The sequence below is a fragment of the Salvia miltiorrhiza genome, chromosome 4, assembly GCF_028751815.1.
Source record: "Salvia miltiorrhiza cultivar Shanhuang (shh) chromosome 4, IMPLAD_Smil_shh, whole genome shotgun sequence".
NCBI lineage: Eukaryota > Viridiplantae > Streptophyta > Magnoliopsida > Lamiales > Lamiaceae > Salvia > Salvia miltiorrhiza.
In genome coordinates this window covers 26,493,012-26,614,726 of record NC_080390.1, presented here as the reverse complement: position 1 = coordinate 26,614,726, position 121,715 = coordinate 26,493,012, and the positions used below count along the sequence as shown (strand labels likewise).

The 121,715-nt window shown below is 38.4% G+C and overlaps 2 protein-coding genes, 2 long non-coding RNA genes and 1 other non-coding gene across 7 annotated transcripts; 2 read left to right on the top strand and 3 right to left on the bottom strand.

Annotated features, from left to right (window-relative positions):
- Positions 1–26,983: 26,983 nt before the first annotated feature.
- LOC131020027 (uncharacterized) lies at positions 26,984–29,140 on the bottom strand. Its single transcript, XR_009100589.1, has 4 exons — positions 28,683–29,140; positions 28,133–28,521; positions 27,336–27,395; positions 26,984–27,248 (listed from the first exon to the last, which is right to left on the bottom strand). It is a non-coding gene; the product is annotated as an uncharacterized LOC131020027 (long non-coding RNA).
- A 5,797-nt stretch (positions 29,141–34,937) lies between these two features.
- LOC131020024 (pentatricopeptide repeat-containing protein At3g56030, mitochondrial) lies at positions 34,938–35,975 on the bottom strand. Its single transcript, XM_057948653.1, has one exon. The coding sequence runs from the start codon at positions 35,922–35,924 to the stop codon at positions 34,983–34,985; it is 942 nt and encodes a 313-aa protein (XP_057804636.1). The 5' UTR covers positions 35,925–35,975; the 3' UTR covers positions 34,938–34,982.
- Positions 35,976–62,124: 26,149 nt separating this feature from the next.
- LOC131020026 (uncharacterized) lies at positions 62,125–63,819 on the bottom strand. 3 transcript variants are annotated; one of them, XR_009100588.1, is made up of 3 exons: positions 63,678–63,819; positions 63,377–63,579; positions 62,125–62,426 (listed from the first exon to the last, which is right to left on the bottom strand). It is a non-coding gene; the product is annotated as an uncharacterized LOC131020026 (long non-coding RNA). The 3 variants fall into 3 exon arrangements; XR_009100586.1 differs by lacking the exon at positions 63,377–63,579 and having other exon boundaries at positions 63,678–63,818; XR_009100587.1 differs by lacking the exons at positions 63,377–63,579; positions 63,678–63,819 and adding an exon at positions 62,513–62,666.
- A 5,994-nt stretch (positions 63,820–69,813) lies between these two features.
- LOC131020023 (probable LRR receptor-like serine/threonine-protein kinase At1g56140) lies at positions 69,814–93,870 on the top strand. The gene is made up of 23 exons (XM_057948652.1): positions 69,814–70,068; positions 84,394–84,577; positions 85,004–85,075; positions 85,628–85,699; positions 85,811–85,882; positions 85,987–86,058; positions 86,694–86,765; positions 86,856–86,927; positions 87,046–87,117; positions 87,208–87,282; positions 87,358–87,429; positions 87,521–87,592; positions 87,673–87,738; positions 87,867–87,932; positions 88,029–88,079; positions 88,160–88,224; positions 88,560–88,933; positions 89,204–89,402; positions 89,493–89,645; positions 90,034–90,152; positions 90,724–91,166; positions 92,124–92,274; positions 93,301–93,870. The coding sequence occupies exons 1-23, from the start codon at positions 69,936–69,938 to the stop codon at positions 93,694–93,696; spliced, it is 3,123 nt and encodes a 1,040-aa protein (XP_057804635.1). The 5' UTR covers positions 69,814–69,935; the 3' UTR covers positions 93,697–93,870.
- Positions 93,871–107,564: 13,694 nt separating this feature from the next.
- LOC131024049 (small nucleolar RNA R71) lies at positions 107,565–107,671 on the top strand. The gene has a single exon (XR_009101644.1). It is a non-coding gene; the product is annotated as a small nucleolar RNA R71 (small nucleolar RNA).
- Positions 107,672–121,715: the final 14,044 nt, after the last annotated feature.

Here is a 121,715-nt window from a genome sequence, read left to right as displayed (position 1 = left end):
ACAACTGCCTTTTCTTCTTTATCCTCGGGATCCTGCAATTTTGAGAGACTTTGAGGCTGTGCACGTCGGTCCGATTCTTCAAGTAGTCTCTCAAGCTCATCCACTATACGTCTATGCTCTGTCTCATCGGGATTGGCAATTTTTTTCTCATTCTTGCAATGGGAGATCTCCAGCTTGATTTCCTTGGCATCCACCTTTTTGCTTGGCTGCACAGCACATTGCTCTTCAAGCACCTCCCTCTTCATCAGCCTACGGGGGAATGGAGCCTTTGGGATGTATTCCCTAAGTGGAACAGGAGCTTTGTATGGTTCCTCAATCAGAGATTCATGCTCCTTGCTCATCCTCCTATCCTTTGGAGACAGAATACCATCGAAAATAGCATTGCATTGGCCCTTAGGATTGACAGTAGTGTTGCTTGGGAATTGGCCCGGCTTGTGCTGCGCCGCCGCTTGGTTGGCAATCTGACCAACTTGATTCTCTAACATCTGTACCTGCTTAGATAATGCTGAGAAATTATTCTCCATGTTAGAGATTTTATTTCCAACATTCACCTCCATCCCAGTCATCTTCATGAGCATCTGCTTCATCATGTCCTCCATCGAATCCTTCTTTGGCTCATTGATGACTCCCCCACTAGAAACAGAAAATCCTGGTGGAGGTTGCACAGCATTGTTTGGGTTTCCATAGGAAAGATTTGGGTGCGGACGTGCTCCTGGCTGAAACTGCTGTTGACCCTGCTGATATGGCTGACCTCTGTTATACATCCCTGGCTGTCCTTGCTGAAAATTCCCATAATTTCTGTCATTGATATAATTGACGTTTCCCAAGCCTGATGGGTCTATCACAGCTTGCTCATGACGTCCAGCATTCAATTCACTAATTTTTGCAGTCAGCTCTGCCAGTTGTGTAGCCATCGCTGCCTGTTGAGTCACCATTGCTGCCATAGGGTCAGAACTAGACGCAGCTGCAACCTTCTTCAGTTGTATACGTTCAGATGGCCATTGGTAGCTCGTCGAGGCCATACTATCAATAATGTTCCACGCTTCAGAACTGCTTTTCTGAAGTAGAGATCCACCTGCAGCTGTATCCATGTGCATCCGTGTACGCTCCCCGCAGGCATTGTAGAACATTATCACTAGTGTGCCTTCATCAAATCCATGACCTGGGCACTTTCTGAGCTTCTCCTGATATCGCTCCCACGTCTCCGCTAGCTTCTCTCCCTCGTACTGTTGAAACTGCACGATGTCCATCTTCAATTTCAATGTAAGGCCAGGCGGATGAAATTTTCGTAGGAACGCATGAGCTAAGTCCTCCCACACAACATTATTTCCCAGCTGCAGCGTATGATACCACGACTTCGCCTTATCCCGCAGTGAAAAGGGAAAAAGACGAACACGGATAATGTCATCAAGGACACCATTCATCTTCACCGTGCTACACAGCTCCAGGAAATGCGCCAGGTGCGCATTAGGGTCTTCGGTCGCCTGTCCACCATATTGGCTCTGTTGAACCATCGTGATCAGACCCGTTTTCAGCTCAAAGTTGGTAGCGTTCACACGTGGGGGCTCCTGGTATACATACTGTGGTATGAACGCTTCATTGATGGCTGGTTGTTTCGGAGCCTCTCTCGTCTCCTGTGCGTCAAGCAGCTTCTTCAACTGCTCTTGCAGAGCTCGAATTTGGATTTGCTCTGGAGTAGCCATCGTATTATCCTCAACTTGATCGTTTTGCTTCTTTAGATTGCGCAAGGTCTTGTTGATTTCAGGGTCTAACTCAAAGAGAGGAGACTCGTGAGATCGTGTGTTCATATGCAACCTACAGAAACACAACTTATAAAAACCAGAAAATAAAAATAAAAACAAATAAAACTTGCAGTACTATTAAGTCCTATTGGAAATATTAAAGTAAAATCTAAACAATCCCCGGCAACGGCGCCAAAAAGTTGATCACTAATTTTATTAGCAACAAAAATACCGCAACTAACACGGTGTAATTGTAGTATAAACAGCAATCGGATATCGTATCCACAGGGATTGTAAAACGAAAATACTCTATCTATTTCCTACACAAACTCTCACAGTATGCAAGTGAAACGATTATGAAGGTGAATATTGAACTAAGATTAACTAAATAAAACTAAAGAGCATGTAAACTATGACAAATAACTCAAATATAAGAAAAGCTCTGACCCTAGGGATGTATTTTCACCAATCAACTACATGCATTCAACCTATTGATTCAATTACCAATTTTAATCCAACCCTGATGAAAGATCACTATGTTATTCACAAGCGTCTCTAACGACCACCTATGAACGTAGATTAATATATCCCTTTTCGCATTCAAGACTCCAAGGAATAAATTAACTCCCAATAGCACATAAAGAATAGCTTCCTATAGCTTCACCTGTCGCATTCAAGACTCAAGGCTAACACTATATCATGCATTCCTGAATCGGCTGAACAATTATCGCATTCAAGACTCAAACTGAACAGCTAAACATGTAAATCATTGATCAGATAATTCACAAGAGATTAAGCACCAGGAATCATGAATCATAAGTTGGAGGGCAAATTGATATCAATAAATCAAAAACACATAATCAATCAGCTATATACAAACCCTAGGTTCAGATTAAAAGACTAGCCAGACATCACAAAATTAAACATGAACATAATTAAATAGAAAGCAATTATAAAAACTAAATTGTATAAAACCGAATTAAAACGAGAGTAGCGGCTTGAATCTTCAATCTTGATCCAAGCCTTGAAAACTGGAAAGCTAAAAAGTTCTAAAGCTATAAAACTGAGAAAATAAAGTTGGGAACTGAAAAACTAAAGCTGGGAACCCCTAGATAGGTCAAAAGAGGACCTATTTATAGTCTTAGGGTGAAAACCAAAGTTCAAAACCGAAAACACCTCGAAAAACGTAAAAAACGCGGAGGAAACGAAACACGCGCCCCGTTCGGCGACCCGTTCGGCGATCGCCGTCTGGGTCGCCGAAAATCAGCCTTTTTACTCTAAGATTCGGCGATCGCCGAATTTTCCACCGGAGGCTAAAATTGAAACAGGGAATTCGGCGACCTGGCCGGCGGTCGCCGTTTGGGTCGCCGTTTTTCTTCTTTAAAATGCCAATTTTCGGCGGTCGCCGTTTAGGTCGCCGAAGTTTGACTGCTGCGCGCGATGTTTTTGTTTCGGCCATAACTTTCTCGTCCGAACTCCGATTTATGATCCGTTTGCGCTCACGAACTCGTATCGAGACGATCTACAACTTCTATTTCAGAATATTGTTTCAAATTCGAACTCAATAAATCTGCAAATTCCTTCAAAGTTCGAGTAAGAATCATGTTTCACAAGATAAAACAAATTAAGCACAAAACAATCATCCAACACTCAATTTCCTATAAAATTAACATTAAATGAATATTAAAAACCATGGAAATATGAGTGTTATCAACTAGTGAGAGTGCGGGACCTAGCAAAGCCACTTAACTACAATTTTCAATCCCTTCAAACAGGGAGTAGAAAATGAATTTGGAGTTAAAATCAGGAGAGTGCAACCCCTTCTCTTGAATATTACATGCTAAATAAAGAATATACACCATATTTCTTCATATACTAAATAGTAGGGTGAGTTATACATCGTCAATCAGTCATTATACATCGAAATACTAGTTCTAAGATCGTCAATCAGTCATTATACATGGAAAATTCAAGTATCAATAAGATAAAAACTCATTCTTGACATCATCAAAACGCATGTAGCATAATGATGCCAGCAACTTCATTCAAACTGCCAAATTCTGTTTCAAGTTACAAGAATTGACCTACCCCTACAAGGAATAGAAACAGCATATACAATCTTCAAGACTATAAGACCATAAGGTCCATAACTAAACTAGAAGGATAGACTACAAACTACAAAGACATAGCAAGTTAGCAACTCATCAAGATCATACATTATCTCTAAAAGAACTACTAATACTTACATCACGGTAAACCTTAACCTGAGTGTCCAGCTTCATTCTCTAGTTTTGGAGGTCCTAATTTTTGCAAGAAAAAGAAATAAGTTAAGAAATTACTGAACCCAAAATCAAGAAACAGAACACAACTCGATCACATGTTAATACAAATACCATATCAAACAATTCGTATTAATTCAGTGAACCAGTCCCAAGTACTTCATTTACTCAAAGTAGGCTTGTTAATTTCTTCACTATGATCCCCAAAACTAAACGAATAATTAAATTAAACTTGAAAGCTAAAAAATGCATCAACGAGCAAAAAATGGCGTGTATAAAAGCTTAGCTCTCGGTAGAAAAGCTCCGGAAACTCCTGTCGGATAGTCTAAATCGTGTAACCCATATTCACATAATAATCCTGCTTCACAGAAATTAAAGAGAGTATCGGCGGTGACGCTTAGCCGCCGTCTGACTCGGGATCGAGGAAGTCCAGGCACGGCGGCGAGGAGCTGCTATTGATGCCGGAGGTCGGAGAGGGTGGAGTCTAGATCTGGGGCCCTAGGGTTTCAGACAGAGGAATTAGGGATCTAGGGTTTGGAGGAGAGAGTAGCGCCGCCGCTTGAGATACAGGCGGTGGTGGCGGCTGGAACCTTTTCAAATTGAGGCGGTGGTTAGGTGAGATTTTGAGGGAGAGTGGCGGCGGCTTCTCACTGCAGTTCGCCGGAGATTGAGAAGTCGGGCGGTGGTGTGAGTTTGTGAATGCCCGAATTGAGTCAAAAGAAAGAGAGATAAGGCGGACGAGGCCGGCTCTCCTCGCCGGAACTTCGGCGGCGGCGGCGGCGGAGCCCTAGCTGGTCCGCTCAGCTTGAAAGAGAAGGGTTTGAGAGAATTACCTTTGTGTAAATTTTTAGGAGTGCTCGATTGGGAGAGATTTGAGAGAAACATGAGTTTCAAATGATAAAATATAATATAAGTTTTAAAAAAATTTAAAAAAGAATTAAAAAAAAAATTAAAAAAAATTATACATAACAGTTTTCAAAGTGCTGATACATAACGGTTTTATAAACCGTTGTAAAATATGCTCATAGATAACGGTCGGCTTAACGGTTTTCTAGTACCGTTATGTATGAAACTAATAGATAACGCATAAACATAACGGATTAACTTAAACCGTTATCTATTTCCATGGACAACAGTACATAGATAACGGTTTTTTGTCAAAACCGTTATCTTTTCAAAAAAAGCGCTCATACATAACGGTTTTTGAAAAAAACCGTTATGTATGAAGTGTTATGTATGTGCATTTTTGTAGTAGTGTCAATCTGCATAATGGGCTGAAAAACAAATACAATTGGGCCGAGAATTAACAATCCAAAAAGCCCAAAAGTATTTTGTCCAAAAAATTATATAGTTTGGACCCAAACACCACCCAAAGCACCAATTGCCAAGATCCAAGTCCTTGGCCGCGGCCCGTACCTGCCTGATCGATCGTCGGCGACAGCGCGCGCGTGTGTGTGCGCGAGGCCAAGGCCTTCATCCAAGCCCACTAGCAAGCCCACAAGTTATTAGCTCCATGAGCTTTGCTATTCTTATACAAAAGTATTATTTCTTTATTTTCCAATGTGGGACAATAACACTTCACAAGTGTTATTTCCCTTCTCAACATCCAAACTTTGATATACAATATCTCACTCACCGGAAATCGGTTTTGATACTTCAAGTATACCACGTTCATCTACTCGAGACGTAGATTAACATCCAATAATTATTTCAATTAAATAATAAATATTTAATTAAATAATTAATTCCAGAAATGGTCTAAAAACCATATTTCCAACAATCCCCCACATGAGTGAGAAAGCCGTATGCAGATGTATGCAGACACTTAGCTCAGTCATCTTAAGAAACAACATTGCTTTTGGAAAGGTAGCTTGTGGCTTTGAACCTACCATACTCAATCTTATCGAGTATACCGGCGGCCTAGTGGATATGGTTCCTTGAACTAGTCCTCCTCGGTGTATACTAAGTCAACAATATTGACACAATATTGCTTCAATCCTTATTCGTTCTTACGTTTGTGTCCATTACAGGCCTTGGAACACCCCTTTGGATTCATAAGTGTTTCAAGCGAAGCGGCCACACTTCACACTTATATAGGTAACTCTTAACTCAAACATCCTGCTATACTTGTCCTCATTGAGGAGTTCTAAAGTTATGAAAAGTCAAAGACTTAACCTCACCACATGCAGGTTTTTGAACACTCACTGTTCTACAAGGAATAGGTAACTCGAGTGTTCAACACACAGATTCTCATAGCTTAGTTGTCCCATTGAACCAAGTTCTTGGGATCCTCCAGTCATCATGGTTGGGTATCCACTATGATTATCTTTAAGATGTGGATTTCAAACCTATTCCCCCTAACAGTCTATACATTTGATCTCGATGGATACTTTTAGTCAACAGATCGGCTATATTATCAATTGATCTTATATAATCAATTGTGATAACACCACTCGTGATCAAATGTCTCACGGTATTATGGCGTCGACGAATATGTCTCGACTTACCGTTATACAAATTATTTTGTGCTCGTCCGATAGCAGCTTGACTATCACAGTGAATTATTACGGACGACACAGGTTTCGACCAACATGGAAGATCCTCGAGGAAATTTCTAAGCCACTCGGCTTCTTCACCAGCTTTATCCAAAGCTATGAATTCGGATTCCATGGTCGATCTAGCAATACAAGTTTGCTTCTTGGATTTCCAAGACACAGCACCATCCCCCACAGTGAATACATACCCGCTCGTTGAGAACGAGTCTTTGGCATCAGATATCAATTCGCATCACAGTACCCTTCAAGTACAGGGGGCTCCCTAGTATAATGAATTACATAGTTCTGAGTATATTTCAAATATCTCAAGACTCTTTCAAGAGCTTTCCAATGTTCATTACTAGGATTGGCTGTAAAGCTGCTTAACTTGTTGACCGATCATGCTATATCGGGACGAGTGCAATTTGTTAGATACATCAAGCTCCCAATAATCTTAGCATATTCTATCGCATCAACAGGTTCTCCCTTATGTACATTCAAATGTACACTAGGTTCCCATGGAGTCTTAGCTATTGGCTTGTCAAAATCATTGAACTTCTTTAACACTTTCTCAACATAGTGAGATTGTGTTATGGCAATACCATCAGGCTTTCTCAGAATTTTAATTCCAAGAATTACATCAGCTAAACCCATATCTTTCATGCTAAAGTTTTTACTTAGCATATTTTTCGTTTCTTGAATCACTCGGGAATTACTCCCCATGATGAGCATGTCATCTACATAAAGACAAACAATAACATAGCCGTTATTGGAATTCTTAATGTAGACGCACTTGTCACACTCATTGATTTTAAATCCATTTGACAACATTACACCGTCAAATTTCAAATGCCATTGAAGTGGTGCTTGCTTCAATCCATATAAAGACCGTTGGAGTTTGCATACTTTGTGCTCTTGCCCAGGTACTACAAACCCTTCAGGTTGCTTCATATATATTTCATCTTCCAACTCGCCGTATAAGAATGCAGTTTTCACATCCATTTAGTGAATCTCGAGATTGTGCAAAGCAGCAATAGCGAGAAGCATCCTAATAGATGTCAACCTAGTCACAGGCGAATATGTATCAAAGAAATCATACCCTTCTTTCTGCCTGAAACCTTGAACGACAAGTCGGGCTTTGTACTTATCTATAGTACCATCAGATTTGTACTTCTTCTTTAGGATCCATTTGCATCCTAAGGCTTTGCACCCAGGTGGTAGATCCACTAACACCCAAGTATGATTTTGCATAATGGAATCAATTTCAATATCTATGGCTTCTTTCCATAGAGCTGCATCAGAGCCAGATAAAGCTTCTTTGATCGTCACCGGTTCGCCGTCTAACATTAAGACAACATAATCCGGTCCATAGACCTTAGCTTTTCTAACTCGTTCCCCACGTCTTGGTTCTACATCTACAGGTTTAGACCTTGGTCTTTTCCTACTAGGTGGTACAGGATTAGAACTTGTGGCATCATCTACTTGTGTAGAACTACTAGCTACATCTAGAGGTTTAGAACTCGTAGCTTCACTCTCAACTCCATTGTTTGAGTTAGACACACCCTTATCCTTATTGGGATAGATATTTTCAAAGAATATAACATTCCTTGATTCTATCGTTGTCCCAACATGTATATCGGGTATCTCCGATTTGTGCACTATGAAACGATAGGCACTGCTATTAAGCGCATAACCAATGAAGATACAATCTACCTTTTTAGGTCCAATTGCAACTTGTTTTGGTAAAGACACTTCAACCTTAGCTAAACACCCCCACACTTTGAGGTATTTATACGAAGGTTTCCTTCTTTTCCATAGCTCATAGGGAGTTACATCTTTCCCTTTGAGTGGAATCTTGTTTAAGATATAGTTAGCAGTTAAGACAGCTTCCCCCCACATGTTCTGGGGTAGTCCTGAACTAATCAACAAGGCATTCATCATCTCCTTAAGAGTTCGATTCTTGCGTTCAGCAACGCCGTTAGATTGTGGTGAATAAGGAGCCGCCGTTTGATGAATTATACCACTTTCGTTGCATAATTCAGCAAACGGAGCTACATACTCTCCACCTCTATCACTTCGAACCATCTTAATTTGACATCCAAGTTGATTCTCGGCTTCATTTTTGAAGTTTTTAGAAGCTTCAATAGCCTCATCTTTACTTTTCAATAAGTAAAGGTAACAATATCTTGTGCAATCGTCTATAAAAGTGATAAAGTACTTCTTACCACCTCTAGTTTGCACAAACTTTAAATCACAAACATCGGTGTGAATTAGTTCTAATGGTTTAGTGCTCATTTCAACCGATTTAAATGGTAACTTAGCCATTTTGGCTTCAACACAAACTTCACATTTCTCTTGTGAGTTAAATTCATCAACTTTTAGTAAATTCATTCTTACTAATCTTTTTATAGCATTTAGATTAACATGTCCAAGTCTACAATGCCATAAATCGGAACACTCAATCAAGTAAGCAGAAGAAGTAGATGTTTTCGCTGCGTATGATATCATTCTGACTTAACTATCCTCTGATGGTAAGGACGAGTGATATCATCTCTATCTTTGCAAACACGACTGAAGCCCTTACTTGGATCAGTTAAGTTCCAGCAACTTAACTGATAACTCTTTACTGAAGAGCTTTCAGTATCAGTCGTCAACCCTGTTGGTCAACTAATTTCGGTAAAACAAGTGTCTTGTTTGCATGCAAAGTTTCGTTGTAATCTCTGACTGAGATCCCTCTGATTGAGGTTGGTAGATTGCAAAAATAGCCTATAGGTGTATTCCCCCCCATACACCTATTCGAGACTCCCCGGACCCAACAATTGGTATCAGAGCAGGTTGTTCGCAAGAACTATCTGTTTCTGACTAGGTTCTACTTGAACTAGATTCTTTGTCTTAAAGGTCTCGAAAAAGTTCTACTCTTTCTTTTTGTGCTTGCTATTTGCTCTATCTGCTGTTATCTGTTCTCTCTTTTTTGATGGAGACTAACCATAGCAGATTATCTTCTCTACCTATATTTAGTATTGAAAAATACGACATATGGAAGTTTCGGCTTGAAAGCTTCCTCACCGCCCAACATTGCAGAATGTGGGAAGTCATCACCAGCGGTCCGATCATCATCACCGAAACTGTAAAAAGGGTTCCTAATGACCTCCATCAGGAACCTTACGATGAGGACCAGCCCAAGTCAAAGGCAGATTTCACCACAGAAGAAAGGAAGCAAGATGAGTTAGACAACCTCGCCAAAAGCATCATCTCCGGCACCGTTCCCGACAAGCATGTCATGAAGATCATCAAGTGCGGAACAGCAAAGGAGATGTGGGACATTCTGGAAAGAATGTGCGTAGGTTCTGAGGAAATCAAGGAGAATAAGCTATCCATAGCTTGCCAGAAGTTCGACTCCTTCCTCATGCTCAAGAATGAATCTGTCGAGGAAATGGAACAAAGATTCAATCTTATATTGAATGAAGTTCAATCCATTTCCAAAGACAAATACACTCAACGAGAAATCAACCTGAAGATTCTTCGAGCACTGCCACGTGGAGAATGGCAGATCTACTCAGTCGCTCATCAACATAAGCCAGGATTCAGTCAGCTCCCGACAAACAAGCTTTTCTCCGATCTCATGGCAAATGAGTTAGACCTTATGAGAAATCTTGGTAACAAGAAGGCTGGAGGATCAGACGAAGATGGTCCATCAACCTCAAGAGGAGTTGCACTGAAGGCCTCAACCAGAGAAGGCAAGAAGCAGATCAAGGAGCCAACGGAACTCAACCCAGAGGACTTCTTCAGTCAATATGCCTTGTTGACTGACAGATTCAACAAAATGGAGTCCAAGTTCCGGAAGTACAGAAGGCTCCACAAGCAGCACTACAAGGGAAAAGAAAGAGAAGGGGACTCCAGACATTCCACAGATCAAAGCGGAGAAAGGAAGTCAGCCGCTTACGACATCAAAGAAATGGAATGCTTTGGATGTAGAAAGAAAGGGCACTTTCGACATGAATGCCCTGACCTGACTCCAGCTAAGCGCAGGGAACTGAAAGCGAAGAAAGATCGCAGATCTTCGAAGAAGAAAGCGATGGTTGCTGACGATGCTTACTCTTCCATAGACACATCAGAATCATCCGACTTCGACAGTTCCAGCTCAGATGATGAGAGCCGAGCCCTGATGGCCAACGAATCAGAAAGTGTGGCTGACAACAGCTACGACAATGGAATGAATGGCCCAGAGGTAAAATCTCTCTCAAAAACTCCTTATACTGATAACTTCCTGATGCTTTCAGGAGACTACTCAGAATCTGGAGATAGCTCATCCGTTGAAACTGACGAGTTTGATCAGCTCCTGACTGATCACTGTCAGCTGAGGAAAATGTTCGAAGATCTCCTCAAGCATAATCAGAAAATGGACAAGGAGATCAATGATGAACGAGCTAAGAATCAGACAATCATCTACTTTCCGGATGAAACTTATCTTGATCAGCTAATCATGGAGAACAACCGACTGGAGGAAAAGCTCAGAATCTCCAATTCAGAATGTGAAAGAGCATCTCATGAAATCAAGAGGCTCAATCACAAACTGGAAGAAACAGTCAAAAGCTGCATGATGCAGTCTCCCATGATGAGCAACTTTCCATCGAAAGGACTGGTCAACAGCATCGGAGGAAAGGTTGCAGCTGTCAAAGGAAAGGATATCATGATCATCTCTAAGGACGATCATTCTGAAATCACAACCTCAGAAGAATCAAGAGATCATGATATGGATGAAGTTCGCAAGCGCAGACTGATGGCCAAATCAAATGTTCCACCTCCACGAAGCTACAGACGAGCTAAGGAGGCCCCCAACCAGATCATTCTATTGAAAAGGCTGGAAAGCAGATTTCAGTCAAAGATCCGGGAAGGAACATCAGGAGTCAAGAAGAATCTTCCTCATCAACCCAGGGGGAAGAAAGGCCACATCAGTCAGAAACTGACATCCTCAGTTCAGTTTCAGAAAGAACAACATCCATGGAGACCAAGCAATGCTGAGTCCAGAAGAGCCAAGAGCCGTCCACGACAACAAGCTGCTGGACATCAGCCAAGTCTCCAAAAGTCTGCAAAGACTCGAGTATCTCAGGGAAGATACTTCGCCGAGCAAAGAAGACCTCAACCACTCATCAGATATAACTGCTACAAGAGTGAGGCCTTCAAAAGGATCTCTCAACAGAAGAATGCTCATGTGCCACCTGAAGCGCCAACGACATCGATCAGACATCCAACAAAGCGCAAGAGATCAGCCAAACCAATTCTGAAGCAGATTTGGGTTCCAAAGGGAACTCGAGCTAACATCGAAGGACCCAAAGCTTGATTGGGTACCTGAAGCTACTCTTCCTTGCAGGTCAATGTCAGGAAACATAAAAGGAAGGAAGAGGCCAAAGCTTCAATCAGAACGTGGTATCTGGACAGTGGCTGTTCGAAGCACATGACGGGCTACAAAGAATATCTATCTCAGTATGTTGAGAAAGCTGGATCCAAAGTTGCATTCGGAGACAACTCAATCGGAGAAACAAAAGGCTACGGTGTGCTCAACATGGGTAACGCCAGTATCAGTAATGTTTGCTTTGTTTCTGGTCTTAAACATAATCTGTTGTCTGTGAGTCAATTTTGTGACAGTGGTTTCACAGTGAAGATCAAGAAGGATGAATTCACTGTTAGAAACAATCAGAAGAAGGTGGTTCTGAAAGGATTCAGACAAGGGAGTCTCTACGTCGTTTCTTGGGAAGACAGCCCACCAGAAACGTGCCTCATCAGCAAGAGCAGCTCGGAGCTCAATTGGCTGTGGCACAAGAGACTCAACCATCTTAACTTCAAGACGATCAACAAACTTGCTAAGCATCAACTGGTAGAAGGTCTTCCTTTTATTGTGTTCCAAAAGAAGCAAGAATGTGAAGCATGCCTCAGAGGAAAGCATACGCGGACGTCATTCAAGTCGAAGTCAGGACACTCCTCTGGAAGGATTCTGCATCTACTTCACATGGATCTGTTTGGCCCGATCACTCCAAGAAGCTACAACGGTAGAAAGTATACCTTAGTAGTCGTTGATGATTATTCACGATATACTTGGGTTATCTTTCTCTTCAAGAAGAAAGAGACACTGGAGGAACTGCCAAAGATGCTGAGAAGACTAAGCGTTGAAAAGGAAGTCAACATCATCAGCATCAGATCAGATCGTGGGACTGAGTTCCTCAATACTGTCATTCGTAAGTATTGTGATGAACAAGGAATCAGTCATCAAACTTCTGCAGCAAGAACTCCACAGCAGAACGAAGTTGCAGAAAGAAGAAACCGGTCTCTAAAGGAAGCAGCAAGGACGATGCTAGCCGAGTCAAAACTCCCCTTGAAGTTTTGGGCCGAAGCAGTCAACAACGCATGCTACACGCAGAATCGCTCCATCCTCACTCAGAGACATGGAAGAACTCCATACGAGTTATGGAAGAACAGAAATCCATCGATTGCCTACTTTCATGCTTTCGGTTCTAAGTGTTTCATACACAACAATGATAAGAAGAGGTTGAACACTTTCGATAGCCAGGCTGATCCAGGAGTCTTCCTTGGATACTCTGGAACAGAACGTTCAAGCAAAGCCTATCGAGTGTTCAATACTCAAACTCTTTGTGTAGAAGAAACACCTCATGTGATCTTCGATGAGTCTACAGATGGTTTCAGGGAACTAGATGCTGAAAAGGATGTTCAGATCGCTGAAGGTTCCAAAGCTGAAATCCACAACATCGAGCCCTCTACTGTCTTGGTGTGGGGACCTGGCAAAGATGAAGATGCTGAGATGCTTCAGTATCAGAAGATCAACCAAAGGTCTGAAGTTCAGATTGGAGCCAATGCAGACGGCATCGGTCAAGGGGGAACTCCAGTTCTAGAAGTTCGAGTTGAACGCGCAGAAGCCGCCCCAGATCAACTCTCCCCTGCTCCAGAAGGTGCTCAACGCCCCAGAGCCATTCTGACCGAAGAAGCCCCACCTTCCCCTGAAGAGATCAAGAAGTATCGACGATGGTTTGAACTCCACTCAAAGCAGAACATCATTGGAGAAACCATCAGATGGCGTCAAGACTCGGAGATCAATGTGCAACCTCGTCTTCGACATCAACCAGAACTGCATCAACGAAGATAAGAATTTCAGCTGTTTCTTATCAACAACAGAGCCCAAGGATATTGAAGAAGCTCTGAAGTCTACTGAGTGGGTCATCGCAATGCTAGAAGAACTCAATGAATTCAACCAGAATTCAATTTGGGAGCTTGTAGATCGACCAGATGATGCAAAGGTGATTGGCTTGAAATGGATTTTCAAGAACAAGGAAGACGAAGAAGGAAACGTTGTGAGAAACAAAGCAAGGCTTGTGGCTAAAGGATACAGTCAAGAAGAAGGAATCGACTACGACGAGACGTTTGCCCCAGTTGCCAGATTGGAAGCAGTCAGACTCTTCTTAGCCTTCGCAGCCCACAAAGGTTTCAAGGTACACCAAATGGATGTCAAGTGTGCATTTCTCAATGGAGTGCTCACAGATGAGGTCTATGTGGAACAACCTCCAGGATTTGAGGTTGCTGGACCAGAAAAGGTGTACAAGCTGAAGAAAGCGCTCTATGGGTTGAAGCAAGCACCAAGAGCGTGGTATGATACTCTCTCGGAGTATCTAGTGGAACAAGGCTTCAAAAAGGGATCTGTGGACAGAACTTTGTTCACTCTCAAAGAGGGAGAAGATCTCTTGCTTGTTCAAATTTATGTCGATGACATAATCTTCGGATCCAAATCCGAACGCATGTGCAAGAAGTTTGCTGACATCATGACCAACAAGTTTCAAATGTCCATGATGGGAGAAATGAATTTCTTTCTCGGATTGCAAGTCAAGCAGACCAACGAAGGAATACTGATCAGCCAGTCCAAGTATGCCAAGGAGCTAATAGCTAAGTTCGGTATTCAGCACATGAAGTCAGTCAAGATCCCAATGAATACAAATTGGAAAGTTGATCCAGATTCAGCAGGAAGCTCTGTCCCTTCGAAGAAGTACAGAGAAATCATTGGATCTTTGCTGTATTTGACTGCGAGCAGACCAGATATCGCATTTGCAGTCGGGGTTTGTGCAAGATATCAATCAGATCCTAAGGAAGCTCATTTGGATGCAGCTAAGCGGATTCTGAGATATCTCAAGGGCACACCCAATTTAGGATTGTGGTATCCAGCAGACGACGACATCAAGCTCACCGGATATTCAGATTCAGACTTCGGTGGATGCAAGCTTGATCGCAAATCAACCTCCGGAACGTGTCAATTCCTAGGCAACAAGCTCATCTCTTGGTTTTCAAAGAAGCAGACTTCAGTCGCCACCTCTACAACTGAAGCTGAATATGTTGCTGCCGGAAGTTGCTGTTCACAAATCCTGTGGTTAGTCCATCAACTAAAGGACTATGGGATCGACGAAAAGGAAGTTCCTATCTATTGCGACAGCTCCAGTGCTATTGCAATCTCCCAGAATCCAGTTCATCACACCAGAGTCAAGTATATTGAGATTGGACATCACTTCATTCATGATCATGTCGAAAAGAAAAATGTCTCTGTGGAATGGATTCCCACTGCTATTCAGAGAGCGGACCTGCTGACCAAGGCTCTTCCAGAAGAGAGGTTCAATGATCTTTGTGCAAAGATCGGTCATCAACCCTGAAGAGTGATGCTGTGTTTGAAGATTTTCTCAAACAATCATGCTGACTGGTGGTCAACCAACTGCTGCTTCTACGATCGCCGACGTGGAAAGCAATGAAGTCCTAGTGCCCATCTGAAGAAGAAGTTATCCTGATGAATCAACCAGGATCATGTGGTATCAACTGACTACGATGTTCAGTTGATCAGTAAGTATTTTAAATGCTTACTTTTTCAAAATCAGTTATTTCAGTTTAGAGCTTTAAGTTTTTAGTTCAAAACCTTTTCTCTAACTGATCAGTTTCTTACAAAAACTTTAACTGATTATTGGAATTGTTGGATAATGGAATATCCGAAAAGGACAAGATTTTTATAAAGTGAAAATCTGTTTTGATTGAACTTGTCCTGATCTTATTGCCAAAAATCCTTCCAACCTTTTTGCCTCTGCAATAAAATTTCTTGAAATGCTCATTTGACATGACATAATGTAATGATGCCTTTCAAAGTCCCTCACAGTGACGGCGGACGCGAAATTTCTCTTCAATTGCATTTTAGGCACAGTTTTCGAAAAACCTTTCATCTTCTACATGGTTCACATCTTGTCTATTTATACCATGCTGTCTTCACGATTTTTCTGCATCAACTAACAACTCTCCACAGCCTTCACTGTGAGAAAAAGTTTCAATTGTTTCCAAAGTTGCAGAGAAAAATTGTTCCGACAAAAGGAGAAATCTATGACTTCAAAGTCATGGAGTGGAAGAATGACGTTCATAGTCTTGGTCTTCACCAGACCCTTCCACTGGATCTCAACGTCTCTCCGGCGTCAAAGTTTGCTCTACCCTCACTTGTATCCAGCGAAGCGAGCGTCTTCTATCCTCATGCCCGGTGTATCGGTTTGAAGTATCTGTCTGAAATAGGACAGACTTCATCATCTTCGTCAAAAGGCCTCTCGTTTTTTGTGGAGAACCGATGCAGAGCAACAACAATGAGCTGGAACTCATTGTCAACCGGCGCTATGTCAACAGGGAGACCCTCACAATCTCCTCTGAACTGACAACCCCTCACCTCTCAAACCCTCTGCTTCTCTTCTTTTCTTCCTCGTCATTTCTTTCTTCTTCTTAACCTCCTTCTAAGCCTTCGCTTTCTGCATCCCCAATAACCCCAATATCTTCCTCCTGCGAACTTTCCTTCGCAGGATATGTGCTTCCTTCTTATGTTCGTCCTTCTTTTTGATGTTGCCAAAAAGGGGGAAAGAAGAACAATCTAATGGACTTAAGTCGGATAAGCAACATGATCATTGGACTCTATTTCATCCGATGATCATGAGGAAGATACGCCAAGAGGAAGAGACCTCAATTCAGCGGAACACAAGTGAGAGTGGCACAAGCTTAGGAACATGAAGACACGAAGACAGAAGATGAAGATCAAGAAGTTCAAGGCGCAGCCAAGCAGACTGCTGGAGTCCATGGTTTATCCATGATGTTTTTGTTTTTCTTTTTACTCCAATGTAAGTCTTGCTCTGTACCTCGACTGATGGCTTATCAGTCTTTTTAATGAAATGAACTTCTTATTGATCTCAACCTGAAGACAATGACTCTTTGTCCAGGCTCTGATTATGGTTTTTCTGTCTTCTTTTAGTTCTGTTTTAGAACTGTTTTCGTTCTTGCTCTAAGTACAAGTTGTTTAGGTTCTATTGTTAAGGGGGAACTGTTTTCACCCCTTGTTTAGAACTTGTACTGTGAGTTCAGTCTTTTTGTTGTCTAGAACTGCTGTGTGGTTTTGGCATCATCAAAAAGAGGGAAATTGTTGGGAACCTTGTGGAATATCCTAACCCTTGTTTTGATGATACCAAAATTCATAGGACTTATTTGTAATAGACTAGAATCGTTTTGAACTCAAGTGTTAGAGTTCGTTTCTAGTTTAGTTGCGGTGTCGAAGACTCAAGAACGAAGACTGAAGACTGAAGACTGGAGTTACCAACTGAAGTATCAATTGATGAATCAGTTGAAGACTGATTATTTAATGCGCGCCATGGACTGATACTAAAGTCAAGTATCAGTGGAACATTCCTCCTAGGACTGATCTTCCAACGTTCAGAGGAAGCCACGTACGCTCAAGTACAGCCGCATTAAATGCAGAGATATCTCAATATCTTATCTCTGCAGAGGCCATTCCTATCTGGTGGTTACTTTTCAGAGATGTCACATCTCCTGTCCATCAAAGAGAGTCGTTTCCACACAGACAAGGAACCTCGAAGATTGAAGCCTCAACCCAAATTCGAATTGCTCTCCAACGGAAGAAATCTTGAGGACGATTTACGCCAACGGATCTATTCAAGAGTTCTCCTACAAATAGCGCTCGAGGATCACTTCAATCTTCACCGATTCAACGATATAAGCTGAAGCTCTGCCGAAATAGCTACTCAGCCTAAAGCTTAAACCGCCCAAAGCTTGAATCGAAGAAGAGAATTCCAAAGCCAAAATCAGTCACTGCTGATTACATACATTCTCTTAGACCCTAGGCATATATCTGTGTACCCAGAAGCCAAAGGTCAAACTTGCTTCAAAGAACTTGTTCTTTGTAAGTATAGTTGGCACTCGTTTAAACCTCTCCCCCATAAGAGTGTTTGAGTGACTCGGAGTTCAGGAAGGTACTCTGAACTCTGAAAGGGAAGTCTGAGCACGAGGTGTGCTTAGCAGGGAAATCCTACGCGAGTTGTGTAGGTGCTGAAATCCTACGCGAGGTGTGTAGGTGGTGAAATCCTACGCGAGGTGTGTAGGTGCTGAAGAGAGTTTATCTTCAGTTTACGGTTTGCAGTGCACCAGGGAAGCACTTGCGGAGTGGATTGTTGGTCTGATCAACCAGCCGTGGATGTAGGAAAGGGTTTTTCCGAACCACGTAAAAGTCTCTGTGTTATTTACAGCTTTCAGTTTTACATTCATATCTGTGCTATTTCAATTGATAAAACTGAACACTGACTAACATCAAAGAGAATCCTTAATCCAACTATCTGCTCCACCGAGGCTATTCGAAACTAAGTTTATATTTCCGCTGCGTATGATATCATTCTGACTTAACTATTCTCTGATAGTAAGGACGAGTGATATCATCTCTATCTTTGCAAACACGACTGAAGCCCTTACTTGGATCAGTTAAGTTCCAGCAACTTAACTGATAACTCTTTACTGAAGAGCTTTCAGTATCAGTCGTCAACCCTGTTGGTCAACTAATTTCGGTAAAACAGGTGTCTTGTTTGCATGCAAAGTTTCGTTGTAATCTCTGACTGAGATCCCTCTGATTGAGGTTGGTAGATTGCAAAAATAGCCTATAGGTGTATTCCCCCCCATACACCTATTCGAGACCCCCCGGACCCAACAGATGCAAATGTGGACGGTAGCGCCGGTATCCACGAACCAAGCATTTGGGCTATCAACATGATTCACCTCGGAAATCATCGTCGCAAGGTCATCTTGGTCCCAATCGTCGAAGTCCTTCTCGACATTGTTGACGTTGTTCTTCGTCTTCTTCCGCTTGGGCTTACGGCAATCCTTAACCATGTGACCATGTTTGTCACAATTGTAATATACACCATCAAACTTTGATGGTTGGCCTCCACCTTGCTTTCATTTGCCCTTGTTGTTGGGGTTTGGGCGACCGCGCTTGTTGGAAGAACCGCCTTTCTCGGTGAGATTGGCCTTTGCATCCATCGGCGCTTTGCCCTTTTGATCACGACTCCTCACGTGATCCTCCATTTGAAGCTTTGACACCAAGTTTGCCACGGACATCTCCGAGCGCTCATGCTTCAAAAGGTTTTGAAAGCTCCTCCAACTAGGAAGCAACTTCTCGATGATGATCGCTACAAGTAGCGCATCCGCCAAGGGCATTCCTTCGGCTTGAACTTCGTGTGAAAGAGTTTGGAACTCTTCCACTTGGTCCATCACGGAGCGGGAGTCGACCATCTTGTAGTCCAACCACTTGGCGACAACATATAGTATTCGTCTTGTCCACTTGATATTTGAGATCAAGTGCCTCCCACACCTCTTTCGCGGTCTTATGGACCTTGAAGATGTTGTAGACCCGCTCGTCCAAGGACATGAGAACGGTGTTGCGGCACAAGTAGTCGCCTTGGCACCAATTCGCATACCCGGCACGAACCTCGAAGCTCATCTCCTTTTCACTCGGGGTTGGAAGCGCATCCTCCGTCAAGAAACCGACAAACCCCACGGTTGTGAGGTAGAACAACATTTTTTCTTGCCAATACTTGAAGTTCTTGCCCGAGAAAATGGAGGGTTTCTCGGCAAGACCCAACGTCCTCAACGTTTGCAACGGGGCCATGGTGGAAGTGGAACCACCCGTTGAGCCAAAGGATGAGCCGAAGAAGGTGGACGAGGTAGAGCCGATAGTAGCGGAGGCGGTGGAGCCAATGGTGGCGGAGGAGGTTGAGCCAATGGTGGCAGAGGCGGTGGAGCCGTTGGTGGCGGTGCCGGCAGCAGGGATGGTGGACGCCATTTCTCCAAGCAAAGGATTAAAGTTTCGAAAGTTTTAAGTCAAATTAAGGTGAAACTCGAGCGTGCGGCAGCAGCGCGATAATCTTCTTGTGATTGTTACAATGGGTACACGATCGAGAGAACTTTTACAACTCAAACTAGAACAATCGAAGCTAGGAAACTGGACTAAGAAAATAAACAAATTAGAAGTAACAAGGAAACTTAGAACGAAAATACAACGAAATAAAACAAACGTGAGAATGGCGTCGAGTCGAGATGAATCTCTTCCCGCAAGAAGATTATCGCCCCGGTAGTGCTCACGGTGTTGGCGAATCTTCCTCAAAGGTAAAACGACGACGTCTCGTTGGATGTAGCACCACAATCCGGCGAGCTCCGGCGAACGTAATGGGATCGAGAACTGAGCAATATGCAGTGAGAGTAAGTGAGCGATATGCAGATTTTCATGTGTACCATGCTTATGCACTAAGCCCTCTATTTATAAGCCATTCACCATGAGGGGAATTCAATCTGCATAATGGGAAATTAATCCACCATGTAACTGTCTGGATGTTACAACAATTTGAATTCAGAAGTTATAGAATTCATTCTGCATCAATTCCAGAATTCAAAAGGATGAGCAGTTTCGAAAACTGCTGCAGCTCTTCAAAAGTTTGGGCGGGCTGAACGGATGGGCTTCTGTTGGGCTGAAAAACAAATACAATTGGGCCGAGAATTAACAATCCAAAAAGCCCAAAAGTATTTTGTCCAAAAAATTATATAGTTTGGACCCAAACACCACCCAAAGCACCAATTTCCAAGATCCAAGTCCTTGGCCGCGGCCCGTACCCGTACCCGTACCCGCCCGTCCGGCGGCGTCGTCGTCCGTCCGATCGATCGTCAGCGGCGGCGCGCGTGTGTGTGTGTGCGCGAGGCCAAGGCCTTCATCCAAGCCCACTAGCAAGCCCACAAGTTATTAGCTCCATGAGCATTGCTATTCTTATACAAAAGTATTCTTCCCTTGTTTTCCAATGTGGGACAATAACACTTCACAAGTGTTATTTCCCTTCTCAACATCCAAACTTTGATATACAATATCTCACTCACCGGAAATCGGTTTTGAGACTTCAAGTATACCACGTTCATCTACTCGAGACGTAGATTAACATCCAATAATTATTTCAATTAAATAATAAATATTTAATTAAATAATTAATTCCAGAAATGGTCTAAAAACCATATTTCCAACATTATAATGTGCAAAGTTGTGTCTTTTATGTGAAAAGTGCAGGCTGAGAGAATTGTGAAAAGATTGATATTATAAATTCTAATTGTATTCACCATGAGTGTTAGGGGTGGTAAAATGGGTTCGGTTAATAGGTTATAATCGTATTTGAATCGAATTTTTGGTTAATCGGTTATCGAATTCTCTAGAATTCGGTTAATCGGTTTAACCGGTAATCAGTCGGTTAAAGTCGTTATTTAAAACAAAAATAAAAATTGAAACAAAGTAATCGAAAATAATTTTCTGTTATATAAACATAAATGATGAGTTGATGGAGTTGATGTGACTTTATCCTTTAAGGGCACAGGTTCGAACCCCTTGAATTGCAATGGAAGTGCATTTTTTTAAAATTAAACAAATCGGTTATTTGCGGTTAACCGATTATAGAATCGGTTAACTGATTCAGTTAATCAACCGAACCTCTAATCGATTTGGTTAGCGGTTAGTGAAATCGTCCTTATTCGGTTCCAGTTAACCGAAAAATCGATTCGGTTATCAGTCCTAATGAGTGTAAGTGTAGTGCAATGACATTTTCAACCATTTTTATAAAGATCAAACTTACATCTTAATCCTATTAGCAAACACAAAAACTTGGGTACACTCAGTCTCATGGGTGAGACAGGTGTGACCCGCGCCCCCTCCCCACGTTAACCCTAACTTCAGCCACTATTTTTCCTCGCCTTTATTCTCCATCTCTCTATGTCTTTCCCTCTTTTAAAGGACAGTCGCCAGACAATAATCGCCGCTTTGTCGTCGCCCCTTCTCCAAGTCCAAACGACGATTCATCCTATCCTCTGACTTGCAACACCAAAATCCCCAATTCCAAGAAAGCAATTCCTAAATCCCTTGGTCCTCTTTCGCCTCCTCCAACCACCGTCGTCGACAAACATCACCACCTCAACTCTCCTCACTAAATCGCTCCCTTTCTCTCTTCATTGAATCGCTCTCCCCTCCCCCTCTGAATTCCGACCGCCGTCGCTGCGAATGACCACAACTACCATCTCCAATTCTTTCTTTTTATATCACGGCCAACACTTGAGCAAAAACTGCAGACACCGCTGCCCCCTTCCTCCTCCCTCACAATCGAACAGAAGAAGTCCCAAGGACCGTTGTCATCGTTGTTTCTCCATCTCTTGGCCACAATTGCAGTCGTTATCATCTCTGTCTCAGCTTAGCCACCGCCCTACCCTATCGCCTTCTTTCTCGATCAACAAGCAGACGACGCCAATAGGCTGACATCATCGTCTTCCTGTGACCTATAGCCTGCGCCCAGCTCCACCCGACCCGTCTCTTAGGTGAGACCAAGTGCACCCAAGACCAACTCATGAGCAAATTCCTTTTCCGGGCCAAACTTAAATAGACATCTAATCTTATACTTATCATCTTTGATTCTTTTCAACAAATATCCATATCATATCCCAAATCTAGCATCCATCATAATTTGCGAATCTTTTTACATAGCCAACACAAAATTTAACAAAACCATCATCCTTATCTCAAAAATCTTTTTACATAGCCAACACAAAATTTAACAAAACCATCATCCTTATCTCAAAAGATAAAATAAAACCACCATCCAAATGTTTCGTGAATCCTCGTAACAAACATAAGACAAGAAGTGAGTCAGAGTCTCGTACTTTTCCAATAGCAGTTTTCTGTTTCCATACATTCGTATACGATCGATTTACAGTGTTAAATGCCAAAAAGATATTATTGAGGCTGCGTTTACTTTGATAGATAAATTTATTCATGGAAAATAATGGATAATAAAAATTTATGTCCTTTAAATGTCTCCTTTTTTTTACTTTGATGAATAAATTTATCCATGAAAAATGATGGATAACAAAAATTTATGCCTTTAAATATCTTTATTCATGTGAAAATAAGGAAGGAAAAATGGTAAACTTTTTTTTTTTGTAAAGTGCGAGAAAAGAAAATAGACATCAAAGGCATAAATTTTTGTTATTTATCATTTTCTATTGATAAATTTATCCATCAAAGTAAACGCAGCACGAAAGAAAAAAAAAATAACACAAAAATCAAAGGACATCTGTAGTGGGCAAAATTCGTCAACTTGGCTCAAGCCCAATCAACATTCCAAGCTGGACTAATTAGACAAACAAACCGGTCAGTCTAACCCGATAAACCTTGAACCAACTTGGAGCGATGACTAGGCTGACCCAATTACTTGTTCGTCCAGCCCGATAAGTCAAATTATACTTATTGCAAGATCAACTTGAGCCGACCCAGGCTGACTATCTCACTTCATATCCAACTCATCCAAACGGTCTGGCCGAATAATTCGCACCCAGCCTGGCCCATCACGCTTGTCCACCAAGCTAGCTCACCAACCTGGCACGACCCTAAAGGCCCAGTCAGTCACACAGGTTGGCCCATCTAGCCCGGAAAGCTATAGACCGACTGGAGTCCACAACTAAGCTGGATATATCGCATATGGCCCAATGGTTATTGTCAACCTAGAAGGACAAAGTACAAGGCCCAGCCGTCAAACCCTAAAACACGTCTCCCACCAAGCTGACGCGGTCAGACGGGTAAATCTTTGTGATCCCGTCCAAATCGCAACAACCTGGGAGATAAGGGCCTTGACGAGGCCAGACTGTAGAAACCCTAGCGGCTGGATGTCCACTATATAAACAGCCCGACTAGGTCATCAAAGGGGACACGAAAAAATCTTACTTGCTATCGACTCCTTGAATTCTCTCTACTCCGCCGCCTAGCCAACTTGGCCTATCTCCGCCTCCCATATTCCATTATCACAACACACTGTCGCCGTTTCCACCCTCCGACGCCGCTTACTGCCTGGAATAATCGCACATTCCAGCCTTCCTTTCTCTCTTATTTCAATTTGCTTATCATTCTATTTTGCTATTCCGTTACTAACTTGAGCGTCGGAGGCCCTACGGTCGACACCCTTGTGTTGACAGGTTGCTAATGCCCGATCTATCCGAACGTGCAGACGTCAACTTCAATTGTAGATTTTAGCCTCTACAATTTGGCGCCCACCGTGGGGCCCTAGCAATCAAGCGAATCAACGCACTTTTCTTAGATCTCTACACGAGCATCAATCATGTCTGATGGTTGTGACGAATCTGAAACTCCTGATGCACCCCACGTGGCTACTCAGGCTGACCTAGCCGCCCGGATCACCACCAAGACAGAACTACATCACTCTTGATCCTGTCAAAGGGTAGGCAACTCTACGGAGCATGGCTCTACGGAGCACAATCTGGCCCAAGAACTACATTTGGTTTTATCCTCGCCGGATGTAGGTAGGAAACTGTCTGGAGTGCAGCCACCAACTTCAAATCGACGTGTCTCAGCCTGTCCTGCGACGTTAGCACCTTGCGAGATACAAGTCACCAATGATGACTCCTCTACACGGACAAGATCAACTTGTATCATTAAGGAAAGAAACATCATCACAACATGAAATTCAAGACCATTGGTCTCTAGTCATCCAGTTGAACGAACCACCCAGCTTGGACCAATCAACGAGATAGTAAAAAAGTTTGTAAATATTTATCTTTTTTAAAGCTAGAATTAGCCACTTGTTCAAATGTCCACATGGTACTAGCCACAGTTGGTCGAAGTCAGTACGATCCAAATACAATGAATTCCAACTTGCTTCAATTGGAAATACTTGACTTGGACAATTTAGAGCCAACAACTCTACGATTCCATATTTTGCTTCAAAAATAATCCCAAGCCGGCATGTTGCATGAAAGCATTAAATCAACTAACACGCCAAGATGGGACACAATTTGCCCAAGTCAAAATCACAAGTTGGCCAACGTCAGCCGATTCCAACTTGTATAACCAAAAGAAAATCAAAGTCCAGCTTGGCCTTACTCAAAAAACAATAAACTCTCCAACATTCGGTCCAACTTGTATAACCAAAAGAAAATCAAAGTCCAACTTGGCCTTACTCAAAAAACAATAAACTCTCCAACATCCGGTCCAACTTGTATAACCAAAAGAAAATCAAAGTCCAGCTTGGCCTTGCTCAAAAAATAATAAACTCTCCATCATTCGGTCCAGGCTGGTACAACAAAATGAAGATGAGAAGGACAAGCTGCATCTATTCATCTCTTCGACATATTGGTGTTCTTTCGAATATACATCTATTCATCTCTTCGACATATTGGTGTTCTTTCGAATATACAAGCTACATTGTGTCAATCCATATGATATTGAATCCATGATTTCAATAAGGCTCATATATGCCCTAAACGGATTTATACGCAGAATAAATACAAGTATACATATCAAAATCACATACAAGGCGACACATATGAATCCAGCCTGGTTCTGTCTAGATGCAATAAAATTGTCCAACATTAATTTCAGGCTGGAAAATTCGAAATGAAAATAAAATGACAAGCTGTGTCTATGCATCTCTTTAACATATCGTTGTTCTTTCGATGTACAAGTTGCAATATGTTGCACCAATCCATACGTTATCGAAACCATGATAACCAAGGTATTCACTTCATCAAACGAGATACTCAAACATGTGCACATATATGCTCCAAACAAATTCACATGCCAAATGGTGATACAATGATATCAGCAAACCACATTGAATTATAGAATAAGGCAAACCTCACAGATATCTAGCAATTTTGACTTTTCAAAAGTTCACAAATGAAACGTCCTAATAAGACAAATAGCTCAAACCGACCCAATGGTTTAAAGTCCAAGTTGGAGATGAAACACACACATGGCGATACAGGAGGTCGGCTAAATAGTCAAGTCTCAAGCAGTGCAATGCAAGCAAAATAAACAAAGTCTCTTTTTCGCTTAAGATTCACTCCCCCGGCTCAGGATGGTCATCTCCGGTGTTCAACCCGGCAAAGTCGTTAGCAAGCTGTATCTCCTGCTCCTTGCCCGCTTTCCACTTATTAAATTCATCTAAGTATTGCCGGACATCCCAAGTCTTGGGGGGTTGATTCTCGAGATACGCCAAGGCCATCACTCCCCAAACTCGGACCTTCGTCTCATAGCTTGCATAAAGGATTTGTTGCTCCAAAGCAACAACCATAGCTTCGAAATCCTTGCAGTCCGCTGCAGCTCGCTCCAACCGACGAGCATTTTTCAACTTGGCAGACTCCAATTTCTTGACAATCTTATTGGCCTCATCATGCACCTTCTTGACGACTGCCATTTTGTCTATACAACTTGCTCGTTCTGCCCTCTACTCACTAAGCTCCACCACCATCGCACATAACAGTGCTAGAATTATAAACGAGATAAGGAGTTGATACTTAAACACACGTTGGAGGAAGATGACAACATTATAGCATAAAGCAATTATCAAATGCTCCAGAAATTCGGCCAATTTCACGACATTTAATTCTACAAAGAGAAGTCAAGCTCTAGATTTTATCACCGCTAAAAGCTTTGAAATCCAACGTGAATATACATCAATATTTATTGAAGTGGTTTTGTGGCTACAAGTGAAGTGTCGAAAGCTGAATCATGAAATCTATTATCAAATCGATGGTCTCAAAATACGAGATGGAGAGTCATATCCCACCATTTAATTTTCATCAAACTTAATCATATTGAGCATGCATACATGCACAATGTTCAAAAGACTATTTGAACTGTATGATTATTTCAAGTGAGCAACAACAAGCTAAATGACAATAATTTGGCCCCATAACCATTTGAAGAAAAAGTTAGAAAAACTTGATTCCGATGTCCTTTCGAGTGTGTGGAATAATATATACACGAAAAATACCAAATCATGGCATACTAATTTCACAGGGGCACTATTGATACATTCAATACAAGAATATCAAGTGTTTAACAAGGCTACGGATCACAGATCAAACTTCAATTTATATCACAATATGAAACACAAAAAGAAAGCAACAAGATGCATTTTCAGACAGCTGCAGTAATCCGGAAACGCTAGCAAGCGATGCATCAATTCTCGAAATTCTAAACCAACGAGTCTACGAGACACAAATAGAAGTTTTGATAAATATTCAGCCATAAGTTCTTCTGGACTTTTACACGAAGAATAGATACAAGGATCTAAGACATATTTTGACTAATCCTTTGGCAACTCCACAAAATCAGACACTGAATCGACGAACAATGACGAGATACAATCGACAAATACAACGCAGCAGATGAAGTGAAGCCGCTAAACCTTTTTTATCTTGTTACTTCTCTGCTCTCTCTCTCCCAAGCTAGTCGTTGCTACAGAGCCCAAAACCTCCAAAAGATAAAAAGGAAATCTATAAGTAATAAATAAATGACAATTGTGAGCTATTCCTTATCACACAAAAGAGAAGTTACTAACCTCTACAGAGATTTCTCTCCTGCTTCCTCCCTACTGCAAAACTCACTCACTCCTTCACAGCTTAAGGAAACAAAAAACGACAATGATGAGGAATGGAAAGCAAAATATAGGGTGCCACTAATTTGTCTCAACTCCAGAGAAGTATATCACAGTAAATTCACTCAACTACCAACAGTCTAAAAAGGAGAAGATTTGAAAAAATCGCCTATTACTCAAACTTTCTCCAACATTGTCTAAAACTAGGCTATGATCACTCCATTTTATTTCTTCACATAAAAAATTGTACTTCGATGGTGTTTGGCTGAGCTTATAAGCTTCTCAAAACAGCTTATAAGCTGTTTAAGAGCTTATAAGCTCCTTCAAAGTGTTTGGCAAAATAAGCTCCTCAACAGCTTATAAGCTCCAAAAATAAGCTCCAAGAGCTTATAAGCTCCCCAAAAAATAAGTTCCTCTACCCCAACTTATTTTTTTATAATCTTATATGCAACAATCTTTTTACAAATATTTTTCAACTATAATTTATTATTTCCATCATATATCATTTAAGTTCATTTTTCTTTGATTTTCTCTCTCTAAAAAAATATTTTCTCTCTCTAGCAAAAAAATTCTTTCTCTAGCTTATAAGCTCAATTATCCAAACACTTTGACAACTTATAAGCTCTTAAAAATTACATCTTATAAGCTCTTGAAACATCTTATAAGCTCTTTAAAATAAGCTTAGCCAAACACCCTCTTCATCTCAAACAAAAGAGGAAAGACAGCTGTAACTCAAGGCAAAATCAAATACAAGTACTCACCTCCCACAGTCCCGAATAAATTACGTCGACATCGGCAGCACCTTAGGAGATGCGGCAGTGTCGCTGGGCTGGAATGGATTCACTCGAACAAAAATAAGAATTTTCATATAGCCAAATCAATTCAATCCAGCGGTAAAACCCAATCAGTTCCCAACGTCGACATGGGCTCAATACAAGCAAACCGTCAAGAATTCAACGAACCCACCTAATTGAACCCCTGCTGCTGCATTCGAAGTCTCCGGCGGAGAGCTGCTGGACTTAACTCCCCCAGCTCGTCTCCTTCGCTGCACAAATCAGCAGCGGTCGTCGGCGACGCCCGGTTGCCGCCGCCCACCTCGCCTCTCTGGCCGCTCAACTCCCTATCCCTCTCAGATACCTCTCTTAACTCCCTATCAAACAAGCAAACACAGATAATACAAATCACAAATTCAAATTGATGATACGACGCAGATACAGGCTGTAAATATAGATTCACAAAAGCAAAAAGAACTCCTCAGTCAAATCTATAATCGCATTGAAAGATATAATAATCAGACTTCAACTAAAGCACCTGATTTCAGCTGTAAATCCTACTTGAAAAGTTTGAAATAGTCACATTCGAGCCAGAATTCAAGACGGATTGTAACTTGAAATTGTTGTTGAGTGCGAGGTCAGCCTAAAACTGCGGGTGGCCACCGCCAAGGTCCACCCTTGGCCAGGAGAGAAGAACCGCCGCCGCCTCCCCCTGTCCTCCGGCGAGAGCAGTGAGCCGCCGCCGTCCCAAGGCTCCTCTCATTCTCTCCGTCTCGATCAAGCAGTGAGCCGCCTTCAAGCTCGCCGCCCCCGTTCTTCTCTTCTCTACCTGCAAACTCGAGCCACATCGAGTTCTGATAATACGCAAAGAAAAAGAGGGAGCCATCCCCTCCAGTTTCAACCACCGGCGAAATCGCCGCTCGGCCTCACCCCTCTCTCTCGACTCCCACTCCATCTCAGTTACCACCGCCGTCAATCGAGCGGCAGCGCCAACTCCAAACCTCAGATCCCCAACTTTGAAACAACCAACAAACTTCTTCTCCTTCGATTATCTGATGAAAGACGCCGCCTCCGACCACCAGTCGCCCAATAGCCCTCAGGCTGCCTAAAAAACCCTAGGCGCACCTAACGCCGCCAAACTTCTTTCCTGCTGGCCAAAACCCGAACCGCGCCGTCCGACGGTGAGAACGGCGGGGACGGCCGTTGACTGCTCGACGAGAAAGATGAAGCGAGAGAGAGAGAGAGTGAATAAGATGGGAAAGATAAATGAGAATTTTTTATCTTTTGTTTGGTGTGGGCCAGGCTGGAGTTTAGTCATTTGAAAAGGAGAGGCAACATACTACAGACAGGTTGGAGCAATAAATTTATTTTCGACATACAAATCGGGCTGGAGAGATTATTTCCCCCCCCCCCCTCCTTTTCATTTTGGACCAGGCTGCAAAGTGAAACAACTAATTTAAAATTAATTAGTCAACTTATCGGTGGGATTCAGTATATTGCACACAGGCTGGAGGAATTAATACGAAAATCAAGCGAGATTGAAATAATCCACAATTTCGATAAACGGGTCAGGCTGGAATAGTTAGCAAATTTGCCTCTTACAAGTTTTAACTCTCAGAAATTGAACCAGACTGAAATACTCCACTATTCCGATAGATGAGCCAGGCTGGATGGATACCTATGTTTTTTCAAAATCAGGCTGGATACACTATAATACTCATTCTGTTTCCCTTCTTCAATTGTCAAACCAGATTGGAGATTAGGCAAGATTGAAAAGATTTACATCAATCGTACAAAATAATCCAACATCCAGAAAATTCGAATCAGGCTAGGATAAATAGAAGATTTGTCCCAAGCTGGAAATGAGTTAATTTGAAAAATCAATTCTACTACTGGGTTCAACGTGTTACATACAGGTTGGAACAATTAGTTACTCAATCTTCGACAATGAGCCAAGTTGGAGTAAATGGAAATTTTGCGTATCCTACAATTCCAAGCTGTGTTATATTTCCGACAATAAGCCAGGTTGGAGTAATAAGGAATTTTGCCTATTCCAAAATCCCAAGCTGGGAAACATTTACCTATTTCAAATTTTTGAGCTCCAACTGCTTCAATATATATATATAAATATAAAAGTGAGAAATATTTTTCCAAACCGAAAGAGGCGACACAATTCGACTTGATGAACCGATTGACGTATGCCCAAATTGCAAGTATATTAATTTCACGTCGCACTAAAGAGAATTGGCGTCCAACTTGCAAGTTAATCATGCAATCCGTTGCAGCTTGGCATTACAGGGTAATTCGATATCCCCAAAAGTTCGCCTATACGGGATAATCGGAATCAACTAACTCTTCAATTAGAAAATTATAATTGCAAGTTAATCAGAGTCGTCGCCGCCATTTACTGAACGACAGCGACACCCCAGATCTGCTCAGGGAACGCAACCTTCAGATCTCCAGATTTCCTCCTCTTCAAAATCGACCACATGCAACCGTCTTCTTTGATCGACGGAGGGAGTAAGAAGGGAGGAGAGGGATATCTCCCATCTCTTTTCATTTCGAACCGAATGAGAGAGAAAGGGATTTACTTGGCTTTGTGAAGTCAAATTAAAGAAAACTTATTAAAGAAAACTTATACACTAGCCGGAACAATTCCACTTCAATATGCCAGGCTGGACTTCGCAAATACATCAGGCTGGGCTTCACGAATATACCAGTTTGAAAGACAAAATGAATAATTCCACTTTAACATACCAGGCTGGACTTGTTTTCAAAATATATAAATTTATATCGGGCTGAACTTACACTACATCAGTTTGGGCTTCACAAATATACCCAGCTTGGAAGACAAGAAAAATTATATACCATGCTCGAAGAGTTTTTTGTTTTGACAAATAAGCCAGGCTGAAATAATTAGAAAAATTCGCTACTTCAAATTTTCAAATTGAAAAATATCTGCCTATTTCTACTTGCTTATTTCAAATTTTCAAGCTGCAAATTTCGATAGAACAAGAAGAAAAGAAATCTCAAGCTGGTAAAATACTCCAGCCTGGCAAAAATTTCAACCTAGCAAAAGTTTTGCCACAAAACGCTAAAATCCATGATTGCAAACGGAATCAACCCGACTCACTTAACTATAGGCTGATATTTAATTCTTGGCTCACACATCTACAAGTCGATATTCAATCATTGGCTCAGACATTTACAGGCTGGTATCGGCCCATGTTATCTATTTCTACAACAATTTTCAGGCTGGCAGGCCGAGTTATATACATACGTATATTTAAAAAAAAAGGAAGGAACTCAACTTGTGAATTTCACGTCTCTACAAGTTATATTCTTTTTTCAGATAAACCTCAAGCAGGTAAAGCACTACAAGCTGGCAAAAGCACTCTAAGCTCCACAGGCTGTATTCTTTATTCAAATAATCCTTAAGCTGGTTAAGCACTCCAAATTAATAGAGTATCAAATCTCATGTTGGCAAATCGATCCAACATGGCTCACTTATTTACAGGCTATCAATCAATTTCAAATTGGTCCACACCATTTACCTTCACGGCTGGTATCGGCCCACGTTAGTATTCCTCCGATTCGAGGCAAATATCACAATTCGTTTCAGCTTGGCAATTTGAATAGCTAGTCAATGTCAACTTGAATCATTGTCTTTTTACAAACCGATTGACTCTACCAACTGAGATAGTTCGATATTCCCACCTATACAGAAAAACTATAATCAATTAACTCTCCAATTAGAAAATTCTAATTGTAGAGTGGGGGGCTAACTGTAGTGGGCAAAATTCGTCAACTTGGCTCAAGCCCAATCAACATTCCAAGCTGGACTAATTAGACAACAAACCGGTCAGTCTAACCCGATAAACCTCGAACCAACTTGGAGCGATGACTAGGCTGACCCAATTACTTGTTCGTCCAGCCCGATAAGTCAAATTATACTTATTGCAAGATCAACCTGAGCCGACCCAGGCTGATTATCTCACTTCATATCCAACTCATCCAAACGTCTGGCCGAATAATTCGCACCCAGCCTGGCCCATCACGCTTGTCCACCAAGCTAGCTCACCAACCTGGCACGACCCTAAAGGCCCAGTCAGTCACACAGGTTGGCCCATCTAGCCCGAAAAGCTATAGACCGACTGGAGTCCACAACCAAGCTGGATATATCGCATACGGCCCAATGGTTATTGTCAACCTAGAAGGACAAAGTACAAGGCCCAGCCGTCAAACCCTAAAATACGTCTCCCACCAAGCTGACGCGGTCAGACGGGTAAATCTTTGTGATCCCGTCCAAATCGCAACAACCTGGGAGATAAGGGCCTTGACGAGGCCAGACTGTAGAAACCCTAGCGGCTAGATGTCCACTATATAAACAGCCCGACTAGGTCATCAAAGGGGACACAAAAAAATCTTACTTGCTATCGACTCCTTGAATTCTCTCTACTCCGCCGCCTAGCCAACTTGGCCTATCTCCGCCTCCCATATTCCATTATCACAACACAATGTCGCCGTTTCTACCCTCCGACGCCGCTTACAGCCTGGAATAATCGCACATTCCAGCCTGCCTTTATCTCTTATTTCAATTTGCTTATCATTCTATTTTGCTATTTCGTTACTAACTTGAGCGTCGGAGGCCCTACGGTCGACACCCCCACCCGGTGCTCAACCTAGGGCTCTTACGTGTTCTTGTGTTGACAGGTTGCTAGTGCCCGATCTATCCGGACGTGCAGACGTCAACTTCAATTGTAGATTTTAGCCTCTACAACATCTAAAAAGCATCTCCACCGCATCACTCTTGGAAATTCCCAAGCTCATGAAATAAGTATGCGTTCTCTTTGGTTGTAAATTTATCATGAAAAAATGAGAGATAACAAAAATTTCACTTTTTGAATCCTTCATTTCTTTTCCCTCATTTCCTATTTTGTGAAAATGAGGAATGGGTTAAGTAGGAAATGAGGAAAAAGAAATGAAGAATTTAAAGAGTGAATTTTTATTTATCCCTCATTTTTCCATGATAAATTTATAATCAAAGAGAACGTACCATAAGTGTATTATCTTTAGAAACTGGTTTTCATTAAAAACCCCCTCCTCCTCCATTTATCCTCACATTTCTTCTCCAATTTTCTTCTCCTCCATTTCTCTTATAATTTTCTTCCTTCATGGATCTACACAACCCTTTCTATGATCCTAATTGGTGCCCCGATCTCTCCGCCGATTATCACCTCGATATGGGGAAAATCAACTTGGAGGAGACCCCAGCCGAGGAGGAACCAGTCAGTCCAGAGCAAAGTGCCTCCAAACCAAAGAAGGGCGGCCGGAGGAAGGAAATGGCCAACAAAATCAAGCACGACAAGGAAGTAAGGATCCGTCATACTTACCTTCCCGAGCATACGGATCTCATCGTCTAAGTTTGGGCGGAGGAGACGAACGACGCCATCCGTGGGACGGATCAGAAGGGGGAGGCGTATTGGGGACGGATCCGCGCACGTGTCAACCCCATCATCGGCATCGACCTTAAGATCCGGCAACTTCAAGGCCACTGGATTCGAGTGAGCGCGGATGTGCGTCTCTGGAAAACTATTTGGGTGGACACGCGCAACAATTGGTCTTCCGGTCATTCTGACGATATGCTCCGTGACAAGGCCCAAATCCTCTTCAAGGCTCGAAGCCCACGAAAGGTTGCATTCAATTTTTGGAACGCGTGGAAAGTTCTCCGGAACAATCCCAAGTTCAAGTCGATGTACCTCGCCGGAGACGTGCATGCCTCCAAGAGGACAAAGACTACGGAAAAGGGCGGCTTTACCACCTCGGCGTCGGGCAAGGAGATCTCTTCTTCTCGGCCCATTGGCAACAAGGCGGCGAAGGCGGCGGCAAAGGGGAAAGGGAAGGCGTCAGCGTCGCAGTGCAGATGAGCTCGGAGCCTCCACCCGAAATAGTGGAGAGATTGGACAGGTCCGACCAACAGATGAGGACCCTGAACGATATCAAGGAGAGGGAGCTCGATATGCAGCTCCTGAACGCGGATACGACGCACAAAGGGCATTGCACGCGTCCATGGTCGCCGACGTGTTCAGGCGTCGTGGTCTAGACTAGGATTTTAATTATGTAATTTTAATGATGGTTTTTTTATGATGTTTTAGGTGTTTTTAATTTTTATATAATTTTTGATGATGTTTTAGGTGTTTTTAAATGTTATCTAATTTTTAATAATGTTTTAGTTTAATGACGTATTTAACTATTAAAAAAATATGTTATTTAAATTTGAGCAATTAAATTTAAATGAAAAACATAAAATCAAAACTAATGTTATCAAGTAGGCTATCAAGTAACTCCAATGCAGCACTACTTACTCAATGTAGTCACTCACTATCAAATAGGCTATCAAGTAAGCCCATTGGGATGCTCTTAATTGTTTTGATCATGCCATGTTTAAAGAGGAATAGGATCAATCATTTTTATTTCATCATTTCTTATGTATCTTTGCCACTTCGGGATTATAAATTGAAAACATAACCCCTCACTAAGAGCATCCGCAATGGGGTTCCTTGATAGCCTACTTGATAGTGGTTGTGATATTGAGTAGGTAGTGCTGCATTGGGGTTCCTTGATAGCCTACTTGATTTTTTTAGTTTTTAAAGATGAGAGAGGATTTTTAAAGAGGAGAAGAGAATTAAAAAAAAAAATTATCGAGCATACTCGATAACTCGAGTAGCACTCGAGTAGCACTCACTTGCAACGCCTACTCGAGTGGCTTCGAGGATGTCCGTTGCCAATGCTCTAATACTCCATTAATTAACTAGAGAAAAAATGCAGTCATTAGCCCTTAATCCTCTTCTACAGATTGCAATGTTTGATCCATCTCCTCCGCCAACGATTTCGCCTCACCTATTCTTTTCTTATACTTCAACCGCCGCACCAGATATCCATAAATCTCCGCGTCCAATTTCTCATTTTTTCCGGCGAAAATCCTCACGAACTCCGCCGCCTGCTCGTAATACCCGCGCCGCACCATTTCCCCTATGATGTGAGTATACGTCGAGAACAGCGCCGCCACTCCGCTCTCCACTGCCCTCCGCACCACCGCCAGAGCCACCTCCACCCTCCCCGCCCTGCACGCGCCTAGCACCAGCGCGTCGTACGTCATTGCCTCCACCTTCACCCCCTCCGCCTCCATTCTGTCCACCGTGTCGGCCGCGGACGCCACGTCGCCGACGAAGCAGTACCCCATCAGGATGTAGTTGAACGACGCCGCGCTCGGCCGCACGCCGCACTCGCGCATCGCGTCCATCGCGCGCCACGCGGCGGCCATCTCCTTCCTCCTCGCGAGCGCGTTGACGATCGGGTCGAACGTCGCCGCCGTGACGCCGTAGCTCCGCCGCGCCATCGTCTCCGCAACGCGCAGCGCGTCGGCGGCGCGGTGCAGACGCGCGAGCTGCGCGACCAGCGCGTCGTGCGCGTGCTTCCTTGCGAACCAGTCGTCCACGGCGCCGAGGCTCCGGAGGAGCTCGTCGAGCGCTGCGGTGCTGGTCGCGATGAATTTGAACGTGTTGCTGGTGTTGAGGCAGCCGACCGTCAGGCGACGCGAGAGGAGGTCGCTCACGGCGGCGAAGTCTCCCCGGCGGCCGGCGGCGTTGATTAGGTCGTCGTATTTGGCCGACGAGGGAGCTGAATCTGCGGTTTGGGTTCTTAAGTGACGGGCGGTAGCATCGTTGATCGGTGTTGCTACAGTTTTAGAAGGTTTATTAAGCCTGCGAAGAAGAATCATTTGAATTAGGGTTTTACTTTTGAAAGAGGGAATTTTCAGTCGGCATTTCACTATTTTGGAGGTTTACATTACGGGTGATTATATTCATAACCCCCAATTTTCTCTTTGTAGCCTTTTATTTAAAAGATAATAAAAGAATAAATGTAAATTTATTGTTCTACCTCTGTAGCCCTAAATTAAATTGCTTTATATGTAGCCCCAAAAACACACGCATAACCTCCACGCATAACCTCCTTAATTAAATTTGAAGATTAAAATACCATACATTCGTTGCTTCACTATTGCAGGGAGACTTTGGATCTAGCGAAAGAACTTTCATGGTGTGAGGAAAAGATAGTTTTATTTGCTAGAGGATTGATCCACAATTTGGAGAAGCAAGATAATATTGTTTTGCATCAAAATAAAATCCTCATAGTCACACCCCACCAAATCCTTCGTTGCCGCTCGCTTCCCTCTCAAGACTACTCGACATTGAATATATTTGCCTCATCGTGGACATGAAGAGAATCAACGCTAAATCGATGCAAAATATTAGGCGAAATGGCCCTAGGTGCTCAAGCTGTCAAAGTTGATGTCGAATTTAAATTATTTGAGCCGAAGAATAAACCATATGATTTGTTAGTTGTGTTTCTGAAGGACAAAAGCGTGGAGGTTGTGCTTCTGGGGAGGGTGTTGTATAAGAAGGTGAAAGGTGAAGAAGATTTCACTGGCAGTGATCGGAATGAAGAGTGCATCCACAACATTTGGTGTTTCTTCAAGAATTTCGATTTATTTGATGATTATTATAACTTTAGAACTAAGTTTGGAGACTCTGATATATGTATGGTGTTTTGAGTGTTAAAGAAGTAAAACTTAAAGACAACAATTATCTTCGTATAAATGTATAAAGAAATAGGTTATGGTGAAAACTATCTAGCTACATGATCTTTCTAAATACAAATTTACAGAAGTTAAGGAATTAATTCATAACTATAAGGCTCTAGGCTCCCTACGAATCAATGGAGGCTATGGAATTTAATTTAGAGCTATAGGGGTGAAATTGACATTTATGTATATTTTATTATTATTTATTTAATGAGAGGCTATGAAGAGAAAAATGGGGGCTGTGAATAGAACTACCCTTACATTACATGCTGATCTAATGCATTGGGCTGGAAAATTTTGTTGGATCAAGAAATTTTTGTAGTATAATCATGTCAATATGGGCTTAGCCCAATTACTTTATTAAAAGTTGATCGAATGAAACCAAATGGGATCATCCGTCACTCTTTTAATTTTTTTTTAATTTTAATTTAAAGTTAATTTCATGAAAATAAACCAACTTAGACCAAAATTTAATTTTGACGCCAACTTTGAAAAGTTCAATTATATACACCTATTTTATTAATTGTGTTAGAGTCATTTTAACTCTAATAATATTTATTCGTAAGTTGAATAAATTCCTTGTTTTATCTTCTTTATTAAATATTTTTAAGAGAATTAATATCTATATGTATATACATTTGAATATCATAAAGTATGGAGGAAAATAAATTAAATTCACCTACACTGGGTTGAGATACTTTTGGATGTCTCAAAGAGAAGAAATGAGAACGATTAAAAGTTTGAAGACTTGGTCTTCCTCAAAGTAGGGATGTCGGTTAAATTTCTTAACCAACACACAAGCTTTGCCTCGAAGAAACTCCCACATACCACGTCCATATCCCACAAAATCAGTCATGATATTCTTGCCCACCAAACATATATTTTATCTATAAATAGGGGCTGAGCATTTTGCAATAGTTACCAATTCATTCACAAAGACATACAAGTGCAGGTGGTCGAGGTTATTATTCCAACATCTTATCGAACATCTAGTGCAAAACACACTTTGAGCGGGAGATTCATGTCCCTAACATTCCTTGAGTGGGAGACTCGTTTGCTAGGGCTAGTTGGTATGTTTGATTGTTTGATTCATAGAATAGCTTCATTAAATTGATAGGATTAGAAGAGATTTCTTTTCTTATCAATTCAAGAGATTCTTCTGAGTGGTTTTACGTATTTTTATTGTAAAGAGGATTTTTATATGTTCACACTGCAATTAATTAACTTGCAGTATAAAATCATTCAATTGTTCGTACTTTATTTTATGTTACTTTTCAGTTTTTCATACGGTAATGTTGGATTGATTATTCCATCCTTTTATCCAACATTTCTGTGTTTGCAACAACAACAAAACAAATTATTTTATCTTTTAAATGATTATCTTTATTTTCACTTAAAAAGAATATATATTTCTATCTCTTTTTTTTTTTTACAAATATACCTTTACAAATTACTTTATCTCTCTTATTGTATTATAAACTATTCGCTTATTAATATATGTGTCCAAACTTTGTGACATGTTCAATTGAGACGCGTGTAATATAAAATAGTAAAATTAATTAAAGAGACACGATGAGACACAATAAATTGTAGGACAGAAAATTTACATTCAAAATAAAACCTTTGTTAGTGTAGAAAAAAGAGAGTCTTTTTTTAATTAAAAATTTAAAAATAATGAAAGATTCAGATTCACACTCTACTATCCTAGTCTCTTATCTTTATTGAGCTACGGTGCTGAGAGAGAGAAAATTAAGTTTTTATTGATATGGATTTTTTTCATAGGATAAATCTTTACGGATCAAATTGATCCGGATCAGTAGGGGTATAAAAGTCATAATTTTTTTACTGAAAATGTGTTTTACTTTAAATGCCCCTTATTAAAAGTTTAATATTTTAAGATACTAAATTTAATATATTATGAATATAAATTGAATGTCATTTCATTTTTCTAGGTCATAAATTACATTCATGAACATAAAATTAAATGTTTAATCTCCTTAAGTCTATGCACTTAAATGAATTAATTGAACATATATAGGATACATAATTCGGTGCTATGTAAAAATTGAACATTTCATTTTTTTTTAAAAAAAAATTAAATATTTCATTTCATTGAAGCCATACATAATTCGTAGCATTTTCGAATTAAGAAAATAATTAGTTTGGTAAGTATAAATAATTTGGTACTCCCTCCGTCCACCAATTCAAGGCCTACTTGCCTTTTTGGGACGTCCACAAAAACAAGGCCTTCCTATTTTTGGTAAGTTTTTATTCATTATTTAATCAAAAAAATCAAAGATTCTTTACAAAAAAGTGGGACCCTTTCTCCACTCAACTAATAAAAATAAACTTTTTCTTAAAAAGTGGGACCCTTTCTCCACTCAACTAATAAAAATACACTTTTTCTTAAAACCCGTATTTTTTCCCCCTAGGCCTTTAATTGGTGGACGGAGTGAGTATTTAATATCTTTTTATGTTTTGTCTGACATTTTTGTTTTTTGTAACATTTTTTTATTTAAACACCCCCAACCACTATGAAACCACTATTTTTTATTAAATAGAGGTTTTTTATAAAAGAAAAAGTAAAAAGAATCCCTTGAGAGCACAAAACGCAGACTAAGGGCACGAAACTCGAAAAGAGATCGTTAAACAAAGAAACCTGAAGACACTAGCAATCCCATAAATCAGGATAGTCGTCCATCTCATCTGACCAACGTCTATGAACTATATTATTCATTGCATTCATGCTATCACTATTGCTATAATCAACCACAAAGTTCCTCGGATTGTAGCCCATTTCCCCCGCATTCCTGAGGCGACCTTTTATGCTACCTTCCGGAACTGCTTGCATCGGCTCACTTCCCATGCCCTTTCCCGTGCCCTTTGGGCGGCCACGTCCCCGCTTGGTCGTCTTGTCCGAGAGTAATTGCATCCCCTGACTAACCTGCTCCTCTAACCGACTAATGCGACTAGTAATATTGTCCGGGCGAATAGCGGACAAATCCTTGTTACCTTCATGCGAAACTCCCCCGCTTTTGTCCAAAGTTGGGTCACGTTCGAGAGCAACAGCTGTGTCGTCAATAATCGCTGTGTTGAAACCCGTGCCATCCGGAGCCTCCATCTCCAAAGTTTCCTCCACATCTGTGTCCTCCTCGTTAATGACCAAGTCACTATCTTTAATCACATCTTTATCCCCCTGAATCGGAACCAATATTTTGTCCAACAAATCCGGCTCAGATAAATGAACCCCGAAAGACGGTCCAGAAGTAGGATCCACGCCCGTATCCAAACAAGTCTCCGCATTATTCTCCAAGTCCAGAGCCTGAAATGCATTACGCGTCTCGACAGCCTCTTTCTGAAGAACCGGAACAACAATCTGTTTTTTTACCGCCTGTTCGGCGACCTTTGACCAAGCCGCAGCAGGTTTATCATGAGTCTTCCCAAAAGTAGAATCTTTCTCTGCCGATTCCGTCGGAGCATCCTGCTGCTGCTTCTTCAAAGGGGCAGCCTCCTGCTGCCCAAACTCTGGTTGCACCGGCTTCCAAGTTAGTTGTTGTTGGACATTTATATTTGTATCCTGTTCATGCGAGGTAATCGCTGCCTGCCAATGCGGCCCGTTGTGAACTTGCGTAAGCTTAGCCTTGTCATTCACAGTGTCATTCTGCTCACCCATCCCCCCAAACTTCGACTTGCGGCATCTATCGGGGGAGTGTCCCATAATCTTGCAACGACCACAATAAAGAGGGAGATTTTCGAAAACAAACTCAATATGAAAAGAAAAATCCTCCATATCAATAAGAAGAGTATTAGGAAGAGGGTGAGACATATCTATTTCAACAAGAATACGGGCGAAATGTCCAAAATCTCTACCTGCCGAAGCTCCATCGATCTTTAGAGGATGGCCCAAGTAACGACCAATTCCAGAGATAATTTGTGGATTCCAATACTCGATAGGAAGATAATGAATTCGCACCCAAACATTCGCCAAGGGAGAGTTTTCTTTGAATGGATCAAAGTTGCGAGTCCACTCTCGGAGTCGAAGAAGACCCTTTGACAGCTCCCAGATCACCTTTGCCTTTGCCGTAGCTTTATCAGTCGTTGTAGTAAAACGGAGCGTGTAAAATCCCTTTCCCAGCGGAATCAGTTGCCAGTCAGAATTTATACCCCAAATCTGTTGAAGCTCCGACTTCAACTCCATAGTTGAACGTGGCTTATCGCCTTTCCCCAACAGAAGTCGTCCTGTTAGTGCATGCTCAAAAGCTTGGACCTCCTTTAAATATAAAGCCTTACGAATTTCGAGAGAGAATTGATCTCCTTCCTTCGTTGGACGCAAATCATGAAAAACATGAGCAGCTAAATCTTGCCGTTTAACAGGTCGCTTAACGGTAGCACTAGCATAAGAAATCCTAGCGTTATCGGCCACGCTAGGATTTACCGAATTCCTATCAACTGTCGTGCAATCGGCACCACAAGGATTTGTGGCCGATGTCTTCCCAGCGGCATCCTGGGCCTCAGTAGTTTTCACCTCGCTGTTACCAACCGTGGCAGATATAGACGGAGCGGAAGAAGATCGAGGTTGAAGGTGTTCAAAATTCGCAGAAACAGAGGGGAGATTTAGGAATCCCTTATCTTGAGTTCCGGCCGACGAGGTGGCCCGAGCAGCTGAATGAGTCATCGAGTTAAAGGTTGAGGGAGGAGTTCTTGAAGGTCCCTTATCATGAGCTCCGGCCGGCGAGGTAGTCATTGGACTGCCGGAGCAGCAGCACGAGGTTCCAGTCCGGTGGCGGCTAGGGAGGTCCGAGACTGGAGGTGGACGGCCGGACCGGTGGGAGCGGCTCAATCACAGCTGGGGGAGGACTCCGATCTGGGCGCAATGCGCGGATCGAGGTCGGCGCGGCTTAGAGGAAGCCGCCGTCGTCAACTGTTCAGAAACAGATCTGAGCCGCCGCCCAGAGCCGAGGTCGCCGGTAACCTCCAGCAGCCCGCCGCGGCCTCTGTTGGATCCTCGTTGCTGTTCCAGAGATGTCGAGCCGCTGCCTAGAGCTTATGTACCGGAGGAGAAGAGTCCGCGCCGCACCGGAAAGGAGGAGGCCGTCCTCGTGACTCTGGCAGACACGCCGGAGAAGACGTCGCCGACGCCGAAAGGATGACCAAAATCTCCAATTCGGCGGCTCTGTTCTCAAACGCGTTCAAGAGAGAGAGAATTTTCAACGCATGCGTTCGAAAAGCATGCGTTCTAAAGGAATCTTGCCGGAATCAAAAGCATGCGTTCGAAAAGCATCATGTGCCGCTGCCTAACTATCATCTATCAACAAAGTAAAACTACTATAAAACCACTATAAAACGTATTTCAATTTTTTAAAATATTTATATTTTATTATATTGATATCGGATAATATTTCTAAAAGAAAATTCTTTACATAAATCATTAATGAGTTATGTATTTATCAAGTATTGTGTACTTTACAACATCATCTTGATTTTATTATTTTCATGAGATCGTAATTATTCGAAACACAACCAACATATAAAAAGTCAAAAAATATAATATAATTTAGGATTGTATATATGTATATGTATATCACATACTTAATAGAATTTGAATATTTTCTACAAGTAATTATTTTTAATATGACAAAAAAATAGTGTGAGATTGAGCCTATTGTAATCTCCAATAAAATCATGAATAATTACGAAGAATTTGAGTTTACTAATTTTAATTATAGTTGTTAAGTGTCAATTAGGTGAATTCGTTGTGTAAATGTATGAATTGCGAAAAATAATTTTTTTGCTACCTATAACATTCGAACTCAGGATCATGAATCCATCCAATAAGGTGATGAATGACCCGTAGATCTTGATAATCTAACGGGAGAAAATAGTTTCTATTTTATATTCTAAAAGTTGTTTTTATTTTAGTCCACCCATATATATATATATATATATATATATATATATATATATATATATTCTTGTAAAGAAATCATAAATATATCTATATATATATATAAAAGCTCAACCACTTACATAAATAGTAAGTAATGTTTTCCCGCCAAAATCACCTTATTATTATTTTTTTTTTATTCTTATTTTCGCCTACTTAAGATTATATGAATAATATTTTGTTATAATTTTTCATATTGCCTAAATTAAATTATTAGTTAATTTTTTATCTTTTAAATATTTTATATTTGTTAGTCTTACGGATAAATGTAAATAAACTGTTCAACCAAAGTTTATAATATTATGAAAATTTATATTGGTAATATATATGATTAAAATAGACTTTAGGATATTTATTCATTTATTTTTTCTTGAATATTTAATCAAAATATGTAAAATATTTGAAATTTAAGATTAATCAACTATTATGACTGTGTATCAAATAAAATCTGAACAAATTAATTATAACATAATCATAGCACTATAACTTATTGCATTAGTGGTTTTTAACCTCTCAAATATTTTATAGGTAGTAGTTATATTACATATATAATTTTTTTTTAATGAAATAATAAGAATAAAGATATAAAACATATTGAAGAAGAAGAAGTAGGAAGGTTTATTTATATTGGAGATAAGAGTACATATTTATACATAAGAGAACTATCACAACTAGGAACACTAAACCAATGTGGGATACTTATTACTATTCATAACACTCCCCCTCAAGCTGGAGCATATATGTTAATCATATCCAGCTTGATACACAACTCAGAGAAACGCTTGCCTCCCAACGGTTTAGTGAAGATATCAGCAATTTGATCTGACGAAGAAGTGAACGGAGTAGAAATAGTTTGGTTCAATACACACTCACGAATGAAATGGCAGTCAACCTCAATATGTTTAGTCCGTTCATGAAAAACTGGATTGTTAGCAATGTATATAGCTGCTTGGTTATCACAGTGCATGGGTAACGGTTCATTGAAAGTGAATCCTAATTCCCCAAGCAGATTCTTCACACCAATCATCTCAGTTGCAGTATGAGCCATAGCTCTATACTCAGCTCCGGCTGAAGATCTAGCAACTGTTTGTTGTTTCTTGCTCCTCCAAGTTATCAAATTTCCACCCAAGTAAGTACAGTTTGCAGATGTCGATTTCCGATCAATTTTAGAGCCAGCATAATCAGCATCAGAGTACCCTTCAATTTTTAGATGACCATTTTTTTTTAAAAACAATCATTTTCCCGGAGATTTCTTGATATATCGAAGAATTCGAATAGCAGCTTCCCAATGAACTTGTTTAGGCTTATCCAAGAAACGACTAACCAAACCAACCGCAAAAGAAATATCAGGCCGTGTCACTATCAAGTAGATAAGTTTCCCAACAAGACGTCTGTACTTAGCTTTGTCCTCCAAGAAATCTTCACTCTCATCCCAGACATTCGGGTCAATATCCATAGGAGTATCAACCGGCTTCGTTCCCAACAACCCGGTTTCTTTAAGTAAATCAGTAGCATACTTCTGCTGAGACAGAGAAATTCCATACTTGCTGTGAGCAATTTCAATTCCCAAGAAGTACTTGGGACGTCCCAAATCCTTAATAACGAATTGTTCTTGCAAGTATGTCTTTGTATCAGCAATTCCTTGTACATCACTCCCAGATATAAGGATGTCATCGACATAGACAACGAGAATGACAATTCCAGAGGCTTGATGGCGCACAAAAACAGAGTGGTCAGACTTGCATTGCTTAAACCCAATTTTGCTGAGAACACTACTAAACTTGTCAAACCATGCCTTCGGACTTTGCTTAAGACCATAAATAGCCTTCTTAAGACAACACACCTTAGTAGAATCCTCCCCCTGAGCAACATACCCGGGAGGTTGCTCCATATAAACAGTTGGAGATATATCGCCATAGAGAAAAGCATTCTTCACATCAAGCTGATACATAGGCCAAGAAAGATTAACAGCCAAGGAGAACAAGATGCGAATGGAGTTCAAACGAGCGGTGGGAGAGAATGTCTCAAAGTAATCCACACCATAAGTCTGTGTAAAACCTTTTGCTACAAGGCGGGCTTTGTACCGATCAATGGTACCATCAGCAAGAAACTTGATAGTGAACACCGAACGACAAGAAACAATAACAGCAGAAACAGGAGCAGTTGCTAGAACCCAAGTGCCACGAGATAAAATGGCACACATCTCCTCATCCATAGCAGCCTTCCAATGTGGATGTTTGAGTGCCTCAAGGTAAGAAGTTGGAATAACTGTAGAGAAAAGGGAAAGAGCAAAAGACCGAAAAGAAAGACTCAAACAGGCAAAAGAGACATAGTTAGACATTGGATGGCGAGTGGTACAAGTACGTTTACCTTTGCGTATAGCGATAGGTAAGTCATCTGTGTTGGCAGGTTGGTCATCCTCAGAATCTGCAGAAGAAGATAACTCGGGTGGAGAACATGAGGCCGGTTCAGCAACAGTCTCTGGAACTGGTGCGGGACGAGGACGACGGGTATACACTTGTAAGGGTTGAGTAGGAGGAGAAACTATCGCCGGTATAGGCAAAGGAGCAGAGTGTAACTTATTTGGAGAAGTAGTGCTAGTATGAGGAAAAAATGGAAGAGATTCAAAGAAGGTGACATCGGCACAGACATAGTGACGTTTGGTAAGAGGGTCAAGACATCTATACCCTTTCTGTGTTCTAGAATACCCGAGAAAAACACACTTAATAGAACGAGGAGATAACTTATCTAACCCAGGACTTAGATCATGAACAAAACAAACACACCCAAAAATGCGAGGAGGGACAGGGTAAAGAGGTTTGTCAGGATGAAGATACGAAAAATGAATATCTCCATGAAGCACACTAGAAGGCATTCTATTAATGAGAAAACATGCCGTAAGAACAGCATCACCCCATAACCACTTAGGAACCCGCATATGAGACATAAGAGTACGAGCAACATCCAAAATATGACGGTGTTTTCATTCTGCAACTCCATTTTGTTGGGAAGTATGTGAGCAGGAAGTTTGATGAATTATGCCACGAGAATCACAAAAAGATGAAATAGATTTTTGAGTGAATTCAAGAGCATTATCAGTGCGAAGAATACGCAAATCGACAGAATATTGAGTTTTTATTTCATGATAAAAAGAGTTTAGTATAGCAGGGACTCCAGTTCTCTATTTGAGCAAATACACCCATGTCATACGCGAATAATCATCAACCAAGACCATAAAATATCTGAAACCCCCTCTAGACTCAACTCGTCTCTGACCCCAAACATCACAATGAACAAGCTCAAAAGCAAAAGAACTACGTTTATCAATTCTAGAAGGAAAAGATGTGCGATGGTGCTTGCCCAACTCACAAGACTCACATTGAAATTCAACAGACGAAGTAGGAATTAAACTGCGAAGACTAGACGGCGACGGATGACCAAGGCGACAATGCCACTGATATGGAGTCACGGTGGCAGAGAGAGCACGCGAAGGTGCAGGAATACCAGAATCCTAGTAGTAAACCCCGTCACGCTCATGTCCTCCACCAATCGTCCTCTTCGTCTGCAGGTCCTGAAAGGTAACAAAGGTAGGAAAAAAAGTGACAGAGCAATTGTGAGTTTTGGTAAGTTGACTAACCGATAATAAGCTAATGGGAAATTTAGAAGCAAACATGACATTGTCAAGAGTTAATTGAGGAGTAGGACGGACAACACCACTCCCCGTCACCGAAGAATAGGTGCCATCAGCGACACGGACAGAAGGTAAGGATGAAGGAGTAAAAGATGTCAAAAGAGATTTAGTACCAGTAATATGGACATAGGCACCAGAATCTACCAACCAAGACTTACCATGAGACACTGCAAACGCACCTGCAGAAGCAACTATAGGAGAGGCTGCACTAGTAGATGGAGCAGTACCAGATGATAAATTGATGGATTGGATCAGTTTGTCGTATTGAGCCCATGAGAGCGAGACCGTATCATCACTGGAGGAAGACTGAGGATCAGGAACAACTGTATGAGCCCGACCTGGTTTGCCAAAGGTTTTCCAACAATTTTCAGAAGTGTGGTTGGTTCGGTGGCAATACTCACAATAACGATCCGAACCGCGACCTCGGCCACGACCTCGTTCACCACTACGGCCACGACCACGACCACCGTAAGAACTTTGACCGTGAGCATAATTTTGATTCTGAAAAGCCTGGCTGGAGGGCGAAAAAGAGGCACTAACATGAGAATTCTGACCGCGAGCAGCCATGGCAGAAGAATTAGGTGAAGTAGCATCATCGGTACGACCAGTGGAAACCCGCAACACACGAGATAAGGCATTGGATAATGATGGAACATTATCACTTGATAACAGGCTGTCACGAACTGGTCGGAGATCAGCATCCAAACCTGATAAGAATTTGGCAACCATGAACTCTTCCCACTGTGTGGCCCGCTGAGTGACAGAACAGGATAGTGGATGATAAACAAGAATTTCATCAGCAAGTCCCTTGAGTGTAGAGAAATAGTCATTAACTGATTGGCCAGACTGAGTATGAGAGAAAAGTTTCTCATATAACTCGAAGACACGAGATACGTTCTTGTCATTGGAATACATCTGCCGCAATGTATCCCACATGTCCTTAGCAGTTTCTAAGAACATGATATTCTTACTAACAGAGTCTCCAAGACTATTCAAAAGCCAAGTCATGACAGCACAATCGTCGGCACTCCAGGCATCATATTTGAGATCCGTAGAAGCAACTGGATCACTTAGAACATGTGTTTTCTTTTTCTGAGAGCCTAAGAACAATAGAAAGGCACGAGACCAGAGAAGATAATTGGAACCATTCAATTTTATGGTGGTTCCTAGGGCAGCAGATTTTGAATCAGACATGATGTAAAATGATTAGAAAACTCAAACCCTATATAGAGAATAGACAGCAGCGGTGGCTGAGAACAAAAGCTAGAGAGGGAGGTTGTGCGACGGGGAGACCCGAGCAGCAATAGTAGTGCCAGCCGGAGAGATGAAGGAAAACAAAGAAAAAAATTTCTGATGTGGAAGATCAGACAATGCTGCAACCACAGAGCATACTTATTGGAATAGTACAAGAGAGAAAGAAAAGAGAAAAAAAAAACTATTCATAAATACGTACAGTACTATTCATAAATACAGACTGTATTTCCTATTCATGTGAATAGTACAGTAGAAAAAATTATCAGGTATCTAACATTCTCTGATACCATGTAGAGAATAAAGATATAAAACATATTGAAGAAGAAGAAGTATGAAGGTGTATTTATATTGGAGATAAGAGTACATATTTATACATAAGAGAACTATCACAACTAGGAACACTAAACCAATGTGGGATACTTATTACTATTCATAACATATATATATATATATATATATATATATATATATATATATATATATATATAAGCTCAACCACTTACATAAATAGTAAGTTATGTTTTCCCGCCAAAATCACCTTATTATTATTATTTTTTTATATTCTTATTTTCGCCTACTTAAGATTATATGAATAATATTTTGTTATAATTTTTCATATTGCCTAAATTAAATTATTAGTTAATTTTTTATCTTTTAAATATTTTATATTTGTTAGTCTTACGGATAAATGTAAATAAACTGTTCAACCAAAGTTTATAATATTATGAAAATTTATATTGGTAATATATATGATTAAAATAGACTTTAGGATATTTATTCATTTATTTTTTCTTGAATACTTAATCAAAATATGTAAAATATTTGAAATTTAAGATTAATCAACTATTATGACTGTGTATCAATTAAAATGTGAACAAATTAATTATAACATAATCATAGCACTATAACTTATTGCATTAGTGATTTTTAATCTCTCAAATATTTTATAGGTAGTAGTTATATTACATATATAATTTTTTTTGAATGAAATAATAACATATTTTTGTATTAAATGATCACACATGTTCAATAAATGTAAATAAAATATTTAGTAAATATAGGTATTAGAGATTTAACAAATTGTGGTGATAATGATGGTTATGCATCTATCGATCTCCTTTAGTGTACATTGGCATTGCTTAAATCATCTCAAGTTTCAATAATAGACATCATTTCAAACATTTACTCGTCCTATTCTTACAACATCTGCGATCATTTTTATTTTGAAAGAACGAGCCATGATTGTTCCTACCCGTTTCTTGTATAACATAAAATTTTTAACATCCATATAATGTTAATAAATAATTTAAATATTAAAAATACTTTAAAATAATATTTATTATTAAAAGAATATTGTCTCTCGTGCATCGCACGGGAGCAGAACTAGTATGATAATAAAATGCAATTCAATTGATAAAATGGTTCCTATCTTACTTCAATTGATGACCGAGTAATATGTTCTTGTGTTGTGAAATCCAAAAACTCGTTTATATATTCAAGAACGGTCTGTGCTACTACAAAATTTTTGACACTTGATTAGATTTTTAAAAACTCTAAAAAATTAGAAATTAATTATTTTTAAATAAAGTATATTATATTTTCGACAAACATTAATAAAAAAATATACTCCCTCCGTCCACAATTTAAAGCCCTACTTCCCCTTAAATTTTTGTCAACAATTTAAAGCCCTATTCTGCTTTTTGTACCTTTTTACCCTCCCTCTTTATTTAAAATTACTACCATTTGCCACTAATGGACCCACCTTACAACACCTTTATTATTTTTATATTCTATATTTATTACACTTTATCACTAGTGGACCCACCACACAACACCTTTAACACTTTAGTCAACTACTTTATCACTTTAGTCAACTACCCTTTAATTTCATCCACATCACCATTTTCAGCTTTCTTAATCTTCGTGCCCACATCAAAGTGGGGCTTTAAATTGTGGACGGAGGGAGTATAAAACTAAGACAATCACTATATATATTTGTTCTTTAAAAATAATGAAACGCAGTTCAATTGATAAGACGCTTCTCATCCAATCTTAAGTTAGTTGATCGACTCATGTGTGCATGTGTTTTTGAAAATTTAAAAAGTATATATGCAAGGACGATATAAGTATATATATATATATATATAGGAGAGGGCTACGGTAAAAACACTTATTAAAATATAAATATAAACGTTTTTTAATGTACGAATTTTATCCAACAGGGTTACGAATTCATCAAACATAGTTACGAATTGTGAAAAATAATTTTTTGCTAGCTTTGGGGTTCGAACCCCCCAGGACCACGAATTCATCCAACAAGGTTACAAATCAACCGTAGAACTTGTTGATCTAAGGGCTGCAAATTGTTTATATTTTATATTTTAAGAAGTGTTTTTATTTTAGTCCTCCCCTATATATATATATATATATATATATATATATATATATATATATATATATATATATATATATCACATACTAAATTAAATTTAAATATTTACTACAAGTAAAACTTTTTTAATATGACCAAAAATTTGTGCAATTTATAAATTTGTCTACTTCTTTGTAAATGAAAATTTTACAAGAGTTAAGAAAGGAGCTTGTGTTTTTGTTTGAAGGCTTTAGTCGTTTCGGGCCCTTGTTATATTTTGACATTTTATTTGTAGTTTAAAATTTTTTAATGCATTAAGAAATCCAAAAAAAAGTATCAAAATTATACAATACATTTTTAAATTAGAGTGGATTTTGAAAATAGCCACTTTGAAATAGTAAACTTAAAAATTGTCCACTAAGATAAAAACATAAAAAAATGGCCAATGTTACCAAAATACCCTTCCACATTAAAAATTAAAAAATGTCCACTTTACATCACCCCTTTAAAAAATCCCGCAATTCACAATCAGTGTGAATTCACAACCAAAATTTTTTGGTTGTGAATTCGACAGGTTGTGAATTCTCAATTCATAACCTGTCGAATTCACAACCATAATTTTTTGTTTGTGAATTCACAACTAGTCGAATTCACAGCCAAAATTTAATTCACAACCAGTCGAATTCACAACCAAAATTTAATTCACAACTAGAATTTTTTGGTTGTGAATTCACAACCAAACGAATTCACAACCAAAATTTAATTCACAACCAGATTTATGTTGGTTGAGAATTCACAATCAGTCGAATTCACAACCTGAATTTAATTCACAACTAGAATTTATTTTGGTTGTGAATTCAAGTAGTTGTGAATTTGAGTTTTTAAAGTTTGAATTCACAATTAAAACTGTAATTTATTTTGATTGTGAATTTATAGATTTGGTTGTAAATTTAAGAATATTAAGTTGTGAATTCATCGAGCTAGTTGTGAATTCAAGAACATTAAGTTGTGAATTCTTAAATTTAGTTGTGAATTCATAAATGTATTCTTAAATCTAGTTGTGAATTCATAAATGTGCTCGTGAATTCAAGAACATTAAATTGTGAATTCATAAATTTGGTTGTGAATTTAAGAACATTAAAAAAATTGTTGTACAACACCAAAATACAACAACTCAATCTACCATCAAAATACATCAATTCCTCTAAATCAACAATCAAAATACAACAAAATACAATAAATTTCTACTTCAGCAGCAGCAAACAACATATATATACTTGTCACTCACTTAATTATTTTGAAAAAAAGTTATACAAAGAGCACTATAATTCCTTATGAATAAGGCATACACAATTTATATTCCTGCAAAAACTTGGAAAAATCCCCACACAAAATGTGTGTTAATTCGAATTGCAACAAAACAAACAACATAATTATAGCTTGAAAACCTAAACCAAAATGTCGAAAACCAATGCCAAGCAACTCGGAAAATCAAAATCTTGTTGTATAATTACTCAACCAAAAATTAATTAATAGAAGAGAGAGATCACCTCTCTCTCTCTCTCTCTCTCTCTCTCTGTTTCTCTCTCTAGGACTAGTCTTCCGCCTTGGCCTCAGACTCCGGCTCATCCGGATCCGCCTTGGCCTCCCCATCCTCTTCACCCGCCGCCTCCCCTTTCTCGGCGGCGGCGGCGGCGACAGCAGTGGCGGCGGCAGCGACGTTGGCGTCGTTCTCGACGGTGCTTTTCCTCGCAGCCTCGATAACATGCTGGTAGTTGCCTTTCTCCATGAAAAGCTGCTGGAAGTGGTGCTTGCAGTAGAGGATCCCGTCGAGAGCAGCGTAGGAAGAGTGCGTCAGCGCGCAGCCGCCATGGGCGCATTCGAAATCCTCCACCGCCTCCAGAGATCCTCTGCCGCTGTGCGTCGCGGTGGTGGTGGTTCGCGGCGGAGGCGGAGGCGGTGGCCGGCGACTGTGGAGCGGTGGCGAGGACGAGAGAGAGAGGGAGAGCGGAGAGGGAGAGAAGAGAGATAGAAGAGAGAGAAAATGAGTGTACAATAGAGAGAGAAGAGAGAGGGTGAGAAAAGTGGCCATTTTTTTAAATTTTAATGTAAGGGGTAATTTTGTACTTTTACACAAAAACTGGCCAAATTTTAATGTTTTTATTTCATAGGCCAAATTTTAATTTTACTATATGAAAGTGGCCATATTTATATATTACCTCTTTAAATTATGTTGGCGATCACTGAAAGTAAGTCGTTATTCATACTCCCTCCGTCCCATTAAAGTTGGCAACATTTCCTTTTTGGGCGTTCCACTAAAGTTGGCCACTTTCTAAAAAAGGAAATAATTTAACTTAATTAGATCATTAATTAAGTTACTAATTAAACCCTCAATTATGTTTAAAATAAACATACACACACAAACACACACTTAGAGAGCAGTCGCCTCTCTCTTCTTCTTCTCCGGCGGGATGCCACCCCCATCGCCGCCGCCGCCTCTTGCCTCTCCGGCCGCCGCCGCCTTTCTCCCTCTCTCCCTCTAGGGCTCGCCTGCGCCGCCTCTAGAGCTCGCTCTCCCTCATCTCTCCCTCTATTCTCTTTCGATTTGGGCGAGGTCGCCTGCGCCGATTTGGGCGAGAGGTCGTCGCCTGCGCCGCCTCTCGCCTCTCTCCCTCTCTCCCTCTAGGGCTCGCCTGCGCCGCCGCCTCTCGCCTCTCCGGCCGCCGCCGCCTTTCGTCCTCTCTCTCTCCCTCTATTCGCCTTCACAGTGTTTGGGGGCAAGATTTGTTTTTGATTTCTGATTTTGAGTGGATTTTGAAGGGATTGGCGGCGGTGGTGGTTGTTGGCGACGGTGGTGGTGGTTGTTGGCAGATTTGAGTGGATTTTGAGGGACAGAGGGGGTGGCTGATGAGGGAGACGAGGGTGGCGGCGACTTCGCCGGAGGAGGGGTGGCTCATGCCGGCGACTTCGCCGGAGGTGGGTGGCAGTGGATGAAGAAGAAAGGGAAAGGAGGAAGAAATTATTTTAATTAATTCAATAATTTTGATGGGCCCCATTCAATTAAAACATAACACTCCATTTCTTAATCTCCGTGCCGAAACAAATGTTGCCATGTTTATTGGGACGGAGGGAGTATATATTAGTGGCGAAATTATATATACTTTAATTGTAGCAATTGGACAAGCGGTTCGTTATTCATATATAATTAGTTTGGTAAGTTATTTGAATAAAGCATTGAATATCATATTTGAATAAATTATTTTGTTTCCTTTAAAATTCGGTGAATAAAATAATGTACACCAACAAGAAATGTGATGATTCATTTCCTCTAAATTTTGATGTACAAGAAAATACAACATTTTTTTGCTCTAAATTAAAGTAAATAAAAGGTGTGTTTACAAAAAGAAAAGCATATTAACGAAAATAAAAGTAAAGAAACACTTCTGGAAAATAAAAGTAAAGAAAAGCATGTTAACAAAAAAAAAACGTCAACATTCATGCATGATCCAGTAATTAAATAGATTCATGTTTGTTTACAAAATATATTATAAATTAGTCAAACTTCTCATTGAAAATACAAAAGTATTTATTGAAAATAATGTTTCCAGTAATATATATACATATTTAATTAATATATTAAAATTATAAGATGAAAAATACATAAAGGATAAATATGTCTTTTTATGTTGAACATTAATTAATTTTTGGATTTGATTCGGATCAAATTGATCCAAATAGCAAGGTCCTTTTTCATAAACTGTTTTTATTATTTGGCAGTTGGGTTTTACATTATTATAAACCTCAATCAACTTAGATTCAATAATTTCATTAGTAAATGCGCAACTTGTGTATTTGTGACCATCACAAACAACGGCCAACAACCCTCGAATTTATGGTGTCTATAACATTAATATACCACAGCCCCACCAAGTTGGGAATTTCAGTTTTTTCAACGACCAATTTTCTATTTTTAACGACTGAATTTTCGGTCGTTAAAAAGAGAAAAAAAAATATTTATTCTTTATTTTTTTAATAACGATCAAATTTTTTATTATTAACGATCGAATTTTCGGTTGTTAAAAATATGGGTTCCGGTAGTATCCAAGCTTATAATAGATCCGTAGATCCAAATCTAGACCACACATTTATGACATGTGGCATATCAAGATGGTGACACGTGGCAAGAAGCTTCCAAGCATTTCAAGGCAAAATTTGGAGAGGGGTAAAATTGGAATGTAATTTTCGAATTTAATAATAAAAAAAATTAGATTTTCTCAAAATGGAGTATATTTTAGATGCATAAATTTTAATACGAAAATGCATGAAGGTTCATATGAAAAATGCATAAAGTTTCATATAAAAATGCATAAGATTTCACCCCACCCCACCCCACCCCCTCACACCCCTGAACCCCACCCCTGCCCCACCCCCCACCCCCACCCACCCCCCATCCTCCCCCCCCCCCCAATTTTTTTTTTCCAAAAACTGATTTTCTAATTGCTGACCCACCCCCACCCCCCTCCCCCCCAATTTTTTTTTTTCAAAAATTGATTTCGACCACCGACCCACCCCCACCCCCCCCCCCCCCACAAAAAATTTAATTTTCAATTTTTTTTAATTTTTGGGGATGCATAATTTCATACACTGATATGCATATATTATTACATGAAAATGCATAAAACATTAACTACAAATAATTATTTTTGCAAATACACCCTAAAATAAATACCAAACACTAAAACCTATATACACTAATAAACTACACACTAAAACCTAAAAACTAAACTCTAAATACTGAAACACTAAACTCTAAACATCATTAAACCCTAAACACTAAAACCAAAACCCTAAAATAAATACTAAACACTAAAACCTATATACACTAAAACACTACACACTAAAACCTAAAAACTAAACCCTAAACACTAAAATCTAAACATCATTAAACCCTAAATACTAAAACTCAAACCCTAAAATAAATACTAAACACTAAAACCTATACACTAATACTAAACCCTAAAAACTAAACCCTATACACTAAACCCTAAAAACTAAACCCTAAACACTAAACCCTAAACACTAAAACACTAAACCCTAAACCCTAAACCCTAAACCCAAAACACTAAATCCTAAACACTAAAAATCTAAACACTCCTAAACACTAAACCCTATATCCTAAACCCTAAAAACTAAACCCTAAACACTAAAACACTACACACTAAACCCTAAAAACTAAACCCTAAACACTAAATCCTAAACACTAAAAACCTAAACACTAAACCCTAACCCTATACCCTAAAATAAAATATTATAAAATATGTGTATATAAAAAAGAAAAATGCATAATCAAGAACAATAAAATGCATATATTATTACATGAAAATGCATAAAACATTAACTACAAATAAATTTTTGAAAAAAAAAATTGGGGAAGGGGCGTGGGTGGGGGTGGGTGGGTGGGGGTGGGTCAGCAATCAGAAAATCAATTTTTGAAAAAAAAAATTGGAGGGGGGTGGGTGGGGGTGGGGGTGGGTCAGCAATCAGAAAATTAGTTTTTGAAAAAAAAAAATTTTTGGAGTGTGGGGGGTGGGGATTGGTGGGGTGGGGGTGGGGTGGCGAAACTACCAGATTTATTAAAATGAAATGCATTTTTTGTATAATTTAATGCATTTTTATGTGAAAACTTTATGCATTTTTGTTTGATTTTATATGCATGAGAAACATGCCTATTTTTTGGGGGTGGTAATGGGGAGGGTTGGGGGGGTGGTATGGGGTGGGGTGGTGAAAATACCAAAACTGAAAAAATTAAATGCATTTTCTATTCAAAGTTATGCATTTCATGTGAAAACTTTATGCATCTTTGTGTGAAACTATATGCATCTAAAATATATCTATTTTGAGAAAATCTAAAAAAAAAATATATTTTTTAATTATTAAATCCATAAATTACATTCCAATTTTACCCCTCCAGATTTTGCCTTGGAATGCTTGGAAGTTCCTTGCCACGTGTCACCATCTTGATGAGCCACATGTCATAAATGTGTGGTCAAGATTTGGACCTACGGATCTATTATAAGCATTGGATACTACATTATCTCATTCCTATATATATATATATATATATATATATATATATATATATATATATATATATATATAATCTTTGTATTCCACAAGTATTTTAGTGTATTTCTAATGTATTTTGACCTTAATTGCATACTATTTGACAAACTATTCGCTTATTAATATCTGTGTCCAAACTTTGTGACATGTTCAATTGAGACGCGTGTAATATAAAATAGTAAAATTAATTAAAGAGACACGATGAGACACAATAAATTGTAGGACAGAAAATTTACATTCAAAATAAAACCTTTGTTAGTGTAGAAAAAAGAGAGTCTTTTTTTTAATTAAAAATTTAAAAATAATGAAAGATTCAGATTCACACTCTACTATCCTAGTCTCTTATCTTTATTGAGCTACGGTGCTGAGAGAGAGAAAATTAAGTTTTTATTGATATGGATTTTTTTCATAAACTGTTTTTATTATTTGGCAGTTGGGTTTTACATTATTATAAACCTCAACCAACTTGGATTCAATAATTTCATTAGTAAATGCGCAACTTGTGTATTTGTGACCATCACAAACAACGGCCAACAACCCTCGAATTTATGGTGTCTATAACATTAATATACCACAGCCCCACCAAGTTGGGAATTTCAGTTATCAAAAAGCCCAACATTTGTGTGCAGGGACCGAGCTAGAAAATGCCAATGGGCCTCTTCCAATTTACATAAGGTCATAGTCAAATAAATTTGTTAATCAATATTATTATTTTTTTTAAATACAATCATGATAGTTATAAATACATAAAATATTTTTATATACTAGTACGTCGCTCGTGCAATGCACGGCAAGCATTGATATTAAACGTTATATTTAAATAAATAAATATAAATATTAAATAGAATTAAAATATAAGTAAATGCAAAATATGTTTTAAAAATAAAATATAATAATCTAAATTAATTACTCAATAAAACCTGAATTTGAAAACATAAAATTTTCCCCAAAGTAATATTGGTAAATCTTGTACAGCACTGTCGGCACTCATGGAAACCTAACATGGTTCAAATTATTAAGGCAAAAGACCCCACGTTTTCCAAGGACAAATTCATAGTAACAAAGCAAAGACATAGTAACAAAATGAAGCCCATGATTCGACAAAGCGTAGAACAATCAACATACAAGGAAAAGTGTGACAAAAGTCATTGGCACTAACAAAGATAAAACCATTCATTCTATCAAAGGAAATGAAAACCAAAGACAAAACAAAATAAAAAATAAGTCCAAGTTTAACAAAACAAAGCAGTTTTCAGAATTCAAGGAGCCATATCAAAAGCGGTCTCCGTCGCTTGGAGAGCCACACCGATTCGGTCGTTAAAACCAAAAAATCAGTCGTTAATATTACTAACAATATTAACGACCGATTTAACGATCATTTTTTTCGGTCGTTCCGAGTCTTAACGACCATTTTTTCGGTCATTAAATTTAACGACCGAATATTCGGTCATTAAAAAGAGAAAAAAAAATCTATTTGTTTTTATTATTTTTTTTAATAACGATCAAATTTTTTATTATTAACGACCGAATTTTCAGTCGTTAAAAATAAATAAAAATATATACAATTTTTTCGAATATATATATATATATATATATATATATATTTAATCTCTGTATTCCACAAGTATTTTAGTGTATTTCTAATGTATTTTTGACCTTAATTGCATACCATTTGACAAACTTCCCAGTGGGTTACCCATCTTAGTTGTGCTCTAAATCAAGCACGCTTAACCTTGAAGTTTCTTTCGAGTGGTCACCAGTACAAAACACTCGTATTATTGATATATATAGTACATTCAATATACAATATCATTAAGCATTCATAACCTTATAATATGTCGAGATGATATCTAAGACTTGTAGTGCCGGCGAAACAATGACGGTAAATATACGATCGAATTTAAAATAATAAAAAATTAATATTTTCGTAATTAAAAAAAGAAAATATAAGTATGAAAAATAACAATCAAATATACAATAAAATCAATATTAAATCAATTAATCAATATTAATAAAATTAATATTTGAAAAATAATAAAATTATTAATATTTTGAAAATAATGAATCTAATAATTTATTATAATAAATCTAATAAATTTAATAATTTATTATGAAAATTAATTAAATCAAATAATCAATATTAATAAAATTAATATTTGAAAAATAATTTTATTATTTTAAAATACTATAATTATTAATATAATGAATCTAATAATTTCGTAAATCTAATAAATCTAATAATTTATTATAATAAATCCACTCCCTCCGTCCCATGAAGAATGACACAGTTTCCTTTTTGCTTTGTCCTAGGGCTGGGAATCGGGTCGGGTTCGGGTACCCTACCCGAAAAAATCGGGTACCCGAACCCGAAAATCCCCTAAACCCTATACCCGACCCCTACCCCGAAAACGAAATCGGGTACCCTAATACCCGATAGTTCTTACAGCAGCAGGGCAGACGAAATTCGGGTACCCCAAAAATTCAGTCGAAATTCAGGTACCCCAAAGCAGCAGCAAGGCAACAAATTAATGAGACAAATTAATTCAGTCGAAATTCGGGTACCCCAAAAATTCATACAAATCAATTCCAATTCAATGATACAATGGAAATCTCAGATTTCAAATCTGTATTTAAAAAAAAAAAAAAAAAGAAGAAGAAGAAGAAGAAGAAGAGGTCGCGGCTGGGGGGGGGGGGGCTGGGAGCGAGCTCCTCACTGGCGATTGACGGGCAGCGAGGGGCGCCGCTGGGTCGCCGCTCACCTGTCGTCGGAGCGACTGGGCGAGGGTCGCGGTGGGACTGGGAGCGAGCTTCCCACTGGCGACGACCGAGGAGAACGGCGGGCGGGCGAGGGGCGCCGCTGGGTCGCCGGAGACGGGAACGATTTCTGCCTTTCTGGAATGGGGGGCGGCCGGGCGGGAGGCTGGGTTTGGGATTGGGATTTGGGAATTGATTGAAAATGGGAACAGAGCAATTCGGGAGGCTGGGCCTGGGCGTGTTGAAAATGGGATTTGGGAATTGAAAATAGTTTAAAATATATTTAATAAACAATTCGGGTATTTCGGGTATACCCGATACCCGATCGGGTATACCCGATACCCGATTTTTTCATACCCTAAATACCCGATCCCGATTTTTTCGGGTATCGGGTACCCTATACCCGATTTTTTCGGGTCGGGTATCGGGTACCCGATTACCCGATCCCGAAATTCCCACCCCTACTTTGTCCCATGAAGCATGACACGTTTTTAAAAATGGCAAAAAATTAATATCTGAAAAAATAATTTTACTATATTAAAATAATAAAATTATTAATATTTTGAAAATAATTGAGTAAATCTAATAAGTCTAAGAATTTATTATAATAAATCTAGTAATTTATTATTATTTGAAAATAATATCATATTTTTATTAATAATCAATATTATCTCATTTTTTAGAATAATATTATAAAAATAACAATCATTTTTAAAATATTCTCTATATTTTAAAAATAAGAATTAAATAGAAAATTAATTAAAAATAATTAAATATTTATATATATATATAATCAAAAAATAAAAATAAATAAATATAAAAATAAAAATAAAAACGAAATTTAAAAATTTGAAAAATGGAAAAAACTATATTGATGGCCGATTATTCGGTCGTTAATAAATAAAATAAATAAAAAATTAAAACAAATAAAAATTAAAGAAAAAGTAACAAAAAATTTTAAAATAATTTTAACGACCGAAAAATTCGATCTTTAGAAAAATTATTTTTTATTAAAAAAATATTAACGACCGAATAATTCGGTCGTTAAAATATTAAAAAAATAATTAGCGATCGAATTTTCGGTCGTTAAAAAAAACGGTCGTAAATCAGTCGTTAAGGCCGCAAAATTAACGACCGAATTTTTCGATCGTTAAATTCGATCGTTAAACGCGTGTTTTCTTGTAGTGAATAGGGACGACAGAGGGAGCTGCAAGTAAGAGAAAAGTAAAAAACAAACAAAGTACGTACATACTTTAGCCAAAGAATAAGATTGAAAACTTACTGGCTGTGTATGCAGCGATGACCTCATTGAGCGAGGGAAAGCCTTCACCGCTGCAGGGCTGGGCTCGCTGGCCAGAGTAGCATCCAGCTCATCGAGGAAAGGGGTGCGGAACACGGGCTTCTTCGTCAAATGCTCGGAGTCCTCTCCTTCGACCAAACCCCGTAAGGTCTTATCGAGAACAGGGATCACCCACTCATCAGAATCTTCCGGAATGGTCATGTCAATGCCAGCCGCGTGGCAGAGCCCCTCGAAGTCCAAGGTATCAATTAGCTCAAAGTTTGGCTTTTTGCTCTGAAGTGGCCTCCACCTGGTCCAAGGCCTTCCGACTTGATTCCTCGACCAAGAAACAAATCCCCTCATCAAAGTCTGAAGGGAACTGAGGGGAACGTTTATACGCTGCCAAGGCACTGTGGACCAGGGTGTCTAGGAATAGTTGACACTGGGGAGACTTGAATAACTCCATGCGCTGATCCTTGCACCCTGTAGCGTAGGCCCGCTTCTTTTCGAGCTCCGCCGTTTTCTCCAACTGGGCAGCCTGCGCCCGCAGCTGCTCCATATACTCTTCCCTTAGATGAGTAAACCAGGCATGCGCTCAGATCAGAGTTCGTGGCTACCCGAGTCTCGAGCTCCATGTGCAACTCGGCCAGCCTGTCCTTCACCTTGACCAGTTCTTGGTCGCGCAGGGCTAAAGTCACCTCAGAAGCAGTCAAGACTTCCTTCAGTTTGCGCCTCTCATAGGCACACTCAATTAGCTCCCGGGGCTGATCATTTTCTTCAAAAGGGGAAAATTTCCCAAAGTTACAGTCAACCCCACATCATAGCAGACCTAATTCAAGCAAAAACCAAAGAATGAAATAAGCTACATATTCCCGAAGTTGGGCGATGCCACTGCAATGCATGACATCATTGGCAGACTTCAAAATCGAGCTGTCCACTCAGTTAGCTCGGTCCAGCAAGCGACGTAATGGACTGCTTCCATCGGCCCTGCCTGGGCCTGTATCCCCTTCCTGCGAGCCCTGCCCTGCATCCTCAGTGGCAGTCTGGCTCCTTGTAGTATAGCGTCGCGACCTCTTCAACGGCTGCTTCGACGAACTAAAAGGCCCAACAGGGGCTTTCCCATTGGCATTGAAGGGACGACCTCCACCACATCGTCAGATCCCTCCATCTCATCTTGAAGGTCCCAAAAAACATTGCCCCTATTCCGAGCAAGGGAAGTAAATAGATGCCCCTGCGGCACACTCCCAAGGGTCGTAGTGGTCCCAACAGCCCTGTCTGACATTGAAGTGGACATGGGAGCAAAGGTAACGGGGGTCGCACTGATTGGATCCCCTGCAGAGGAGTGAGTCGTAGAAGGCATAGACTCCGCCGCACCAGAGTCGCTGGCGGTCCTCGCTACTCCCCTAGGAGAATTCGCAGCAGTCAACGCCCTCAATTTGACTTTCCACTACTACAAAAATGCTGATAGAAACCGGTTAAAAACCGGTTTCTATGTACTAAAATGACCGGTTTCGTAGGCACCGGTGTTATAAGTGTCTTAAAAAAGGCGCTAATAGAAACCGGTTATTAACCGATTTCGTAAGTACTTATGACACCGGTTTAAAACCGGTTTCTATTAGCGTGACTTTTTAGCGGTGTCTTTTGCGGTAATAGACACCACTATAAGTGGGCGCTGATAGAAACCGGTTATAAACCGGTTTCGTAGATAGATTAGAAACCGGTTTATAACCGGTTTCTATTAGCACAACAATTAATGGTGTCTGTTATATAAAAGAAACCGCAAAGAAGTCACTTATAGAAACCGGTTTATAACCGGTTTCGTAGCTAAATTAAAGGGAAAAAAAATTAATTTTTAAATACATTTTGTAGGCCCTATAAAAACAATTTTTTAAATAAAATTATATATAAGTAATAACAACAAATATCAAATTACACAATCAATTAGCACCAATGTACGTTACAATCATCTCCAATGTCTCGCACCAAGTTTCAACTATCAATATAACAAAAGGAAGTCTAATATCAAGTTTCTAGGAAGACAAAATCTAATATCAGCTCTCAAAATCAAATGTTCTTGAAGCCTCAATTTTTCAATAACTAAATATGGTCTTCTTTCCTCTTTGCATCCAAGTTAGCTTTGATCATATTACCTGCAAAACACAATCAGCCCACTCCCTCCGCACTTCATCAATCTCCACACTAGAATAACTTTTGCTATTGAACTGTAAAGTAATAGATATGCCTCATAAGTCATAAGAATATGGCAAACCATCAAATATGTTCAACAAGATATAATTATAATAATTACCAATAATTGCAGCGAGTTAATCCTCTCAAAATTAGCAGACTCAATAATATCTTTCATATATCTCATGACATAAAAACCACACTGAGAGTTGTCAGGTTGTTTAGGAACCTACATTCAAATTAAATTGTTAATAAAAAGTTTATTCCTTATCATTTATTTTATAATAATAATAATAATACTAAAACTAGCTAATTGAACAAATGAATGCCATTGTACTTTTTGGAAGTAAAATGCCATTGATGGAAGTAATATCTTGGACACGTGAGTTGATTTATGCAAATAAACATATGTGGAAAATAAAGCATTCAAGTAATTGATCAGAGAGAATTAAATGCAAAGAAACTCATTCAAGTCGAGAATATTTAACAAGAATACAAGTTTGAATGATAATTTTCAAGCTCAAGAACCACTGTATCATTTCTTATCCACATTTGTGATGGGAGGGGCCAAGCTTTTTGATAGCATTAGCCCCACACACACAACACGCAATACATAATATACACACACGAATTATTGAAATACTTTATGGAAATGTAGCTGGTTTAGCTCTCTTGATTAGAGTTGGCAAATAAGAATAGCTTTCAACTTTTCAACTAGGACAATTAAATACAAAGTTGATGCTATAAGTATTAGTAATACTTGTTATGTTCATATTCACGCAGTCAACAGTCAAGTAAAGCTAGAGTTTTCTCTTTAGGGTCTGCTATGTCACTTTCCTGGAATTAAATTCAAGAACAGCAAAGCAACCGAGAATGTGTGTGTGTGCAGCATAATTATACTCTGATGAAACAAGATTGTAGTGCAGCATAAAACTAATTTTCTGTTTGTAATTAATAAAGAAATCAAGCTAAACATAAAACTAACCTCAAGGAGCAGCGGCTAAGTCGAGAACAGACCGGAAGAGCAGTGCACGTGCTGCCCTCCGATTGAAGCAGCTAATTCTGCTCCTGCCTCGTCTGGTGTACAGCAAGGTAAATCAGAGCAGCGTGGCAGCGACCGGAGAAAGCTTGACAGCAGCGTCGTTTCTGGAGTACAGCAGCAGCTCAAAGCAGCAGCAAAGTATGGCGCTAAGGGGATCAGAAAAACACTCAGAGTAGCGTCGTTTTCCGTTGCTTTACAAACAAATAATTATACTCGGATGAAACAAGCTACACATAAAACTAACCTCAAGGAGCAGCGGCTAAGTCGAGAACAGACCGGAAGAGCAATGCACGTGCTGCCGTACAGCAAGGTAAACCAGAGCAGCGTGGCGGCGACCGGAGAAAACTTGACAGCAGCGTCGTTTCTGGAGTACAGCAGCAGCTCAAAGCAGCGGTGAAGTATGGCGCTAAGGGGATCAGAAAAACACTCAGAGTAGCGTCGTTTTTCGTTGCTTGCTGACCGGCGGAGATTGTGGCGGCGGCGGCGGCGAGGAAACCTACGATTTTATGATTGGAGAGAGGCGACAGAGGACGTGGTTCGTGGTTGCGTTGACTGTTGATACGACGGCGGCGGCGCAAGGAACGAGTGGCGTTGGTCGGGGTGAGTCGGCGCCGGAGAGATCGTAGGCGGCAGATTTGGGAAGAAGAAGATAGGTGGCAGATTTGGGAAGAAGGTGGGCGCGCGCACATTTGGGGTTAATTAGGGCTAATGTGTTTGAACGATCAAACTGATTTCTTTTCTTTTCATTTTTTCCTTTTTTTTTAATTATGAATAAGCCTTTAAAACCGGTTTAAAAACGGTTTAATATGTTTAATTAAAACCGGTGTCATAATGTAACTACGACACCGCAATAAAGAAATCGGTAATAAAAAACCGGTTTCTATTAGCGCACTTTTTTTAAATAGAAACCGGTTGTACCTACGAAACCGGTTTTTCAAGCTACGAAACCGGTTTTAAGCAAAAACCGGTTTCTTTTTAGTGGTTTCTATTTGAATTTTTGTTGTAGTGTTCTTTTGCTAATTCATATCTGGACACAACAAAAACATCACAAATCATGTAAATTAAGACCTAACAAAGCAGTGCAGGGCAAAATACAGGGAACAATGCAAAGAAACAGGCACAAAACATTGCAACACAATAATTACCAATGCAATGAGGGGGAAAATAATCAAACAACCCTGAAGCTGCTAGGGCAAAGTTATCACGAGTGATTTGTTTAAGTTCAAAGGGCCCTTCGGCTTCAAGTTCTTGGAGTTGGTGAAAGAGTCTCCTTACCCAAGTGGGAGGCACGATGTTAGGGACCGTATGACTCTCCTTTTTCTTTTTCCATCGGGTTCATCGGATATCAAAGTTCCAACTCCAGTCCCTGGAAGTTACTTCAACATTAGGATTTAAAATCCTGGTCATAGGTATTAAAGCAATCCAAAAAGCAGATACCGTATTTACACAAAGAGGAGAAATAGTAAAAGATGCCCGATTTCTTCAACAGTTGGGTTTCATAGAATACGCGAGTCGTGTTCTCCACCCTGTAGAAGTTCAAAACGATATGGAAAGCCAGAGTGTCGTGAATGGCAGAGGGGAAAAGTTGAAAAAAATGGGATATTAGAATAATTGCACACATCGATTAAAAATTGAGGCGGCGACAGATGTAACCCACATTTGATTTGGGATTTCCAGCAGGGGATAAACAATGGAGGGAGGTCGTCATCATCAGGCTTCTCGAAGCCCAAGACTAGGTATGAAGAGTAAAATCGAAAGAAGGAAGACGAATGATTTCAACAAAGCCTGGAAGCTAGTTTTCATGAACAATAGACGAGGGTAGACTAATGCAATCCATCCTAATATCAGGGATTCGCAGAGGCATAATTAAAGAGGTCGAAGGAGAAGAAAGTACCTGAAAACTAGGGTTCGTAGTGGAAGGATTGGTTCAAACGGTAGCGAAGGAAATGAAACAGGCAAAGAGTCGAGGGAGATGAAGACGCGATGGAAAAATGAAAAGTAAAAAGTGAAAATTCGAATCGGAGGTAAAAGCATTTTTTAGGAAAATCACGGCAAAACGAACGGACGAGAACACAACAGCGACGACTAAGACAATACGCAAGTACGGAATCAAGTGTGTGAGAAGGCAAACAGTTCCTACGCGCGGAGACGTGGCGGGACACGTGGCACGATCGTAGACGTAGTTTGAATTCACCGAGAAGACTGCCAGGGAGCCCTGCGCTGCAAACTTAAAAGAGAGAAATCAGCGACATCGCTTGGAAATCAACCCTGCATCCGATTGAGACATCTCGCTTTCTGAAAGAGCATTTTCCAGAAGTTACAAAATACAAAGAACAGGTCCAATAGCACTGCTATGACGATTTCAACCCTGCCACTTGAACTCTTTAGTCCAGCCAAAACACTCAACTTGTCGTATTTTGACTAGACTATGGGGGAAGCCAATGAGGATAAACATATGCGTTCCAGAAATATCGGAGGAAAATAACGAAAAAAGAGAGAGATTCCCGACGAACAGCGCTGTCTTCAACAGAACAAGCCTAATCTCATGGAAACGACCTTATCCCAAAAGAGTCCAACGCCCTTAGTCAACCAAGTCCGAAGTCAAGATCACAACGAAGATACGAGATAAGCAGAAAGAGTTATAATTCGATTATAAGTCAAATAAGAGTCATTTTCTTACTAAAATTCCTACATATTTGCCTATAAATACGTGTAAAATCCTAATGTAAAATCATCGACTATCATTATTTACCTACTTTCAAAGCCTTATGCTAAAATCAATACAAAGTTCAACGTTTCGACGCCTTTCTCGTGTTCTTGTTATTTTCTGTTACAAGATGATATTTTTGGGCACAATATTTAAGATACAAATATAAATAAAAAGTCTTATTCAAGTTATATTTTTAATATATATAAATAATTATTCATCTTTCAAGTCATATTAAAATTAATACAAAAAATTATTATATAAACTATTACTCCCTCCGTCCGCCAAAAGTATTCCACAATTACTATATTTGCCGTCCGCAAAAAATATTCCACTTTCCTTTTTAAGCCATGGTCTCACCATTCACCTTTATATTTTATCCTTACAAACACTCTTTATTTACAAAAAACCCACCCCAAATTCAATCTCAACCACACATCTCATAAAGTGGTGGGACCATTTCTCCACTACATCAACATCATCGCACATTTTATTAAACTCCGTGCCCGGCCAAAGTGGAATACTTTTGGCGGACGGAGGGAGTATAATTTAAAAAACATGTAAAACACAAAATAGATATTTACTTAGTTTTTTATTTAAAACACAAATAAATAGAAAAATAAATAAAATTAATATAGTTGAAAAAAAAAGTACACATGTCACTAAGGAGCAAAAAAAACTAAAGAGATGAGATAGGAAAGAGAAAAAAAGCTTTAATACTTTAAATTACCATAATTTATTCACTCTAAATTTATTTTTTAGGATTTTTAAAATTGAAGAGTTCATAAATGAGTCAATAAAATTTCTTTCTCCTTGAATGCACTAAAAACTACAATAATTAAAAATATATGCAAATAAAAATAATAAAAATTGATTCCGAAAATAAAATAGGGATAATTGCATGTAAATCCATACATGTTTCAGTATTTGGTATTTGCACTAATTCTGAAAAAGTGACTTCTAAATCCATAACCTTGTTTTTTGTCTGATTTTAGTCATGCGACTATTTTTTTCTTACACTGACGCCGAAAATGACAAGATGGCAGCCGAAATTGACACGGTGGCACATTTATGACATGTGAAAAAATAAATAAAAAAAGACAAAAAGTGAAACCCCCCATTTTACCCATCATCTTTCCCACCCCCAAACCCTACACTGCCACCGTCGGCGTCGGTGCCTGCATCCTCCTCCTCTTCATCATCTCCCATCTCCTAGTGCCGGTGTCGTGCCCTAGATACCCAATTCACCACCTACCCTAAGCCCTTCGCACTCGACACAAACATCACAGGCAACGACGGCACCATTGCCTTCCTCTACCGCCAGAGCATCCACCGCAAGGAGAAACCACGTCACCCCCTCACCCTCTCTCTCGCCCCATGTCACCTCTGAAATTAGGAGGAGCCACGGCCGTTAGGATAAGCCACGGCCACCGCCTCTGAAATTCCCGGACCAGCAATAGCAAATAGTCGCCGCCGCCTCTCCCTCGACTTCTCAGTCAGACGGTGGCAGCGAGGCTATGCCGACCGCCTATGTTCCCTTACTTCATCTCTCAATTTCCCCTCAGAAATCCCAGATCCCCAAATCTAGACACCAAGGTTCCCGTCAACTCTCTCCCCTCTGAACTCCGGACGAGCAACAGAAAATAGCCACCGGCGGTGGTGGCGACAGGGGGCGGGGGAGGGGGGAGGGCGGCGGCGGGTGGGGGGAGGGGAAATTAGAGTTTGGGGTGGGGGGAAAGGCAAGGATGATGGAGGGTTTTTTTTTGTCTTTTTTTAAAAAAAATCACATGTCATAAATGTGCCACCGTGTCAATTCCGACTGTTATTGTGTCAATTCCGACTGCCACTTTGGCAGTTCCGGCGTCGAAGTAAGAAAAAATCGATCACCAGACTAAAATCAGATATACAAAAGGTTATGGATTTAGAAGCCACTTTTTCAGAATTGGTGCAAAAATCAAATACTTTAATACGTTATGGATTTACAGGCAATTAGACCAATAAAATAAAATAAAATAAGTACAAAAAACTTAAAGAAAATATTATATGTTCAACATTAAGAAAAAACTTATTTGTTCTAAATTTAGTTTGATTATTTTTACCCCAAATTAAAGATTTTGTCATAACTCACGATTTTTAAGAATCAAGTGGTAAAATAACATTATTTGGGGATATGATATTTTCATATGAAAGATAATTATATTGCACATATTTTTTTATTCATGAAAAATATTCAATATACATCTTAAATTAATGATTATAACAAAAACTTTAATTTAATAGTATAACTTTTTTTAAAATAAATTTGAAACAAATAATGTGTATTTAAAGTTACAAAAATATTTTTCTCTTTCCTCTTTCATCTATCATATTTTCTCAACTTAATTTTTGTCATATATTTTCTCTCTTCTCTATTCTCTCTTTACATTCTAAAAGATTTTCCTTATTTTGCCATCAATTTGATAGGAAAGAGGTTTTTGAGCAATTGAGTAACATCCTGGTTTGTCACTGAATGACAAATTCTACGTTAGTGAGAGCTGGCAGATAAGGTTGAATGTCTTGAGATTTTCATGGAAGAGGCTAGACCACAGTATGTGATGAATTTCTCTAATCTAAGAACAAATAGACTGTAGGATCTTGTTTCATTACTTAGGCAATTGCTATTCATTTTGTTGTTGTGCCGATTTTTTTGTACTACATATTTGATGTCGTGGCTTGTTTTTGAAAATATGAATATTGGCAAATGATATATATTTTCTGCATCAAATTTTGTATCCCATTGCGTGGCTATACCTGCTGATGTATTATGGTGTTTGTTTGAGATTTATTCGAATTCGTGTTTATTAGTTTTTCAAAATTAGCCAAATCTTGTTGTTGCACTCTGAAAAATTTGACTTTTAATACTAGTGAAGTCATATCTTGTTTCGTTAGTTGTATGATTATTTCATTACTACTATTTTTTCTTTGTTCATAATTACAGTATCCTCATGTTGGTTTACTGATGATATTCCATGAGTTATGGTTTGTAAAATGCTGGGGGCCAAAGCTAATGCAACGTGTATCAGCCGTAATTAATTAAATTCTTGCAAATAACTTTAAGTCGGTGAATATCCACCCTCAAATAAAAAAAAAATATTATGCATTCAGTGAATTTCATATAATCCTAGCTATTGCATCAAAAGAGGAAGAACGCCACCCCGCATCCTTGGGAAACCATTTTCTAAAGTTTTCCAATATCATATATAATCCTTATACTCATTATTGAGAAGCTATTACATGGGATATCACGTTTGGCTATGTCAAGTATGGTAGAATACATGAGGACATATCTAGATTGCCAAACAGTTGGATAACCCATGATGCCTAATTGCCTATTAATTCAATTTGGTCCACCCAAATGTTACATAATCTACTTGTCATAATTTACCCCACTGCTCCCCTCCCCAATTCCCCCCAAGTCAAAAAAGAAAAAATATTAACAATAATATTAATTGGTGTTTTGTGATATGTACACTAGATCAAGAAAGTGATGATTAAAATACATGTTTTTGTGGGTTTGCACAAGTTGGTCAACTTGATTGTATAGTCAATTTTTGTAATGGAATGTGGGCTGCGTCTCTGTCAGCCACCATCTATGTTGAAGAAAAGTCGAAAAATGCGTTTTCACATACATCTCATGATTACACGTACAATATTTAAAATACTGCCATCTAATCTTCCCACACACAAACACGCATCCCCTTCTTCTCAAAGAGTTAGTCCTTGCCTCTTCGAATATTTGAAACACTCATTTCTCATATGGCGGCGGCGGCACCACCACCTATCCGGTGGCGGCTGGCGGTTTTCTTGGTTGTGTTCGCCTCTACCCACGTGGTGCAAAATGGGCAAGCTCAAACTACAACCGGAAACGCCACCACTGATCCATCTGAAGGTGGCCTCCTCTCTCTCTCTCTCTCTCTCTCATATATGAATTTTTTTTTTTAAATGGTGCACCTTTGCTCCCTTTTTCCTTTTTTGCCGAAGAATTAAGTTGGTGTAAATCGGTTTTGAGCGAAACAAATGATAAAAAAAGAGGATAAATAAAGATGGGGTTAGTCTCCTGTACAACCAACCTCAGACCGGGTCGAGGCGCGGGTAGGGTGGGTTTGGACGCGGATCGGGCGGGTCAGGGTGTGGGATAAGCGGGTCTGGGGTGACAGTTGAATATATAAAAATTGTTTTCCTAGTCAAACGTATGATGGATGATGTGTTGTAGTGGTTGGGGCAAGCTTATTCATTCCAAACAACTAGAGCTCGATTCCTCTTTTATAGCGTTTTTTTTTTCTTCTTTTTTATGCCGTTTATTGTGTTGCATTTTTTTTTGGCATTTATGTTTTTTTCGTTTTTTTTTCTTCTTTTTTATGGCGTTTATTGTGTTGCATTTTTTTTTTGGCATTTATGTTTTTTTCTTTTTTTTTATGTATTTACCTTTTTATTGTGTTTTTTCTTCTTCTTTTTTTTCTCCAGCGTTTTTTTGTTTTTTTATTTTATTTTTCTTTTTTCTCCCTTTTTTTCTTTTTTTTTCTACATTTATTTATTTGTGATAATATTTTGTACCATTACATATTTAAATATCAATGGTTACTTTTTTTTATTTGCAATTAAAGATACAAGTTTCCGTGAGTAAAAATGACAATTGTCGTGAAAAAAATACTAATTTTTGAAATATTACATTTATTCATATGAATTATTACTTTTTATTAAGACAATAATTACTTTTTTTCTATGTTTACTATTTATTTCTGCTTTTTTTATAAAAAAAATTACCTTTATTTATATCAGTGGTTATTTTTTTACGACTATAATTACTTGATCAAATAATTGAAATTACAAGTTCTCGTGAGTAAAAATAACAATTTCCGCGAAAGAAAGTAATAATTTTGAAATATTACATTTATTCATATGAATCATTACTTTTTATTAAGACAATAGTTACTTTTAATAAGTATAAAATATACTTTTGTTAGCACAAATGTATACTTATGTTAATATAAGTATTTGACTTCATTCACTATAAAATTATATTCTCTAAACCATAAACCCTGAAAACTAAACTCTCAACCCTGAACACTAAAGTATGAACCCTAATAGGATTATTTACTTTTAATAAGCATAAGATATACATTTGTTCGCACAAATGTATACTTATGTTAATATAAGTATTTAACTTTATTCAATATAAAGTATTAGTATATTTTATAAACCCTAAACCTTGAAAACTAAACCCTAAACCCTGAACACTAAACCCTAAATCTTGAACACTAAATTATGAACCCTGATAGGAATATTTACTTTTAATGAACATAAGATATACATTTTTTCATATTAATGATTACTTTTTTTATAATAATAATTACTTTAGCAAAGCCTTTTTTTTTCTTCTATTTTTCTTTTCGGCGTTTTTTTTTTAAATTTTTTTTCTTTTTTCCATTATTTCAACTTTTTTTAAAACATTATCTTTATTCTTATCAATGAATATTTTTTATACGATAATAATTGCTTGACAAAATAACTAAAAGTACAAGTTTTCGTGAATAAAAATAACAATTATCGCAAAAAAAGTAATGATTTAAAATATTACTACATTTCTTCATATCAACAGTTACTTTTTATTAAGAAAATAATTACTTTTTTCTATTTTTTCCATTTATTTTTGCTTTTTTTAATATTACCTTTATATATTCATATCAAGGGTTATTTTTTCTTACAACTATAATTACTTGACCAAATAGTTAAATTACAAGTTTATGTGAGTAAAAATAACAGTTTTTGTGAAAAAAGTAATAATTTGAAATATTATATTTCTTCATTTGAATAATTAATTTTTATTAAGACAATAGTTACATTTGATAGCAAAAATTGTTCGGACAAGTGTTCGATATGAAGTATTATATTTTTTAAACCCTAAAAATACTAAATCTTGAACACTAAATTCTAAATCCTAATAGAAATATTTACTTTTAACAAGTATAAAATATACATTTGTTAGGACACATATATACTTAAGTTAATATAAGTATTTACCTTCATTCAATATAAAGTATTACTACATTTTCTAAATTCTAAACCTTGAAAACTAAACCCTAAACCATGAACACTAAATCATGAATCATAATAGGAATATTTACTTTTTATTAGCATAAGGTATACATTTGTTCGCACAAATGCATACTTATGTTAATATAAGTATTTAACTTCTAAATCCTGAACATAAAAGTAAAAGGTCTTATGAATACAAATAAACATCATTGTGAAGAAATGTAATGTTTCAAAAACATTACATTTCTTCATAATAATAATTATTTTTCTTTATACCAATCAATATTTTTTCTTACTATAATAATTAATTAGCCAAATAATTAAAAATACAAGTTCTAATAAATAAAAGTTACAATTATTATAAACAAATGTAATAATTTTGAAATATATTTTTTCACGATAATTATTATTTTTACTCACAAGAACTTATACTTTTAGTTATTTGCAGAAGTAATTATTATCATTCGAAAAAGTAATTATTGATATGAAGAAATGTAATATTTTTAATGCATTATATTTTTTCACGAAAATATATAAAAAATGCAAAAGAAAAATAATAAATGAAAAAATAAACAAAAAATAAAGAAAATTTTGAAAAGAAACAAAAATCAAAATGTATAGAAAAATGCAAAAGGAAAACAGTAAAAAAAAAATGCAAAACAAATGCTAAAAAGAAAAGGAAGAAAATACAAACAGGAAACAATAAAAAAACGTAAAAACAACAAAATTAAAAAAAAGGAAACATAACCGCAAAAAGAAATAAAATAAAAAAAAATAAAGAAAACAGGAGAGAGAACAAAAAAAAAACGTAACCAAATAAAATGAAAAAGGAAATAAAAACGCATGTATGTAAAGGGTTTCGAACCCCTTATCACGTGGAAATTGGAATAATAAAACGTGCTGAGCTGTAGCCATTGCACCACGCCTTCCTTTTGTATTATTTTTTAAAACAATTTATATATTGCATTAATTCAGATAGGGTCAAAGCGGGTCAAACCCGGTCTGATGGTCAGACTGGTCTGATGGGAGTATTTGCGTTTGTCCATTTGAAGACATCCAAACAATGAAAATTTTTATGCATTAACATAAAGGTCTAAAGTTGGGATTTGATAGTGGGTAGCTGATGCTAGTGCTTGGGATTGCTTGAGGTTGGAAGAATAATTACATCTCGTTTAATTGGGAATCAAGGCGAAATCTCTCGGTTTTGAAGTAAGATTTTCTATTAGGACTTTTTAGTACTTAATTAGCGTTAGATTGAATCTTCAACTGGATTTTAATCATCAATGTAACTTAATAGCGAATACACTATACATCATAATACACCCAAAAATGTGCCTCATGAATGAATTGCGTGTCTATATTAGTGAATTAGAATGATAGGTTTCCATGTACTTGTGTTAATACTATTTTCCAACTTTTTACTCCCTGCTTCGTCCATGATAATTGCCATATTTTTGCCTTTTTCATTTCTCACAATAAGTGTGATTTTTTTTTTTTATGACATATAGCCTTATATTTTATTCATATGGTATTTACAAAAAATTGTTTCACAAACCAATTAATATGTTAGTGATTTTCTTTATACACATTTTATAATATTTTCTTACCACTTGTATCCTCCAATTCACATCACATGTATCCTGGATGAAGTGAGTATACATTTTCATTTGTTCCTGACATAGTTCTAATTAATTCTTTGTTTAGCGTAGTACTATATAATTGAGACATTTTTAGCTGGAGCCTCAGTAGTTTCACATGGTCTCTAATTCGAAAAAAGAACCTAAAACCACACAACCCCTTTGTTTTTATGGAACGCATCTCGAGAGCACGCTCCACAATATTATCCAAATTACTCCATCTGTCCCATGAAGCATGACACACTTCTTTTCGGCACGAAAATTAAGAAATTGATATTTTGTGTGTTAAGTGTGGTAGGTGAAAAAGTGAAAATGTGAATAAAGAGTAAATTTTTTGTCATTTTTAGAAACGTTTCATGCTTCGTGGGACAGACCAAAAAAGAAACCGTGTCATGCTTCGTGTGACGGAGGGAGGGAGGACTAAAATGTAGTAATTCTTAAAAAAAAAAAATTGAAGTTTAGTAATTGAAAAAAGGGAAATTATATGGAGCTATTATGGCTGCCATAATACCCTTAACATTATCTGGAAAATATTTGTGACTAAAATGTCCCAAAACTATTTTTGGATATGTTTTCTTAATTATCAATTATTCTTCATTCTATAATTAGATTTAAATATCTAACCAATTATATAATCTTCTTTTAAGCATGTTGATCTTAAAATTCTTCATTACAATTTACAACATTAATTCATGATGGCGGTTTACTTTTAATTTTTTTTTTCTCTATCATTCTTTATCTTAAATATATTTTTTCTTATTTTCGCAACATTGTATTTTGAGAAAAACTATATATAATATACATCTTAAATGACACATGATAATACATTTAATTTAAAATATAACATATATATAAATATAATTTAAAATGAATAAGTTAGTTTCATTTAATGTTTTTAACATAGTAAAAAAAACTTTTGTTTTTTTGGTTGATTTTTGTCATTTACTTGACACCACAAATCATGGCCTTTTCAACTTTTCTATCTCTCCTTTTTATTTTTTTTTCTTTCCCATATTGAATTATTTCTTAGTTTTGATTTATGAACTGTGCAATACATCTATATACTTATTTTTTACTTTCAAAAATGTTTTAATTTTAATTTTATAATTTTAGTATTAAATTATCCAAATAATTCTATAAATTTATTTCTTTATTATTATTCTTGAAGAAAATGAAATAAAAATAAATAAATTTTGATGATATATACGGAGTATCATATAAGTATAAATATGTTACAGAATATAAAAATAATATTGAAATGAAATTAATGAAATATAGATGATGCTCATGATCATGACATAAAGTAAGTTAATTTTTTAATTATTTTTTATTGATCTTCCAAAAAATTGCTTTTATGTTGATCCATATTTCTCTACATATTTCTTTGAATTGAAACTGACATATGGAGTAGAAATTATAGTTAATTACAATTGCAGTTTAGGCGAGAAAATAGTTTTGCTATGATTAAATATTTTACATAAATAAGATCAAATTAAAAACTTTAGTTAGATACTTCCATGTTCGTAGATAGCTTGATATATTGGAATTGAATGGTTGAAATTTACTTTGAATCGATATAGGAATATTTAATAAAATAATGTGATTTTAAATTTTAAAAAAAACTTATATTTATTACATTCATAAGATATAAGAAAAGAGAAAAACAAAATAATATATTCGAATGATATTTAATAAAATAAATTGAATATACAAAAAAATTAAAAAAATAGCACTTCTAAAAGGAATTGATCTAAAACCTATCAAATACAGTATTAGTTTAACTCGTTGTCATCTTACCTCCTCGTTACATGCAATCCTAAATAGAAAAAACAAAGCAATTTACATGTCAATTTATATATACTCCTCTATTACACTCTTATAATGCTCTAATCTTTTCTCGAGTAAAATTACATCTTCTTAACACTCTCATTACATATTTTTCGAGTACCTCGTATTTAATTATGGCAAATTAACTAGCCTATTTTCAACCTTTTTTTAAAGATTGATAGCCTATTTCCATCCTTATGTAGGTTCTACTTCTACCACTAAAAACTTATTTAAAGTTTCATTAAATTTGAAATATCTTCTTTTATATAATTTATATAATTGAATATTTTGAGTGAGCTTTAATAAAATGAAATGCAAGCCAAAATGAGTATTTATATTATTTTCTAGAACTTAATATTTATCAACCATATAAAAATTTGAGTAAATATGTTAAGTTGAAACGAATGGCATTATATAGTCCTTGTCTTATATATATATATATATATATATATATGATTACACTCATTATTAATGTGAACATACATATAGGATAGCGGGAAAATTTATATTACAATTAAGAATTTTGTACTTAAATACAAATAAAAGTTTAATTTAATTTGTTTCATATCAACTCGACTCGATCCTCTAACTTTAGGTACCGATTTACTTCGTACCTACAAACAATATGAAGAGTCTTTATATTTATAGAATAACGCATTTTAAAGATATAATGTAAGATATTTAATTCAAATATATTTAGTTAATTTTTTTTTATCAATGATAAGTTTTGCTTAAGTTGAACCACGCAGATTTCACATTAAATAATTAATTAATGAGCTAAAATTGTGATATTTGAAGAAATAATTAAAATAATTCGGCAATAAAATTGACATTGTTGGCTAACCAAAGTCAAGCTTTCAAGTTAAAACCTAAATATATGAACTTTAAAATCGTGGCTTCATTTTATTAAAAAAAAAATAAAAAATCGTGGCTTAATTTATATATATATATATATGTATATTAGGTAATTATTAATTAGTCAAACCTAATATAATTAGCTTAACATATATAAGGAAATAATCATTAGTTATTAATGATAGAGAACATATATATAGGGGTAATATTGTAAGATGATAAATCCATAATTAAAAATCATTAAATATATAATTATAATAAATACAAATTTACTATTCTAACCTGTTATGGCAGCCATAATTATGGCCACTAGTGTACCACCCACGCTATGCGCGGTGATTGTGATTTTATATTTGCGTAAATTGTGCACATTACTTTATAATTATTACTTCTCTCGTTCCAATTCGATATATCACATTTTTTTTATTTGGATGTTTCCAATTCAATATATCACTTCCTAAAATGAAAAATCAATACGTAACAAATACTCTCATTTAACTCATTATTTACATCAAGAGTCATTGTGACCCGCAAATAATTATCTATCTTTTAACTTAAAAAATAATATCTTCATTATCTCTTCGTACCCAAACCTCGTGTCCTATTGAATTGGGACATAGTGAATAATATAAACTAATAAAATTAAAATTTACCAAATTTAACATTTGCATAGTGATCAATGTAATTCATACAAAAATAACTTGTGACTATACATAGATATAAGATCATTTATCTAGGGAGTTGCTATAACTACACAAATAAAATTCATCGTATGAAATAAGTTGTCTATGAATTCGTTACGTAACATTACAAATTTGCTATGCAAAACTGATAAATTGAAAAAAAATAAAATAATAAATAACACCTAGAGATTCAAACTTTAAACAAAGAATTCATTCAGCAAAGCTATTATTTCACCAAAGATCTTCATGATTTTAACAGATCAAAATATTTACTATTAAGCATATTGGTCTCTGATATCGATATTTCAAAACATGCTTTTGAAATATTAATTAATAGACACATAAAGATATTCGAACTTAATTTAATACCTATCAAAGATAATTGTATGGATACAAAAAAATTAAGAAAAAAAATACATGCATTAATAAAAAAAAATTCATATTTAGAAAGCTACATAATTTAAAAAAAAATTCAAACATGTACGATTTTCTTTCTCTAATCATGTTTTATTACATTAAAATTGGATTCTTTAATATTGACTTTAATTTTAATTCATTTTATGAAGAAATAAATATTAAAAATTAAATAAAAATAAGAAATAATAATACCTTATAACATATTTTTAGATTTTTTTTTATGTAAATAATTGTTTTAATATTTATTGATTCAAACAAATAATTAATTAATTAATTATACAAAAAACAATCCATGTATTATTGTCTTTAAAATAGTCAACTTTATAATTTTCTTCTTGACATAAATGAACTAATATATAATACTATCTTCTTATAATAGTGACAATATATTCTACTAACAAATTTTTAGTGTAAACTAAATAGAACTACATACTATAAAAATTGAAATGTCATAAGTAAGAAAACAACGAAGAAAAAAAGAAAAAAATATTAGAAAAATATTTAAGCATGTCAATTGTCTCAAATTCGAGAAAATTAATTAAAAAATTAAAAAATTAATTAATATATACAAATTTTAAATGGTCATAGCTTGCTCGTTAAATTGATTTGTACTTTTCATGTATCAAATTAAAGGTTATTCTTTACAAAAAAAAAAAAAAAAACATACAGAATATTTTACTATATTGTGCCAATTGTTCTTGGCCATTTAATGTTTTACATAATTACATAATTACATAATATTCTATTAATAAGTTTTTAATATATACATATAATAAAAATATACTATGATTTAAAAAATTTAGATATTACTGAGAAGAAAGAAAAATAAATATGTTTGGAACCCAATTATTCTCGACCATTTGTAAATGTACTATATGGCTTAAACAAATAATTTGTTGCGGTTTTTAAGGATGGCCGGTTTTTGTTTTTAAAATTTTTCACCTCAATTCCAATTATATCCTTCTAATTGAATTTATTTACATTTACTTTGCTCTTTATATATATAAAGATTTAGCATTACCCTTGAAAAAAATACTAGTTTTAGGACCAAACCAAAAATAATACATTAAAAATGGCAGGACTAATTAAACCAAAATTAATTGCAATATTGACTTTGCTAGATTTCCGTGCTACATAAATTAATTAACTGTGAATAGGGGAATCTACCCACTTTTATAACATGTCTTACAAAACTACCCACCCAAACCCAAAGTCAAAAAGTCAAAGCCTGACATGCTTGATTTTTTGTAATGCGTCCAACTCACGTCACTTTCACAACTACCCACTCTAAATCTGAGGACACGTTAAAATAATAGCAATTGTTGGATAAAAAATTTATAAAATCATATATTATGAATCAAGAAAACATAATAGAGCTTAAAAATTCACTATTATGTATATTATGCAACAAAAAAATATTATGAAACAAATGGCGTAATTAGCCGCCACAAATTCATAGCAGTGAACAGTAGCCGCGCATATTTGGTACCGGCGGCTACTGTTCACGGCTATGAATTTGTGGCGGCTAATTACGCCATTTGCAACAAAAAAATATTATGAAACAAATGGAGTAATTAGCCGCCACAAATTCATAGCCGTGAACAGTAGCCGTATTTGGTACCGGCGGCTACTGTTCACGGCTATGAATTTGTGGCGGCTAATTACGCCATTTGTTTCATAATATTTTTTTGTTGCAAATGGCGTAATTAGCCGCCACAAATTCATAGCCGTGAACAGTAGCCGCCGGTACCAAATATGCGCGGCTACTGTTCACGGCTAATTACGCCATTTGTTTCATAATATTTTTTTGTTGCATAATATACATAATAGTGAATTTTTAAGCTCTATTATGTTTTCTTGATTCATAATATATGATTTTATAAATTTTTTATCCAACAATTGCTATTATTTTAACGTGTCCTCAGATTTAGAGTCATATTTAACTAAATCCATTGTGAAAGTGACGTGAGTTGGACGTATTACAAAAAACCAAGCATGTCAGGCTTTGACTTTTTGGCTTTGGGTTTGAGTGGGTAGTTTTGTAAGACATGTTATAAAAGTGGGTACTTTAAATTTCGTCCCATTAATTAAACCCATAAATATTTACCAAAAATCATCTTAAAATAGATGTTGAAACTTGAAACTAGTCAATTCAATCCAGAATGGTATTTGATTTTGTGGTAGTTGTCAACTTGTGTCATTTTCTTCGTGGACGAAAAATTGCAACTTTTCTCCTTCAATGATGATCTCAGATCTTTTTGACTGAAAATGGCCTCCGCCGCCGTACCTTTTTGAATGGAGAGTAGATCTGGGCGGAAGGGCGTTTCAGCCAGAAACTATACCGCTGCTCGCCTTCGCCGCCGTGCCCTTCGCGGTGCGCCCGAGCAGTCCGATTCCCATTAACCGCCGACCGGTCCTTCCCCACCGCCACCCGGTGTTCGCCCCCTCCGCCTCCGACGTCTCCCAAACGAGTTACACGACTCTATGTACTAGCAGACGCTCACACCTTCGAATCCCTCCCACCGCGCTGCTGCTCGCCGGCGTCGCGAGCCTGCCGCCCGTCGCCGCCCGCGAACCAGCTGCCGCCAGTCTTGCTGCCCTGGTCCGGTCGACACCATCCAGACGCGCCGCCGCAGGAACACAGCAACAGGTTTGACGGAGCAGCAGCTGCCGCAACGGCCGCCGCCCGGAGCAGCATCGGCATCTGGTCGTCGCTCGTCGCCTGCGCCTGTCTCCGAGTCTGAGCTTCGACGGCGATGGTCTAGCAATCCCGGAGTCCGCCACCTACTATGAGCCCTCCGGTCAGGTCCCATGGCGCTTCGCCGGACCGGTCAGGTCTCAACCTCCCACTTATCTCCAACAACTTCGGCTGTGATTCAGGAAACCGGCATCCCTTCCGCGACATAGAACCTTCAACTCACGAACAACGCTTCCTTGCTAATGACGCCAGGTCCTCTCCGGGGGTCACGTCGGGTGTCGCCGCCGGCGGAGTCACAAACGTGTCGGCTGATTCCTTGCCTCCGCTTACTGTTGGGGGAAAGGATCTGATCTCTGCCCACGAACAGAGTATTCTAGCCACTGTCGAAGCCAGATCCTCTACGGGGGTGCAACCGACGACACTAGACACTCATTTCTCTCCTGGAAATAACGCTTCTCATGCTGCTGCGACAAAGACTTGCTGTCCTGGTGGCTCCGACGCGAAGGGGGATTTTCTCCCGGATAATCAACGTGGTTCTTACGCGGGTGCGGTTGCTCCCCGCCTTTTGCGACGCCCAGATGTCTTTGCTCATAAGTTCACGGCGCTTCAGGCACAAGAATCAGGTCATGGCTTTACTCTTTCTTTGCCTTCTGAATTTTGCAAGAAACGGTTTGAGGAATTTCGATACGCAATTATTGGAAAACTGTTATTGGAAAAAGGTGATACGCCTCGTCCTACCGCTGAACTTAAGCAGGAACTACAATCGATATGGAAGATTTCCTCGGAGTGGAAGTTGATCCCAATGTGTAAGGGCTTTTATATCTTGAAGTTTGATACAATGGAGGATAAGAACATTGTTAAGGATCGAAAGCTCTGGAAGTTGTCGAAGGGATCCCTTCGTATGAGGGAGTGGGTGAAAGGGTTTAATCCCTATAAGGAAGTTTCTTCGTTGAGCCAAGTTTGGGTTAGAATATATAATCTTCCTGTGGAATTCTGGCATCCTGAAGTTATCACAGCTATTGGCAACGTCGTTGGCACTTCTATTAAAATTGATGGGGCGTCTGCCTATGCCGATGTTGGGCATTATGTTCGGCTGCTTGTCGAAGTTGATTTATCTCTTCCGCTGCAAGAGTCGATGCAAGTTCAAGGAGATGTTATGGCTTATCAAGTAGAATTCTATTATGAGAAATTACCTCTTTACTGTACACATTGCAGGATCACTGGCCATTGTGTTGATAAATGCAATAAGAAACAACCTCGAGTGGAGATCACGGATCAAGTTAAGGTGAATTCGGAAAAGGAAAAGGTGATAACTAAGGGAGATAACCAAACTGATCCAGGGAGTGGCAATAAATCGGCAGAGGTTCTCAAAAGACCGGTGCTGGAGGGTCCTCAATGGCAGGTGGTTCCGGCTTCGGGACATTCTCAGCAGGAGAAGCAGCAACTTTCCCTGCGAACTCAGGATAAAAATCGGTTTGCGCTACTCTCAGAGGAGGCGGCAGATGGCTCACAATCTCAGCAAGAGACCGAGCAGCAGCAGGCTGCTCCTTTTACGGAGCAACAGCAGTTCACGCCGAGGGGACCGGTGTTGGTTGTGGGTTCTCCGGTTTTGAGGGCAACTTCTCCTTCTAAAGCCAATTGTTTTAACGTTCTTGCTATTGAGGATTCAAGTCATGGGATCGATGCGGCTACGATGAATGCCCCAGATTTTTTGGGCATCTCTAACCATGCTTCCCAAGTGGTACTCGAGAAACCGTCTGGGGCAGGGTCTCCCACACATGTTGTGCCTAATCCTAGTAGTGGCATACCCACAGCCGCTATTACGACTTCAGCATCTCAGGATGAGCCTTGCATCGTTCGCACCCCTGAGTCTGGTGCTTCAATCGTCCCTCTGCATGATGACTCGACTCATGCAACTGTGCCTCTTGATCAGGTTCGCCAAGCTCCTACGGCCAAGCGAGGCCGAGGGCGTCCTAAGGGCGCTACCAAGCAAGTCGGGAAAGGGGGGATTTCTGATACCTCTATAAAGCAAAGGTTACGACATCCTGCTTCTATCTCCACTCCCGGGGATGCAGCTGGTCTTGCGATGACGGCGGTCTCTTCTCAACGTTGGGGGGACATCATGGATTCTGATATTCAAACGGTCTATCCTCAACGTTGGGGGGACATCATGGATTCTGATATTCAAACGGTCTATCCTCAACGTTGGGGGGACATCATGGATTCTTATATTCATACGGAGGATGATGCTCTTGAATTTTGATTGTCATGGGATTCCTGCTATGGAGATCCTGCACATTTCTTGACTCTTTTTTCCTCTCACGGTGTTTTTCACTATGGGTCCTCGCCGTTATGGTTTCGTAGCCCGTTAGTTTGCGTCTGTTGTGCCTTCAACGGGTTTTCTTTGTTACTTTCGTTTTTCTTTTTCTCAATAAAATTTTAATTCAGCAGATCTCAGATCTTATCTTGTGTTCTCTTTAATTATCCATTTTGATTTCGTTGAATATTAAATTGTATTTAGTCAAAATCCGATTTTATACTATCTACTTTCTTCGAATTAGTTTATATATTTTGAAGAAGAGAGAGAAAGTTGGCTGGTGTGGTCCAAAATAATAGCCCAAAACATGAAAAATCGCATGTAGATTGTAGAGTTAGTTTATTTTCAAATCATCGAAATGTATATTTAATTCAATATTCCTAGGTCCTAAAAAAATTTCAATGGGTAAAAATTTCAGTTTTCAGAATTGAGAACTACCGTTGAGGAAAAAGAAAATTGGTTTTAAAAAAATGGAGAAACTAGTTCCAAACTGGGGACCAATTTTTGCTGACACAACGGGTCCCAGGCGCGGCCCCATTTTCTGATTTCATCCCAATAGTGGCGGGTCCCATTCCTTCAATTGCCTATTTTCAGCCGAATATTGGTGTTCCAATTTTCTTTGTTTTGCTTTTTTTTTTCCTTTGAATATGTATGTTAGGTAAAATAGATATGTTACTTTATAAATTCAATATATATATATATATATATATATATATATATATATATTGCTTTGTTGAATCACTTGTAGTAAAAATTGAGGGGGGCATATGTATAATTCAAAATTTTGGAATTATAAAGTTATTTTATTTAATTATATTAGATAATTTAAATATATAAAATTCAATTTAAATATATAATTAAAATATGTAAATAATATACAAATTATAATTGAAATAAAATTAACGTATATATAGATATATAAATAGAGTATGTATTATAGTGGGACCCTTCAAAAGTAAGAAATTGAGTTTATGATTGGAGGCACCTAATGTTTTCTAATAGTACTATTTTTTTTTGTCACATTCAAATCTCGTGCTGAATTTTAATATTCTTTTGTCTTATTTCCCTCAAATTTATCATAATTAAATTTGCGCGGACGAATATGACTAAATTTGCAATGAATTGGAGCATAAATGCTAAATTTTTAAAATTCTATAATTAATTATTTTCAAATTTTAAGTTATGAAGATTTATGGTGGATTTATGAATTTGTTGACTAAATTGAGGATGTGGGGTTCTAATCCTAGTTATAAGCAATTTTTTATTTTTTTTTAATTTATAATTTTTTTTACCACGAATTCATAATGGACTAGATGCACAATTACTAAAGTATTTACATTAACAATCAATATATTTTCGTATTGAAACATGCTATTCAATTTTCTAGTTTATTTATTTATTTATTATTATTATTTATTTGAAATCTCGTAGTATTAGTTTTGTCATAATCTTCTTATCTGTTGTTAATCCGAATTAATTTTTCTTCCTCAATTAATCACTTAGACAATATATATTTAGTATAAAAACTTTGATTGCGAAAAGCTCGTTCAGTGAAACTTGTTAACAGAATGAGTCGAAACTAGCTTTAGCTTAATTCTACTTAACTCGTCTTATTTCATCTTACTTGTTTACTTTCCCAATTCCACTGAATGTGCAATATTTATGTAAAATTTAGAATATGATAAATATTAATTCAATATAATGTTAATAAATGTAAGCATAAACTTGTTATATTGATTTGCAGCAAGAGCTCTAAACCGCATGTTTGAGAGATGGGGAATTTCAGCGACAAATAATTGGAACATTAGCGGCGAGCTATGCAGCGGCGTTGCCACTAATGCAACTGATGTTGAAACCAATAATATTAATCCCTCCATTAAGTGTGACTGCTCCTACGACAATAACTCTACTTGCCATATTATTCTTTTGTAAGTCCACATCATTAATTCATGCAACAAATTTTTTTTAGTTAATTATGTTTTTATTTCAAAAACTTTGAACTTTGGAAAATGTTTGATTTATGCATAATCCGACAATACAATAATGAGTCACCTTGCTAAAATCTGCATTGTTCAATATGAAATTTTAGAAAAAAAAAAAAAGACTGGCAAAGATCCAATTAAGAATTGGGCGAGGTGCATTATGTAAGGCGAGATATAAGTTAAACTTTTTCCAATTAAAGTTAAGAATTTTTTAAATAAAAGGTAAGGTGAAAATATTTTTTTTAAATGTAAAAAATTGGGGACATAAACTATAATTACTCTAACTTTTTCACATATACACATAATTGATGTCCTTAATTATTTGTTTAGTTGAAGTGATGTGGTGGCATTGGTGTACTAATTATTTTGCAGGCGAGTATACGCGTTGAGCGTTGCTGGTCCGCTGCCTGATGAACTCTGGAACTTCACTTATCTCACTAATCTGTATGATTTATTCCCAAATCCGCGCTTGCATGTTTATTATTATTATTCCATGATTTACAATATATGACAACTTGTTCTAGGCCTTATTTATTTTATATACCTATTATAAAAGAGTTTGTTTTACAAAATTTGGTTTACATATATTCTTATTATGCATTAATATTAAGGGTAATAATGTAATATGATATATTAATTTGTATCTATTTAATAAAAGTGTATAGTTCCTTATTACTTACTCCGTATTTTAATTTCTAAATTAAAGATAGTTAGTAACTTAATATTTATAGGCTTTATATATTTGATAGTAGTATCAAATAAGAAAATCTATCTATCTACAGTTCTTCAGAATTGTGATATGATTTATTTATTTTTTACATATAAATATATTTAAATTTAATATTTTTATGTGTATACAAAAGAAAGGTTAATTGACATATTTGTGATTACTCTGAAAATTGAATTTGAGGCAAATCAGTTGACAACTACTAATGACATTTTTGTAATATGTTGTTGGATTCCTTTATTGAAAACATTGTAAATGGTGGTTGTCAGGAACTTGGCCCAAAACTATTTTACAGGTCCGATTCCAGCTGCCATCGGAAATCTCACTCGCATGCAGTACTTGTATGCCACCTTTATTTTCCCTTCTTATTTTCTTAATTTTCTCATTTTAAATTCATTAATTCTCTCCTACAATTACAAATTATATAGATATTGATTTATTTATATTATTAGGACCTTCGGCATAAATGCATTATCAGGGACGATTCCAAGGGAACTTGGACTGCTCACGGGCCTAAGATCCTTGTGAGTTCCCTTTTTGCTTCAAATGCTCAATACTATATTCTAACTTATATTTTTTTTTTTAATTCTACTTACTTGTTTGAAGGATTGAAATTAACTGTGTGCAGGTCCTTTGGCACAAACAATTTCTCTGGCCCTTTACCATCTGAGCTCGGGAGCTTAACACGATTAACACAAATGTAATTCATTACCCTTTCAATCTTTTCATTTCATCTATTGCTTCACTTTAGAGTTTATTATAATTTATAGTCTGAACTTTCAGTGAATTATATTTTATTTTTTGTATGTTTTGAATTTCGATAAATTATTTGATTATGATCCCTTTAAAAAATTTCGGCCCCAAAAATGGATTTTTCAGCCAAATGCCTTGCTATTTTGGACAATCGATTGAGGGGAGACATTGACTTCACATCATTGGTTGCCATTTTACGGATTGCATGTTTCTCCTCAGTCGATCGTCCAAAACATCAAGCCATTTGGCCGAAAAATCCACTTTTGCCCATCATGAAATTTGTAATGGGCTATATAATCAAATAAGTTCTCAAAATTGAGAACGCATTTAAGTCAAAGTTGAGGCTATAAATTGAAATTTGCGGAAAGTTCAAACTATAAACTATAATTAACCCTTCCCTTTATTTCTTTGATAATATTGCAGTAGTATTTTTATATAATTGACAAATGTTGACCTTTGTCACCTTAACTAGAGTAACCCTTAATCTTGTTTTGGTTTTGGTTTAATTTGAAACCACAGATTTTGTTGATCAGAATATAGAATGTCTGTGCTAAACTTCCCTCATTATATTTTTCTTTCCAGATACATTAATAGTGCTGGAGTTAGTGGTCCAATACCTCCAACATTCGCAAATCTACGCAAAATGGAGAGAGTGTAAGACCACTATAAATGTTTTTCTATGTAAACAAACAAATTGTGACATAAACATTCAATGATTAATTAATGTGAAGTTTGGGGTTTCAGATGGGCATCGGACAATGGACTCACGGGGCAGATACCTGACTTCATCGGAAACTGGATTAATCTTGTTGTACTGTGAGTAGAAATTTCATAATATTTTTCTTGTTTATATTTATCCTACTATTTTGGAATGTGAGTGCATGGATTTGCAAAAAAAGAAATATTCTTAGCTTCATTTGGTATGTATTTATAGGAGGTTTCAAGGGAATTCATTTGAAGGTCCAATACCAGCATCTTTTTCAAATTTAAGCTTGTTGAATGACTTGTAAGTGTTATCCACATTTTCATTTTTTATGTTCATTTTTCTTGATTATGAGGAAGCAAACCTTGCTGGCCAAATGGTACATATTTTTAGGAGGATAAGTGATGTATCTAATAATGGTAGCTCGTCGCTCAACTTCCTCAGAAACATGACCTCTCTCTCGACCTTGTAAGAAGTCGTAGATCATCTAAATAAAAGTAATGTGAATTTTAACTGATGAGTCGGAGCTCTAATATTTGGCAGAGTGTTGAGGAACAACAATATTTCTGGTAGCATACCTTCTTTTCTTGAGGGATTTGGGAGTTTGACACTTCTGTAAGTGTATATATATTCCTTGCCATAACTACTGTGAATGGGATTTCATTTGAAGACAACAATAAATGTTCTAATTCTATATATGTTTCAGGGATTTGAGCTTCAACAATTTGAATGGCACAGTTCCAGAGTTCCTTTTCAATCAGACTTCTCTCACTAACATGTAACTTTCCAGCATATTATCATGTTTAATTTCCAAATAAAATAAAGCTACTAAGTAAATTCATGTTTTCCGATCTCCAGATTTCTTGGTAGTAACAAGTTAATTGGCGGACTACCGTCGCAGAAGAGTCCATCACTCAGGATCATGTATGTTTTTTTTGTTTCTTTTCTAATTCAATATTTACGTTAGTAGAAACAAAAGTTGATCATGTTGTCATAAAATCTATCAATTGTATCTCTTATTAATAGCTGCACTTTTGTTTATTTGCTTCTAGAGATTTATCATACAACCAACTATCGGGGAGTTTCCCGTCTTGGATCGGTGAACAGAACTTACAACTGTAAGATAGAAGTAGAACAAACACATACATACATATTTATTTCTTGTTTCATTCTTGATTTCCTCTTAATTACATCAAAATCTTTATTTTGTGTAGTAATGTGGTTTCCAACAACTTCACCCTTGAAGGTTCAAACACTAGTATCAGGTGCTTTTCAAACCAAATTGCTTGTTTTTACCTATCTGTTTCTCGTATACACATATAATTGATCTGCTTCTTCCTTGTAGTGGTTTACCTACTGGTTTGGAATGTATTCAGAGGAATTTCCCTTGCGGTCGAGGGCAGCCTATATGTACGTAGTAACATTAATTAAGAGGTTATTTGACTGAGCTTATAAGTTCCTTAAAACAACTTATAAACTCTTGAAAACTTTTTGCCAAAATAAGTTTTGATATTTTACAAAAATAGTTCTACTATTGTTTGTTATTTTTATCATATACGGTTCTAATTTCATTTCTCTTCAATTTTCTGCCTCTAATTAGGATTTCATCTCTTTAGCTCACAATTATCCTTTAGCTTATGTATTTAATTATTCAAATATTTTGACAGCTTATAAGTTCTTGAGACATTAATTACATTTTATAAGCTCTTGAAATATTTTATAAAATTGTTGGAGTTTATATGCAGATTCAAGATTTGCAGTGAATTGTGGTGGTGGGAGAATTACATCTAATGATGGGACGGAGTACGAAGCAGACAGTGAGCCTCTTGGTCCGGCAACACATTATGTGAGCTCTACGCGCGGATGGGCGGTTAGCACCGCGGGTGTTCCTGTTGACGCCATATCGCCCGAATACATTAGCTGGGGATCTCAGTTCACCAACACTTTGGACTCGGAGTTGTTCCAAAATGTTCGTCTGTCAGCTGGGGATCTGAGATATTACGGCTTAGGACTGGAAAATGGTAACTACACTGTGAGGCTCCAGTTTGGAGAGACGATCAACCCTGTTGCTAGGACTTGGCAGAGTGTTCAAAGGCGTGTTTTTGACATATACATCCAGGTTGCCAATGCATTTAATTCATTTATATCCCAATTAATTAATTGCTGCTATTATACGAACTTTATCGATTTCGCATTCTTTCTCCGACCAAGTACACGAACTTTCAGTTAATTTGAGTTTTCGCATGGTTATCAATTTTCGGCAAATTAATGTCATTGTGACTAGTTGAAGTGGCGTAGACATCCAACTATATCAGTTGTTTAAGTCACATAGACATTCAGACATGTCGAAATGATCAAAATTGAGATATTTATGATGACATAAAACCAGGGGAGTTTGGCGGAGAAGGACTTCGATTTGCAGAGAGAGAGTGGAAGGCTTCCTCTAAGAGCTGTGACAAGGGACTTCACCGCAGTGGTAGCCCAAAACTATATGGAAATCCATCTGTTTTGGGCGGGAAAAGGGACCTGCTGTGTACCTGCTCAATCTGTATATGGACCTTTAGTTTCCGCAATTAGTGCAACACCAAGTATGTCAAAATTCATTGTTTTTCATCATGCAAATTTATTAATTTTTCCTTTCCATCACTTAATTAATTGCTTTTCTTTTGAATAATCAGATTTCACTGCAAGCGTTTCGAATGGCAAAAAGAACCGGACCGGTCTGATTGTGGGCATCGTTGTTCCAATTTCAGTTGCAGCTTTGCTTTTCATATTTGCACTTTGTTATGTATCAAAAAGGAGAAAACGGCAAAAGAACCTTCAGGATGAAGGTAAGATCGTTGGTGCCAATCTTCATCTTTTTCTACTTGTTTCATTAGTTACCTAGATAAACATTGTCTGCGAATAGGGTTAAATGTAGTTTATGATTCAAACTTTCGATTATGTTTTGAAGTCTCCAACTTTGTATAAAATTTCTATCTTTTGCCCATGTCAAATAAAGTAGTATATGAATGGACTCAATTTGGATTAATGGTTTGGGCAATACGAGGATGAATACCAAGTAGGAACCCATTTTGCCACCATACTGAAACTTTTGTTTACTACCTCAAACCGAAACGTCTTAGTTCATTTTATGTTCCACCGGTTTTAGGTTAATTATATCTTCAAAATTTAATGATTGGACTAAAATCTTGTCTTTTTCTTTGTTGGGATTTACAGCGTTTCTGGGGATCGATGCCCAAACTTACACATTCAGCTATGCTGAACTTCGAGCTGCTACTGATGACTTCAATCCTTCTAATAAGCTCGGAGAGGGAGGATTTGGACCTGTGTACAAGGTATCATATTACACAACATTCATTCCTTGGAGTTAATATATGAAAGGTATTTTCATATTGTAAAGATAATATGAAGATTAAAATAGTCATTTTATGACTCAACTGTTTTCCCTTAATTAACAAATTCAAGATTAAATTCACTAACAAACACATTCTTGATTTTTAATTGCCCAAATTAAAGAGCAATTCACAACAAAACTTATTCTTAGTCATGAGTGGTTAGTTTTAAATTTTAGGGATAGTAACATGTGAATTATTGAACTTTGATCAAATTATGATTTCGCACACCAACTTCAAAATTTGCCTGACAAGTACGAAACTTTTAATTTTGTTTGATTTTATTGAATGTCAGCATTAAATTGGGTCAGAATCTCACTTGTTAGCAAAGGTCAGACGAAATTAAATGTTTTAGTAATTTTAAGACAGATTTTAAATTAGTTTGCAAAACTAAAAACTGATCAAAGTTATGTAATTTACATCCCTCATTTTCCACTCTTGTTTTTCTTAACAAATTGAGGTGAGAAGAAGATATATATATAGGAATTTGTTGTTGATTTGATTTGAGAAACAGGGAAAACTCGGGGATGGAAGACTAGTTGCAGTGAAACAACTGTCTGTGGCATCACATCAAGGGAAGAGCCAGTTTGTGGCTGAGATCGCTACTATATCAGCCGTGCAGCATCGCAATCTTGTGAAACTGTACGGCTGCTGCATCGAGGGAGACAAGCGCCTCCTCGTCTACGAATATCTGGAGAACAAGAGCATCGATCAAGTGCTATTTGGAAACGGAACAGTGCATCTCGACTGGAAGACACGTTCCGACATATGCATGGGGGTAGCGAGGGGTCTGGCTTACCTTCACGAGGAATCTCGCCTTCGGATTGTTCACAGAGACGTCAAGGCTAGCAACATTCTGCTCGACTCCGATCTCGTCCCTAAACTCTCAGATTTCGGCTTGGCCAAATTGTATGACGACAAGAAGACTCATATCAGCACCAGAGTTGCAGGCACAATGTAAGTTATTATAACACTCACATTTCTGCTTACTCTTTGGATGCAAATTTATTAGGGAACCTTATCTTTGATGGAAATTAAAAGGCTAGAAAATATATATTTTCATCTTAATTCTACTATTTTCACATATTTTCCAAGGTATAGGGTCATTTTCTTCCTTTTTTTTCATTTCAATTCATGATAATATTATCATGGGGTATGGAGAACATAAGATTAAAAAAAATGAGTGCTAAATTTTTTTCATCTTTTCCCGCCGTTTGTTATGATAAATTTGAAACCGAAGATAACACACCCTATAAGAAAAGGATAGACAAGAAAAAACGGGAAATTTTATCACATTTTAATTTAGTGGTCCCCATTATTTTTTTGTCCGGTATTCTTTAAAGGTGTGTTCTCTTTGATTGATAAATTTATCATAACAAAATAAGGGATAATAAAAAATTCTCCTTTAAAATGCCTCATTTTTTTCAGTCATTTCCTACAAAAGAGAATTTTCATCATTTTTCATTAATTATTGGATAATATTATCCATCCCTTTTTGATGTGAAAATATTATCCATTCTTAAAATGACGAATGAGAAAGGGTAAAATTCTCTTTTGTAGAAAATGAGGGAAAAGAAAGAGATTTTTTTTTATCCCTCTATTTTCCATAATAAAATTATCAATCATAGAGAACACACCTTAAGTTCAAAAAATATACTAAAAAATATTATCACATCAATACTTAAGGTTTATCATGAATTAGAGTGAAAATAAAAGAAAACAAGTTAGCATGGAAATTCACCTACAAAATATGTAAAAATATACTATAATTTCCACTCTTTTCCATCAGAGAGAACATGTTATACATTTATATAATACTTTTTTTTTTGTGGATTTATCACATTTATATACTTAGTTAAACCTTTTTCCCATTTGTAGATAATTGATTTTGTTTTTTATCATGAGTTGGTGCAGTGGGTATCTAGCACCGGAATATGCCATGCGTGGGCATCTCACTGAGAAGGCTGATGTCTTCAGCTTCGGTGTCGTAGCTTTGGAGATCGTCAGTGGAAGGCTCAATTCCGACTCCACTTTGGAAGCTGAGAAGATATATCTTCTTGAATGGGTACGTATTTCTCTAATATCATCTTAATGAGGCAAATATTTATTAAGTAGATTAATAAAATAATAAAGATACTTAAATAAAAGGGGTTTTGGCAAATCACCACCTTTTTAAGTTTTGCAATTTCGTCCCCCCAATTTTTTTCGGTCGTTGGATTGTTGAATTGGAGTTTACGTGGATTAGTTCGCCACATAATATTCATGTTACGACGTTGTTTTCTATAAAATTGATGAATATTGAAAATTATGTTGCAAACACATGATACAATCTCTTTATAATTTGGAGAAAAAATTAATTGAAATTGTGCGAAACGACGCCATTTAAGCCTTACAAAAACGGCGCCGTCTTTACTAATCCACGAAAGCTACAATTCAACACTCTAGCGACCGAAAAAAAAATGGGGGACGAAATTGCAAAAATTGAAAAGGTGGTGATTTAATTCGCCACACTTCAAAAAGTCGCGCTAAAATTGCAAACTCGAAATAGTTCGTGATTTTATTTGTCAAAACTCCTATATAAAAATAGCAACTCCTACTATTCTACCCCTAGTTCAAGACCAAGAATTGGTTTAGTATTGATATCACCAATGTAAAGCAAAACACTATTTTAAACCAAAAAGTGGTTATTAATTTTTATACTTTTTTTTAGTATCTTTGTAGGTATTTTTACTTTAAATCAAAAAAGGGTTCTTTTTTTTTTTATTCCTTTTTTGTATAACTATTTTTAAACTTTATTATGATAAGGACTTTTTTGATATATGTACTTAATATAAGTTGCTAAATTGTCTCAACCTTTCAAAAATACTAATATGCATGGTATATTCGATTTGAATCAAATCCATGGAACACATAATATACTCATACACATACAATTCCAGCATTACACATCGTCTTCCAAGTGCACATAATATAGGGATACTAAATTTTGATAACGAGTTCAAAATGTCCGGTTAGAATCACATTATTTGCCCTAACTCATGTAATGTAACTCCACTAAGAAGTTGTGGTTGGTTTGTAATGAATGGATCAGGCTTGGAATCTCCATGAAAACAACAAGGAAATCGAGCTGGTGGACCCGACACTACATGAATACGACGTCGATGAAGTGAGAAGAATCATCGACGTCGCCCTCCTATGCACGCAGGCATCCCCGGGGTTACGGCCGATGATGTCGCGCGTCGTGGCTATGCTTTCCGGCGACATTGAAGTGGCGTCCGTTACTACACGGCCAGGATATCTCACTGATTGGGCGTTTAGTGATGCAACTTTCATCAGTACCAACACTGCTAGCTCAACGTCCGATGCCAATGTTCGTGTCGGTTCCACGACTCCGACGACGGCTGCAACGACGGATATTGCAGCTTACTCACCCCTTGCTGATCCTAGTGAACCCATGCTTCATGAGATCATTGGTGAGGGCAGATAATTCATTACTTCATGTCCATTTTTATGTATATTTTCAATGCTTACTGTTTATTTTTGTGTGATTGTTTTCATTTGTGTGCATATGTGCCAGAGATGATGAACACTCAAAATTGTTGCTATTGTACATACTTTTTTCTTAGTGAAGCAGAGGAGTTTTTCCCTTTTCCTTCCGTCAGACGAATTGTTTTTCATCAATTATTACGAAAGAGTTACAATAAGTGTCTACATTTTTTTTTGGATCGTCTCATAATAAGTGTCCATTTTCTAAAAAATGAACGTGGACTCCATCACTTTTTATCTTTTTACTCCGTCTCTACCTAAATTCTATTCCTCTTATGTAAAAAATAAAGGGTAATTGGTGTATAAATACATGAATTTTACTTACTTTTTTATTTTTAACATGAACTTCAAAATCTAGGTGTAAATACATGAACTTTGGATTGTAGCAATTTTTAACATGCCAATTTTTGAATAATTGTAAATCAACCCCTCAAAAACCACAAGTGTTCACAAATACCCAAAAACAAAATTTTAAGCTAGAAACACTCTGTTGAATTCCTTATTATTATAAATAATCAGATAATGGCCCCAAATGCTTCCGTAACAATTTAAAATAATTATAAACATAAATCAACATTATACCTTTCGTCGAGTGATCTTTTTCAGGAGTTAGTTCTTGTTGCGTATTACGGACCGTCTGCCCCCAAGCTCCGTCCAACCACGCCCTCGCAAGAAATGGTTGCAACCTTCCTCCTTCACTAAGTTCTGACGTTGAATACTTTGTTGATAAATGAAAGAAATTTTTTACTAAACCGGAAAGTTGAGCGAAAACAAAGTGTTTAAAGAGGAATTATAAAATATTTAATTTATTTCATAATATCTCCTTAAGGGAGGAGACAAACTTGTTTAGCTACTCATTCGTAGCTAATACTTGTGTACATAAATTAAAAGAAACTAAAACTAAAATGGAAAACTTTGAAAAACATAAATTTAAAAAATTTACAAAGATAATTTCTAGAGAGAGTGTGTTGTGTGAAGGTGTTGTCAATTTTCGATGATTCTCTTCTCTCCAGAGCTTTCCTTTTATAGAGGTCTGATGCCCTCTATAAATCTTGGTGGTTGTCCTCGGATTCTTCTCCCTCGAGGCCAGCTCATGGATTGTGACTGTCACCTTCTTTTGTCGGCCATGATTGCCGAATCCAGCTAGTGCCTTCACATGGAGCTGAACCTTTCTTTTATCATTTTCTGATAATTGTTGGTGTGGACCAGCTACTTTTTCTTCCACTCAACTTTGTCTTCTGCTTTTGGTGAGTGGATCTCCTGTAGAATTACCCATTTTCTTTTTTAATGGGTGATCAATCTGCATTCTTTTCCACCCACTTTTGTCTTTTTCTGTTTAGTGGGTGATCTTGTCCCGAGTCACATGACTCTATTTTCTTTGTCGGGCTTCTTACTTTTTTGGTGCCCGAGGTGTTCGTTTACGCGGAGTCTTGTGTTCTTCATACTCGTCGGACCAGAACTTCTTCTTATCGGATTTCGGAAGGAAACTCTTGGAAAACTTCGGTTCTTTCTGCGTGGGACATTCCATGCAGACGTGCTCATTCCAATGGCCCAAGTGAGCCATATTACAAAACTTGCGACGAACTTCTTTGCTCCCCGCGATCTTGTTTTACCAAAGTGTTAGCCTTTTTTCTTCAAAAGCTTTTTCGGCATACTTGGTAGTAGTTCCTGTCATGGTGTTTAACATGAATGATCCCAGATTCGAATTCTGAGAGAACTTGAATCTAGACTTAACTTTGTCCATCTCAGTGAGACAGACCCATAATCCCCATGCTCGCCTTGTGAAAATCTGTTCTTTCGTAAATGTGGCGACAATAGAGGGCTGATGGTCAGGAGCCTTGATTCGGTTTAAGGCTTGATTGTCGGGCCGTCGAAGCTTTATGAAATGGAAAGCCTCATGATTGCCCTTTCCTGCAGGTTCTGGTGCTGCACTAAAGAAATACAGTTCCAGAACATCTCCTCATTTGAGGGACTCGTTGTTTGCCCTGGCGTCGTAGACTATTTCTTGGATCCACCTTGGTAGACCCTTGATTTCATTGAACGCCGGGGAGATAGTATAAACCGAGGCCAGTGCCCCAAATTCATACAATTCCTTGACATCTTGTGGATTGGCTCCGATAGTCATCCACACTCGAGGATATTTTTCCCCGACATCAACCCGACTGTTTTCCGGATTAATGCCATTTCTTGTATTGAGTTTCTTCCATCTGGACTGGTAAACCTGCCAATTTGGAGATACTTCAAGAAGATTAGTATTAACCTTAGATTTGCCCATCATTGGCCTAAGGTTAATCTTTCCCTCTTTAACCCCAGACGTGGAGGGTTGACATGTTGGTTCGGGCGGTGAAGCCTTAGCAACATCTTTTTCTTGAGGATCTGGTTTTGACACCTTAGCCTCATAACTTATGCTGCGGGTACTTGAATCCCCTGCTACCGATAATCCATCCGGTACGGTAATGCCTGCTTCGATCAGGGGAGCCCTGATCCCGCGCAAGAGCGGCTTGTGAATTGCCTTATGAAGATTTATCATCTTCTTAAGGCATTCTCGTATGCGGTCAGACACTTTGGCTTCATCAGCCGACTGTATCCTTCCAGCTTGTTTGGCATGGAGTACACACTCTTGCCATTCCTGTTGTAGCATCTTCATGTTATCCTGGAGTTGCCTCTGGTTTATGATGATGGCGTCAACCACAGTTGGCTCCATCCCTTGTTAAGAAATCTGCAAGAACATTATCATCAGATTTCAAAATGACAATATCAAAATCATAATATTGGCATTCAGCTTGCCATCTAAGTAATCTAGCCTTTTCAGGTTTAGATTCAATTTTCTTGGTTAAGAAAGCCTTAACGTTAGTGTTATCGACTTTCAAAATGAATTTCTTTGCAAGTAAGGATAGCGGCCATTTTTTGAATGCTTTTCTGACTGCATAGAACTCATTCTCGTTGATGTGCCATCGCACAACCTCACTGTCGGAAAAGAGACCACTACAGTATCTGCATGGTTCATCTCCATAAGGGGTGATTTTTGTGAGCACGGCTGCCCACCAAAAATCACTTGCGTCGGTATATAGGACTAGCTCATCCTCATCTTGTGGTATTGAAAGCTTTGGGAGATTTTTGCAAATCTCTTTTAGCTTTTTCATACCCTCGCGATGCTACTCCTTCCATATGAATGGAACATCTTTCTTCAGTAGTGGACTGAAGATTTTTCTATGCTTTGCAAGGTTTTTGATGAACATCCCTGCAAAGTTAACAACTCCGAGAAAGCTTTGGAGCTGCTTCTTTTCCTTGAGATCCTCTGGAAAATTTTGAACCTTTTCCACAATATGATCTTGTAAATATGATCTTGTAGAATTATTCCAGACTCATCGATCTCGATTCCCAGAAACTCCATCTTCTGGGTTGCCACGACTGCCTTCTTTTCAGACAACACCAATCCTTCTTGTTGACAGACCTCCGCAAAGATTTCCAGATGCCTGACATGTTCATGAATGTTTTTTGATGCAATAAGGATATCATCAATATAAACAAACATGAATGAAGAATAATCTTTAAAAAGATTATCCATCTTCCTTTGGAATATCTGAGGCGCGTTGGCTAGCCCCATTGGCATGACATTCCAGACATAGTGTCATTATGGAGTTGAGAATGTTGTGAACTTCTTACTTCCCTTCTCCATTCGAATCTGGTAAAATTCATATTTGCAGTCAAACTTTGAGAATACCTTTGCACTTCTGATGCAGTTGATAATGTTTTCTTTACTTGGGATAAAATATCCGTCGAACTCAAGAATGTCATTAATTCCTTTGTAATTAATGACCAATCTCCGCTTTCCTTGTTTGACCTCCCCATGATTTCTTACCAGAAATCCAGGACTGCTGTAAGGCGAATTCCCTGGTTCGATCAACTTTAAATCAAGGTGTTCCTTGATTATGCTCCTCATATCCTGCTGATCTTGGGTGTTCATCAGGATAGGTCTGAACCTTACGAACTCATGCTCCTTTCCAGTTTTAACTTTTAATGTAGCTTTGAGCTGGTTCTTGTCCCACCATGCCAAAGGATCCTCGTGATAACACTTTTGGATTCTCCTTTTGACGTCGGCTATGGACACATGTTCTTCCTCCCTAATATCTTTGTGTGATATCAAGGAAACTTTGAGGATTTGTGTTTCTTCCTCGGAGAGATCTGGAAATCCCTCGGCTCTGCATTTGAGCAGAACATCTCTGAATCTCCTTTGGTCCTTCATTTGTGGTCTCCGGAGTCTGCCATCATCACCACGCTTGCTATGGAATTTGACTGGCATCGATCGATTAAAAGCTCCTTCGAGCCTTTGTACAATGATTTTGTGGTCACAATTGGTTGTGAACACAAGCCGCCTGGCTTCATTGTCCTGTGTATATCTTTTGAAAGTTTGCAGAAAATTGTTGCCGAATAAAATATCTGCTCATGTATCATGGAAATAGATAGGTGGAGTTTGAACCTTGTACCAAGGTGTTTGTCCTGCTCCGCCGATCAATATTTCTGTCTGTTTTACTCCCTTTGATAAGAGCAAAATCTTTTTCGAGAAATCTCTTCCCGCAATCCGAGGCAGTTCTTCTTCAACTTCTGCTGGAAAGACTCCTCGTTTTGCTGTATAGATTCCTGCTCCTGAATCAATATAAGCAGCAAAATATTCTGCTTTAAACTTCTCGTATAACATCCCTACATATATGTATATCGAGAATGAACTCGTCATTAGATCAGCAACCTTTTTCCACCGATTGTGATCTCCATTCCACTTGTTTTCCTTGACCATGGTTGATAATTGTCAAGGAAATTCCGTCATAAGACCAGGACGTCAACTTCTTGTCCGGCTTTGCCTTCGGCTTGGATTTCAAAGCCCCCAATCTCCAGAAATCTGATATATCGATTGCTTTCTGGATTCGTCAAATAATACAACGTGTTGCAAGGAAACTGATTTTTCCTTTCGGTTGTATCAAACTTGGTGAAAACCGCTCTCCATCATTCGGGGCATTTGAGTTTTACTCTTATGCCTTGAGCTGGTATTTCCTGGATCACCTTTCTCTCGTAGGAATGAGAGAAACTTCTTTCTAAAGGCCTTGAGGTCAGCCTATCTCCTTGGAACGATAGCCTTGGTGCTCTCAATCTGAGACTTTGATTATGTCTCAGCACCTGCTTATCTCCAACTTAGATGTCAATTTCCCTTATTATGGGAATTTCAACTCGGTCAGGACTTACTGCCTTGGCCACTTCTTTGAATATTTCTGGGACTTCAATAAAATTCTTCCCTAGAAATAGATCCGTGTGATGGAAATTTGATAGGGCATACGATACTTGATATGTAATCGAGTATGGCCTATTTCCTCCCGTCAATAGATCTTTCCTCTTGTAGTCCTGGTAGAGTGTTAGGGCTCGACTGAAGGATGAATCTTGAAGATTATAAGCGATCTATGGATATAATTCGGTTATAATCTTCTTGGCGTAGAGATTGCCTGAGAAGGCTTCCAGTACTGCATCTCTTGGATTTGTAATCCTCTTGTCACATATTGCAATATCAATTGGTGTATATGTCCCTGGTTGAAGTACGAACTTGATTACCAATTGAATTGCTCCAATATGAATCCATTTCATCATTTTAGTGACTTATGGCTTCATTTTTTAGAGACCCCTCCGTACATCTTCGGCTGGAATTAATTGGATATCTACCTGGTTGTTTGTTATCTCAATTGGAAGCGCCAGCTCTCGACTCGTTGTGCCGAAGAAGACATGATGCTTCATTTTGAATGGACTCAAGTTTTGTATAACTTGATCCAATCTTCCTCTTGAAAATCCTTAGAATGTTTGTATATCCATGGTTTTGTTCTTGAGTTTTGTCACGAGTTTTTCCACCACCTTTTCTTGTGGAATCAGGGAATGACTGGTAAATTCTTCCTGATCCTTCTTTTGAAAGTGGATAATCTCGTCCTCCTCCTTAGTCTGACTCGTCTCCGGATGATCCATCAGTCATGTCCGAATCTTCAGAGCTAAAGACTTCTTCTTGCTCGTATATACTCTCATCTGAGGATATATCTTCGAACTGATATACGGGTATCAGTTCCTGGTTATAGAGGGCGTCTTCGATATCCGGTGTGGATTCGAATCTTCTTATCCCTCTTTTCTCATTGTCAGGGCAATTGGTAGAAATATGCCATTTTGCACCGTATGTCCAGCAGTTGGAATCTTTGAAACTTTCATTTGTTTTAGCTTGGGTACGCCTGAAAGTTTTCCTCGCCGGGATTCACTTTTGAGATGAAAATCGGTTCCTCGCTGGTCCGCTCTGTTGGCCTGATTTGTAGGAGTGTGCCTTCTGTCTGATCCACATAGTTCTTGGTTTCCAAGAACTTCACCTTGTTCTTGGTCTTTTTTCATAGGGTTGATACCTATGTTTCTTCTTTCTCCTTTGTTGATACAACAACTTGACTCCAATCTTTGTTGGAAGGTCAAGATTGTTGCACATCAATGGAGATTCTTTATTGAGCCTCCTCAATTTCTTGAGATGTCTCTGGTCCGCCGCCTTCTGCTACCATTCGGACAACTTCTTGTGAACATAGGGCATCCTTCTTGATGCACTATCAAGTGGATATTCTCTTGGTGATACATACTCGTTGATGAGCATTTCCCTCCATGGACTTGGAAACTTTGTAAAAAAGAGGTCTCTGGCTGTCTGATCATTAACTAACCCCATATGAACATATAGGGCATATAGACGCAAAAATTCATCAAGAGCTTTTGGCTCTAGCACCACCAATCTTACATTGTAAAGTGCCTGTCGATATTTTTGCGCTTTTCTTCTCCTGATGCTTCAAAGAAACCCATTCCAAGAAAATGGATTTTAATTTGGTGGGCGACATTTTCAAGGATTTCCAGAGCTGATTCTTTGGTGAACAACTCATTCTTTTCCTCTGTTGATGCCTTATCCCAGAATTGTTTTACCATGCCGGCAAAACTTGCCTCGAAGATTTTGATAAATTCATTTCTATCATATTCTATCATGGCAATCACAACCTTCATAGCTGAAGCCCAGTCGTCGATAAGAATTTCCTAATCTTTAAAGCTGGCTTCATCGAGGTTGAGAATCAATCCATATGGGTGGATTGGTTCAAGTGTGGCCTTCCATACAGGAGTGTCCTGCATCTTGGGCCGGCATTTTCTGGTTCGTTGATAATGGCTCGAGTCTTCCCGAGCCCCTCCTTTCCTGGACGATTCTTCTTGCGGGTGCTCTGTTTTGGGCACCCCTCCTCCATGGTTCATCTTTAGATCAACCATATTTAGGTTAGCAAATGATTCTACTAACCCTTAGCAAATGATTCTACTAACCCTTGTAGATCTTCTAATCCGATTCGATCAGGGTTACTCATGGTTTTTTCCCTTTCACGATTCGGATTATGTCCTCCGACTGCAGTTCCTTGGGCGCTGCATTAAGTGGTAGCGGATAGGTTGGGTCTTTGGACCATGTATTCCGAATTTTTCCGGAACATGGCTTTCACCTTTCAATATCCTCCACCTTTTTCTGAATATCACTCAAGAGTTTTAAGATTGCCTCTTGTTTGAGTGATATTTGGCTCATCTCCATCGGTAGATCATATAGCTTGTTGCCATAATATTCCACCGTTCTTTGGATCTCCCGCAAGTTGACATTGTCGGAAGAGTTTGGCTCGATCTTTTGGTAGCTAGGATAAGCTACTCCCGCCTTGTCCTTCTGCTCCATTAGTCGTGTGACTGATGAGCGTTGTTTCTTGATTCCTCACTCGCCATTCTGATCCCGACGATTCCTATGAGGTGTTCATGATAAGAATGAATACCCGTGATGATATCACGAATAATCTCCACATCTTTTCCTCGCCGAATATTTGTTACGAGAGCTCGATTATTCCAGTTGAGCTCGTCTATTAAACGAGTAGTTTCTCTCTCCAAATTTTGGAGAGAATTCCTATACATAATACATCTCGGACACTCGTCCGGACCCATAAATTTTTAATGGAGTCTCCTCCCACATAGGTTAATTATAAAATAAATTAAATATAATATAATTCCTCAATAAAAACCCGCTCTGATACCATTTCTGGTGAGCATGGGTGTGAATAATAATAAAGGATCCAAAACAAGACATTTAGCAATTCAAAGAACAAAGTGGGGTATTTGTATAATATTTTTTAAAATGGGGTCATCTTTTGAATATTTAATACTTGGATGATGTCAAATTTTAACAAACTTTAAAGTTCATGTATTTATACCTAAATTTCAAAGTTCATGTTAAAAACCAAAATTGGTCCAAAGTTGGTGTATTTAGGCACCAATAACTCAAAAATAAAAGTGGCTCCACCACTTTTCATCATTTTACACGTTAATCATTATCACTTAAATTTTTGTGCAAAAAAAAAACTCATTTGTTATGGGATAGAGGAAATAATATATTATAATATTGATTTTGGTATTGTAAGAATAACTGATGAGATTCAAAAGATAAAATATAATATTTAAAATATTTGCAATATATTATCGCAATTAAACAGTGCAATACTAAACATTGAGCAAGCAAAGTATCATTTCAAGAGACGAAATTAACGAAAACACAACAAGTAATCTAATTGTTAGGTCCTGAGGGTCTCGAATAGGTGTATGGGGGGGGATACACCTATAGGCTATTTTTACACAATCTACTGACCTCAATCAGAGGGATCTCAGTCAGAAATCAAAACGAAACTTTGCATGTGATCACTAAATTATTAGCAACAAATTACCGCAACTAACACGGTGCAATTGTAGCACAAATTAAGTAACCGAGTATCATATCCACAGGGACTATTATGACGAATCACTCTAAGTAATCCTAATTACACTCTAGTAATATTCAGGCAAACGAAAGAAGGAAGGTTTAATTAACTTTAAACTAAAACGCAAATAACAATAATTAAAAAAAGACGTAGGAAAATTCGAATATTAAAAGACAACTGATCCTAGGGTAGTAAATTCATTAACTAAATCCACATAATAAATCTATTAATCCTATGTACCAGTTTAATCCAGTTATGATGAGAGATCACTTAATTAATCAATTACTCTCGCTAGAGCAGCAACGATCGTAGATTAGTAAATTATCTATCTCCGTTAGGTCTCAAGAAAATCTACTAACTCTCAATAGCTCATAAGAATAGCTCCCTATGATCCACCTATCTCCGCTAGGTCTCAAGGTTAAAATCATATCATACATTCCTGAATCCGCTAAACAGTTATCTCCGCTAGGTCTCAAACCGAATAGCTAAACATGCAAACAATTGATCAGATAATTCACAAGAAATTAAGCACCAGGAATTATGAATCATAAACTGGAAGGCACAAAGCTATTAACAAATAAATCACATAAATTTAATCAACTATTTACAAACCCTAGAATCAGCTAAACGAAACTAGCCAGACATACTGAAATAAAACATAAACATAATTAAAAAGTACGCAATTGAAAGAACTGAATTAAATAAAATTGAAAGAATGATCTTGAATCTTCAATCTTGTGGAAATCCAATCCAAGCTCTAAAAACTGGAAAGTAATAAAAATCTAAAGCTATAAAACTGAAAAACTAAAGTTGGGAACTGAAAAAGGAACCCAAAATAGGTCAAAAGAAGACCTATTTATAGTACCAGGGTAAAATACAGAGTTTTAGCTCGAAAAGGACTTGAAAAACGCCTAAAAAACGCAAAAATACGGAGGTAGCGCCGAAAACTCGGCGGGCTGCCCGGCGGTCGCCGGCCGGTCGCCGGATCCTTCCCAAAAATCCTTCTTCGGGCGGCGGTCGCCGTCCGGTCGCCGCGGGGTCGCCGCCGTTTCGCTGCTGCGCGCAACTTTCTTGTTTTGGTCATAACTTTCTCGTCCGAACTCCGATTTATGATCCGTGTGCGCTCACGAACTCGTATCGAGACGATCTAAAACTTCTATTTCAGGTAAGTTTTCCAAATTCGAACTCAATAAACCTGAAATTTCCTTCAAAGTTCGAGTAAGAAACATATTTCAAAAGATAAAGCAAATTAAGCATAAAACAATCATCCAACACTCAGTTTCCTATAAAATTGACATCATATGAACACTAAAACCATGGAAACATGAGTGTTATCAACTCCCCCAAACTTAAGCCATTGTTCGTCCTCGAATAATGGGAAGAATAAAATCAATAACACGAATGGGTAAGAAATCTAGTTCATCGATGCCTCCGAATAATAAAGAATAATAGAATTCTCAAATCCTCAATAAATAAGCACAAAATTCACCAATAAACACAACCTATAGCAAAATCAACCTTGACATTCCAAACAATTGAATCTCACCAGGTATGTGTATCACTCAACTCTCAATTTGATGGAATAGGACGTGTATACTCTCAACGAAATTCAATACAATGCAGATCTCTTACCATAGGCTTGCCAATCGTCTACAATCTCCATCGCTAAAAGTGTGCCAGACTGGACTATGATCAAAAAGGTCTTTTTCTTCGGGTTATAATGTAGGGACATTGGTTAAGGTAGGGAAATATAGGCTAAGTGACTCAAATAGATCAAGAACACCAACCTTATGACTTCACTAATCAAGCATGGACTAAATTCCATCTTCCACCCAACTATATCACCATAAACAACACAACTCAAGGGATTTAATCATCACAAAATAGAACTAAACACTCTTTTATGCTATTCATTTATTTCCAACAAACAAAGTCGATTCTTTAGCAGATTTCTCAATAAACACTCGACTTTATACTTTTATCTTTTCTTTCTTTTCTCTTTTTTTTTCTTTTTTTTTTCAACAATTTTTTTTTCTTTTTCTTCAACTATTTTTTTTTTCTTTTCTTTTCACAACTTTTCTAGAGCTTATAAGAGTAAATAGTAGCACAATATCATCCCTTCTTTTTCACAACCCACTATGATATTCACCACACAAAGATTCTCATATACTACATCACCCCTATCATCCGGCTAGAGAATAAAAACTAAATAGGCTCAAAGTGGATAACAAATGATAAATTTTTTGTTAAGGACAGTTTTTGAGAAAAATTGTGGCTAACAAAAGATGGCCTAAAATCATCTCATAATCCTGGGCACAACAGCAACCTCGACACAGAAACCATGACAAGTTCTAGAAGATCACCACATGCATGACAAAACTCACAATAAAGAATAAACTGTGTATGATAAACAGTTATGGCTCAAAATCTCACAGGTTTATTCAACGTCTAAAAGTCAAGGTCAAAATCACTCTAGAATTATGCAAATTAGTTCTAATTATGCTCAAATCATCAAAGAAAATCAAATTCCAATTTATTTTTTTTTTCACAGAAATCATCATTGGCATCTTACCAGAAATCTAATGGAGCAATAATCATCTCAAAAACAATCACACACCACCAACCAAGCAGGATAAAACAAGAAAGCTAACAAAAAGATAAAAGTGATACATATATCTACTCTCACCCCCTCCCCCAAACTTATTACAGAACATAAGTTCGAAAATAAGTTTGGAGGGATGATGATATGTGTGTCACTACTCACAGAAAAACATGCTCCATGGTGGTGGTATGAACCAAGCGCGAGTTCCCGCATCTACCAAGCTCAACGCTGCACTAAAAACCCCAAAACAAAGAAAACAAAGAAAACAAAGAAAACAAAGAAACAAAAAGAAACTAAACGAAAGGAAAACAAAACAAAGAAACGGTTGGGTTACCTCCCAACAAGTGCTTAATTTAACGTCTAGAGCTCGACGATACCTCAAAAACTCATGGAGGTCGGAAACAGCACTCTAACCATTGGAAAGCTTTTCTACTCTTGGGTGCCCTCTCCACTAAAACACTTCTCTTGGCTCGGACATCCTCCACAAGCATTGCCCCCTTCTCATTCTTGTTCCGAAAAATCCGGAATTTCACTTTCTTCTTCTTGGGGGTATGGGTTTTCAAAGACCCCTCATCATACTCCAAAAACAAACACTTCTCAAAAGTCAGCACTTCTTTTGGTTTTGGAGTCTTTTTCTTGGCTTCGTACTTGGGCAGCTCATTTTTCTCAACCTCTTCATCCTCCGAATTTGCTAGAAAACTGTCAGCCAAATTAATCATTTCATTCTGGGGAACTTCCTTTGGTGGAGGTTTCTTGCAAATCACAGTTTCCCCATAGGCTCTCAATGTCATCTTTTCATCGTTGACGCAGGAAGTCAGATCTCTCTCTTGCACGTCTATCAATGCACGACCCGTAGCTAGAAACGGCCGCCCCAAGATCAATGGAGTATTTTTGTCCTCCGGTATGTCCAACACTACGAAATCTGCAGGAAAAATAAATTGTTCCACCTGCACTAGGACATCCTCCACAATTCCCTTGGGATATGTGATGGAACGATCTGCCATCTGCAATGCAATAGAGGTAGGCTTGATATCTCCAATCTCCAATCGGTTGAAAATTGAGAGAGGCATTAAATTGATGCTTGCCCCTGAATCACAAAGAACACGTGAGAAATTCTGCCCTCCAATCTCACAAGCTATAGTAAAGCTGCCAGGGTCCTTCTGCTTCATTGGTAGCTTCCTTTGTAGCACTGCACTGCATTCCTCGGAAAGATTGATCGTCTCATATTTCCCCAACTTCCGCTTGTTGGAGACTGCGTCCTTGAGGAACTTGGCATAGCCTGGCATATCTCTCAAAGCATCAAGTAAAGGAATGTTGATGTAAAGCTTTGAAAACATCTCCATAAACTTGGCTAACTTCTGATCCATCTTCGGCTTTGCCAGGCTATTCGGGAAGGGTGCTACAGGCTTGTACTCTGGCCTGGGAAACGTAAGAGTTGGAACCGGCTCCTTAACAGCAGAAGAGCTCGAATCCTTTTTAGGGGGAGGCGTCTGTTTCGCTACAAGCTCCTCCAAGTCATCATCGTCGTCCTCCACTACTTTGCCTTTTCCCTTGTCATTCCTCTGCTCAGTATGATCCCGCTGCTCTGCATCCTCAACTGTAGTATCAACCACCCGTATGGAATGACATTGCTGATTTTGCTGAAATTGTTGATGTTGGCTCTTCGGATTGAACTGAGTGTTGCTAGGAAATTGGCTTGGCTTGTGCTGTGCAGCTGCTTGGTTAGCCATCTGACCAACTTGAATCTCCAACATCTGCACCTGCTTAGACAACGCTGAAAAGTTTTGCTCCATGTTGGAGATTTTGGTCCCCATGTTTGCCGAATTTGTCTCCATCCCAGTGACCTTCGCCAATACTTGCTTCATCATTTCCTCCATTGAATCTTTCTTTGGCTCATTGATTACTCCTCCACTAGACACAGAAAACCCAGGTGGAGGCTGCACAACACTGTTGGGATTTGAATAGGAAAAATTTGGATGATTCCTATTATTAGGATGATACGGTGGATTTCCGCTCTGATGTCCCTGATAGTTTGGTCTATTGAATTGGTACTGCTGCTGGACATAATTAGCATCTTCAAACTGTGACACATCAGATAAACTCGGCTGCTGAGGAATTTTAGCTAGCAATGCTTTTCTCTCCAACTCATACTGCTTTTGAAGAGCTTCATATTTCTCCTTAAAATCATCTCTCTCCTCATCCACAGCTGCAATTCTTCTCGTAGAATTTCTGTCATTCGGCCATTGATAACTATTGGAGGCCATGTCTTCTATCACACGATAAGCCTCCCTTGTATTTCTATGGAGAAGACATCCACCTGCAGTAGCATCCACCATACTTTTTGTTAGACCAGTCAAACCATTATAAAAGTGAATGATTTGCTGATCCTCCGTGAAACCATGTTGTGGACAGTTCCTGAGCAGCTCACGAAATCTTTCCCAGGCATCATGAGTGGTCTCATCTCCTAGCTGGGAAAAGTGAGAAATCTCCGCAATGATTTTCTGAGCTTTAGAAGCAGGGAAGTATTTTGCCAGGAAAGCTCTACACAAATCCTCCCATCCAGTAATAGCACCTCTGTCCAAACTCTTGAACCACTCCTTCGCTCTGTCCCTGAGAGAGAATCCAAACATCTTCATTCTGATGGCATCTGGTGGCACTCCATTCTGCTTAATAGTGTCGCAGATATCTAGAAACTGAGTAATGTGAGCATGCGGGTTTTCGGAAGCCATTCCACTAAACTGTTCAGCTTGCACCATGTTTATCAATCCCGGCTTCAGCTCGAACGTGGTAGCCTGCACATTTGGTCCCCATCTGCCTCCTTGAAATTGATCAACCCGAGGCTGATACATGTGATTCAGTGGTGGCTCTGGTGGAGGAGTCCGGTTGCGCTCTCTCTCTTCGTCTAGCTGCCTCTGAAGGTGTGTCACGGCTCGCACAAGAGTTTCAAGGTCCATGTTATTCTGTTGCTCTGCCATTGCTTGCCTCTTCTTTTCGCGGTTGTCTCTTTTGTACTGCTTTTCGATTTCCAAGTTCAAAGGCACTAGATGTTCCTTTCCTTTGGATCTCGTGATCATACACGCCTGAGACAACAAACAAAAACAGAAATTTAAAAAACTAGAAAAATAAAAAAAATAAACTTATAACACCTGAAATAATGCTTAAGTCTAATTAGAAATATTAAAGTCAATTCTAAACAGTCCCCGGCAACGGCGCCAAAAAGTTGATCACTAAATTATTAGCAACAAATTACCGCAACTAACACGGTGCAACTGTAGCACAAATTAAGTAACCGAGTATCGTATCCACAGGGACTATTATGACGAATCACTCTAAGTAATCCTAATTACACTATAGTAATATTCAGGCAAACGAAAGAAGGAAGGTTTAATTAACTTTAAACTAAAACGCAAATAACAATAATTAAAAAAAAGACGTAGGAAAATTCGAATATTAAAAGACAACTGATCCTAGGGTAGTAAATTTATTAACTAAATCCACATAATAAATCTATTAATCCTATGTACCAGTTTAATCCAGTTATGATGAGAGATCACTTAATTAATCAATTACTCTCGCTAGAGCAGCAACGATCGTTGATTAGTAAATTATCTATCTCCGTTAGGTCTCAAGAAAATCTACTAACTCTCAATAGCTCATAAGAATAGCTCCCTATGATCCACCTATCTCCGCTAGGTCTCAAGGTTAAAATCATATCATACATTCCTGAATCCGCTAAACAGTTATCTCCGCTAGGTCTCAAACCGAATAGCTAAACATGCAAACTATTGATCAGATAATTCACAAGAAATTAAGCACCAGGAATTATGAATCATAAACTGGAAGGCACAAAGCTATTAACAAATAAATCACATAAATTTAATCAACTATTTACAAACCCTAGAATCAGCTAAACGAAACTAGCCAGACATACTGAAATAAAACATAAACATAATTAAAAAGTACGCAATTGAAAGAACTGAATTAAATAAAATTGAAAGAATGATCTTGAATCTTCAATCTTGTGGAAATCCAATCCAAGCTCTAAAAACTGGAAAGCAATAAAAATCTAAAGCTATAAAACTGAAAAACTAAAGTTGGGAACTGAAAAAGGAACCCAAAATAGGTCAAAAGAAGACCTATTTATAGTACCAGGATAAAATACAGAGTTTTAGCTCGAAAAGGACTTGAAAAACGCCTAAAAAACGCAAAAATACGGAGGTAGCGCTCGGCGGGCTGCCCGGCGGTCGCCGGCCGGTCGCCGGATCCTTCCCAAAAATCCTTCTTCGGACGGCGGTCGCCGCCCGGTCGCCGCGGGGTCGCCGCCGTTTCGCTGCTGCGCGCAACTTTCTTGTTTTGGTCATAACTTTCTCGTCCGAACTCCGATTTATGATCCGTGTGCGCTCACGAACTCGTATCGAGACGATCTAAAACTTCTATTTCAGGTAAGTTTTCCAAATTCGAACTCAATAAACCTGAAATTTCCTTCAAAGTTCGAGTAAGAAACATATTTCAAAAGATAAAGCAAATTAAGCATAAAACAATCATCCAACACTCAGTTTCCTATAAAATTGACATCATATGAACACTAAGACCATGGAAACATGAGTGTTATCAGCATGCAAACAAGGACTCCTGTTTTACTGAAATCAGTTTTGACCAACAAGGTTGACGACTGATACTGAAAACTCTTCAGTAATGAGTTATCAGTTAGGCTGCTGGAACTTAACTGATGCGATTAAGGGCTTCAGTCGTGTTTGCTAAAATAGAGATGATATCACTCTTCCTGACTATCAGAGAATAGTTCAGTCAGATCGATATCATACGCAACGGAAATTAAACTTAGTTTCGTAATAGCCTCGGTGGAGCAAGTTGTTGGTTAAGGTTTCTCTTTGCTGTTAGTCAGTGTTCAGTTTTATCAATTGAAATAGCACAAGTAAGAATGTAAAACTGAAAACTGTAAACAACACAGAGACTTTTACGTGGTTCGGAAAAACCCTTTCATACATCCACGGTTGGTTGATCAGACCAACAATCCACTCCGCAAGTGCTTCACTGGTGCACTGCAAACCGTACCCGTGTGCTTGCCTGGTGCACACAACCGTAAACTGAAGAAAACCCTTCTTCAGCACCCACGCTTCACTCGCGTCGGATTTCCCTACTAAGCACACCTCGTGCTCAGACTTTTCACTCAGAGTTTAGAGTACCTTCCTGAACTCCGAACCACTCAAACACTCTTATGGGGGGGAGGTTTGAACGAGTGACAACTATACTTTCAAAGAACAAGTTCTTTGAAGCAAGTTTGACCTTTGGCTTCTGGGTAAACAGATATATGCCTAGGGTCTAAGAGAATGTATGTAATCAGCAGTGACTGATTTTTGGCTTTGGAATTCTCTTCTTCGATTCAAGCTTTGGGGAGGTTAAGCTTTAGGCTGAGTAGCAATTTCGGGAGAGCTTCAGTTATGTCGTTGAATCGGTGAAGGTTGAAGTGATCCTCGAGCGCTAATTGTAGAAGAACTCTTGAATAGATCCGTTGGCGTAGATCGTCCTCAAGATTTCTTCCGTTGGAGAGCAATTCGAATTTGGGCTGAGGCTTCAATCTTCGAGGTTCCTTGTCTATGTGGAAACGGCTCTCTTTGATGGACATGAGATGTGACGTCTCTGAAAAGTAACCACCAGATAGGAATGACCTCTGCAGAGATAATGATATCCTGAGATCTCTGCATTTAATGCGGCTGTACTTGTGCGTACGTGGCTTCCTCTGAACGTTGGAAGATCAGTCCTAGGGGAAATGTTCAACTGATACTTGACTTTAGTATCAGTCCTTTGCGCGCATTAAATAATCAGTCTTCAACTGATTCTTCAACTGATACTTCAGTTGGTATCTGCAGTCTTCAGTCTTCAGTCCTTCGTTCTTCAGTCTTCGACACCGCAAGCTAAACTAGAAACGAACTCTAACACTTGAGTTCAAAAAGATTCTAGTCTATTACAGTTAAGTCCTATGAATTTTGGTATCATCAAAATAAGGGTTAGGATATTCCACACGGTTCCCAACAATTTCCCCCTTTTTGATGATGCCAAAACCACACAGCAGTTCTGGACAGCAAAAAGACTGAACTCACAATACAAGTTCTAAAACTGGGGTGAAAACAGTTCCCCCTTAACAATAGAACCTAAAAACTTGTACCTAGAGTTAAGAACGAAAGCAGTTCTAAAACAGAACAAGTAGATGACAGAAAGACCATAATCAGAGCCTGGACAAAGAGTCATTGTCTTCAGGTTGAGATCAATAAGAAGTTCATTTCATTAATAAAGACTGATAAGCCATCAGTCGAGGTACAGAGCAAGACTTACATTGGAGTAAAAAGAAAAACAAAAACAACATGGGAAACCCATGGACTCCAGCAGTCTGCTTGGCTGCGCCTTGAACTTCTTGATCTTCATCTTCTGTCTTCGTGTCTTCATGTTCCTAAGCTTGTTCCACTCTCACTTGTGTTCCGTTGAATTGAGGTCTTATCCTCTGGCTAATCATCCTCATGATCATCTTGATGAAATAGGATGATCATTTTGCTTGATCGTCTTCAGTCTTTAGAGAATAAGTCTCTTAAGAATTTCTCCCTTTTTGGCAACATAAAAAAGGTAGGATTTTGACTGAAGGATGAAGCTAAGACCACTGCGTGGAAACAGAATCGCAAAATTGTCCAGAGAAAGATGCTGAGGGTCAGAGGTAAATGGAGAATGCGGAGGGTTTAGAAAAGAAAAATAAAGAGTGAGGGGAGGAGGGATGAAGGAGACGAAGAACGGGGTGGGATCAGGTTTGCATGGCTCTCAAGACTGGGAAGAAGAGAGCAGCCATCATGCAAACCAAAGGAGGTTGAGGAGAGGGTTGATGGTGAAGAGAAAGAAGTATGTGAGGAAAAGTGTGTGGGAAAGGAAAATCGAATCAGCGGCTATCGTGAGGATAAACACTGTCGATATTGCTCCGGTTGACAACGAGCTCCTGCTCATTGTTGTTGCTTGGCATCGAAGCTTCACAGTAGGCGAGAGGCCTTTTTGTGAAGACGACGAAGTCTGTGTTATTTCAGACAGATACTTCAAGCCGATGCACCGGGCATGAGGATAGAAGACACTCGCTTCGCTGGATACAAGTGAGGGTAGAGCAAACTTTGACGTCGGAGAGACGTTGATATCCAGTGGAAGGGTCCGGTGAAGACCAGGTATGTGAGCATCATTCTTCCACTCCATGACTTTGCAGTCATAGATTTCTCCTTTAGTCGGAACAATTTTTCTCTGCAACTTTTGGAAAGATTGAAAATTTTTCTCATAGTGAAGGCTGTGGAGAGTTGTTAGTTGATGCAGAAAAATCGTGAAGACAACATGGTATAAATAGACAAGATGTGAACCATGTAAGAAGATGAAAAGGTTTTTCGAAAACTATGCCTAAAATGCAATTGAAGAAACAATTCGCGTCCGCCGTCACTGCGAGGGACTGCGTCTTCAAAAAGTTGAAAGGCATCATTGCATTCTGTCATGTCAATGAGCTTTTCAAGAAATTTTATTGCTGAGGCAAAAAGGTTGGAAAGATTTTTGGTAAAAGATCAGGACAAGTTCAATCAAAACAGATTTTCCCTTTTTAAAAAATCTTGTCCTTCTCGAATATTCTATTTTCCAACAATCAGTTAAAGTTTTTGAAAGAAACTGATCAGTTAGAGGAAAGGTTTTGAACTAAAAACTTAAAGCTCTTAACTGAAATAACTGATTTAAAAAGTAAGCATTTAAAATACTTACTGATCAACTGAACTTTGTAGTCAGTTGATACCACTTGATCCTGGTTGATGCATCAGGATGACTTCTTATTCAGATGAGCTCTCGGACTTCCTAGCTTTCCACGTCGGTGATCGTAGAATCAGCAGTTGGTTGACCACCAGTCAGCATGACTGTTTGAGAAGGTCTTTAAACACAGCATCACTCTTCTGGGTTGATGAGGCCGATCTTTGCACATAGATCATTGAACCTCTCTTCTGGAAGAGCCTTGGTCAGCAGGTCCGCTCTCTGAATAGCAGTGGGAATCCATTCCACAGAGATATCCTTCTTTTCGACATGATCACGAATGAAGTGATGTCGAATAGCAATATGCTTAACTCTGGTGTGATGAATTGGATTCTGGGATATTGCAATAGCACTAGAGCTGTCGCAATAGATAGGAACTTCCTTTTCGTCGATCCCATAGTCCTTTAGATGATGGACTAACCACAGGATTTGTGAGCAGCAGCTTCCGGCAGCAACATATTCAGCTTCAGTTGTAGAGGTGGCGACTGAAGTCTGCTTCTTTGAAAACCAAGAGATGAGCTTGTTGCCTAGGAATTGACATGTTCCGGAGGTTGATTTGCGATCAAGCTTGCATCCACCGAAGTCTGAATCTGAATATCCGGTGAGCTTGATGTCGTCGTCTGCTGGATACCACAATCCTAAATTGGGCGTGCCTTTGAGATATCTCATAATCCTCTTTGCTGCATCCAAATGAGCTTCCTTTGGATCTGATTGATATCTTGCACATACCCCGACTGCAAATGCGATATCTGGTCTGCTCGCAGTCAAATACAGTAAAGATCCAATGATTTCTCTGTACTTCTTCGAAGAGACAGAGTTTCCTTCTGAACCTGGATCAACTTTCTAGTTTGTGTTCATTGGGATCTTGACTGACTTCATCTGCTGAATACCGAACTTAGCTATCAGTTCCTTGGCATACTTGGACTGACTAATCAGTATTCCTTCGTTGGTCTGCTTGACTTGCAATCCGAGAAAGAAATTCATTTCTCTCATCATGGACATTTGAAACTTGTTGGTCATGATGTTAGCAAACTTCTAGCACATGCGTTCGGATTTGGATCCGAAAATTATGTCATCGACATAAATCTGAACAAGCAAGAGATCTTCTCCTTCTTTGAGAGTGAACAAAGTTCTGTCCACAGATCCTTTCTTGAAACCTTGTTCAACAAGATACTCCGAGAGAGTATCATACCACGCTCTTGGTGCTTGCTTCAATCCATAGAGCGCTTTCTTCAGCTTGTACACCTTTTCTGGTCCAGCAACCTCAAACCCTGGAGGTTGTTCTACATAGACTTCATCTGTGAGCACTCCATTGAGAAATGCACACTTGACATCCATTTGGTGTACCTTGAAACCTTTGTGAGCTGCGAAGGCTAAGAAGAGTCTGACTGCTTCCAATCTGGCAACTGAGGCGAATGTCTCGTCGTATTCGATTCCTTCTTTTTGACTGTATCCTTTAGCCACAATCCTTGCTTTGTTTCTCACAACGTTTCCTTCTTCATCTTTCTTGTTCTTGAAAATTCATTTCAAGCCAATCACTTTTGCATCGTCAGGTCAATCCACAAGCTCCCAAACTGAATTCCGGTTGAATTCATTGAGTTCTTCTAGCATTGCGATGACCCACTGAGTAGACTTCAGAGCTTCTTCAATATCCTTGGGCTCTGTAGATGATAAGAAACAGCTGAAATTCTTATCTTCGTTGATGCAGTTCTGATTGATGTCGAAGACGAGATTGCACATTGATCTCCGAGTCTTGACGCCATCTCATGGTTCTCCAATGATGTTCTCCTTTGAGTGGAGTTCAAACCATCTTCGATACTTTTTTATCTCTTCTGGAGACGGTGGGGCTTCTTCGGTCAGAATGGTTCTGAGGTGTTGAGCACCTTCTGGAGCAGGGGAGAGTTGAGCTGGAGCTGCTTCTGCACGTTCAACTCGAACTTCAGCAACTGGAGTTCCCCCTTGACTGATGCCATCTGCATTGGCTCCAGTCTGAACTTCAGACCTTTGGCTCATCTTCTGATACTGAAGCATCTCAGCATCTTCATCTTTGCCTGGTCCCCACACCGAGACAGTAGAGGGCTCGGTGTTGTGGATTTCAGCTTTGGAACCTTCAGTGTTCTGAACACACTTTTCAGCTTCTTGTTCCCTGAAACCATCTGTAGACTCATCAAAGATCACATGAGGTGTTTCTTCAACACAAAGAGTTTGAGAATTAAACACTCGATAGGCTTTGCTTGAACGTTCTGTTCCAGAGTATCCAAGGAAGACTCCTGGATCAGCCTTGCTATCGAAAGTGTTCAACCTCTTCTTATCATTGTTGTGTATGAAACACTTAGAACCGAAAGCATGAAAGTAGGCAATCGATGGCTTTATGTTCTTCCATAACTCGTATGGAGTTCTTCCATGTCTCTGAGTGAGGAAGGAGCGATTCTGCGTGTAGCATGCGTTGTTGACTGCTTCGGCCCAAAACTTCAAGAGGAGTTTTGACTCGGCTAGCATCGTCCTTGCTGCTTCCTTTAGAGATCGGTTTCTTCTTTCTACAACTCCGTTCTGCTGTGGAGTTCTTGCTGCAGAAGTTTGATGAATGATTCCTTGTTCATCACAATACTTACGAATGACAGTATTGAGGAACTCAGTCCCACGATCTGATCTGATGCTGATGATGTTGACTTCCTTTTCAACGCTTAGTCTTCTTAGCAGCTTTGGCAGTTCCTCCAGTGTCTCTTTCTTCTTGAAGAGAAAGATAACCCAAGTATATCGTGAATAATCATCCACAACTACTAAGGTGTACTTCCTACCATTGTAGCTTCTTGGAGTGATCGGGCCAAACAGATCCATGTGAAGTAGATGCAGAATCCTTTCAGAGGAGTGTCCTGACTTTGACTTGAATGACGTCCGGGCTCGGCTCTCATCGTCTGAGCTGGAACTGTTGAAGTCGGATGATTCTGATGTGTCTTTGGAAGAGTCAGCATCGTCAGCAACCATCTCTTTCTTCTTCGAAAAGCTGCGATCTTTCTTAGCTTTCAGTTCTCTGCGCTCAGCTGGAGTCAGATCAGGGCATTCATGTCGAAAGTGCCCTTTCTTTCTACATCCAAAGCATTCCATATCTTTGATGTCGTAAGCGGCTGACTTTCTTTCTCCGCTTCGATCTGTGGAATGTCTGGGGTTGCTTTATCTTTCTTTTCCTTTGTAGTGCTGCTTGTGGAACCTTCTGTACTTCCGGAACTTGGACTCCATCTTGTTGAATCTTTCAGTCAGCAAAGCATATTGACTGAAGAAGTCCTCTGGGTTGAGTTCCGTTGGCTCCTTGATCTGCCTCTTGGCTTCTCTTGTTGAGGCCTTCAGTGCAACTCCTCTTGAGGTTGATGGACCATCTTCGTCTGATCCTCCAGCCTTCTTGATTCCAAGATTTCTCAGAAGGTCGAACTCATTTGCCATGAGATCGGAGAAAAGCTTGTTTGTCGGGAGCTGACTGAATCCTGGCTTATGCTGATGAGCGACTGAGTAGATCTGCCATTCTCCACGTGGCAGTGCTCGAAGAATCTTCAGGTTGATTTCTCGTTGAGTGTATTTATCTTTGGAAATGGATTGAACTTCATTCAAAATTTGGTTGAATCTAAGTTCCATTTCCTCGACAGATTCATTCTTGAGCATGAGAAATGAGTCGAACTTCTGGCAAGCTATGGATAGCTTATTCTCCTTGATTTCCTCGGAACCTACGCACATTCTTTCCAGAATATCCCACATCTCCTTTGCAGTTCCGCACTTGATGATCTTCATGACGTGCTTGTCGAGAACGGTGCCGGAGATGATGATTTTGGCGAGGTTGTCTAGCTCATCTTGCTTCATTTCTTCTATGGTGAAGTCTGCCTTGGACTTGGGCTGGACCTCATCGTAAGGATCCTGTTGGAGATCAGCAGAAACCCTTTTGATAATTTTGGTGATAGTGATCGGTCCGCTGGTGATGACTTCCCACATTCGGCAATGTTGGACGGTGAGGAAGCTTTCAAGCCGAAACTTCCATATGTCGTATTTTTCAATACTAAACATAGGTAGAGAAGATAATCTGTTGTGGTTAGTCTCCATAAAAAAAAGAGAACATATTACAGCAGATAGAACAGATAGCAAGCATAAAAAGAAAGAGTAAACTTTTTTGAGACCTTTAAGAAAAATGATCTAGTTCAAATAGAACCTAGTCAGATGCAGATAGTTCTTGCGAACAACCTACTCTGATACCAATTGTTAGGTCCTGAGGGTCTCGAATAGGTGTATGGGGGGGGAGGAAATACACCTATAGGCTATTTTTACACAATCTACTGACCACAATCAGAGGGATCTCAGTCAGAGATCAAAATGAAACTTTGCATGCAAACAAGGACTCCTGTTTTACTAAAATCAGTTTTGACCAACAGGGTTGACGACTGATACTGAAAACTCTTCAGTAATGAGTTATCAGTTAAGTTGCTGGAACTTAACTGATGCAATTAAGGGCTTCAGTCGTGTTTGCTAAAATAGAGATGATATCACTCTTCCTGACTATCAGAGGATAGTTCAGTCAGATCGATATCATACACAGCGGAAATTAAACTTAGTTTCGTAATAGCTTCAGTGGAGCAAGTTGTTGGTTAAGGTTTCTCTTTGCTGTTAGTCAGTGTTCAGTTTTATCAATTGAAATAGCACAAGTAAGAATGTAAAACTGAAAACTGTAAACAACACAGAGACTTTTACGTGGTTCGGAAAAACCCTTTCCTACATCACGGTTGGTTGATCAGACCAACAATCCACTCCGCAAGTGCTTCACTGGTGCACTGCAAACCGTACCCGTGTGCTTGCCTGGTGCACACAACCGTAAACTGAAGAAAACCTTCTTCAGCACCCACGCTTCACTCGCATCAGATTTCCCTGCTAAGCACACCTCGTTCTCAGACTTTTCACTCAGAGTTCAGAGTACCTTCCTGAACTCCGAACCACTCAACCACTCTTATGGGGGGGAGGTTTGAGCGAGTGCCAACTATACTTTCAAAGAATAAGTTCTTTGAAGCAAGTTTGACCTTTGGCTTCTGGGTAAACAAATATATGCCTAGGGTCTAAGAGAATGTATGTAATCAGCAGTGACTGATTTTTGGTTTTGGAATTTGATCACTAAATTATTAGCAACAAATTACCGCAACTAACACGGTGCAATTGTAGCACAAATTGGTAACCAAAGTATCGTATCCACATGGACTATTATAACGAATCACTCTAAGTAATCCTAATTGAACTCTAGTAATATTCAGGCAAACGAAAGAAGGAAGGTTTAATTAACTTAAACTAAAACGCAAATAACAAAAATTAAAATTACGTAGGAAATATCAAGTATAAAAGACAACTGATCCTAGGGTAGTAAATTCATTAACTAAATCTACGCAATAAATCTATTAATCCTATGTACCAATTTAATCCAGTTATGATGGGAGATCACTTAATTAACCAATTACTCTCGCTAGAGCAGCAATGATCGTAGATTAATAAATTCTCTATCTCTGCTAGGTCTCAAGAAAATCTACTAACTCCCAATAGCTCCTAAGAATAGCTCCCTATGATCCACCTATCTCCGCTAGGTCTCAAGGTTAAAATCATATCATACATTCCTGAATCCGCTAAACAGTTATCTCCGCTAGGTCTCAAACCGAATAGCTAAACATGCAAACTATTGGCCAAATAATTCACAAGAAATTAAGCACCAGGAATTATGAATCATAAACTGGAAGGCACAAAGGTATTAACAAATAAATCACATAAATTCAATCAACTATTTACAAACCCTAGAATCAGCTAAAGAAAACTAGCCAGACATGCTGAAATAAAACTTAAACATAATTAAGAAGAACGCAATTGTAAAAACTGAATTGAATAAAAACCGAATAAGAATGATTGTAGCGACTTGAATCTTCAATCTTGATCCAAGCCTTAAAAACTAGAAAGAAATAAAATTCTAAAGCTAAAAAAACTGAAAATATGAATGCTAGGATTCGGGGTATGTTCTTCAATAGGTCAAAAGAGGACCTATTTATAGTTTTCAGATTTCCTTCGGATCACCATGGAAGTTGCCATTCAAAGTAGAATTCTAAAGGAAACAAAATCGTGTAAAATAAGGCAACTCTCCAGCTGGATGCGCGCTCCGGAAAATACTCCCACTCTTGCCGAATTCGCAGCTCTCGCCAGAGGAATGGATGTCACCAGGGTAACGGGTCACACCAGAGGAATGACGATTTCCCTGCTATCGCCAGAGGAACGGTATTGCCAGAGGAATGGGTGATTTCGCTGGCCTCGCCAGCGGAATGGGTTGCCAGCGGAATAGCGATTTCTCTGGTATCGCCAGAGGAACGGTGATTTCTCTGGCTTCTCGATTCCGCTGTAATGGACTTTTGCGATTCCGCTGTAATGGACTTTTGCGATTCCGCTGTAATGGACTTTTGCTTGGCTGCTCTGACTATTGACTCCTCTGGTGATGACTTCGCTACACTGGCTTCTTGATTTCACTGCCTCCAGAGAAATGGCGATTTCTCTGACTCCAGAGAAATGGTGATTTCTCTAGCGATTGATTCCACTGCACTGGAGACTTGATTTTGCTGTACTGGCACTTCGCTTTTATGACGCTGGCGTTTCTCTGCTCTGGACTTTGACTTCTCTGACTCCAGAGGAACGGTGATTTCTCTGACTCCAGAGGAATGGTGATTTCTCTGCCGCTTCGATTCCTCTAGCAAGTTGATTTCTCTGACGCCAGAGGAATGGTGATTTCTCTGCTCTGGAGATGTCGGCTCCGCTCCTCTGGCATTCCGCGGATTTCTCTGGACTGGCTTTTGATTCCTCTGCTCTGGCATTCCAGAACACCTAGAAAATGCCAAATTCATCCAAAATTCTCCAAAATTGCATTCTTTCATCTCGAAAGCCTAAATCTCCTGCAAAGCATAACATACACCATAAAACGCACCAATTCCAGAAGATTATCTTAAAACACGCACATTCAAACCCTTAAAAATAGAGTAAATTAAGCATAAATCAACTCCTCCACACTTAGCCTTTTGCTTGTCCTCAAGCAAAATCCATATGAATCCTAGGAAGAGATTGATTTCAACAATGTAAATTTCCATCCACTCATTCACAAAGTCAATTCAAAACTTTACCAGCAACACACATCTCTCGGTCATGCAAATAACTCAAAGTTTAAGAAGCAACAAAAAAGTAATGCAAGTAATTCGATCAGACCCAATTCTCCGCTAGAAGTGAATTCCCTAATGTGATCGCCTTTATAATCAATATCACCAATTTTCACACTTTGTGTGCTTAGAATTTCCGACATTTGAGCCATAATTCATGAAATAAAACCATTTGGATGTAATCCAAAGTCTTTTCACGTGGTTTCCCATGCTCATAGTTAGACTAGAGGAGCAGAGACTCAGAGCTATCACATTTCAGAACAGGCCAGATGTTTCAGAGTTGGCAATTCGTCCAACATTTTCACAGATATGATACGATCGTAGGCAATCACAATGACAACACTCCTTCTAGCATCTACCGGACAAATCACGTTTTACTAACTTACAAAAGTGTTGCAACAAAACTCATAATTCTTTGCACAAACAAGAAACATATATCAAAAATAAAACAAGAATAACCTCCATTCATTCACAAACCCAAAATGCACATTGAAAACCATCTTCTCTTCCACAAATTCATAAAAATTAGCCAGATTCGAGACCAAAAACTAAGCATAGAAAAATAAATTTCGCCCAATTTTGAAAAATATAAGCAACAAAACACCCCCCACACTTAGAGCATGCCATGTCCTCAGGGTGCAAAAGAAATAAGAAGAGTGTAGAAAACGTCCCTGATTATCGGCAATGAAAAACTGAATCATCGTGGGAGGCGGTGAAGAGGGTTTGTGGCCTTGGGCAGAGAAGAGAGTGGCTGCGCTGGACAGGTGCAGCGAAGAAAGTGGCCGCACTGGACAGGTGCAGCGAAGAAAGTGGCCGCACTGGACAGGTGCAGCGTGGAAAAGTGCAGCGAAGAGAGTGGCTGCGCTGGAACATGAAGACCACCAGAAATCTGGCAGAGAAACACCTGCCCCAAACTAAACAAAGAAACAAAACGAAACAAAACGAAACAGAAAGGAAGGAAAACAAAACAAAGAAAAACAATTGGGTTACCTCCCAACAAGTGCTTAATTTAACGTCTAGAGCTCGACGATACCTCCAACTCATGGGTCATTGAATTTGACAACTTCAAGACCACGATCCATGTTTGGCTTGAGGTATGGTTTGAGACGATGACCATTGACAGTGAAGGTAGTGCCATCAGCGGCAAACAACTCATACGTCCCATTCCAATTGCTCTTATGCACCACATATGGCCCTGTCCATCTTGATTGCAACTTGCCAGGAAACAACCGTAATTTCGAATTGTATAAAAGTACCTCATCTCCTGGCTTGACTTCCTTGGTGCGGATGCTCAAATCATGGAATTTCTTGGCCCTCTCTTTGTAGATGCGGGAACTCTCATAGGCCTCATTCCTCCATTCATCCAACTCTGTCAACATATCTCGCCTTGTATGACCGGCCTCCTTGAACTCCAAATTGATTTTCCTCGTCGCCCAATATGCCTTGTGCTCAATCTCAACAGGTAAATGACAGGACTTGCCGAAGACAAGTTGATAAGGAGACATACCAATCGGAG

Bases quoted from the DNA above. Each gene is read 5' to 3' on its own strand.
- LOC131020024 (XM_057948653.1), bottom strand. From the start codon at position 35,924: ATGATTCTTCTTCGCAGGCTTAATAAACCTTCTAAAACTGTAGCAACA.
- LOC131020023 (XM_057948652.1), top strand. From the start codon at position 69,936: ATGGCGGCGGCGGCACCACCACCTATCCGGTGGCGGCTGGCGGTTTTC. The intron at 86,059-86,693 runs GTAATTCATTAC...TTTTCTTTCCAG, and splicing joins TTAACACGATTAACACAAAT to ATACATTAATAGTGCTGGAG. The intron at 88,225-88,559 runs GTACGTAGTAAC...GTTTATATGCAG, and splicing joins CGGTCGAGGGCAGCCTATAT to ATTCAAGATTTGCAGTGAAT.